Source organism: Phoenix dactylifera, chromosome 8 (assembly GCF_051530095.1).
Source record: "Phoenix dactylifera cultivar Ajwa chromosome 8, Ajwa_hap1_PhDact_Kaust_v1.1, whole genome shotgun sequence".
Classification (NCBI taxonomy): Eukaryota; Viridiplantae; Streptophyta; class Magnoliopsida; order Arecales; family Arecaceae; genus Phoenix; species Phoenix dactylifera.
The window spans coordinates 16,689,053-16,833,231 of NC_143197.1; the positions used below are offsets into that span (position 1 = coordinate 16,689,053).

The following is a 144,179-nucleotide window of genomic DNA, read 5'->3' on the forward strand; positions in this document are numbered from 1 at the left end:
GGTTTGATTTATATTATTTTTTAAAAAATCCGACTTGGCGTCATTTTGAGAATGGCTTGAATGGAAAAAAATCAATTCAGCTTCATTTTAAGTTTCTAAAACATTTATTCAAACTGAACCAACACAACTTCGGTCCTGCCTTAGAGAACCTCGACCTCCTCTTTACCCGTAATTGTATACCACTATTTAGTGGAGTTGAGATTGGTAGTTTCCTAAGGAGCAAAAATATTGTCTATCCCAAGAAGCATTTCCTAATGTTTATCAGAATTATGTCCCCAAGTAGACTAAACCATAGTCTTGTCCCTTGAACTTAATTTTTTTACACTCCCAGCATAACTATCCTAGCCTCCAAGCAGACATTCAAATTTTATCCAACACTAGGCTTGATAGCCAAGAAAAATCATATTTATCAGAACAATGTCTGTAAAAAATTCCTCGTCTATATGGGTAGACAAGGAAGATGACTTTAGAGCATTTTACACTCCACTAGCATTTCATGCTATTAAGAATGATTAAAGAGCAAACGATTCTTGGGAAAGAGGAAGACCTTTGTAGACAGTGTTTTTGCTCATTTGGAAACTATCAATCTCCACTCCACTCTCCACTACGACACTCCTCCTAATCCATCTCTTCTCTTCCACTCTTTCTAATCCATCTCTACATTTTCTAATCCTTCTCTATAAATGCATAACCAGTGTTTGAGTGTCTGTCCGAGTGTTCCCTTTTTGCTGGCAAGGTAGTGCACAAGATTCCAAATAGCATTATCATTTTGGTCGGCCCCTATTATTATCAGTAAGAGAGGGGATGTTAGATTTTCATTAGAGTAACCTTGGATAGGGGACATGTAAGAAAGGGTGCAAGTAACCCTAGTGTATTGCCTAGATAAGAGAGAGACAAGGAGAAAAAAAGGAACATGTAGACTGAGACTAGGAAGAGACTTCTAAGTAATTCTTGGGGGGCTAACTCGGGGCTAACTGGATGCAAGTACTCTATGTGATGCCAAATCTCTCTTCTCTTATTCTTCATTATTTTTTGTATTGTTGTATCATCTTTAAAGGAATACATCTATCCTAATATGCAATCAATCTATGTATTCATCATGATTTATCAAAAGAGAAAAAAAAAGCAATTCTGTTTCATGCTATTTAAATTATTTTGCTATATAACATCCTATAGGACTGTCCTCATATCCTTCATTGAAGGTATCTTTTACTATTTCTTTGCATGATCAAGCTCTTTTTGCTACATATCATGCTGCTGGATTGTCCCCATGTCTTTAATTGATAGTATCTCGCCTTACTATTCCTTTGCATGATCAATCTCCAATAGAATTTGACTTAGCCATTGCTACCACTTTGATGAGCCAGTCCCTTGCAAACCCTATATCATATTCTTTTCTATCAAATTCAACTTCTAGATGTTCACCAACTGACTGAAGGAGGATGACAGCTTTCATCTCATATAAAAAAGGAATTGATATAATGTTATAGTTTTGAATATTATTCCTTATAAACCAATAAAAGATTATATAATACATAATATAATATTCTTAGTATATAAATTATATTTTGCAATAATAAAGTTTGAAAGATAAAATTATTTAATTTTATAAAAAAATATTTTTCCTCACTAATTTTTCAAATAGTTATCTTTAATTAGTATCCAAAGAAAAAAAACAATTATTACTTGAAATTACAACATATTATTCAGAAAGATAAAATAATATTTACCTATCCTAAACATGGCATAATCTAATTCATCACTAGATTAAACTTTTTCTGTCCCTATAAAACCTCAATACTTCCACGCCTTTCGAAGGAAGCCTAAATTTTGTACCAAAAAAAAGAATCCTAAATTAGTAAGAGCATGGAATCAATTTATCTCATGGAAGTCTAGAAATCGCGAGGTGTATATAAAAAACCTTTGGTTTGATTTATATTATTTTTTAAAAAATCCGACTTGGCGTCATTTTGAGAATGGCTTGAATGGAAAAAAAATTAATTCAGCTTCATTTTAAGTTTCTAAAACATTGATTCAAACTGAACCAACACAACTTCGGTCCTGCCTTAGAGAACCTCGACCTCCTCTTTACCCGTAATTGTATACCACTATTTAGTGGAGTTGAGATTGGTAGTTTCCTAAGGAGCAAAAATATTGTCTATCCCAAGAAGCATTTCCTAATGTTTATCAGAATTATGTCCCCAAGTAGACTAAACCATAGTCTTGTCCCTTAAACTTAATTTTTTTACACTCCCAGCATAACCATCCTAGCCTCCAAGCAGACATTCAAATTTTATCCAACACTAGGCTTGATAGCCAAGAAAAATCATATTTATCAGAACAATGTCTGTAAAAAATTCCTCGTCTATATGGGTAGACAAGGAAGATGACTTTAGAGCATTTTACACTCCACTAGCATTTCATGCTATTAAGAATGATTAAAGAGCAAACGATTCTTGGGAAAGAGGAAGACCTTTGTAGACAGTGTTTTTGCTCATTTGGAAACTATCAATCTCCACTCCACTCTCCACTACGACACTCCTCCTAATCCATCTCTTCTCTTCCACTCTTTCTAATCCATCTCTACATTTTCTAATCCTTCTCTATAAATGCATAACCAGTGTTTGAGTGTCTGTCCGAGTGTTCCCTTTTTGTTGGCAAGGTAGTGCACAAGATTCCAAATAGCATTATCATTTTTGGTATATGATATATGAATTATGTAGTGGCTTTGACAGTAGTTCTCTCTTTGACATTTTCTAATTCTTGAGCCGAGAGGGTGTTTTAGAACATCTCTTGAGCTAGTAAACCATTGACTGACTATTGTTCTCAAAGAATCAAAGCAAAGTCTAAGCCATGGCTAGAATCATTAGGTCCCTAACTAAAAGCAACGGTAGGTTTGATAGCCAAGAAAAAGCATGTTTATTAGAACTATGTCTGTAAAAAATTCCTCATCTATATGTTTTGAATAGTAGAACAAATTACTGAAAATTGGAAAATACCAAAAATACTAATTAAGGAAATTCATCATCAAGGAACCGTTCTATGTAGAGCAAATAACTATATAAAGACAATAAATGGATACATAGATACAAGTAGAGGGAAGTGAGGTGGAATTAGAACCTATATCCCACTACTTCAACAAAATAGCCTTAGTGGAGCATTTTGCTTGTTAGAAGTGTGGTGGGCCCATAACCCACAGGTCATAGGATCCGGATGACATAAAAGAAAAATAGAAGACCTCATTAGAAATCTAAAACTAGACATAGAGGATAAATCAAATGTAGCTATAGGATTTTTATATTGTGATGAATACCCTAGCGAGCATCGAAGTGGCACAGCCTGATGGCAGTCAAGCTGGATATGGAGCGGGCTTACGACAGGATCAGGTGGAGCTTTCTTCAGCGGGCGCTGGAGGCATACGGCTTCCCCAGGCAGTGGATCGGCTGGGTTATGGGGTGTGTCCGGGAGCCAAGGTTTTCTATCTTGATCAACGGCACACCAACACCTTTCTTTGAGTCCTCCATAGGACTACGGCAGGGATGTCCCTTATTCCCTTATCTGTTTATTATCTGTGCTGATGTCTTATCTCGGTCTCTGCAGAGAGCGTGTGCCAGCCGGGAGCTGGAGGCTTATATCCCAGCCACGGGGGCCCACCCTATCACCCACTTACTCTTTACTGATGATTGTCTTCTTATGGCCAGGGCACGGACTTCAGAGGCTCGGGTTCTTCGCCGGGTGGTGGCGGCCTACTGCGCGGCGTCCGGACAGAGAGTGAATTTTTCCAAATCTACCATCTCGTTCAGCCCCAGCACAGAGAGCGGAGTCAGACAGGAGATCAGAGGGATCCTGCAGATACCAGAGCAGGAGGGGACACTTACCTACTTAGGTGTGCCTACTATTGGCCGGAGGCTACGGGTGGTTGAGTGTTCCGGTTTGGTGCAGCGTGTTCAGAGCAGGCTGGAGGGATGGAGGGCGTCTTCCTTATCCATGATGGGGAGAGTGACACTGGTCAGAGCGGTGCTGGGATCTATACCGGTGTATCTCATGGCCAACACAGTGGTTCCGAAGACGGTCCTGTTAAGGATCGAACGCCTTCTTCGGAACTTCCTGTGGGGGTCATACGGTGGAGGTCACAGAGTGCACCTGGTAGCTTGGGAGCAGGTTTGCCGTCTCACTAGTGAGGGTGGTCTGGGAGTGCAGTCCCTCATTGAGAGGCGCGAGGCGTTCATTGCTCGGCATGCGGCTCGGTTCATATTAGAGCCACACGGCTTCTGGAGTCAGGTGATGGCAGCCAGATATGGCCGAGGGGCTTCGGGGGTGGCACAGAGGGGTCGCCGAGTATCCTTCATGTGGCGTGAGATCGGAAGGTACCTGCCGTCAGTATCGGCACACATCAGGTGTTTGATTGGCGACGGCCGGAGTATTGATGTGACCGGCGACTCATGGGTGGACTCCTTGCCCCTGAGCAGTTGGCCGACTATGTTTGACACAGAGGCAGCTGAGGGGCTACGGGTGTGCGACCTCCTAGCACCAGGAGGTGCAGAGTGGGATGAGGCCAGACTCAGGCTATTGTTCGGGGTACACCTATCTGCGAGGATTCGATCCCTCCCGTTACCAGGATGCGGGGGGCCAGATGTCAGGGTGTGGGGCACTTCGAGCCGGGCCAGTGTCAGGCTGAGAGACCTCACGCGCGCCATTCAGCCAGAGTACGAGCCGGGGCCGGATTGCACGTGGATTTGGAGATCCGGACTTCACCCGAGGGTAGCTCTCTTTCTATGGAAGGTGTTCTGGGACCGCCTCCCTACGAGAGCAGAGTTGAGCAGGCGTGGTTGGGGGGTCCCGGCTGGTTGCGGGACGTGTGGAGCTGAGGAGTCAGTGGACCACGTTATCTTCCAGTGTACATGGGCGAGGTCGACATGGCAGTGGGCAGGGATCCCGCAGGAGGCCCGGAGTGAGCGGCTACAGTTTCTCCGGGTGATACGGCAGTGGTTAGCCAGTTTACGGACCCGTGAGGAGGGCATTAGAGCTACTTGCACAGCACTTCAGATCTGGCTGGCAAGGAATGCCCGCACTCTCGGTGAGCGCAGGGTGTCACCGAGGTTCGTGGCAGAGTTTGCTCGAGCACAGGCCTCGGAGATCAGACCCGCCCCTCACTCAGACAGACCTTTGACAGCTCGGGACACCTGGGGTTCCCCCCTGCTTTGGCAGCTCCTCAGTTGGTGTTTTTCACCTGGGAGCCCCCACCCCCGAGCTTCCTCAAGGTCAACTTCGATGGATCGGTTTTGGATGGCGGCACGAGCGGCGGTGCAGGCTTTGTCATACGGGGCCCGCACTCCAGGTTAGTGGCCGCCGGTGGCTGTCAGTTGTTCGATATATCAGTTCCTGGAGCAGAGCTGTGAGCAGCCTGGGCAGGCCTTCGACATGCGCGGGTAGTATTGCGAGCCAGCTCGATTATTTTGGAGGGTGACTCGGCCACTGTCGTCCGGTGGATACAGAGGGGATTGAGGGGTGAGGGCACAGACCATCCCTTGATTCGCGATATTGTGATGATGTGTGAGGAGGGGGCCTTTCTGGCCAAGCATGTATTCAGGGAGGCCAATGGGGCAGCCGATTGGGTGGCTGCCCATGCGGCCCACCACTCGGGGTATGCCCTGTGGTCGGGGGAGGCGGAGCTGCCATTGGCACTCCGCGAGATTTTGTATTTTGATCTTGTTGGGTGTATTCATACCCGTACTGTATGAAGCACCCGTTTTCAGCAAAAAAAAAAAAAAAAAAATACCCTAGCGAAGACCAAACTAGTGAAACAGAATTACATATGTAAAAAAAAAATTGTCGATATGTTTTGAACAATTAGAACGAAGTATTGAAAATTGGAAAATACAAGCAATACAAATTAAGAAAAATTATCATCAAGAAATCGTTCTATCTAGAGCTAGTTACTATATAAAGACAATAGAAGTATATATAGTTATAAGTAAAGGGGATATTGAGATAGAATTAGAAACTATATCCAAAATAGACTTAGTGGAGCGTTTTGCTCATTAGAAGCATGGTGGGCCCATAATTGATAGGCCCTGGGATCCCAATAAAAAAAAATAAAAATAGAAGATCTCATTAGCAGTCTAAAACTAGATATAGAGGATGAGTCAAATATAACTAAGGATGTTCATGTTGTGACGAATACGTGAATACTCTAGTAAAGGCCAAACTAGCAATAACAAAATCTAGTATTATCCAATGAAGATTAATATGATCGATTCACTGAAAGATCCAAAGAAAAAATTAAATCAACTTACAAAATTTTTTACTATGACAAAAGCAACACTAGGCTTTTATAACTGAGAAAAATGTATATTTATTAAAACTATGTCTGTAAGAAATTTCTCATCTATATATTTTAAACAGTTAGAACAAAGTATTGAAAATTGGCAAATAGAAATAATCGAGTTAGTTTCTATCTAAGGAAAATTGAGAGTGAAATTTTTAAATTGAAAGTCCGGTTAGAAGCTAGGATATCATGTTGCGATGAATACTCTAGTGAAGACCCAATTAGCGATAATGAAATTTTAGTGTTATCCAATGAAGAACAATTCATCATTAATATGATCCATTCTCTGAAAGACCTAGAGGAACAAAAAAATTAACTTACAAAATTTTTTACTATGACAAAAGGTACACTAGGCTTGATAGCCAAGAAAAACCTATATTTATCAAAACTATGTCTGTAAAATTTTCTCATTTATCTATTTTGAACAATTAGAACAAAGTATTGAAAATTGGAAAATAGAAATAATCAGGTTAGTTTCTATCTAAGAAAAATTGAGAGTGAAACTATTAAATTGAAAGTTTGCTTGGAGGCTAGGATAGGTTTAGTCACCTCCTTATTGATTAATAATTTTAGATGACTTAAAGAGTGCCTATATTTATATTTATCATAAGTACAATGGACTTCCTCTTTCCTAAGAAGCATTTTCTAATGATTCTAGCCATGGCTCAAGCTCTATTTTAATTCCTTGAGAATGGTGGCTAGTCAATAGTTTATTAGCTCAACAAAAGCTCTAAAACACTCTCTCAGCTCAAACAAGCACAACAAGCATCCATGACTTTGGTCCTGTCTCAGAGAACCTTGACTTCCTAATGATTACACAAAGTTAACAAACTCACTATTCAGATGGATATCATTATAAGAAAAAGATGTTTACATGAAGTTAACGAACTATAAGTCATCTATTGGTGTGTATCTTGGAGAAAGATGCTTGCACAAAGTTTACCGAGCTTCTGATACTTTAATACACACCGGTAGATGATTTAGAATTTTTTATTAAGAGGGAACACTCAGATAGACATTCAAACACTAGTTAAACATTTACGAGGAGGATTAGGAAAGGTGGAGATGGATTAAGAAGAGTCGAAGAGTGGAGATGGATTAGGAAGAGTGTTGTAGCGGAGAATGGAGAGTGAAGAGTGTAATCCATCTCCACTCTCCCCTACGACACTCTTCCTAATCCATCTCCACTCTTCCACTCTTCCTAATCCATCTCCATGTTTCCTAATCCTTCTTTGGTTCTCTGAGGTAGGACCGAAGTCATGGATGCTTGTTGTGCTTGTTTGAGCTAAGAGAGTGTTTTAAGGCTTTTGTTGAGCTAGAAGACTATTGATGGTTCATACTCCTCCTTTTACTCCTCCCATTTAAGTTAGGATCCATTGAACATCAATGATATATAAAATGAAAATTTTTTATATTTATCCTTAGCCTAGCCCATTTAATCCAATCCATTGGATATCAACTGATAAATTGAATGGAACCGAATTGAATTTCTTAGGCTAGTTTCATGTGATTTTTATAGATAATTGGTTCGATTTTGATTATGATTTTATGAAACTGATTTAAATTAGTTATAATTTTATGAATCGATTTAAATTGGCTTGATTTCAGGTATATCTCTAAATCCAATCCAATCCAATCGATATACATCGATAGAATCCATTGTATCCTTTGATCTAGCGGCTGCCACAACTGTTAAGCTAGACTTTGATAATCAAGACCAATCAGTGCAATAAAATGAAAGGGTTCCTACTTTACCTTGTTTTCGATAATGGGACAAGCAACGATGGTTAAAATAAAAACCTCATAACAAAGAGTAAATGAACCGAGAGCATTTGAAGCTTGGACCTATCACGACATGAGGCTAGCCCTTTCCAAACCGACCCACTATCGTCGGGCATGTAAAATTCCCATAAAACTACCTTTCTGCAGTGTGAAACCTTCTCATGCTAAAGCCCGACCCTCTAGGTTCCTCTCAAAGCTCCACTGCGAGTTTCGATGAGAGAATTTTAGAGAATGCGAAGAGATTTCTTCCTTGTTCCACACCCCTCCTCTACCGTGAGATTTGTAGATCGTTTCACCAAATTTTCTACGAATTGCCTCTCTTATGCTCTTCGAAGAATTTCTTTTTCTTTGGGATTATGGTATTTTTCACGGTTTTTTATTCAAATTTATGCCCTATACCTGGAAAATACGTTCGATTTCAGCTATACATTTCTTTTGGGATTTCTTTTGTACATCCCTCCTAAATATTGGAATTCATGTGAATATCCTTCCAAAATTGATATTTACATGTATACTCTTATAAAATATTTTTTTTTTGCATGTTATCCTTCTTTTTTCTTTTTTCTTGCATATGTGCCAACATCATCTAACACCATTAAGAAATTAGCAGTTTAAAATTAAAAATAACTAAAATATCCTTAAAGGGTAGATATGGAAAAAAATGTATAAATGTATATATTCAAATAGCAATTTTAAGAGGATATTCATACAATTTTATATATTTAGAAGGATTTACATGCAAAAAAATTTAATTTTAATTTTATCTATTTCAACTTGTTTTATCACTCGGATTAGTCTAGTGCATGCTTCTTAATGTTTTCTGCAAAATATTACCCAAGAAAAATATAGATTCAACAATTAGATAACAAAAAGAGTTATGGAAGTCTTTTCACTAATCATGAGATTATTCTACTTTATTTTTTTTCATTTATAGCAACCACTATATCTTATTTCATCAAAAACTAGCTTGTGATATTTATTATTATAGATTCATATATGAGGGCATGTATCATAATATAGAAAGGAATTAGAATCTCTTAAAAGCACATTATCGATTTCAATGATCAAGCTTTCTTTCTACTACTGTGTTTATGGATGGAGGAACAAAATTAATCATCTCAAGCAAAGTCATTGAAGGACTTTAGAATCCTTCTGACTTACTAACAACCTCTGCAGCTATGTTGTAAAAGGCCACCTCTTACGTTGTGTACTTTAAGCTACTTTTTTTTGAAGCTTCAATTTTCTGAAAAAAGAAAAAATCTAGTATATAGGGCTCATCTTGTTGTAACAATTTTAAATTAGCCTTCAATCTGCATATAAGAAATTTTCTAGCTCTAAAAGATAAGCATAGCAAATCTCATATACTAAAAGATAAATGTTGAAAATCTCTCACAATATTTTTTTTAAATAATCCATAAAATTAAAGGCAGGACTTGACCATTTTCATGTAAAAAATGATACGATAGAGAACTTTGGCGACAATGAGAGGGACTTAGATTTCGATAGCAAGAACTCCGACAAATGGAAGAGAGAGAGAATGGCTGCCAACAGTGAAGAAGGGAGTCAAGGGAATTGTTTTAATTTTAGATGGAGTAGTAAAAGAGAAGGATCGAAAGAGATCAAAATTTTTTTTAGAGGATGTAGAGATATTAGTTTTCAGAGAGACCCGTTAACCTCTTACTCGCTTCAGGGTTGACAAGAGAATTTCATTTTTTAAATTAATTCTTAATTTAAATAAATATAATTTTGGTTGATCATGTCAACTGATCCACTATGGTAAAGTTATTCTTATAAATATAGTATTTTGTGAGGGCATGCACACAAATATCAATTTGTAAGGGTATTCATGCAAATTCTAATATTTGAAAGGATATTTATACAAAAATTTAAGGATTTTTTTGCATGTATACCCTTCTAAATATATGAGATTGTACGAATGTCCTCACAAAATTACTTTTGCATGTATACCCTTATAAACATTTATTTTTGCATATTTACTTGTTATGGATATTTTAGTCATTCCAATTTTAAAGCCGCTAACTTCTTAACAATATTTAGGGCTGAAATCAGATTAGATACTATTATATCCATTACCATATTTGTTTTGCTTAACAAGTACAAATACAGATACGATGTTAGTTGGATATAAAAATTCATATCAATATTTATTTTAAATAGATATGGATACAAATCGGATATCGAAAGTATGGACATAAATACGTATATCAAATAATTAAACTTTATGAGTACAAAATCAAAAATTTTATTAAATAGATGATAAATCAAATTAATAACATATTAATATGGCTATTTTTTTTAAAAGTTCATAAGTGTTATATAAAATTAAATAGGGTTACAAATAGAATTGGATATTCGGATACAGACCAAATAGTTGTCCATCTATATTTATATCTTTTTTTTTGACGAATATGGATGGAGATATGAATATTAGTCTGATGTTGGGATACGAAAATGGATTTGGATGGAGATCCACTTTTGCTCCTAATGATGATATGTGTACAATGGCAAAAGAAAGAAAAAAATAAATAAAATAAATATTTTATGAAGATATATATATATATATATATTTATTTATTTATTTGAGGAGATTATTTATTAAAATTTCAATATTTAGATTTTTTTTATTATTGTTTTTTCGCTTCATTCAGAAGATTGAGGTTTTTATTTAAACCGTGGCTGGATAACTGTTCAAGTCGATAACCAGATCTTTTCTTCAGGGAAAAGGGAATAAAAACCAAAACAAAGCAAGGAAGAGAATGAGACACCGATAACGACGACGATGGCGGAGAAAAAACCAAGCAGAGCTTCCATGGAGGAGCTCGACCTCGACGCCTTCCTTCGATTCCACGGCGATGACCTCTACTCCTCAAGCAGCGACGACGACGATGAGCAATCCGCCGCCGCCCGCCGCCGGACCGTCGACGAACTCCTCCACTCTACCTCCTCCTCCTCCTCCTCCTCTCCCCCCACCCCCTCTCGGATCCCTCTCCTCGTCTCCGATACCCAACCCAAAGAGGAATCCCCAATCCCCCAAGAACACGACCAAAGATCCGGCCGAGAAGAAGAACAAGAAGAAGAGTCCACCAGCTCAACCGTCGATTGGAGAAGGAGATCCCGAGAGGTTCCCTCCTCTGTCTCCCTTTCTTCTCTAGGCCTCCGGAGCTACTATAACTCTACTGCCTCCTCCTCTTCTTCTTCGTCGCGCCTCTTGCCTCCTCTCTTTGGCAGCGTCCGGCCGAACCCTAAGCCGGGGGCTGCACTCGCTGCCGCTGCTGCCGCTTCCCGCTCCATCCCAACGCCGCATGCTGCAGCGATCAAGTCCCAGAGAGCCGGCAGCGGATCTCTTCAGAAGGTCCTCGAGGAACCAGCTGTGGATCCAGAGGAGGTCGTCGGTTCTGGAGGATTGGATGGTTCGGAGCTCTCGGAGGCCACTCCGTCGACTGGGAACTTCGGAGTGGAGGATGATGATAGGGGACCGGTGGTTTCAGCAGTTTCGCGATCTTCTTCAGAGGCTGAAGTAGTGGCAGTTTCTGAAGAACTCCGTAGTGAAGAAGTATCAGGAGGTGGTGGTGGATCTAGTATTGACGAAGAGATTGAGACCACTGGGCAATTAGAAGCCAAGGAAGATGTGGTGAATTCAGTTGAGCCTTTGGTCATCAGTGATGAGAATGCCCAAACGGTGGATGAGAATTTGCCTCCTACAGATGAAGGTAGTTCTGTTGCTGAAATTGTCGAGGATGACAAAAATGAAGTAGATTTGGAAGTGCCCAAATCCGAAAAAGATGATTTTGATAAGAGTACTCCTGATGGAGAAATAAGTTCCGTTGGAGACGAAGCTCAGGTTGGAAGTGAGATTGATAAAGTAGTCGAAGAGAGGTTAGGTCAGCTGGAGAACAGTAAGAAGGCTGAGAAGAAAGCGGAGAAGAAACTACGTGCTTCTATGAAGCCACTGGAATGGGCTGAAGAGATTGAAAAGAGGCAGGCATCGTCAGGCCTGCACTGGGAGGAGGGGGCAGCTGCCCAGCCAATGAGGCTCGAGGGCATCCAAAGGGGACCTCCTGCTGTTGGATATTTGCAAATTGACCTCGACAATGCGATCACTCGTGCCATTTCATCACAAGCATTCAGGCACGACCATGGCTCCCCTCAAGTCCTGGCAGTTCATATGAACTTTATAGCCTTGGGCATGTCGAAAGGAGCTGTTCTTGTTGTTCCCAGCAAATATTCTGCTTATAGTGCTGATAATATGGATACAAAGGTCACTCCTTGCTCCTGTTTTTTATGATTATTTGGATTTTGGGTTGTTAAACTATTCTTATTCTGTTGTGATCATCTTAAGAAAATGATTGCCTTGTCAATATTTATGTTCATTTGGTGGATTCTTTTTGCACCATCAATTTTTATATAATTCAAGTTCTATGAATTTGCTACTCGATATTCGTTCGGAAATGCTGTTGTTGCTATTATAATTGCAAATGGTCAATCTGCTACAATTTATTTTTTTGCCTGTTTTCTTTTATATGGATTACCATAACAAACAGGCTCTATTCCATTATATGGGGCTGGCTTTATAAATCGGCCAGTAATGTACTACTTGCATCCAGATCTCTTTGCTTCTCTCTTCTGTTTGTAAACCAAATGCAAGTACAGTTTAAATTGTATCTTCCATTTAACTATGCTACCCATGCCTAAGCCATCTCAAATGGTGATTAGTGCATCTTCTGTTCATGGTGTCTGTATGTTTCTTCTCAGCATCCATTACCTTGTTATATTTATTTTAGAAACAAATACATCTCAATATCCTTCCATGTGCTGCAATGATCTTGCTAGGGCATCATTCAATACCTGATGCTTACAACATGAGTGCTTTTGGAATCTTGATGCCTCAAACTCTTATTGCAAGCAGATGCAGAGTCTTTTTGTTCCTTAATTTTAAAGTGTTTCCACATACAACCACCTCAACTTTACTACATTATGGCATACATGGTCATTACACATCATTAAAAAAAATATTACAACATAAAATGATTTTATGTAAACAAATCTCTTTACATGTTTTGCTTGTGAATCAATAATTAGTCAATATCTACATGTATTTAGGGGCACAACTATCTTTAGTCAATCAAAAGAGTTTCTTGCAAAAGGGAAACTTGATAGTTCTTTTATGCTTGCGTATATACAAGCTGAAGGCTTGAAGTATCAAACTTAATTGTTTAATTGTATTTTTCCACGGTTTATTGATTGTGACTAAAAATCCACATACATTATTGTTCATATTCCAAGTTTAGTTTATGTACTGAAATTTGACCACCTGTTTGAGCTTCAATTAAAATTGTAATTCCCTGTTCTTTCATAATGTTTCTCCACAATTGAGTTGAATAGCAGTTTAGCTGCTAGCTGCTCAAATCTCATTGCCACTGCATGATTTATAATAACACACAATAAGATGATAATTGTGCCTAAAAATCCATATCTATTATTGATCCAATTCCAAGCTTATTTTATCTAATGAAATTTGAGTACAAGTTTGAGTTTCATTTAAAATTTTAATTCCCTTACTTTCATAAAGTTTCCCATGATTGAGTTGAATAGCAGTTTAGCAGCTAGCTAGTCAAATCTCATTGCCACTGCATGATTTAGCATAACGCACAATAAGATGCCTCATCAAAAGTGGGTTTGCTAATAGAAAGTTCAAAGAGGTTGAGCCTTGGTGAAGTCAAATCTCAAATATTGTCCCTTGTGGCTAAAATTTATTAGCTACACAATTTTAAATGGTTGTCACATTGGTAATTGTTTCTTTCTGTACATCTATATGCTGCTAGCTTGTTCATTTTACGTACTTTTATTTGTGTCATGGATTGTTAGCATGCCCATTCTGCTTCCTTTTTTATTTATATGGTGGAACAATTATTAACCATTATTTAGCATGCTTTCTCAAGGTCAACCTTGTATAGATCTGTTTATTTTTCTATACTTTTAAATGATAGTTTCTAAATGAGGAAATAACCCAAAGTGTGGTCCCATTATAAGGTAAATTGCTTTTTATTTTTCAAATTGAGATTAGGAGGGGCTACTTCCCACCATTTTTCTACCCTATGCACACCCTACCCTAGGGCTGACTCCAACGAGAATCAAACCCCCGCCTCCTTGCTCAAGTGGCAAGGGGTGACACCATTCAAGCAAGCACTCAGTGGTAGGTAAATTGCTATTTGAGGTCCTTGTATATATTCTATTGTATCATCTCGTTTCTTTTCATCTTTACACTTACATTTTCATCTTTATTCAGCTTTCTCTACTTCTATAATTACTAAAATGATGAAATGCATGTTGACTTCTGTTGAGTGGTTCATCTTTAAACTATACATTAATAGCATCGTCATCCTATCTTTCTGAAGCATGTTTCTATGAATCTTCGGTCCTATCATTGTTTTACACAATGACTTTTATAGTACAATGGCACCTAGTATGTCATACTTTTTACTTTCATGCATATACGATGGACACAAATGCAGCCCAACATTGTGAGCTGCAAAATTATAGGAATTGACTTGCCTTTTTTTAATAAAACATCAATATAATATAGATTACATGCATAGCAAGACAGATTAATACTTGTAGAGGTGATTTGAGAATACAAGAAGATGGAAGAAGATGGATGAAGACTTCTCTATGCACTAGAGTACTTACCTACTACACGAATTACTCGGCAGTCTCCTCATCTCTTTCTTCTTATCTTTCTTCTCTTTATTGAATTTTTTGTAGGCGGCACTAAAGAACTTTTGCTTAAGCTCTACGTGATATGAGAGGCTCGCTATCTCTAAATCTGCCTCTCCTATTTATAAGAGAGGAATTGGCCTTGGAGTGGAAACCTTAGGCCTTTGTGGTGCCGACCTAGGGAACCCTAGGTGTTGGTGGCGACTAGTTTTGAACCCTAGTAAGTGGCGGCCATTGAAGAAGTCCTAGGCATGTGGGCAACTGCCCTAGGTTTTTCGGTTGTGGTTGGCCACCAAGGGTAGCCCTAGAAGCCGGGTACACTAGAAACCCTCATACAAGGTTGAGTTTGGGTTCCATAACACTGGCCTAATAATGCTATGCCAACATGCATGAATGAATCCCTATACCAAGGGTCTGAGTCACCTGCTTAATTAGATTAAACTTGAATTTGGTGAGGACTCAAGATAGATCTTGGGAAAAGGTCAAGGATGGCAGACATGTATGGACCTCGAGGTCAACATAGATTTCTTATCCACCATGTTCCATCTTACTGAATGGGTATGTCATAGTCACAATAAGTAAGGTAGACTAGCCTTCTATACATAAAGATATATAATTATGCTAATTTCTGATAGATAGAATGGATGAAAAAGTCTTTCTTGATGCATATTAATTGGTCCTGCAATTCAGTCCCTTCACCTTGATCATTGGAAACTATTCACACTGTTAAACCTATAGCCAATTGGTTTTATAGCCTACCAGAACAACTGATCACTAGACAAACACAATTCAAAACAAATGCGCATGCAAAACCAATTTTGAATAAGATTTTATTATATACAAAATAAATAGTAATTATTATATGGAACCAATTCGATTAAAACATTGCCTAGTACAAGGGCTCCTGTGTCTAACATATCTTTGTTTTGATATGGATAAAATGTCATAGGTGGATTCCTTGTTAGAACAATCCTTAGCCTCACGCTTGACAAGACACAATAAATCAACTTGTTTTATATTATGGATAAAATTTAAGATATCATTGTTGATACATGGGTATGTCTCCAAATTCATTGAACTAAAATCACATCAGGTAGTCATGCCCTTTGGTCAGGGGATAACTTGCATGCTGTACATATGATATCAATCTCTCTATCTCTTGCTATGGTTTCCAAGAGATGGTCTTGTGTTGTTGACTATTCAGTGTGAAACATGCCCATATGCATTAGTGCAAGTTCAACTACTGTGATGATTGAGAACATAGCCACTTCAATATATTATTGGACGCTACACACAATGGCAACCATATAAGTGCATATATTATTGGATGCTACACACAATGGCGGCCATATAAGTGCAATGCCCAACCTCACTTGTAGTTCTGAACAATTTTCAAATCTCGAGGATGTTCTAATTCTTACCATGAAATACACCAATCACTTGGTCATTCTACCCAATAGTGACACTTGTGGACTCTTTTTTGGTTCAAAGGTCTATGTGTGACACAACCTTCTTAATGTTTATAACCATGTGTAGAAAAGTTATCTATGAAATATCTCAAAATAGTGTGTTGAATATGCCAAATGCCTTTTAGGGCACATTCTACTTACAGCATTATAAACATGAATAACAACCTAGAAAGAATGACCATTGTATATGCAACAGGTAGTAAACACGAAATAAAGTATCGCATATCATGCTTCTGCTAGTGCACAGCATTAATATTGTACCATATCATGATGAAGGCTTGACATGTACCAACATAGAAAGATATATGACACTGTGAAGAGCAGGCTAGTGTTGTACTAGAATGCGCTCTTTCTATTTTCATAAAAAAAAATACGTCGCAATCTTACTACCTCTAATTGTTTCTTGGTGAGAGAAACACATGTTCCAAACACTTAGATATGACTTTTAGATCAACGTGAATATATTCAACATGTTAAGTCATTGCTGTGAATTTATATGTATTATAATAAGATGTCCTAACATCAACTTTAGGCAGGTTTATGTGCAGTCTGACCATGTACTGTCCTGTATAGATTTGTATCTACATTATGTATAGGTCAATTCCGTTACTAAAAAATGAAACTGGGGATGGTAAGTTGCTATACGTATAAGGTAGTATTAGTATGAACATTATGTTGGTTAGCATTCCAGAGCAAAAACAGTAAGTATATGTCCTATACCATCATAGAAAAATATGTTAGATACACTCTAAAATTATCTTCTCTAATTTGTGGCCAACCACAGAAGGAGGGTTTGCCATCTTTCTCTATTACCAGTAAATTTGCTACAAGCTAGTTCATTAGTGCCTTAGTTTACAGTTTTTTTATTTCTTTATCCCTACGTATATGGATACTTTTAGTCATGTGTCATTTATACGATGTTATACCCTATCATCCTTGTTAGCTCTTGTATGTTGCACTTGGTTTCCTACCAATTGTCATATAATTAACATTCTCTTTCTTCATAATTATGCTTATTAATACTGCTATTTTAGTCTGTTGAATCATTACATTGAAAATAACATAAGTTTCAATTCGTAGTTTAAGGAATATGGAAAAAATGTTTAATAGGATTCTTATAGGGGAACTTTAACACTGGATTTTGGGGTGGAAACTCTTTACTATTGAAAATGTGCTGAATAGTATCTTTATTCCAAATGGTTGGTAGGACAGTTTGATGCCTGATTATTTCTTTAATAGCATTTTGTGATGTCGAGGCAAATTTTCTATAGGAATTTCTTATAAGTCATTAAAGATTCATTTCATGTTGCAGTATGCCATTTGAGAGACTGATTGTTAACCTGTTTCTTCTCACCTTCCACATCTATACTTGAGAGGTGTCCACAAAATCCCACATACACATACATCTTGATAATAGTTTATTCTCATTAAAAATAATTCCACCTTCATTTTTACTGATTATTCTCTTTACAAAAGATGACCATTTTTAGCATAAACAATACTTTATGTAATTGCATATGGGATAAATTTTTGAAATCTAATGTCTGCCAGTTTTTGAAATGCACAAAGAGGGGGAAAAAGATAAAAACCTGGAATGAATTAAGTCTAGGTGCCTCTGATAAATGAAACTTGTTAGACATACACATATATGATATTTTTGACTGGTAATTAAATAATATTCTGGTTAGTTGTTGGCCATTTTTGTTCACGACAGGTGAAGAAACAGATAAATTGATAAGGAGATCTTTTCATGCACTGATCAACATTATGCTATATTGTAAAGCTATCTTATTTTATGGCATTAATTGCTTGAGTATGGGAAATGTTTTCTGGTAAAATGCATAACACCCTTGAGTTGAGTTTTGAGGTAATTATAAAATCATGTACCATATGTTTACTGAATGGAAATTAATGGTAATCTGAAGCTTCCAACTTATCATATCACTTCTAAGCTTCCTATCACATTACAATGATGGTTTCTGAGGTGTCACTACTTATACATGTTCTTATTTTTCAGATGTCGACACTTGGTTTCCATGGTGAGAAAGTTCAAACACCTGTAACTTCAATGTGCTTCAACCAGCAAGGTGACCTACTTTTGGTAGGATATGGTGATGGTCATCTGACAGTTTGGGATGTGCAAAAAGCAACAGCAGCAAAAGTAATCACTGGGGAACATACGGCTCCAGTAGTGCATACGTTGTTTCTAGGGCAGGATTCCCAAGTTACACGTCAATTTAAAGCTGTTACTGGAGATTCTAAGGGACTTGTTTCATTACATACTTTCTCAGTTGTTCCTTTGCTCAATCGTTTCTCTGTCAAGACTCAGGTCTAAAGAAATTTAATATTGTATGATTGTCTTCTTTGAAACTGAGTGTTTTTTTGTTCTCCATGTCATCATTTTATTAAAGTTTTTATGTTGATATTTTGTTCATTTGTATCAACAGTGTCTTCTTGATGGTCAAAAAACTGGCACTGTGTTATCGGCTTCTCCTCTTTTGATGGATGAGACTTATGGATTTGGCTACACATCTGCCCAAGGGAACTCAGCAACCACTAGTGGTCTTGGTAGCATGATGGGAGGTGTTGTTGGTGGCGTAGTTGGAGGAGAGGCTGGATGGAAGCTTTTCAATGAAGGTTCTTCAGTGGTGGAAGAAGGTGTAGTCATATTTGTCACCCATCAAAATGCTCTAGTGGTATGGAGCCTTAAGACGATTATGAAAATTTCCAACTAGTGTTTATCTTGTTCAGTTATTCTTGAACCAAGTAGAAATCTTCTAATTTTTTTGATGCGTTATCTTGCTGCTTCCTTTCTTTCAGGTTAGACTGAGTCCCAGTGTAGAAGTTTATGAGAAATTTCCCAGACCAGATGGGGTACGAGAAGGATCAATGCCTTACACTGCATGGAAATCCACAACATGTTTGCATGACTCATCTCTTGGTGAGATTTTGACAATTTTCTTCATTTCAAAATTTATATTGATCTCAGTAAAAAGTTATATATTTATTGTGGCAATAACAACAACAACAAAAAAAAAACCTGCAGAAGCATCTGATAGGGTTTCATGGCTTGCAATTGCATGGGATCGGAGGGTCCAAGTGGCCAAGTTGGTCAGATCAGAAATGAAAAGATACAAAGAATGGAACCTTGATAGTGCAGCAATAGGTGTGGCATGGTTAGGTGATCAGGTAAGGGAGGTGTCTTTCCACGCCCAGTCATCCTGCTGTTCTATTTTATTTTCTTTTCTTGTTTCGGTAAAACATTGGAGTTCTTTTTGACCTCAGATGTTAGTGATGCTTACCCTGAGAGGACAGCTCTGCTTGTTTGCCAAAGATGGAAATGAACTTCACCGAACCAGTTTCATTGTAGATGGTTTGGGAATTGATGATATGATCACATATCACACCCACTTTTCTAATATTTTTGGAAATCCAGAAAAGGCTTATCAGAATGCAGTATCTGTAAGAGGGGCCACTATATATATACTCGGGCCGATGCATCTTATAATTTCTCGTCTTCTTCCTTGGAAGGAACGCATTCAAGTGCTGCAGAGGGCGGGTGATTGGATGGGTGCATTGGACATGTCAATGAGGCTCTACGATGGCCATGCACATGGTGTTATTGATCTTCCAAGAACTGTTGATTCTATAAGGGAGGTCATAATGCCATTTCTGGTAGAGTTACTGTTGTCATATGTAGATGAAGTTTTCTCCTATATTTCAATTGCTTTTTGCAACCAAACTGATAAAGGGGGATGGATGGGAGGTCCAAAGATCACAGACAGTTCCATGTGCACAGAGGTAGAGGAGCAATATGCTCGTGTTGGTGGTGTTGCAGTAGAATTTTGTGTTCACATCAAAAGGACCGACATCTTGTTTGATAGTATCTTCTCCAAATTTGTTGCTGTTTGGCATGGAGGTACTCCTTCCCCTCCACCCCCTCCTGGGGGCATGCTCTCTAATTAAAGAAGTGTATTAAGCAAAGTTCGTCGTACCGACATACTGGTGCGGTCCGGTACCGGTACGGTACTGGTACTGAACCGAGCCAAACCGGTACCGTACTGAAATGCCACAGCGCGTGGCTTTAGCCACGCGCTGTCTCCCATGAAGAACATTCCGTACCAGCGCGAACCGACTGGTACGGGTATGTACTGGTGCGAACCGGTTCGCACCGGTACAGGCCATGAACCGATCGGTTCCGACCCAATCAGGGTCGGTATGGGCTGTACCGGTCGGTTCAGCAGACTATAGCATTAAATATGCATTTCTTCAGCTCTGAAGTTTATCTATTCCTGTGATACATGTAATGTACAGTTTGTGACATGGCTTGTTTAATCAACTAGTATCTGAAATCATTTTTTCAGTTGTAGATAATTGTATCAATTAAAATGCTCGGCTTACAAGTTAGTTTTGTAAAAACTGTATATCTTCTAACTTTAATAATTGCAAGTCCTTTTCAAAGTTGAACTTTTGCCTTAGTGTCTATGATGAAAATGATGTACAATTCCTAGGGACTTTGGTATTCTAAACATTAAGTTGGCATGATTCAGTATTAATTGACTGTAAATGTGGCGACTATAAATTGAGTCCTAAACCTCTTTTTTCTGACTATTACACAATTCATATTCTTAATGTCAACCAACATGTAAGTTATTTTGACTTATCTGAATTATAGTTCTTGCAATTTCATACTCGTGATTAGTGTTTGTGGTGGCCTAAATTATTCTGCTTATATGATTAATGATTAATCTATATAATACCTTATGCTATCTTACGGCTTCGGGATCCAAACCATGTCAGTGTGCCTCATTGTATGATTAAAGTAATAGCTTCGAAAAATCTCAATTGAAATTACCAAGATATCATAGTTTTCAACAAAAACTTGAATCTTGCGGTATAGAGGTGTACTGAGTATTTGCCATATCACATTTGTATTGACAAAGGGTATCAAGTAGTATGCTTTGGTACTTCTGGTACAGCCTATTTTGGCCTCCAAAATTGTTTTTGCCTTTGTTGATTGTTTAATAATACATTTTTGTAAATATATGATATCTATATAGATTTAAGTGCCCTAGTCATTCTATTTAATGTGTGCTGAAGCTTTTCATTTCTATTTTATTACTTACGATAAAAATATGCTGAAAAAATATACGTCCGTTTGTAATTGAAATGCAAATAGGATCTTTGAATTAATGAATGATGCAAAAATTGTGGTGCATTCAAGATGAAATAGTTTACTAGCACTAGTCTCACAAATGAACAAAGAAATAATATATTTATAGCATTATTGAACGACAATAATTATTTTTTTGATACAAATTATACCCCCTTGATGCCTCAGCGAGTGCTTGGAGGCTTGTGGACATTTTCATCGGCTACTAGGTTCATGTTGGGGTACAGAAGTGGAATTATTGTGCATGTTAACAACCTTTTAAATGTGGTGATGTTTTATCCTGGAATTTCATAATATTTTGAGAATTGAAGGACATGACTATTAAGCAAGGTTTCTGCAGAGAAAAAAATGATAAAGGTCCTAGATGAGAGATACTTGTTTGTGCAATAGAACAATTTGTTATAATTTTTTTTGTGCTTAAACGTTTCAGGAAAGTCTTAGAGAAAACTCAGAAACGTAGTAGTAGGAATCTTCTGCTTAGGTTGCCACACGTGCTTGGTTGGAAATTTATGCCTACACCTGCTTCCTTGTAAAAAGAAGGTTTTTCAAAGACCCACTTCCCTGCATCTGCACCTAAATTTGCTCCCGCACTTGCAGTTGCACCTATACTCGCTTCGATAACTTAGTTCAGCATTATGGTACATGTAGAAACAGAACAATCAACGAAAACCATTTAGAAAAGCCTTCATACATTACAATAGTTTATCAGAATAGGTTTGAGACTTCCATTAACTCTGAAATTCAACTTTATTTTTTCTTTGTACAACTATAACAATTCCAAAGAATGCCGAACCGGGCCGTACCGCATGGTTCAGGCCGAACCGGGCCGTACCGCATGGTTCAAGCCGAACCGGTTCTGATCGGATTGGTTCAGGCATATAAAACAGTTCCAGCCCCTACGGGGCCAAAATCGCCCGATACAAGAGCGAACCGGAGGTCAGGACTTAGTGCGAACCGGCACCGAGTCCGACGGAAATTTATTAATGCCACAACGCGTTTAGTGCAACACGCTGTGGTGTTTTTGGCGACTGATTCGCACTGGTCTGAACCGGTACCGAACTGGATCGGGTGCCGACCGGTATGGCACCCGGTACCGGTTCGACAATCCTTGAACAATCCTAAATTCCATCTACTCTGATTAGCTTTAGAGCAATCACATCCATATATACTTTGAGATTTCAAAAAATATGTTATTTTGTTTAGCATGATGGTCACATATTCATGTGTGCAATTGTCTTTTTAAAATCAATAAATTGTTACCAAAAACTGTAGTAGGTAATTTGTCTTCAAATCAAGGTTTTAAATCTTGGCGGGATAGGGGGCATTCTGGTCGTCCTGTCCCATTTCCGTGAGAAAACATGACTGGGAAGGGGTCGGGACTCTAAAACCCATCTATGTAGGTAGAGAAGAAGAAAGTGGAAAGAAAGAAAGGAAAGATAAAGAAAAGGAGAAAGTAAAAGGAAAGAAGAAGAAGAAGAAAAAGGAAAAAAGAAGAAAGGAAAGAAAAAAAGAAAGAAAAGAAAAAGGAAAAAAGAAATAAAGAAAGTGATGAAAACAAAAAGAAAAAGGTAGGGAAAGAAAGGAAGATGGAAGAAAAGGAAGGAAATAAAGAAGAAAGAAAGAAAGGAAGGAAATAAAGAAGAAAAGAAAGAAAGAAAGGAAAGAACGAAGAAGGGGAGATAGATGGAGGATATTTACTGGAATGTATGGCTGGGATTGATGCCAGGATGGGGCAGGACAACGGGGCGTCCCATTCTTTGGAAAAACCAGGACAACCTTGTCTCATGGGATTTAAAACCTTGCTTCCAACATTTATTCTTCTCTTTATATTGCTTTTAAAAAAAAAAATTATCTTACGTAGCTTGAACTAACTGCACCTGGCTTAAATGGCGAAAAAGTTTGACGAAGCTGATGCTGCTTAGATTACCGAAACACTTGTTTATTGTAATTGTGGTATGCTTATGGTTTGCATGAGATCTAATATTTTTCTGCTAGTACAGGTACATTCTTGGAGATTTTGGAGCCATATATATTAAGGGACATGCTTGGGTGCCTTCCTCCTGAGGTATTATTGATTGTTCATTATGATTGCAATCATGATACAGACTTACAGTGCAATTACTTGCAACAGAATTGTTTTGACTCTCTGTTTATATAAATTCTATAGATCATGCAAGCCTTAGTAGAGCATTATAGTGGCAAAGGATGGTTGCAACGGGTTGAACAATGTGTTCTGCACATGGACATCTCTTCCTTGGATTTCAATCAGGTAATTCTATTTGAATTGCTTAGCAAGTTGTTTTCCGATAGTTATGGAAGATGCTGCTAGCAGGCATTGGAATGCAATTTCGATTAATTATCAGCATTGAGTTGCTTTAGTTATAACTTATAAGTTAGTTTTCATACTCCTATTGTATATGCAGGTTGTCAGGTTATGCCGTGAGCATGGATTGTATGGTGCACTGATATATCTTTTCAATCGAGGTTTAGATGACTACAAGACACCTTTAGAGGAGCTTTGTGCAGTTGTACAACATAATCAGAGAAAGGATGTTGCTGCTATTGGGTATCTTCAATCATTGTCCTGAGTCTTTTGGCCAACCATGACAAAAACTTCATATGTATAGTGCCCTCACAGTTTTGTGTTGCTGTACATATGAATAACATTCATACCATTAAATATGGGTCTGCTAATTGAAACTAACTTCTAAATACTATATAGGTTGTTATCTCTGTCACGTGATCTTCCTCAAGTCCATTATGAATTTATGACCACTTTCTCCATGTTTTTCTTGGACCCCCTAGCTTTCTTCTATGAAATTTCAACTAAATTCTAAACAATGTCATGTTGAAGGGTTTAAATACTGATACCAAACCTTGTACCATTTTTTTGCCTCATTACAGTATAATACTGATACAATATTGGTATGCTAGGGATGGACCGAGACAATTGGAATCAAAAGCAACTAATAGCAACCGGTATGGTCAGTGTGGTCTGTTGGTTTTGACTGCTATGGATTGGTTAGGTCGGTACATACCGGTCCAATTGGTTTTGATGTCCTGCTCTATCCCAATATTATGGCATGGTGCCAGCACCATCCTGTTCTGCCAGTTTTTGAAACCTTCATTTATATGAATAGACAATCTAACTCTGACTTATATCATTCTGAAGTTATAATATATTTTATCCTTGATTGTTTATTTTTCTCTGTCAAACTTACCCTTTCTATCCATGGTATATATGGTTGTGTACCTTCAGTTTAAGAACTCATTATATTGGGCATGGTTAACTCTATGCTAAAGTGCATGACTTTTCTTGAACCTTGATTTGGGAACTAAATTTATCTAGATGTGTTGTTTTACGATATGGAAATTCTCGTTCTGCTGGAGATCAAATGTGTATGCATGTGTATGCACTTATGCAAGTAAGCTTCTCTTGATTATTTTAAGGCTAGAACTGTTGTTGGTATGTAACTAGAAAATTTAGTAGTACAAAAATCAAAAGCTATAGAAGAACCAACAATTTGAGTGGATTGCTAGATATCATGCTGCTGCAAACAGTAACTCCTGTCATTGTCACCCATTTTATATAATTTTAACCTCTCTTTCTTCTCTTGCTTGTGTGATAAAGCATTTTGTTTTTCCTTTTAACACCACTATTTGTAACCTGCTCCTGAGGGGAAGTTTTTCTTTACTCTATCCTTTCATAGTTTCTTGAGTATGCATTTCATGCAGTAATTGAAATCATGTGGCAATACATATAGCTATGAGTTAACCATGTGCATCAACCAATCTCTCTCTCTCTCTCTCTCTTTCTGATTGTTATATATATTTATATTTCATCTTTCATGCTTTTTTTAATTTTCTTTTACTTTGATGTTGACAACTGATGTACTATAGTGGTCAGTTAATTCTCCCAGCTGACTCTATGTATTTATCTTGTTTCTTGTACTGTTTTATGTATCATAATGAAAGATTGAAAATATCGTATGTTAAAGTTACTTCCCTTCTTTCTCATAAGTAATCTGGGTGCTGCCTTCTCATCTTTAACAACTATGGACCTTTACAATGTAAGCAGGTACAAGATGCTTGTCTATCTGAAGTATTGCTTTCAAGGTCTAGCATTTCCCCCAGGTAAACTTTTCATACTTGATTTGATCTAGGGTTCAGGCTTGTGGCTTCTGGATGATCAAATTCTTTTTTCCTGATGATTAATGTATGCTGTATAATTTCACCTACTTATATGTTATTAATTTGTTTTTTTTTCAATATCTCTGTCTCACTCTTAATAATGTAACTCCATGTATTTGCCTTGTCTGGCAGCATCATTGTGATTGTACAGAGGTTGGTTAGAGGAATTATGGGAGAACTTCTGTTCTCCATTTCAAGCAAAATCAGGAAAGTAGTGGCAGATTTGGTTCCAAATAGGCCTGTTAGTAGTATTCTAGTGTGATCCTTAATTCAGCAAAGAGAAATATTGTTCACATTAAAATGACTATTTTGTAATTTATGACATATTCCAATGGTTTAGGTCGTGGTATAGCAGTCTTCTTAATGCAGACATGTTTATAGGAGAAAGAATAAAAAATATGAGTATCATAAGTTAACTTGGGACAAAATGAGCTTCCCTAAATTAAAGTGGGGTCATATATTGAGAATTCTCTCTTTTGCACAAGTTTGTTGGTAACTGTCAATGGATAGTGGTCTATTTTACTAGCTTTGCCTGACCTTTTTCCTCCGCAACCTCTAAAATTATCAGAATGACATTATTTTAGTTGACAAGGGGAATTTTGGTATATATAAATCAATAGAAGACACTTTCCTATGTCAGTTTATTTTTAGAAATATGTTTACTTGGATTCTGCTCATTTTAAACTTTGCTTATTTTGGCACTATATTGGCATACGCTTGATGTCATATCCAAAAGTTTTCATCTTTTCTCGAATAAAGCAATTAGCTACCCCAAGACAAGTAATGAAGCAGGAGCATTTCTGGGTTTCTTTAATATCAGTTCTTCCTAAAGTGCAGATATTGAGAAAGTAATTAAATTTGTTATTTTAGGGTCACATGCTTTCTCTCACCCATGGTTTCGAAAGTCGCCGAAATGGCATGGTATGGTTAGTGCTGTATCATTTTGGTGTGAAATCGGCACTGGTATGGGTCCTAGGCTGCTGAAATGGTTGTACCAGTATGTACCGGCTGTACCAGTCTATACTAGGCCATACTGGTGCATGCAGTCGGCACTATACCAACCATAGCAGTCGATGCCAATGTTTTTTCAAGATTTTGGAAATTGCCAATTTTGGGACGTACCATCAGTACCGGGACTACCAATACCTACCATTCCGATGGTAAAAAGGTACAAGGTTGAGTATTCGTATTTAAAACCTTAGTCTCACATCAGTTCATAATATTTACTATATTTTTTCCCACCAATTTAGAATTCAGGTATTTTGTTTTGCAACTATTCTACCATTTCTCCTTTCTCATATGCTTCCTAGGTACTGGTCATAATCCTGACAAAGGTTTGTAGGTCCGGATGCAAATAGACACTCATAACCATGAAATAAAACTCTGAAACCTGAACTAATGGAGTTTGTGTGGAAGAAACAAATATCATATGCTCTTTGATTGGATGGATGAAATCTGTTATTTTTCCTAAATGACTAATGATTTCTATTAGACAACTTTAGACCAATGGAACTCGACCTTTGATGAAAATTAAAGAGACCTGAATAGAGTTGCTGTGTGGCTGCAGATACTGTTTTGCCTTCTGAAATCTTTCTAGCTAGCATTGTTAGAAAATACTCTAAGAGGAGATTAGTTTGTGACATGTTTTAATTGTAGAGATGTTTATTCCTGTGGTCTGCTGTAGTCATTTATTTTAAATCGATTGGTTGTTAGGTAGGCTATACAGCATGACATTTGTGCAAATAATGTATCAATGATCCTCCTTTTAATTAAAGAAGAGTGTTACAGTGAGTCATCCTCCTTTTAATGCTTGTTTCAAGCCCAGTTGAAACCCACATCAAAGTTAACCATCAACTTGTAACCTTCTTCATCCACATGGGCCCACATGTGAGTGGTCTGCATGTGTCCCCAAAATGCTAAGCGGGCCTTACATGCAACCATACAATGCTAACCAGGCTGCATATGTTGCTCCAGAATGCTATGTGGACCTCCTTTTCAGCTCATATTTGGTATGATTGCATGTAGTTATGACAGTATATGGGAACCACATATAGGCAATGCAATGTGGTCATGGGACCCCATATGTATGTGCAGGTGCCTATGCAGCTGCATACACTGCACTTTAAAACATTTTCCCCACTTATGCATCAAATTGTTGCAACCATATGTACAGTTAGTTGGCAGTATGCAATGTTTTGATGTTATTTACATTTAGAAGAATTCAAAAATAATTTTGGATTGTACGAGTTCTAAGATATTCAGATCAAGATCATTCATATGGGCCCTCAATTAATAAGACCTACACTTTTTAGCACACAAGCTCTATTAGTATTATTGATTTTTTGTCCACTTGATGTAGGTACCAGTCTTCCCACACATATGATTCTTTTAAAGATATATAAATATTGTAGATTATGTTTAACAATGTGGATCCTCAAGTTGAAATGCGTATCTATTTTGCACTAATAGGATTGAAACCTCAAATCTACTAGGAGGAAGCTTGATGCCGAGCGGCGCACCCCCTGCTCGGCATCTATTTGTCTATTTCTCTGTTTATCTATCTATATATAAGAGCATGGTATGCCGTACAGGCCCGAACCGGGCACTATGGGGTATACCATATTGTACCGGTTCGGTACCAGTACCCGGCATGAGTAGCGTACCGATATTCGGTATGCTAAAAAAAATTTTGCACCGTACCATACCGACATTGTACTAGCGTGGCACCGGTACCGAGACGGCGAACCTTGTATAAGAGTATGCACGAACTCATGCATGTGCTTTTATATGCATGAATGGAAGATTGGAGGCACATGGTACTTCCGAATTAGCTTTTCCTTTGTAATGTGGAGGTTGATCTCAATAGCTGCTTCTGTCTTTAGTTTTAGATAAAGCTTCAATCTCTTGTCATCAGAAATTTTCTTCTATTTGGGGGTTAACTTCAAGATTTTTTTTTCCTATATTTGGTTTCAGATAAACACTTCTGTTCCCCTTCATTATGCTAGTTTAATTTAAAGAAGGAACAAAAAAAAACTAGATCTCTCAATTCCAAGAAAGTGGAACTTTTACGTTCTAGAAACCCAGTGATCATTGGACCTTATTTTTTAGTTTCATAACCTAATCCCAACATAATATGGGCAAGATTTGTCCATAAACTTGCTCTGACAAGGTGGGGGCAAAAATTTGACAGCTACCAAACTTCTATATATAACTGAAAAATACTCTGGCTTCTATTTCTCCCTTAGGAAGACTGCACAAAATTTTCATTGAAAGTAACAAGTGGGACTCTCATATTGCTCTCCTTAGGAAGATGAAGCACAAGATGTTCATTGGAGTAACAAGTGGGACTCTCATGTAAAGGTACTAAAATGAATAAGAACATTCATTAAAATTTGGTGTAGAATATATTAATTTTGTTCCGTATTCAAATTTTTTTTTGGATACATACTAGATCCTGATGCACTCCTTTGATCGAACATGGCCTCTTGATGCCATGCTTTTACAATTTTGTAAATACAATTTCAAATATATGGTTGTTAGTTATTAGTAATGATACTCAATATATGTTAATGATTAGAGGTCTTCAATAAGCTTTCCCTTGTTTTCGATTTTGTTACTAGTTATAAAAATAGTGATATGACATTGGAATATCATGAAATCTACTGGGTTGTGCTTAAGAAAAAGAATTTTTGGTTACAGGACATGGTACTCTTCCTCTTTCTCGAGTTCATTCAGTTAGAAAAGAATTGTTGCAGTTTTTACTGGAGGATTCTAAGTCTTCTACCGCTCAAGTAATGAAAAGTTTGAAGTCATATTCTGGAAGGTGCTCAAACCTATGTTCTCTCCTGTGGTTGGACACAGAAGCAACACTAGATGTTCTTAGATGTTCTTTCACACAAGAGGAACCCAAAAAAATAGATAGTTCCTTGACTGATTTGGCTGAATCTAATATTGAACATGGAAAAGGAATTGATTTTGAGAGCCAAGACTATCAGAATGTAATGGTACAGAATATCACAAGCACACTTATAGAAGTTCTTGATTTGGAATCTGATGTGATCAGAACCTTTGTCATGGATGACAATATGGCCGTTTGGCCTTCTAAAAAGGACTTAGGTCATATCCTTGAGTTCATTGCATTTCTCATTTCTTGTAAGAAAGCGAGTATTTCTGGGAGGGTATTAATGCATATTCTTGAATATTTGACATCATGCGGTCTGACACCAAATGATCCCAGCCTGAAAACTGAATCTTCTCAGAAGGAGAAACAGGTACTCACACTTTTGAAGGTGGTGCCACAGACGGACTGGAAGTATGATGATGTGCTGCATCTCTGCATGAAGGTTAATTTTTATCAGGTATCATATTCCTTTCTTTCTTTTTCATCTTCATTCAGAATCATGTGGTTTTGAATGATGATATTATTATTTTCCATGGGTACCAGATGATCTTCTAGCACATATATTTACCATATTCACCTGGTTTTCTGTTCTGAAAATTCTTGATTTTAATGTAAAATCGCAGGCATGTGGCTTAATACATGCAATCACGGGCCAGTATATTGCTGCTTTAGATAGTTATATGAAGGACTTCAATGAACCTGTCCATGCTTTTGCTTTTATAAACAAAATGCTGATACAGTTAAAGAATACTGATGCTTCATCTTTTCGGTCAGCAGTGATTTCTCGAATACCTGAGCTGGTCAAGCTGAGCAGGTAAAACTGTAGATAACTCTTCATGGTGTTGGCTTTTATTCCCTACATTATTTGAGCAGTAAAATAATGGAGGCAATAAAAGTCAACACCATAAAACCAATGCTTATTGCCTACATTATTATTTCAAGATCTTATCAAGTTTTCCAATGCATATTGCCTCCATTATTATTTCAAGATCTTTTCATTTTTTCCTTTGTAATTTGCATATCTTGAAAATTAGGTTTTTCCATTCAACTCTTTATGTTGAGATTGTCCTGCTTAATGGATTTGTGTTTTGCAGAGAATGCACCTTTTTTTTGGTCATTGACCAATTTAGTAGTGAAAGTAAGCATATTCTGTCGGAGCTTCATTCTCATCCACACAGCCTCTTCCTTTTCTTAAAAACTGCTGTTGATGTTCACTTGTCTGGCACTCTCAACTTTTCTGTGCCTAAAACTGTCTGGGTTTCGGATATTCCATCTGGAAGAATAAGAGATACTCATGATGAACTTGAAGCGTATATGGAAAGGCTATCAAACTTTCCAAAGCCTTTGCATCATAATGCAATTTATGTAACTGATGAATTGGCAGAACTGTATTTAGAGGTATGTTCTTCAATCTGGACTGAGATAAATTTGAGAGAGCTACTAGGTGATAAATGCATGAGCTTCCTCTTTGGCTTTATCAAGCTAAATAAACATGCATTGGATTAGATGACCTGATCTTCATAATGCATTCCTTTCATTTAGGTTACTCTCTCGTGTGGTTGCATTAGTTGTACCTGTATTCTATGTACCTGTAATCTAATTGATTTGTGGTTATATATGAGACATTCCCAACAAAAAAATATATATGACTTTTACAATTAGACAAAAATATACCTCTTCATGGGATAAGTGTTATGCTGCTATCCATCAAATAGCATATTCAGATTGCTTTGTATCTATTGTAGATATGATATTATGCACAGATGGATAACACTAGAATATGGACAAATTCATCCAGTATGATGGCAATTTCAATTATTTGAATGCAATCAGTTCGAATTATTGCTCTGTTAGCAAACAGCCAAAGTTATCTTTGTTGCTTCAAAATTGCCATTTAAATTTTTCTCTTATTTTTCATCCTTTTGTTCACCAATGACCTCTATTTTTCCAATCTTGCATCAAATTCACTCAAATAGTTACTGTTATCTTGGAAAAAATCCTGTGTTACTTATGGTAGGTGTGTTTAAAGTTTAAACCAACGTAGCATTTTATACTAATAATTATATCTCTTATTGTGTGAAGTCCTATTCATCTGGAAATTTTATGATTAAGAAAGTGAGGAAATCCTTCCTCCAAAAGTTCGATTGAAATGCACTATCTGAAATTATCTTTAAATTTAATTGTTTATGATCGCTGTTGTAGTATTAAAGTAAATAAACATTGTTTCTGATAAAGTCACATGACATACAATCGCAAAAACTATGGTTTGTAAGCAAGTATTCCCCTTCTGTAAACAAATTTTTGATAAAGTTAGAAGGTAATTTCTCTCCACAAACATTTTTTTTTGTTTTTGCTGATAGTAACAGCCAACAGGGTCATAAGATACATCAAATAGGCTTCCTGAACCACCTTTGCCTCATTGTTGATAGTATCCACGCTGTCCGGATATCGGTTCCAGGCCGGACCGGTTTGTACTGGGCTGAACCGGCCGGTATAGACCGGTTCGGCAGACCATGCTTGTGAGTGTTGGATGTCCAAATCTCGTACCCTGAGTCACCATCATGTTCTCTGATCCCTTCATCTCCATCACTCCATCAACTGTGTGCTGGCACTGAGTTGGAGCGAAAAACCATTACTCAGGCCATAGATCCAAGCCTTCAACTCCTAACTTGATGATACTTGGCAAAGAAATCTGTTGAAGCATGCCCTTGTCTCCTTGAGTGATCTAGAGTGCCATTAGGCCCATTCTTCCAATCCGCGAGGAAGAATGGCTAAATATGCGGTTGGGCAATACCACATGCAGCAATACAAGGCAAGGACTTGGTAGGCTGGAGATGCTGATGTTGGTATGGCAAGGACTAAAGAACACTCCAATTATGCTTTACATGGCCAGAGCAGCCTCAAAATCCACGTCTAAAGGCTAGAAAGAGCAAAAGGAAAGAGCTGGCCCTAAAATAAAATTGGATGCTGGTATACCTAAAATTTTCAAGGTGCTCCTCTCTCTGAAAACAAGTTTTGAGAGTACCCACACATAATTCCAAAGAATGACTTAATTGCAAAAGTTTATCAGTCTCATTCTTTCTATAACAACAAAGTGAAAATAGAAATCTTTTTCCTTTTTTTAAAAAGAGAACAAAAGACATAACATGTGGAAGTCCTGCACTTACTTTTAATTCAATAGACTAAAATGTGTTTTCTGATCCCTTCTTGTTAAGTACTTTTACAATTCAGTAATAATCAATATTTTCAATTTCTTTTGCAATGATTCCTTATAGGCACAGTGAAGTGGTGTTCATCCCTTTATTAGTATCACAGTTAAGGTTTCAACTCCCAGTCTTGGACGCCCCGAATTAGTCAGAGACTAGGTTAGTACGATATCAAAATGGTACCATATGACAGTTGGGATGTCTTAGCATCTTTTAATTCATTTGGACTCCAAATGTTTTTATTTTTATGTTCTTTCTATTGCTTGTCATTTTTAATGATTATTAAATATTTTTGGAATTTGTTTAGGCCATAGTTTAGGATTAGAGAGCTTTTAAGGCTTTTATTGGGTTTATGGTGCTGATATTGGGTACTGGCACCAATTTTGTTTGATTTGAAGAAAATAACAATAAACTCATAGCATTGGTAATTCCAAATATAATATGATAGCATGTTCATGTCTTAGTACAAACATGCTAACAATTTTTTCCCTGAAATTAATTTTTTAATAATTATTTTATTCCAAAGATAACAACATCAAAATAAAATACACAGCTAAAAAACGTGGCATTGTAGGTTGATTGCAAAACTGCAATATATCAAAAATTCCAGCTGAATGGAAAAAAAGGGCATGGTTTCCTTGCCTTTTTTTTTTTTTTGATTTTCAGACAAAAATGGTAAATCAAGAAAAAATGAAGTGGGAGAGGAGATTTTTGTGTTCTAATCTGGATTTGAGTTTGAAGGAGGTCAGATCTGATCAGTAGATGCTGAATTTGAACTCTTACCTTCTTTCTCTCCTCCATTTTCTCTTTCTTCCTCCCATGTGTGAAGCAAAGAGGGAAAAGAAAGAGGATGGATATCTCTTTTCGATGCCACTGTACCCGTCAACATCCCAGTTCATATCAGCGATTACCAATTGACACCAATCGGGACAACCTGCTTCTTTTCCATTACCCTGCATCTCACCATTCTGATTGGGGGCAGCCGGCCTGGACTAATATAGATCAGGATCTAACCTTTGTTATAGGTTATACATGATTCTTATAATTTATATATTCATCTATTTGTGGATTGTGCTTATAGTTATTACATATTGTGTATGCTTGTGCTACTTGCAGTAAGAGTAACATGTTTTCTATGCTTGTCCAACTTATGTTATCTGATACTTCAACTTGAGTGATCTAACTATACACCTTTGGTTTGTTTCTTCTTTGTGACCACTGACTGTATTACCTCTTGCTGTACTGTATCACATTGTTTCTATGCAAGCCATATCTGAGTATTTTCTCCCTCCTTTCCTTCCCCTAATTGTATTTGATTCAAATGCCTTAAATAATTTTTTGATGGTTAACCTTTAAGGCATATAGCTAAACTGTTTATCAGAAAAATTTGCTCCTTGTAAGTTGTAACTTTTGTTACCACTCGTCACAGTGTGCTATACAAGTTTAATCTCAAGATCTTCAATGCAATTTTCTGTACATAATATAACTTATAAGTTGATAAGAAAATACTTATAGAATTATATTCTGGAATTTCAAGTTCTCATTGGTATCCTACCTAATAAACCTAACCAACTCATCATTACCTGATAATTTTCTATACTATTATGTGTATTTCATTGTGCACTGGAAGTTGATAGGAGTACAATCCTCCTTTTTTGCCTTGGATTTTTCTCTCTTGTAATTTGCTCATCTAACTTTTGAAATGCATCTCCCCTATATTTTGGAAAATTCACCACCTTCTAACAAAGATATAACTCTCTATTTTCATAATTGTAGTGTGATCCTTAATTTTATATTTTGTTTCCTCTTTTTTGGCTAATTTGTGAGTACTAATTTGCTTCTTGAGCAGATTTTTGTACTTTTATTATTTGACACATATTTGGCCATACCAATGGCTGACTAGAAAAACTATATTTGTGAATATCAAATAGATTTCTTCCTTCGTAGAAAGACTAATCGAGTTTTGTGTAGTTATATTGGATGAGAGTTTAACTAGCCAATATAGGTTGGTAGTTTTGGTGTGTGTGAGGAAATGGAAGAAGGCCTAGAGAAAATAGGAACCTGGGAACTAGATGGTGGAATTAGCAAGGAAGCAAAAGGTTTCTAAAGATTGTTGAAGGAAGGAAAATGGGATCTAGATGAGAAATCAATGCCACGGGGGAACAAATGCTTATAGTATCAAAAAAGTGGCTACAGAGATATTAAGAGAATCAAAGTTAAAAGGGCTATATGGTAAGAAAACTTGGCGGTGGAAAAAGATAGTATGGTAGCTGTAAAGGTTAAAAGAGAGTGCTATAGAGGATTGCTGAGACTAAAGAATAGAGAAGTGTATGAAATCTATAAGATGAGAAAGAAAGAAATTAAGAAAGTGACACAAAAGGCTAGATTTAAAGTATATGAAGAGTTATATCCGCAAGTTAGAAACTAAGGATGGGGAGAAAGATATCTATCAGATTGCAAGACTAAGAAAAAAGAAACTTAGAGGCTTGGCTCAAGTTAAATGTATCAAAGATGAAAATAAAAAATTTTGGTTAAAGGAGGATGAGATCAAAGAAAAATAGAGGAGTTATTTTGATAAGCTATTCAATGAAAGTCTTACAAATGATTTAGGATGCCTTACTAGTTCCATTGAGGATAGAAATATCAAGTATACACGTAAAATTAGAGTATTTAAGTTAAAGGAGCCTATGACTTATGAGAAAGATAAAAATAGCAAAAGTGGTTAGATGGAATCCCTATTGAGATTTGGAAGTGTGTAGGTGATATGGGAGTAACTTGGTTAACTAATTTGTATAATAAAATTTTAAAGACCAAGAATATGTCCAATGAATGAAGTGCGCTATGGTACCATTTTAGAAGAATAAAAGTGATATTCAAAATTGTTCTAACTTCCAACTATTGTGGTATTAAACTTATGAGCCATGGTTGGCGGAATCGTCTTGAATCTTCCGGTTCGGAGCATTCTGAGCCGTACCGAGACCGTACCAGCGGTGGACCAGGACGGTTTCGGTCACGAAACTGAGACCCCGTTGCTAGAGGGGGAGAAGAAGGAAAAAAGAAAAAGAGAGAGAGTGGGGGAGGGAGGGAGAGGGAGAGGAAGGAGAGGCCGGCCAGCGGAGTTTAGGGAGCCTCCATGCGGAGAAGGTGGAGGCTGGGGCGCCGTGGAGGCGGGGAACGAAACAGGAGACCGGAGGCAGAACCCCGCCTCCATGGCTCCCCGGCCTTCGCCTCTTTTGCTCGGAGGCTCCTCTGCTTCCGCCGGCCGGCTTCTCTTCCTTCTTTTCCCTTTCCCTCCCTCCCCCACTCTCTTTTTCTCTCCCGTTCTCCCTCTCTTCCGCCTTTACTGTGTCGGTATAGGGCCGGCACGGCACGGTGCGGGGCCATACCGACCTATGCCGTCGGGCAACCCATATGGGGCCCGGTACCAGCACAGCAGACGTTGTCATGAGTTATATATTATGAAACTTCAGGAGAGGGTGATTGTGCTAGGGTGATTGAGCACATATCGAGGTATATCACAAAGATAGCAAAGAACGAATTTGATTTTATGCTATGAAGGTCGACTATGGAAGCTATTTTCTCCTTTTGGAGTTTAATAGAGAAATATAGAGAAAAGAAACAAGATCTTTAATGATTTTGTTTGAGTTAGAGAAAGCTTACAATAAAGTCCCTCAAAAAGGCTAAGGGTGGATGTTAGAAATGAAAAGAATTTATACTAGTTATATAAATATGATTAAGGATATGTATAATGGAGCAATTACTAGTATGAGAACTATTGGTGGTAATATTAGGAAGTCTCCAATCGTAATAGGTTTAAACCAAGGATTTGCTCTAAGTTCTTATCCTTTTCCATTAAATGAGCTTATTAGGCATATGGAACTTAATATTTCTTGGTGCATGCTATTTGTGGATGATATAGTCTTAGTAGATAAAATTAAAGTTGACTTTAATCATAAGTTGGAAACAAGGTTCGTTGTACTAAGCATACTATACCGTACGAGTGCAGAGTTAAAATTTGGTACGGAGGACATATCGAGCCTTGGTATGACAAACCTAGCTCCTTGCCAGATGTATCGACGCTATACTAGCATGGTATTGATATAGGTCCAGTAAGATAGTGAACCTTGCTTATAAGGATAGAGTACTTTGGAATGTAAAGGTTTTAGGTAGGACAAAGATGGAATATATGAAATGTATTTTTAATAAAATTAAAAGTAGAGATGAAAGTGGAGTGAAGATTGAGGATCATGAAGTTTCAAATAGTGATCATTTTCGGTATTTAGGACGGATGATTTATGAGGTGGAGATTGGATGCTTATTGATAGGATTAAAGCATGGTGGTTAAAATGGAGATGTGCAACTGTGATATTATGTGATCATATAATACTTGCCAAGTTGAAGGGAAAGTTTTATAGGATAGCTATACGACTAGTTATGCTTTATGGTATAAAATGTTGGGTGGTTAAAAACCATGCGTGCAAGATGAGTGTGGCTGAAATGAGAATGTTGAGATCGATGTGTGGTTGTACAAGGATAGAAAGGATAAGAAATAAAGTTATTCATAAAAAGATAGAGGTAACATCAATTAAAGATAAATTGAAAGCATGATGACTTAGATAGTTTGGATATGTATAATGCAAGCCAACAAATGCGCTGACATTGAGTGATTTGATATATGTAGAAGAAAAGAGAGGAAGAGGTAGACCTAAAATCATATGGGATAAAGTCGTAAGGAATGATCCGATATTGCCCTATCTTTTAGAAAGTTATGGTTCTAAACATAGTGGAATGGAGGAAAATGATGCATGTAGCCAAGCCAGGATATGCTGAACCAGTACCAAAAGCCGTATTGGTCGGCGACCGGACCGGTTCAGCTTGTTCGGTACCATCTCGGCACCAGGCGTGTAGCGGGAGAGCCCAGCCGGAGTCGGAGGAGAAGAGAAACAACGAGCGGGGGAGGGAGGGAGAAGGAGAGGCCACGGACTCTCGCGGAGGGGCGCGACGGAGGCCAAGGCCAAGGCCGGGGCCGCGGAAAAAAATTTGAAATTTTTTAAGTGAAGTAGGCAAGTGATTTGTTGACTTCACTTAAAAACACAATCGACCTCCGCTGCCTCCTCACCCATGGCCCTCCGCAGGCGTCCGCAGCGGCTGCTTCTCCCTCCCGTCCTCACTCGCTCGCTGTTTTTTCCTTTCTTCCCTGGCTCCAGCGCGTACCAGTTTTCACGGCGGAACCGTACTGTAGGCTACCAGACCGGTCCAGTAAGGGCTAAACCGGCCGGTACTGGCCGGTTCAGCATACCATGAGCCAAGCACAACTAGTTTGGGATTAAAGTATTGTTGAATTGAGTTGGCCATACCAATGTTGTGCTAAAAATGTTAAGCTTTTCATGATCTGATATCTTCTAATTTGTTGGGCGAGATGTTCTCTAGATTTTTGACATGTAATGTAATATTTCTTTGGCCAAAACTTCTGATCTTTTGTGCAGTTTAACAGTGTAAAATATCAACAGTTTCTTGACTGTTTAAAGTTATCACAAATAACTAAACTAGAATGAATCCATAAATTTTACCATTTCTAATTTCTTTTCTGGCCTAGATATGCTCTGCATTGCACTCTTACTATGGCAGTCCAACAAGTTTCAAAAAAGATAACTGTAGTCTTTATTATAAGACAACCCATAAAAATCTTGAATGCATATACATAATATTTTCCTAAAATTCTAATTAAGAAAAAATCGTAAAAGAACTGAAAATTCTTCACTTTGGTTTTATTTGTGCATTGTTAAAACTTTAAAACATTATAGAACTAATGGAACCTGCATATCTTTTCTGCAGCTCTTATGCCAGTTTGAGCGCAACTCAGTTCTGAAGTTCCTCGAGACCTTTGATAGTTACAGGTTGGAGCATTGTTTACGTCTTTGTCAAGAATATGGGGTTACAGATGCGGCTGCTTTTTTGCTGGAAAGAGTTGGTGATGTTGGCAGTGCTTTAACACTTGTCATGGCTGGGCTGAAGGAAAAAATTGACTTTCTTGTTGCTGCTGTGGAAAATTCATCTTCTGAGATCGTGTCAAATAATATTACTGAGATGGAGCAGCTTAATTATGTTTTGCAAATAAATGAGGTTTGAATTAGCCTTAACATATTACTGGAGAATCAGCTATAACTATGAGCACTAGTGGTTATCAGCATTCTGTTTGTGTTTTGTTTTTATTTTATTTTATCTCATGCAGGTTGTCTCTGTGCATGATGTATTGCACACCTCTATTGGCCTATGCCAAAGAAATACTCAACGTTTAGATCCACAAGAATCTGAGTCCCTTTGGTTTCGGTTGCTTGACTCGTAAGTTATATATGATCTGCCACCTTATATATAAGTAGGTATACTTTTTATGTCATAACAACTTTTTGAGCATTAACCATGGAAACTTCATCTGCAGCATTATAAAGTAAATGATATATTCCTTTTACAGTTTTACTGATATTGCATTAAGGACAGGGAAATTGCTACTTGATCCTGTGATTAATCTTAATAATGATGCTACTGTGAAGCCTACAATCATTTTCTCTTGACCAGTACAACTTTGCTTTTTTTTTTTTCTGTTTTGTAAGCACTAGTTTTTGTTCTGTTGCCGAGAAAGTCATGGTGGTGATCTTTCTCTTTCTCACATCATATGACATTCTTAGTTGTCATTGTGGGTGATTCATTGACCCAACCTGATAACATATCATATTCAATCCCACTTTGGGTCATTTTTGGTTGAGACTCCTGTCCATTCTTTCAGGAGATTAGGTGAGGATTAGTGCTATAACACATCTCTAGGCATAGTTATGACATTTTGATTCTTATTTCACACATAAGTTGCTCATCATATGGCTCTTACATACTTCCATGGCACCACATTCCTAGTTTATTATATTTGCCGAGAGTGGAGAAGTTAAAATATGTTAGCCATATAAGGAGAAGCAATTAAAGTGCACATCACTACACAACATTATTGAGCTGAAGTAACATTAATTTATTTATTTTTAGAGACTAGCATCTAAATCTATTCATTTCTCCACCCTACTCATTTTTCACATTGCTGCAATGTGGTCCACTCTCCTCCCAATTCGGATAAGGGCTCACTGGAGGAGCCTACATGGCAGCTGGCATGGAGGAAGTTGGCTGAATTGGACTCAGTTTAGTCCACATGCCAAAATGCCCATTAGGCGCAAACACATTACGGTGACCCCTCTGGCACCTTTAGCGACTGCAACAACGACAGCTCCGGCAAGTTCTCCTCCGGTTCTTCACTAGCATCCAATTCCACCATCTTTGCCTCGATTGAGGATTTCTGCCTCAATTCAGCAATAGCCTCTGTGCTCTCAGCTATGATGTCGTCGTTTGCAAGTTTTGTTGGGAGAAATCCCCCTCCTTTCCGGCTAGTATATTTCGATCGAAATCACCTCCACCACATTCGGCTAAGTTGGTGTTGCCTAGCCCTATGCCCTCCAAGGGGAAGAAAAGCGGAGCTTTGGAGGGTGAGGCAAGAGTCCAAGGGCGCCAAAAGTGGACATGGACAGCGAGTGGAAGTGTGGAGTTTGAGTGAGAGAAGCTCTTCATCTCCACTGTTTTCGGCCAAGCGGCCATAGTTGGTGCGGTCGTCCCTCCTATGACCCCGTGCAATGCCTTGAAGGACCACATCAACCAGTTCATTGACCTGGCGGTCAACCTCTACCCCTCCTTTGATCCCCACCATGTCCTATCAAGCAAGCCCTTGCTGGCCATCATTTGCGGCAGCATCCCCAATAGTCTTGCCCACGATGCCTAATTTGCAGTGGGCCCAAACCCGATCACATCCTCCATGAGCTTGCTATCTCTTCAGCAAAGATAACATTATCTAACCCTTCTCTTCTTCGATGGTGATGGCATGCTCCACCTCCTCTTCAATAGCAACAGTCACCACCACGGCACCTTTTAGAACGCATGAGGCTAGCAGCCCCTCCTAAGTGTCTTGGTTGGTTTCCACGATGCCGACGAGTGACGCGGGGCAGTGGCTGCAACTCGTGTGTTGACAGGCCAAATGAACCCCGTGAAGGGTGCAGGGTTGGGCAACACCAACTTGATCAGATGCAGTGGGGTCGGTAGATTGCACTCTTGGCAATGGAACAATTGGTTCGATCTCAGCCATCTAGTCTTTGGCGAGGTTGAGAAACCCATAACCACTATGGAGGTAGTGAAGACGGAGGAGGTAACGGTGGTGGTGTCATCTTGGGAGCCATTGCTGGTGAAACCAAGGGCTGCCCAGAGAGGGAAGAAGGTCATCATCAACTTGGCTTATGTTCTCAGAGATAAGCTATAATCCTCGAATTTTGAATATTTCTTTTTTTTTTTTGCTAAGTGGCTATTTTGACACTTGGGAACTGAGTCCACATCAAATTCCCTTTATCTTAAAACAAAATGCTCATGTTAGCAAACTTCTCTATGCTAGCTGCCACGTAGGCACCTCCGATAAGCCTTGACAGAACTAACAGGTAAGTAGAGGTAGACCACATTGTAGCAATGTAAAAAATGCAGGGTTGATCTTGCAACAATTCAATATGCAGGGGATATTTGCAATTCCTTACGAAATAAAGGGGTTTTTTTTTTTAGCCCAAAAAAACTCATCTTTCTCTTCTCTATGTTTTCAGTTGTTATTTTTAGTTTATTCTTTAGATTTCCTTTTTTGACCAACCCCTTATCAAGTTTGGACTTACAATAAAATAACTTTGGATCATTAGAGGATTTAGCAACACAATCATTGTCTGGGCCATCAATAATTTTCTACCCTAAACTCCAATGGATTTCAAGAAGTTTTTATCTAAGCAAACTAGGTTAAGAGTACACAACCATATTTTGTAAATATTACTTCTTTTATATGTTAGGGCTTGTCATTTGGTTTTCTCAAGCAGTGGTTCCTCTACTTTTATTGTTGTTGATACATAGTAATGTACAAACAAAAGAACATGCACAAGTCAGTGAAAAGGTAAACCACTGATACAATAGGATCATATATTCTATTGAATCTTCTGTTCTAACTTAGACTAGTAAACATGAATATTTACTAATATAGAATTCTAGCATCACAAAATTGTTGGGAACCTGCCCATGCCGCAGAAAATTAAAAAAAAAAATTTCAGATGGCAGCGAAAGAGGCATGCGCGGGATCGACGTTCATCCTATGAACGTTGTTGAATAACCGTTCGTAGATAGATTAGAATTAAAAACTTTTAAACTAATTATGAAGATCAGATCTTCACCTTGTACGGGTAGATGATCACCGCAAACTGAAGTTCGTGGTTTAGGATGAAGGTTTGCTTGAAGCCATTCACGCGTCCGGCCTCTACGGGTATCCACACGAAGCAGAGGACCGATCAAAGCTTCCTTGTCTCCCCGGGGTGCTAGCTCCCTTGCAGAGACTACTTTAGATGGCTGATGTCCTCCCTTTGAATCAACCCTTGATTGTGCTTGGGAGGAGGAAGAAAGATGAAGTTTGAAGAAGAATCAAAGCCCCTGCAGCCTACTTCCTTTTCCCTGCGTTGGAACCAAGGAGGAGGGAAGAAGATGGCCGCCAAGCTTTCTTTTCTTCTCACCTTGCTTGCGGCTGAAAACCAAGGGGAGAAAGGGTGGTCACGAGTTGGAGAGGGAGAGGGCTTCAAAAATTACCCTAGGGTGCCGCCCACTTCTCCTTTTAAAGGCATGAAGGGCTCCTACAAATTAGGAGCCCTTGATCTTTTTCCAAGAGGGGCGCCGGCCCCTCTTGTGTTGCCGCACCAAGGAGAAAAAGGAGGAGGGGCGCAAGCCCCTCCCTTGCGCCCCTCCCTCATGGTTAACCCTAATCCTCATTAAGTAAGGATTGGGATGCCCTAATGTGGCTAAGCCCTAATCTAATTAGGCTTAGTCCAAGGGTGAACCAATTTTGGGTTTGATTCATGCAATGTCCTAATCCAATTAGAACTCAATGAATCATGACTCAATTGAACCCTTCAATCCTAATCTAATTAGGAGTCATTAGATTAATAATTAATTGGGACTTAAGAAATCCTAATCCAATTAGGACTTATTTAATTTTAGTCCTAATCCAATTAGGACTCTTCTTTGAATCCAAAGTTCTAATTCAATTAGGACTTCTAGGAATCCTATTCTAAGTAGGAATCCAAATTGAATTCAAAATCCTAATCTAATTAGGATTGTAGGAATCAAGGTCCGCCGTACCGGTCCGGCTCGGCGTACCGGTGGCCGGCCGGACCGGTACGGTACCGGCCGGGCTCCGCGAGCCCGACTTTTTTTTTTTTAATGTTGTCTCTGTTGGATCTTAAATTAAATGAAAATTGATGTTTTTTTATTACTTTTTTCATGATTTTTGATATTTTCATATTTAAATTTAGGGTTGAAATTTGAAACATATATGATGCATGATTGCATGTTATGTTTTCCTCCCGTTCGAAATGATAAAATCATACACATAAAATATCTTCGAATTAAGATACAATCATTTACATACATTTAAAGTACTCTAGGATATCTAAAATCGGGACGAGTGCCGATGGCTCTCGTAGATATCTGGATCATAAGTATAATCAGGAGGCAAATCAACCCAATCAGAAGGAACACGCGCCAGGTTATAAGAACTGTCGGATCTCTCGCTCACGCTCTGGCTCTGAGAGGTGTCCTCTGATTGTGTAGGGGCCCATCCAAATATGGCGGAAGCAAAATCCAATGCACCATATCCGTATTCGTCAGGCTGAGGCTGTGGATAATAGAATCCGTATCCGTATGTTGTCGGATCTGCAGTCGTATCCTGTCTTCCTGAACGACCTCGAGGAGCCCGTCTTCTATATCCAATAATATCCTCACGATCTCTATCAGGTGGTCGACCGTGGTCCGTATCCTGTGTAGCACCCATAAATTGGGACTCACCGGTGAAATAAAGACCACCCTCCGGCTGTCTCATGAGTACCATACTGTCCTCCGCTCCCTCCATGGCTAGAAGATCCATCACCACCAGAACCTTCATCGCTGCTAGTCCAAGTCTCTTCCTCGACACTCTCCATTGGGATTCTTTGTTTTCCTTTCCTGGCCCTCTCTGTCTGGCTCCCCTGTGCCTGCGGCTGATCAGCTCTGGGAGTGCGTGGAATATTGCGCTCAGCCCATTGCTCTGGATCGACCCCAGTTTCGGTGGCTATGAAGGTAGCTGGTCGTGGAGGCGATCCTGGCTCGTCAAGCTCGGGCTCCTGCTGCTGGCCTACAAGCCAGCCGAGTAGTGGATCATCGTCATCAGCGGTGAAGGACCCGTAAATCGGATCTGTATACTTGAGCTCCACTTCCTCCTGGATGCACTTTAGCCTCAACCGCAAATTGTAATGCACATAAACAAGGTCGTTGAGGCGCTTTTGCGTCAAACGGTTTCTTTGTTTGCTGTGGATAAGGGCGAAGGTGGACCAATTGCGCTCACATCCACTAGAGGAGACTGTTTGGGAGAGGATCCGGATAGCTATCCGCTTTAGATTTCTCGCGGATCCGCCAAAATGCACCCACCATTCAGCTGCAAAAATATTTATGAAGATTACATATATGATAGTTCCATAATAGTAACTAAGTAACACCAGGTGAATGTTTTGCTGATGTGTCACGTACCTGGATTCATATTGTGTTTGCTGACGACAGCCGTTCGTTGGCCAAAACTGTAGCTGCCCTCTCTAAATAATTTGCTCTGTGAAAAATAAGCATAAAAAAACCATGTTAATAATTGAAGATGCTGATATACTTACACATGCTAGTAATTACTAAATCATAATTACCTCTTCAAGACATAGGGCCGCTTTTTCTGGATCTGCCTCCATCTTGTAAATCACATTACGCAAAGCATCCAGAAGTGTTTCATCCATACCAATTCCATCTATGCTGTACTGAAACCGGGGGTTTAGGTAGTATGCTGCACATATACGAGACTATCTTAGCATAATTATATAATTATATCCATCACTATAATTGTCACTATAATTATATCTTAGTTTACCTGCTAGATGTAATTTCGTACCCATTTGCGCTCCCCACCGTTGCTCAATGATGTTGATGTATGACCGGCCATGTGCTGGATCTGCCTCCATAATCTGATCCTTTGCCTTGACCATCATGTGATACAAAAACCCCATCTGGGGGTAGATCTCGCTATCTACGGCCCGCAGCACTTCATATAATGGTTTGATAGCCTTGACTATTGTAGTAGCCCGCTGCCAGAATGGCTGTCTCGTCACCAAGTCTTCTATCTTGCTCCCTTCAGTGCCGGCATAAGAATATCTACTATCATACCACTCGGGACTGGCAAACATCTGACGTAGGGCTCCTCTCTTCTCGAGTATGCTATCAAGTGCGATGAAGTTGGTAGCAAACCGTGTGACTCCTGGTCTCAGAATCTCTCCCCCTGCATACTTTCTCATCAATGAAAGAACCCAGTTATGGTTATAAATATACCTCGTAATGCGTTGGGCTGTCTCCACCGTTTGTTGCACCCTACGGATCTTTCCAATGTCCATCAACATAAGATCGATACAATGTGCAGCACATGGGGTCCAGAAAATATGTGGCCGCCGCTCCATCAAGACCTGCCCGGCAGCCTTATATTACGGCCCATTATCAGTGACGACCTGCACGACATTCTCCTCTCCTACCAGATCAATCACATCCTCCATAAGTTTCAGCATGTACGAGGTGTTGTGCACATAAGCCGAAGCATCAATCGACTTGTGGAAGAAGGTCTTAGCATCACAGTATGTCAGGAAGTTGATGATGCTCCGCCTGGTCGGACCGGTCCAACCATCGCACATGATGGTTAGTCCATATATGGGCCACTTGCTCTTGTAGGAGTCAATCCAATTCTCCAGCTCCTCCTTATTGTTGTCAAGAAGCTCACCGTATATATCCTTCGGGCCTGGAGGAGCTACACCGGGACCGGCAGCTTGTATGGCGGCAATGGCAGACCTGTAGTATGTATTGTCTGCCACATTCGCTGGGATGTGGCTGAAGTGAAACCAGGATCCAATAGCTCGCCACATAGTTTTCTTCTTATCCTTCATTCACATTGTGTCTACCCTCTGCTGCCTTGAATCTCTACTGGGGAGAGCATGCGGATCTACATCATGAATTGTCGCTCCTTCTGGAACTCCTCTAGATGACTACCAAAACCACCCAGCATAGATGCAATCCGGCCACGTTCTTTGCCGACGCCCTCCCTTACTGAAGTTGTCCTCAAGAACTCTGGATCTTGTCTAGTGCTTCGAGAACCGCCGCCCGACTCGTATGCAGAGGGCCCAAATCGAGCCCTATGCCTGGCCACCTCCTGCTGCCACTGATCATCCAGGCTTGCATGCATGGCCGCCTGAATATCTGCCTCCTCCTCATCTAGATCCTCGACCTCCTCTGGCTCCCTAGAGTGATAGGAAGGTGGCTCTGCCGCTTGGCGATCGACCTCCGCCCTCTTCTTGGAAGCCATCTCCTTCGCTTCTTTGGCCTCAGCAAGATTCTGCCTCATCAGCACACGAATCTCGTTAGGACAATTTCGGCACGTAGCAACCTCACCGGAATTTCCGGCTAAGTGTTGCTTCAACCTGGTTACCCCTCCTCCCTTGAAAATCTTGTCGCAAAACTTGCATTGAAACTGGTGTCGTTGCCCCTCACTTCCAAGTCTTCGCCCATAAGACCAGCCAATATCACGCTTTGCAGGGTTCGTTTTTCTTGATGGCTCCATTTCTATCATAAAAAGACAACTTATCAAAAAATTAAGCTAATAAAGTAAATTTTTGCATTATCTTATTATTTAAGTAATTTATAAACTATTTTTTTTAAGTAAATTATTAACAAAATTAATGAAATAATATAGGATAAAAAAACCGCACCTTAAATAGTCTCCGCTGGATTTTTTGGGCAGGACCTCCTCCTCGCTATCTCTCAAATCTTTCCGTCTCCTCACCTTAAATAGAACCTCTCAAGTCTCAACCTCAAATTGTTTGGGAAAGAAGTGAGCCTCGTTCGGTTTTTATAACCGAACGAGAGGCTTAAGATCGTGCTGTTAATCCCAGATTAACAGAAAATCCCAGCTTAAGATCGTTGATTCGGTACGGAAAGAAGTGGCCGGTCGGCCACTTCCTTGTTTTTTAATGGGAAGGAGTGGCCTCCGGTCACTCCTTTTCCCATTAAAAAAGGAAAAAAGCTGTGGCCTGTCGGCCACAGCAATTTTTTTTTTTTTTGAAAGAAGTGGCCGGTTGGCCACTTCCTTCTTAAAACCACGCGCGGCGCGTGGTTTTTGAAACCACGCGCCGCGGTGGTTTTTGGAACCACAGCGCCTCGCTGTGGTTCCCAAAAAAAAAAAAAAAAGTGAAAGAAGTGGCCCGTGGGCCACTTCTCCCTTAAAACCACGCGCCGCGCGTGGTTTTTGAAACCACAGCGCGAAGCGCTGTGGTTTCTTAAAAAAAAAAAACACCCGTACCGGCCGGTACGGGGTCCGTACCGGCCGGTTCGCAGATGAAAACCGGATATACCGGTTTTTATCTGTCTCCGGTACCGGTCAAGCACCGGACCGGTTTGTACCGGCCCGTACCGGCCGGTACGGACCGGTACGGCTTTCCTTGGTAGGAATTCTACTCCAAGCAGGACTCCCAGTCCTAGTCCAAGTAGGATTTCCAGTCCTAATCCAATTAGGACTCCAGAAATCCTACTCCAAGTAGGATTCGTGTTCCAAGTCCAATTAATCAATTCCCATTGTTCCTTCTTCAATTTGATTATCAATCGAATTGATTACTCGTGATTCATAATCACATTTCAACCATCGGATCGGTCAATACCTCTAGTGTGTGTGATCCCATAGGTTCTATTCTGATTGGTAGTAAGATATATTGCGATCTCTATCACAATATCATTGAAAACTTCTTTCAATGGGTTGGAACAGTTCCAACTCAACTCATCAGGGTTTATCGATCATCAAGATATTCCCTGTGAGTCTCACCATCCACCAGTGACACCTAGCAGCATGTAGTGGCTACCCAGCAGAATGGAATGATGAACCTCTAGGTGCAGTTATCGTATGATACAGTCCTTCTATCGTAGATCCCTACAGGACGGAGGTCATGGACAACTCGTCAAACCCCATCGTCTGTCATATGTCAAGATTTATTCGACTTAAGTTCGAGAATGGAAAACTCTCTTCACTATTTTTACTGCCCCGGCCGAGGTCTTACGAACTCAGTCTTATAAATCACATAGGATCTCTCCTTATCTATCAAGATCGATAGATTCCTTATAGATACATACCCTACTCCTACAGTGAACCTACTGCAGCCAATCTACACTTCATGGACCCATATGGCTAGAGACCATGTATGTGTGCAGTCAAACTACAATAACCTCACTGTGACCAGCCGAAGCATCGCAGGTCAAAGGACCAGTCACACTACTGCAATATCAAGCAAGTCACTGACGAGTGGATAGATATCCAAGTGACTTCTTGTCTTGGTCACGCTCAGTACCCTTGTTCTCTAACAAGCATTTGCACAATTGTTCCAGTGTCCCTACACTATGGACTCAAGACTCGTCCATCAAAGAAAGCAATATGTGCACTAATCTCAGCGGATCTATCACCGTCCTCGTGATGATCCATCGATCAGGAGCAATTCAGGAATTAATCACCAATGACACATGCCTCAAATTCTCAACTCTTGAGAATATGTGTCATCTTATTAATTCCTTGGACGATTCATGGACACATAAGAACATGAATGAAAAGAATGCCCAACTTAATTAGATCAAGTACAAATTTATGTTCCAGAATAAAATAATGCGTCAGCCAAATTGGCTTCTAGGGCATACTTCTAACAATCTCCCACTTGCACTAAAGCCAATCAGCCATAAACCTAAGCCCCATCTTCTCAAGATGCGTTTCAGTTTTCTGCTGACTTATCTGCTTAGTGAATGGGTCCACCACATTTCCTGTGGAGTCTACTCTTTGATCCTCTACTTATTTCTTTTCGAGGTAGTCACTTATTAGGTTAAACCGCCGCTCTATGTGCTTCGATTTCTGGTGAGACCTTTGGCTCCTTAGCTAGTGCTATGGTGCTTTTGTTATTGCAGAAGAGTGTTATGGCATCTGATGACATTACACCTAATTCTGCAATGAACTTTTAAACCAAAAGGTTTCCACTGCACCCTTAGAGACGGCTTAACATTCACCTTCTAAGATAGAATCTACAATGATCGGTTGTTTGGAACTCTTCCAATTTACTGAACCATCATTGCACATATTCTGATGTAGACTTTCTATCATCAATATGCATGCATCCTTCTACCTTCAACTGTTATCTTCTCCCAAAGACCAAGAACATGTCCTTAGTCTTCTCAAGTACTTAAGACTGTTCTTCATAGCTATCCAGTGCTTCTTGCCTGGATTTGATTGATATATGCTTGTGACACTCACAGCATATACTATATCATATCACGTACATTGCATGGTATACATGAGGCTCCCTATAGCCGAAGCATAAGGGATCTTGCTCATCTGCTGAATCTCTTCAGATGTGTTGGGGCACATTTTGTTGGAGAGATTTATCCCATGCCTAAGGGGTAATGATCCCCTTTTAGAGGTTTCCATGCCGAACCTCTTCAGCACTCCCTCTATATACATATTCTGTGACAGGACAAGCATCCTCTTAAATCTATCTTTATAGACCTTAATTCAAAATATAGGATGCTTTCCCAATGTCTATCATGGAGAATTCCTTACACAACCAAACCTTGACCTAAGTTAGTATGGGAATATCATTCTCAATTTGAAGAATATCATCCACGTACAATACGAAGAATGCAATAGCCCTCCCACTAACTTCTTATAAACACATGGTTCCTTTTTGTTCTTGATGAAATCAAACGATTTGATTATATCGTTGAAACGAGTGTTCCAACTCCGAGATACTTGCTTTTGTCCATAGATGGACCTTTGCAGCTTACAGACCTTGTGACCACCATCACAGTATCATGATATGCTGCAACAACAAGCAATATTCGAATGGACTTCAGCAATGCTACAGGTGAAAAGTATCCTTATAATCAGTACCTTTGCACTGACTATAACCTTTCGTCACTAGCTTTGCCTTATAGGTCTCTACCTAGCCATCCGAACTTAATTTCCTCTTGTAGATCCATTTACACCCAATAGGTACTATACCTTCTTTGTGAATCTACTAAGGTTCAGACTTGGTTGGAATGCATGGAGTCCAACTCTGACTTCATTGCTTCCAGCCATCTCTCGAAATCGATGTCGAACATCGCCTCGTTGTAGGTATTGGGATCCTTACCTTGATCTCTATCTCCCATGAGGAACACTTCCTCTACGAGGTGGAGGGGGTACTACGTGTACTGGCTTAATATAAATAGGTTCTATAGGCATAATGGCTCGTTGCTCTTTAGAGACTTTCTCTTCAAGCTCAATTTTCCTCCTACTGTCTCTATCAAGGATAAACTATTTCAATGAAGATAGCATGTAGGCTCACAAACACTTTGTGATCCTTTGGGATTAAAAATCGTATCCTAATGACTCTTTAGGATATCCTATAAAACGAGCATTAATTATCCTATCCTCTATCTTGTCCGCCTGTTGTCGCTTGAGTTGAGTTGGACATTCCCAAATCTTGAGATAACCAAGACTCGGCTTGTTACTATGTCATATCTCATATGGTGTGGTAGGAACGGACTTTAGAGGGAACTCTATTCAATAAGTAAATAGCTGAAAATAGGGCATCTATCTAAAGAAACAAGGGTAAATTAGCGAAGCTCATCATGGACCGAACTATATCCAATAGAGTCCGATTCCTCCTCTTTGACACTCCGTTGAGCTGAGGTGTTCCAGGAGGAGTCCATTATGAAACTATACCATTCTCCTTGAGATAATCACGAAACTCTCTACTAAGGTATTCATTTTCTCGATCTGATCGAAGAACCTTAATGAGTTTTTCTATTTATTTTTCTACTTCATATCTCAACTCTTTGAACCTTTCAAAAGTTTCAGATTTGTGTATCATACACATATCCATACCATGAATAATCATCGGTAAATGAAGTAAAAAATTACAATCCCTAGCCTGCACATCGAATGGGCCACACACATCAGTGTGTACTAGGGTAAGTATTTCAGTGGACCTTCCTGTGTCCTACAAAGGATAATTTGGCCATCTTTCCTCGAAGACAGAATTTACAAATCGAATATGACTCGAAAGTCAATGAGCCAAAAACTTATGTTTCTCCAATTTGTTTATTCTGTCTTCTCCTATATGGCCAAGCCTGAGGTGCCACAAATACTTTAGATGTATCTCATTTCTGCATCTATTAGATCTTATGGTATTCACTGTTTGCTCAGATACATTCACAGATTTATCCATATGTATGTGATAGAGACTGTCAATCATAAAACCACGTTGAACCAATTTATTTCTCAAATAAATGGAACAGTAGTCTTATAAAAATCTTTCTGTGCTAAACAAGATACAGAAATCAAATTTCTGCTAGCAACAGGTAACAATCCCTAAGTATCCTGAGCATATCTGACATACCTTCTTAAGGTCTGTCACCCTTCATGTTCTTTATGCTTCCCATGTATGTAGGACAGTTCCTCTTCCAATGGCCGTCCATGATGCAATGAAAATACTTTTTCTTGCAATTGGCCTTTTTTTTGGAACTTCCTTACTTGGCGTTTTCTCAGTCTTCTGCTTCTTCGCAGGCTTCTTCTTCTTCCAAATAGACTCTCTCTTGGAAGTAGAAACCAACTCGACAGCGAGAACGATGCCCCTTGAACTCTTCAAGGTCCCTAAGGTAGTTACCAATTTATTTAACAATTCTGTTTTGGTGCATACAATATTGTTCATATGGTAATTTACTATAAACTGTTCATATGAAGCTAGAAGGGATTGTGGAATTAAATCCGTTTGCAATTCCTTGTGTATGGTCATGCCGAGCTTCTCAAGCTTCTCTAAGCCCTTTATCATGGTCAAACCATGATCATGGACAGACTGCCCATCGCGCATCTTGGCCTTGAAGAGCCTCTTGGACACTTCAAACCAAGCTGCGTGACTCTAATCACCATACAACTCTTGCAGGTGATTTAATGTGTCCTTGGCAATCTTCATGTTCTCATGCTGGCATTATAATTTATTGGACATTGATGCCATTATTTAGCACCTAACTTTATTGTCATCGTTCGTCCACTTAGCATGCGTCTTACGCGGATCAGTGATCGGACAGATTGGTAATACGGGGATTCCATGGTCTAGCACATACCCTAATTTCTCACAATTCAAAACTATTTTGAAATTTGCTGAACCAGTCTTTATAATTGGGTTTGGTCAAACGGTTGTTCTATAGGATATGAGTTAAAAGTCTAGAAGCTGACATTATAATCCTCAGAGAGTAAAGATTCTAGTTAGAATTTTGTACTTGATCCTAATTTGTTCTAGGGTCTTTTAGAACAAATGTACCTCCCACTATTTTCTCGAATTCCTCACACTCCTCTGGTAGGAAATCGAAAATCCTACACGACTAGGGTTTCTAGTGGGTACTGCGGTCCCACCGATTTACATGCCACCTCACCTAACAGTTATTGGTGACACATAAATAGATGAGTGTACAACTCTTGTACAATGCTTCTCAAGCATGTTGCAGTGCTACTTGGTCTCTAAGTCATGAAGACCTCACCTAACAGTTATTGGTCCCATTCCTTAGTTAAGTCAGACCCACCATATAACCGTAGAAATAAAGTTGTCATTGGGTCCTCACCTAACAGTTATTGGTGCCCAACCCCACCTTTACCCTACAACATCTCATGTCTATAGAGAGGTCCAGTCCCTCGATGCAACTTGCCCACTGTGTCCAGTCGAGACAAATCAACATCAGAAAGACCTTAGCAGCTCTACTACGGTGGAAGACCTATGGACTTAATATCGGTCAATCAGGTCTTAGTGTTTGCAATTTGAGCTCTTCATAAGAGGTAATCGAACAATTGGCCAGGTAAGCAGGTAGGAGGCTCCCCTTACTCAGAGAGTAAGGTCCTAATTAAGTAACCACCTTTCATGCTTTCCTAGACACCAATTAGATCAATTAATCTAATATGACTCACTCATGTTGGTTCACTCTCGACTTGATTGAGGAGGTTTTAGTTTAAGTCTCATTTGGATTGGTCTATTAGTTTGCATCACATGTAAACCTATCTACCCCGCTCACATTCGCATCACATGCAAATAGCACATCACAGGCAGTTATAATTGCAGCAATAAATAAAAGCTGAATTTTAAATAGGTGATGAACATGGATTCTAATTAGGTCATATTACAAGCACATGCACGTCAATCGATCAATTGGTCTTCAATTCTTGAATTGGTCCCGAGCCTTCTTGATTCGATCCTTGATCAACTCTTGATCCAATCGCCATCAACCGCTCACATTCGCCGTTCATCTCATGTACTGTCTTTGACTTGATCGTTGACGTACATCACATCACAGAAATACAACCAGATATTTAATAATAAATTACATCTCCTTTTAGGAGGCACGCAGATCTCTCAAAACATCAAATAAGATGCATGCAAGCATCTGAAAAATTACATGACATTGCAGATCACATCGCAGGTCTTTACAATTGATACCAAAAGGGTTTGAATCCAATGATCATCACCACATGCAACAATTATAATTTTCAGATCTGAAATCTAATTGATTATCTTATGACATGGGTTGCTGATCATGCTAAACATGATTCTAAACTTTGTAATCCCATTAACAATGCAATTAGAATCATCAATTTATCACATAAAAATCAGCATGCAAAAATCAGCAACCCTGAAAAATTCTGCATGCGGAAAATTTCAGTATACATATCCTTTTAAATTTCAGATCTATCATGCCTGTTAATAATTAATTCTAACCTTAATCTACGAAGCCTAGGCTCTGATACCACTGTTGGGAACCCGCCCATATCGCAGAAAATTAAAAAAAAAAAAATTCAGATGGCAGCGGAAGAGGCATGCGCGGGATCGACGTTCATCCTATGAACGTTGTTGAATAACCGTTCGTAGATAGATTAGAATTAAAAACTTTTAAACTAATTATGAAGATCAGATCTTCACCTTGTGCGGGTAGATGGTCATTGCAAACTGAAGTTCGTGGTTTAGGATGAAGGTTCGCTTGAAGCCGTTCACGCGTCCGGCCTCTACGGGTATCCACACGAAGCAAAGGACCGATCAAAGCTTCCTTGTCTCTCCGGGGTGCTAGCTCCCTTGCAGAGACTATTTTAGATGGCTGATGTCCTCCCTTTGAATCAACCCTTGATTGTGCTTGGGAGGAGGAAGAAGAAGGATGAAGTTTGAAGAAGAATCAAAGCCCCTGCAGCCTACTTCCTTTTTCCTGCGTTGGAACCAAGGAGGGAAGAAGATGGCCGCCAAGCTTTCTTTTCTTCTCACCTTGCTTGCGGCTGAAAACCAAGGGGAGAAAGGGTGGCCACGAGTTGGAGAGGGAGAGGGCTTCAAAAATTGCCCTAGGGTGCCGCCCACTTCTCCTTTTAAAGGCATGAAGGGCTCCTACAAATTAGGAGCCCTTGATCTTTTTCCAAGAGGGGCGCCGGCCCCTCTTGTGTTGCCGCACCAAGGAGAAAAAGGGGGAGGGGCTTGCGCCCCTCCCTCATGGTTAACCCTAATCCTCATTAAGTAAGGATTGGGGTGCCCTAATGTGGCTAAGCCCTAATCTAATTAAGCTTAGTTCAAGGGTGAACCAATTTTGGGTTTGATCCATGCAATGTCCTAATCCAGTTAGAACTCAATGAATCATGACTCAATTGAACCCTTCAATCTTAATCTAATTAGGAGTCATTAGATTAATAATTAATTGGGACTTAAGAAATCCTAATCCAATTAGGACTTATTTAATTTTAGTCCTAATCCAATTAGGACTCTTCTTTGAATCCAAAGTCCTAATCCAATTAGGACTTCTAGGAATTCTATTCTAAGTAGGAATCCAAATTGAATTCAAAATCCTAATCTAATTAGGATTGTAGGAATCCTACTCCAAGTAGGACTCCCAGTCCTAGTCCAAGTAGGATTCCCAGTCCTAATCCAATTAGGACTCCAGGAATCCTACTCCAAGTAGGATTTGTGTTCCAAGTCCAATTAATCAATTCCCATTGTTCCTTCTTCAATTTGATTATCAATCGAATTGATTACTCGTGATTCATAATCACATTTCAACCATCAGATCGGTCAATACCTCTAGTGTGTGTGACCCCATAGGTTCTATTCTGACTGGTAGTAAGATATATTGCGATCTGTATCACAATATCATTGAAAACTTCTTTCAATGGGTTGGAACAGTTCCAACTCAACTCATCAGGGTTTATCGATCATCAAGATATTCCCTGTGAGTCTCACCATCCAGCAGTGACACCTAGCAGCATGTAGTGGCTACCCAGCAGAATGGAATGATGAACCTTTAGGTGCAGTTATCGTATGATACAGTCCTTCTATCGTAGATCCCTACAGGACGGAGGTCATGGACAACTCGTCAAACCCCATCGTCTGTCATATGTCAAGATTTATTCGACTTAAGTTCGAGAATGGAAAACTCTTTCTCCACTATTTTTACTGCCCCGGCCGAGGTCTTACGAACTCAGTCTTATAAATCATATAGGATCTCTCCTTATCTATCAAGGTCGATAGACCTTATAGGTGCATACCCTACTTCTACAGTGAACCTACTGCAGCCAATCTATACTGCATGGACCCATATGGCTAGAGACAATGTATGTGTGCAGTCAAACTACAATAACCTCACTGTGACCAGCCGAAGCATCGCAGGTCAAAGGACCAGTCACACTACTGCAACATCAAGCTCGTCACTGACGAGTGGATAGACATCCAAGTGACTTTTTGTCTTGGTCACGCTCAGTACCCTTGTTCTCTAACAAGCACTTGCACAATTGCTCCAGTGTCCCTACACTATGGACTCAAGACTCGTCCATCAAAGAAAGCAATATGTGCACTAATCTCAGCGGATCAATCACCGTCCTCGTGATGATCCATCGATCAGGAGCAATTCAGGAATTAATCACCAATGACACATGCCTCAAATTCTCAACTCTTGAGAATATGCGTCATCATCTTATTGATTCTTTGGACGATCCATGGACACATAAGAACATGAATGAAAAGAATGCTCAACTTAATTAGGTCAAGTACAAATTTATGTTCCAGAATAAAATAATGCGTCAGCCAAATTGGCTTCTAGAGCATACTTCTAACAAAAATATCCTGGATAACTATTTGGGTTGTCATTTAACATGCAGCAATAAGAACATGGTTTGAAGAAATTTATCATATACACTGAAATTATGCATTGACGGTTACATAATAATGACACAAATAACCTTAAAATCATGCTAAAACCAAATGGGAAGATACATCAAGGATATAACTCCATTTCATGCCCAAAGCAAATTAATTCATGGCCGAATTGATGAATAACATGATAAGTTTGATTGCTTAATTACTTTGATGTTCGCTGTTTAGTTCAAGGCTTTAAATATTGGTACTGGGGCTGGTACCAGACCAAAACAGTATGGTACCGATCCATCCTGTACCGACATATGGTGCAGAGCTTTGTGCTGGTTTATATTAAGGTGTCAAAAAACTTTGTTTGTCTACATAATAAGGTTATTGGCCCCTAAAAAGGTGTTTTTTTCGGGGGGCGTGGGAGAGGAGGAGAACCTAATCAGATCCTAAGGCTCCTTGCTCTATGCTGTTGACATCCTCACCAATTCGAGACCTTGCTCCCCTCTCCTCTAGCTTCCTCTCTCTCTGTCTCTCTCTCTTTCTTCTTCCCACTTTCTCATACTTTGGACATAAGGCGAGCTTCGCCTTTCATGAGATGCCTAAAGGCACCCTAGGACACCTTGATGGCCCCCCTTTTCCCCACCACATTTTTTGGAAAAAGAATTGCAAAGCTATTGAAACAACTGGCAAACCAATTGAATTGGTCTTAGTACGTGGTGGTGTGGCATGTTTCAATTGGGACATGTGATTCCTATGTTGTACTGGCTGAACCAGGGCATATACTGATTGACATTGACCCTTCCTACTGGGATGCCTGAATCTCACTTGTTTTAGCGACCTGAGGGGTGTCCCTGTGCTAGTTTTTGGCCAGAATGGCACAACACTGGATGTGCCGTCCCTTTTTTGTGGCATTTAAAACCATGTTTAGTCTGAAATTAAAGCAAGATTTTAATATGCTTTTTGTAAAACCTACGAAAGATAGGAGAGAAAATGACATCTAGCTTTTGATTCACTATACTATGGAAGAATGTTTTCGTTGCATCCAATTTGTTATTCAGCCTTCAGATCCTAGACTCAAAAACGAGCAAATGGTGAAGAGCTTTAGGCTATCCTGAACATAACCAAGACTGTTTTGGATGATCAAGCATTGGTACAGGAGAGGAAAATAGAGTAGCACATATTACATATCAAATTGCAACTTGCATTTAGGCAAAAGCACTTTTACAGGCTAATATGTAGCAATATGAGCCTGTTTATGCAATGCATTGGTACATCCCATTGCACTATGCTTGAAATTTTTGAGATCATGCATATTGTGAGATTCATTATAGTAGGATATGGAGCAATACTTCAATTCATGATTCTGGCACCAAGTAAATGGACAATGAATCTGGAAACTAAGACAAGAAACATGCTGGGTGGAAATATGTACCATATCTATCCAGGAATTATTTTTACTCTACTAATAAGTGGGACATAAATTACCAAATTCCTAATTATAGAGTTATATATTAATATCCATATAATAAATGAATCTGTTATATGAAATTCTAAATCTCAATTTGTTATGCATGTGTGGTGTTTAAAAGGCAGTTATTATATATAATATGAATGTAGCAAGTGATTGCCTAGCATTTAAGCAAAAAGCGATAACTTAGGTGGATTTTTAGATGGATTGCATTTGAAAATCAATAATATTCATAAACGAACAAATATAACGGCCAAATATAAATAAATCAAACTATAAGCTAATTTACAGTATAACAAATTAAGGGAACTACTTTGTGTAGTTGTTTGTGAACCTTAGATATGTAACATGGCATGTTAGTGGCAAAACTGCAGTTCTTTCCTGCAAATTATGCAATAATATCTATTGAGCACCAAAGATAAACAATATTCAGTGTATGTAAATTAATGCAACATGCAACTCTAGAGAAAGATAAATAATGGGAAGAAAATTAGAAGTACATAACTAATTAAGAATTACTGAAGTTGTAAGTTGTGACATATTGAAGTCTTTTCTTGTAGCAACGCCCCGAAGTACTAGCTTTCTCAACTAGTTCTACATCCCTAGTGGTATTCTTCTTCATACATCTGAATAAGGCCTTCATGTTACTTATAGTATCAGTCCTCCAGCCTATCGAAACTCGTGTTTTTATTAACCAACAAACCGAAGCAGGGACAAGGGGCAAACCAACAGCATATCTTCCATCTCGAGATGGTGATTTAGATTCACTAGCCTCTCGTCTGCTCTCATAACCAGCTTGATCAGAAACACGCCAGTGTTTTAGGTTGCGGTTTTTCTGGATCGTTACAGTCAGTGCCAGTCAGGTCTAATTAGTTTTAAAAGCTAAAAGAAATTGTTAAATTATTAATGATGTTTCAAATAAAATGTAATATAGTTGCTTGGATGTCATGCATTCTAATTAGTTGTAGACAAGGTCAGTCTCCTTACACAATACATGGGCTTGTAGGTTTAATGCAATCTCTCTTTTCAAAAGTTGTCTTAGCTATAAATTCTACCTTAATCCATAAATGGGCTGCCTTCAAGTTGAGAGCCAATCATTCAACATTTTCAGAATCTGAGGAGGCATAACATGATCTGTAATGTTCATCCCATATAGATAGCATACTACTAGTTAGTTTGGATTGCTTTGGTTTTGGCTATATAAGCGATAAACTAGTTTCTTCTTTTGTTGCAATTACAATCCTCCTACCCTCTTGATTAGGAGGCAGAAAAACAAGCAATTGTTTGAGTCTGCGATTTTTGAAAACAGGAAAAAAGCATGCAAATTGTAAGTGAATGTATAACATTTGTACTGGCTAGCAATTTTATGATCAAAAGAATGCATGTATAATGATGATCAAATAGAAAATCATTTTAATAGCTCACTACAGCTCTTTCTTTCCTTCGATTTCATCAAATTATAGACTATAAATATAGTTCAACCATAAAGCACCTCTGTCATGATTGGTTTGCAATTTAAGGATTTATATTTTATACCAACAAGAATTGATCCTGAACATGAAAATTTTTGGCCATCTGAAATCCTAAAATTTGAATATAATGTGCTGTCATTGCAAATCCAAGTAAGCAACCTGCCTGCCTGGTGAAATCAGACTAAGGCATGGTTGGACTAATTTGTCTTTCATAGAGGTCATGTGTGCAAACGGATTATGCACGGACTTAAGCATGACCTATCGATTAATATAGAATAGAAGAATTCATATGATGCAAGTTGTAAGTTAGTTGGGCTTAACTAATAGATTTAATAAGCTACTTACAAAACAAATATATTTAGTAGTTCACATTTATTATCATTACCTATCAGAAATTCAACCACTTGAAAATGATGATTGCGAGGTTCAAGGTTTTAAATCTCGTGGGATAGGGCTGTCCCATTTTTTCTATTGGATAGGATGCGCTGACGTCTCACCCCATCTCAGTACTTGGGATAGGGGATGTCTCAAGACGTACCAATCAGGATGCTGGAAAAATGGTGGGATGGTCCTGTCCCAATGCTCGAGATTGTACCCCGTCTTGGTGTCCAACGAGACATCCCGTTGGGACTTAAGTCCATGGCGAGGATTGAATGATGAAGTTCAAGTAGACCAGCCAAAGCATTTTTCTTTGTAATAAAAATCTTAAATGAATCCTTGTCCATGAAATCTTTCTACTAAGGTTCTAACTCTCAGTGCGACGACAGACATCCCTGCCTTCTCATCCTGTTCGTGTGAGAAAATAGGATCGGAATGGGGGGGGAACTCCACAACCTATCCATGTGGGAGAAAGAAGAAGAAAGAGAAAGCAAGGAAGAAAAGAAGAAAAGGAAAAAAAGGAAGGAAGGAAGAGGAATAAAGAAAGAAGAAAGGGAGGAAAAAGACAAAAAGGAAGGAAATAAGGAAAAAAGAAAGAAACAAGAAGAAAAGGAAAGAAAGAAAGGAAGGAAGAAGAAAAAAAAATGAAGCAAGAAAAAGAAACATATAAAGAAAGAAAAGGGGAGAGGGTTGGAGGGTGCCTACTGAGCCACTAGACAGGGATGCCCGTCGGGATAGGGTGGGACAGTAGGGCATCCCCTTTGGTGGAGAAACTGGGACACCCCCGCCCAACAGGATATAAAATCTTGCTTTGTACTATTAAACCTGGCAAACATGAAAGATGTATATGCGTGCATACGTATGCACGAACCGAGAACTAAGTGAAATGTTAGGCATACTTTCATGTGTTTAATGTAAAAAAATAGTTTCAAGGCATGTATGCCATTTTAGTTATTCCTAATGCTATTTTAGCATCCACACCACAACTCTACCTAGACTGAGTTAGGGTAAACAAGCTTTGTAACATATATTACCTTCAACAGCTATGCAGATTATAACACATTTTTCTTCATATTCTGATTACAAACTTTTTTCGTTATATTTCTTAGCAACAGTTCCTGCATTGTAATATTGTAATAATTACATAATACATAACGTTATAATGTTATATGAACATATAAATATTAGTATATAGTTATAATGCGACATTCATTATTGGTAATAATATTGAAATAATTGTGATTAATTTTTAAGATCATAGTAATTGATATAATTTTATAATTATAATTGCACTATTATTATAGTTATCATAAATAAAACTTTATTATTATAAAACATACATGATGAGAAAAAGTTTATAGTTGGCTGCCTATTGGTTAAATAAAACAAAGAGAAAACAGACAGTTCACTGTTTCTAAGGGAGTAACTTTACCAGGTCATCTCCAGGATTACCACATTTTGTTTAATATCATGCAACCAAAGTGCAAATCATATGCAACTGTCTATCACAAGAAGTCAAATAGTAATATTTTTTTCAACGATAAAATATAAAGGCAGCATTTTTACTTGCAATTGCAAGTCTTGTTGTAGACAAGTGAGTGGAATTGCAGGCAACGAGACAGCCTCTTATTTGAGGGCATATTAGGTAGAAGAGATTTCTCTAGCAATGTGTTTATAGCATACCTATCTTCATCTTTCTCCTTTCTCTTGTGGTAACCATCTTCTCATGATAGTACAAAATGCCCTAGCCTTGCCCATCATCCCATCTTCATGAAGGTCATTATCATGTTCTTTTACATTTTTTCCTTTCTCCTTTTTGTCCTTATTCTGTCCTCCTGAACTACCTATTTCCCTGAAATACTCATTCTGAAAGTAGTTTAACCCATATCCTCAAATGAATGTTTGGCTGAAAAGAACTGGAATAGGCAGGTTAAGGACCTTTTATTCCTCCGTATTCCTCAACTAAATGCAGCCTAAATTGGTCAGCCATAATTATCGTGGGTTTCCATGTTGATAGTCTGCTTGATGATGAAATCAATGGGCCTAGGTTCATGATGATGATGATTTTGTTTCTTCGATAAACTTTCAAGATTATTTGATTTTAGGTGAGGATTCTCTAGCAATGCATTTAGGGCCTGTTTGGATGTCAGGAGATCTTACTGGAGATGGCCCTCTCTAAATACGATGAAGGGGGGAAGAATGGCAGTTCAAAGAGCTCCTCTCTGTTAAAATAAGGTAAGTCACCTCCACGAGTAGATTTGTTATACCTTGAAACAAGGATTATTTGTCTCACCAGGAAAGTCATTCTTGTTGAAAAGCTTTCCCTTCTATCATATTTTCCAAATTGAATCCTGTCGGGAAGATCTTATCGGCCCTGTAAGACTTCCTGGATTGCAAATAGCTGTGGAGTGAAATGGTCCCTTTGATGTTGAGAGTATTGGTGCCATCTTATTTCTGGGTCTGCAATTAGTTTGTGATGAGTGATTTCAAGTAGCCCGCTTGCTTAAATTTGGGCAGGTCCCAGATTTTACTGGAATTCAGCCGTTCTTAGCACATGATTTCCTTAGATGGTATATTGCCTTCCACCTCTTTGTTCTAGGACAATTACTGATTATGCATCATAATTACATTTGTGTGGCATACTTGCTGCTGTATATGAATTGCTGGATCAAGAATCACTATTATGTGGCATTCATCACAATTATATTAAAATAATGATAATGTACCTATGCTACATTCAAAATCATATTTCATTTTTTTTTATTCTCTGCGTATGACTTTAGAATCTAGTGCATCGAGGGGAAGAAAAAAAGAGCAATGAGCCACCATGACTCAATGTCTCGCCTTTGGTGCCACTTTCACTATCTATCATTTTCACAAGTTGTTAAGGTGACATGTTTTCAGTTTTATTGTAGATTTATATTATGTTCCTATCTGACATTTAGAACTACAAATTTCTGGTCCAGGTTTTCTGAGCCGTTGAAGAGATTCTATGGCAACAAAGCAGTATCTGAAGGACAAAGTTATGTTGGCAGTTCACCTGCAAGTTCTGATATGGGGTTCAAAAAGTGTACTGGTATTTTGCGAAGAGTGTTGTCACAATTTGTTGGGGAAATCATAGAGGGAATGACTGGATTTGTACCCCTCCCAGTCATCATGGGCAAACTCCTTTCTGACAATGGGAATCAAGAGTTTGGTGATTTTAGATTCACCATATTGAAGATGTTGGGGACATATGGCTATGAGAGAAGAATACTGGTATGTGTAGTTTAAGCAATATTCTATTCATTTTCTTTTGAATACATGTAATCTACCATCTAGTGGTTTGATATCTGTAGCTCATTAAGCTGGAAAGCCCCATTATTTACCAAATTTAGAAGAATAACAAGTGAACTAGCTTGGTTTAGTGTGAACTTTGGTGTACTGAGTTTGTTATACAAAAATTAGAGCAACAAACTGGTGCAAAATTTCTGTTTCAAACTGCATGTGTTATGTACATGTTTGGTTTCAAGAGTCCGAAGGTTTGTAGAGCACATCTCCTTGAATTTTGTTTTAAAAGCATGCTACATTTTTTGTCTGAAATTCTCATAGCTCATTATATATGGTCGAACATGATCCTTCCTTGAACAGATTGGTTATTTGGTATAATGGCATCTTAGATCATATTTATTTATGTATTGCCTGGTTTTATCTGATAAGGGAAGTTTTATAGTTTCCACTGTTTTCCGCTTCTCTAGGACACGGCTAAATCATTAATTGAGGATGATACATTCTACACCTTGAGCCTGCTAAAGAAGGGGGCATCTCATGCATATGCTCCACAAGATTTTACTTGCTGTATTTGTGGCTGCTCTCTTACCAAGGACTACTCTAGTTTGGGAATTCGAGTATTCAGTTGTGGTCACTCGATGCATCTCCATTATGAATCTGAGAATGAATCATCCAACAGCGAGTCATCAGTTGCATGCCCAATTTGTCTAACAAAGAACCAGAATGGACAAAGCAAATCAATTCTTGTGCAGAATGGGTTGGTCAAATATTCTGCATCAGGCTCCCAACCGTCACAAGGGACTGTTCGTCACCTGCATGAACCAGATACTGCAGAGAAGAGTTATGGGCTTCAACAGATGTCTCGGGTACATAAATTTCTCCTTTGTAAAATATTTCTGTTCAACTTGTAATCTTCAGGTAGTTTTTCTCCAATTTTGGACGTTGAATAGCTAAGGCTAAAGCTGGATCATGTTGTTGCAGTTTGAAATATTGAGTATCCTTCAGAAAGCTCAGCGATCTCTTCAAGTTGATACTCTTCCTCAATTTAGACTCTCACCTCCGGCTATATATCATGAAAAGGTCAGAAAAGAAGGAGCTAGTTCTGTGATGGGAGAGACAAGCGATACTTCAATCAAAAGTGAAAAGCCAAATAAACGTTGGCAACTGAGGGAGCTAAGATCAAAAGGATCGCCAAACCGGTTTCCCTTGAAGTCAAATATATTTGGTAAGTTTCTGGGTTGTCTGTTTAATTTGTCACGGTTGCAGCATTTATATTCAGGGGTTCATTTGCAGGTACTGAGAAAAATAAGGTGCGCTAGTATGATATGCGGTGTTGTCAGGAAACGATGATTTTGCCCTATTGTTAGACGAACAAGTCAGTAATAGATAGGCAGTGGTGGTTCCACCACCTAGACATACAGATCTAATTTTAAATATTAAAAAATAATGCTTTATATTAAGCGGATGTTCAAGTGGTATAAGAGGAAGAAGAAGAAAGAACAATAACACCTGCATTGCAAACTCGGGAAGAGACGAAGGAAGCAGACGTGTGCATTTTGGTACATAGACACAATTCAGAATCCATGATTTGCGTTCTGATCAAGCTTTTTCTGTTGTGCTGACAATATACTTTTCTTTCAGTAGACAGCCCTTTGTCCATTTGCCTTGACGGTTCATGTAACGTCTTGAGAAATCATAATGGTTACTTTTGCCCTTTTGCAGTGGATGCGTTGCCCAACATTGTTGTCTGATATATGTAAATTCTGATATTATGTATCCAACAAACAGCATTTCTGGTCTTTGGCAATGACCATTAATATAGATGGCAGCCATATTCTTTCATCAAGGTGTTGAAACCATGTTAAATTTATATTATACTTCTCTCAAAAAATATAGTTGGAAGACTTGTAACATTGGAAAGCTACAAATCCCTCTAATTTTCAAGTGATCTTTTATCCTAAATAGGGGTAGCCCGGGTTCATTGCACACAAATCATGACTCAGTGGGGACTGCAATCAGCCATAGAGCTGGCTTGAGGCATGTAATGAGCAAGGAACCATATGGCTTGGCATATTCTCTTCCCTGTTCTTGTCAGTTGTGCTTAGGGCATTTAGGCGTGCACCTAAAGTGATTTTCTAAAATCAATGAGATGTGCTTATATATATGAAACACTGCAGTCTATATGCTGTCGCAATCAGAGAAGTTAATTAAAGATTATTTTTTTTGTTCGTTTAGTTAATACCGAAAATGGTAACCAGTTGAATGAACTTGCCCTCGTATTCCATGGTTTTATAGTGACCGACCGGTGAAGGATAAACTTACAGTCCCTGTTGCATCCGTCGCCACAACACGTTGGTGGTTCATGGCACGCGGCACAGTGCAGGTTGGCACAGGTGGCTCCAACGGCAAGAACAGAAAAAAAAAGAAAAAATAATAAAAACATATTTGGAACGCAATCTTTTGGGACGCCTGTTTCATGTACGCATATTCCCCAGGCACATTAGTGCGATACGATCAAGTGTTTTCCCGCATGAAAGTAGTGCCACGTAGCATCACTCATTTGCAATGGGGCAACCGAGATGAAAATGTCCAGATGCAATCCTCTCAAAACCAACAAAAATGTAGAACATTCAGTATGGCAGTACCCAGAAAATAAAGAAGAGGAGAAGAAGAGATTGCTTTGTTTGCATTTTTAAAAGTAGCTCCAAGTAGTGCTCCTTCGTTTTTGTACTTTATAAAAGTTTCATGCATAAATATCAAAGATCTGTATTTTTTTAGGAAATTCTTGGTTGAAGCACTACATGAAACAAATAGGCGAGTGACCTACATTGGTTTCATATTCTACTATGCTACCCAAGTTTCTTTAGAATGACATTAAAATACTAGCATAGCTAGACATGACAAAAGTGACCTGTCACCATAGAGTTCCTTCGTAATAGCCTCCTACCTATGCTAAGCTTAATAACATGGCAACCCCGCACTACCCCTGTGGTTGGGGTTATTAAAGGAAAAGGATAGGTTTGGAAGGATGAATGGCTTCCATTCACTGTTTGATTTAAAAAAATCTTATGAAGGATGCATGAAAAGGAGGAATTGTCTATCACTCTTGGCCCAACAATTGCATTGGTCCAAATTAGGAGGATGCAAAAATGAATGGACGGAGTATGTGAGGGCTGGGTAGATTTTTACATTGATAAATTATTTCTTGTCAATTTTTTTGACAAAGTCCTAACACTTCTTCACTCTTTTACTGAATAAGAGACCTATAACCCAAGAAATAGTTTAGTACAATTAAATTAAACAGATAACTACAAATAAAAACAAACTAAATTCACTTATTTATTTATTTTATTTATATATTTTTATTTTACCTATATAATTAACCCTATACTATTAAATTTGATTACTAATTATTGTAATTTAGGCACATAATTTCATAATTATAAGTAAATCACTAGAATTGTCTTCTATTTTTTATTTATATTCATAATTTTTAGTTAATTATTTATATAAAATTAATTAACTACTCAAAAAATTATAAATTGGTTGTTTATATAATGAATATGTATGAACAAATTAATTCATATATAACTAATTTATAAAATTATAAATTAGATTAAATTAAAATAAAATTAAATATTTATATATTTTTCGTATAATTATAAATTATAAAGATTATAAGTATATGTATTGCTCTACTTCTTTGGTATAAGTAATTATTATAAGTTGATAATAATAATAATAGTACATTTTTATCAAAGGGTTGTTTAGCAAAATATCATACAAATATCATTTATTTCTCTTAGACTAAATAGAGGAAATCATTTCTTTTCTTCTTTTTTTTGCTGAAAGCGGGAGTATCATGCATAATATGTACGGATATAATCAAGAAAATCAAAATACAGTAGTACATCACAAAGTGCACTGGGTAACTCCGCCTCTCCTACCCAAAGATGGTCTTTCGAGTAGTCGGCAACAAAAGAGGCCACCCAACTGCAAATCATTCGTATTCATCCTTCCATATTTTACCAAATATATGGAAGGATGGATAGATGGAAGAACCACCTATCCTCTTTCTCATCCATGCTTCCTCCCTTATCCATCCTTGCATTAATCTATCCTTCGTTCCAAATAGAGGGTACAATCTCGGCGAATATCTTTTACCATATTAACCTGTTTATAGAATGGTACATTTTGAAGTCCATCTTTCACATGTTAGAAACCAATAATTGCTTAAAAGCCTTAGAAAGTGACAAAACCTGCAAGCCCATTCGATTAGCATGAGTCCTTCTTTGCCCTAGATATATGCATTCAATAGTTAAATGCTTACAATTTTTCTTTAAAAATACAAAATTATGTTAATTTGCGATGCAAAAGTTACAAATTATGTCATTGAGTGCATGCATACTTAAGTTCGTAACTAGCACATTCTATGAAGCACTTTCAAGCATCTAAGGTGCTTTTTTGATATGGTCCTTTGCACCCACAGCTCTTATTTCCGCCCCAACTTGATTAAAATTAGATGAGTTCCCTTGGAACTAAAATGAGATGAACTGCCCTTGGAACCAGTTTTGCATGAGCAAATATGTTCAGCATTATGTGATGGCCTGCAATCACTGTAGCACAAAAGGAGAATTCTTTCAAGGTTACCAGGCAACCAAAACTGCTTGTAGTTGAGACAGAGTGCATATATCTACATGATTTGAGATAGGTAACCACTATCTGTGTACAGTAAGTACAACAGGAACTATATTTAGCTAAAGCAGTAGGCATGTACAAATGCTTATTCATTGTTGAAACAAGACGATAAGGATGTTCAAATGCATAATAATAGAGTATAAATGCCACAAACAAGAGGAATAGCAAATATACGGGCATTAGGTTTCATGTACTACCTCACATCAATAACCATGTTTGTGCTTTTGATCAAGCTTGTAGAAAGAGGAACAGCTATCTTAATCATTGCAGCAATTAACGTCACATTTACTTCATGTATATCGCGCCGATAGGAGAGTACCGAGCATTTACTATTGTTTGGAATGATAAAACTACTTGAGTGTAAATCTGGTCAAGGGTTGTAATTTAAGATGGCAATTATGTGTTTTCATACGAGCGCAAATCCATAAACATCAGGACCGACTTTTTCTCTAAATTATCTCTAGAGAAAACAAATTCCAGTTAGAAATAGTTTTCCAACCATTACACATTTGACAAAAAGCCAACATGGGAACAAGAAATGGGATGCCAGTGATCCCCCCCCAAAAAAATAAAAATAAAAAATAAAAAATAAAAAAATAAAATAAGTAAAAATAAAAACAGAGAGCACTAATATCCCAATGCCTCACGTTCATCCATTAAGAACCATAGGGCTTGAAATGTGAAGAGAAGAAGGGAGGAGGGACCCGCATATGAAGACACCAACAGCTCGAAATGGGAGGAGAGAAGAAACCAATCCTTTCTTTCTATCTTCTATTCTCTCTGTTTTTTATTTAGAGCCAGGATAAGCAGGCAGGGATTGAGAGTTGCACAACTTCTTGAGTTAGACCGGGTATTTTAGGTCTCAGACAACAAGCAGTAACGTTATAGGCCAATCCACGGAAGGACCAGGCATTAACCCCCACCCCCACCCCCACCCCCACCCCCTTCTCCCTACCACCAAAAAAAGGAACTCTGCCAATGGCTACTGAGTGCAGTGCATGAGGATAACTTAGGTTTTCTACTAGACCAAATGTAGTGGTACAAAGGATGTTAATGGGCACCTCAACCTTGCTTTGCAACCAATAATCAACAACATAGATGACCAAACCCTAGGAGCAGCCATAAAACCTAGAAAAGATCAAAATTCTCATCATTCCAAAAACTTGAGTGAGACCAACCCCACAGAGGACACATGCAGGATTTAGTCAAAAGCACAAGGGCATTGCATGGAAGTAAGGAAAAATTCAGTCCTTCTCGATCACATATTTTTGGGTAGTTCTAAATACACCCCCCCCCCCCCCCCCCCCCCCCCCGATTGCTCAGGACACCCCCCAAAAATTAAAAAAAAATTAAATACTCTCTACACCCCCCCATTTGCTAAGGACACCCCTAAAAAATTAAAAAATCCTAAATTACCCTTCACCCTCCCCACCCCCTCACCTAAATTGCTCTCTACACCCCCCAAACCCCCCCCCCCACCCCGCTCTTCCCCTCCAAAACACCACTCCAGCCGGCTTCTCCCTTCCGCCCAAAAAACTTCGCCTCAAGCACCTCAAGCACCTCGCCGGCGGCCAAACCCCCTCCGTCTCCCCCTTCTCCCTCTCGTCGCCGGTCGGTGCAGTGCACCTCGCCAACGCCCAAAACCCCCCCGTTCCCCCTTCTCCCTCTCGTCGCCGGCATTCTCCCCTTCTCCCTCTCGTCGCCGGCATTCTCCCGGAACCACCTCCCCGGCCATCTCCCGAGCAACGAGCACCTCGCCGGCGCCTCCACGACCACGTCGAGGTAGCTCCCCCCCCGCCTCCAGTGCTCCGTTCGGCACTGGATCGCCGAACAGAACCCTTCTGTTCGGCTGAACAGTGCCGAACAGAAGCCCTCTGTTCGGCAACACTCAACCGAACAGAAGCCTTCTGTTCGGCTGCACGGTGCCGAACAGAAGCCTTCTGTTCGGCTGCACAGTGCCGAACAGAATGGTTCTGTCCGGCTCTGAGCAGCCGAACAGAATCCTTCTGTTCGGCTCTGAGCAGCCGAACAGAAGCCTTCTGTTCGGCACTGTGCAGCCGAACAGAAGGGTTCTGGTGCCAAATCGCGTGCCGTGCTGAATTTTGTGCCGAACATTTATGTATGCAATTGAATTATTTTCTTTGATGTAGCCTAACATTGAATTTCTATATTTTCAGACATGGATCCCCGTCCCGCTAGAGTTAGACCTACGGCGTCAGCTAGGAGACGTCGTGCTAGGATTGCTTCTCCCGAGCCTGCTCATATGCCATCGGACTCTCCTGAGTCAGAGCATGATGATATGCCCGCTAGGGGCGAAGACGATGAGCCCGTTGGACCATGTCCAGGAGGTCCAGAGGATGAGTCCGTCCTGATCAGTTTCAGGACGCATATAGCAGCTTCCATCTGGAGGCAACAGGTATTGTTTATTTGTTATAGCATTATATTTTGTTTATTGATGTTTTATAAAGTAGTAGTAATTATACATTTATATTACAGGAACGAGCTCCACTCAAGTGCATGAACCATACTGCCAAGGTTGGTGAATGGAAGTGGTGGTCTTCAAACCAACCAAATACCAGGTTCAGAGCACTATTGAGGCAGTCGGGCCTCGTAGAGTTAGTGCAGTGCTCTTATCGATTCATCGATAAGATTCTGATTTCGGGCTTCGTAGAGAGATGGCAGCCCGAGACGAACACCTTCCATATACCATTTGGCGAGATCACTATCACGTTGGATGATGTATCCGCCATTTTAGGGATTCCAGTCGCAGGTTCCTCAGTATCAGTTTCTCCTGAGAGGATGAGTGATCGGGATGCTGAGGAGCTACTTGTGGAGTTGTTGGGGGTGTCAGCTGGAGACGCGCATCAGGAGGTACTGTCATCGCGCGGTCAGTCTGTGAGGATGGAGTGGCTGAGGACTCAGTTTCACTCTGTATCTGATAGAGACAGCCAGCAGAGGATAGAGTGTGCAGCACGAGCCTATTTGTTATTTTTGTTAGGCTGCACACTCTTTGCTGATAAGAGTGGGACCAGGGTGCCTATAGCGTATCTGTGTTTACTGCGGGATCTGGATAGGGTGAGCACATATGCCTGGGGTACAGCTGCCTTAGCATATTTGTATCGGCAGTTGGGGATTGCGTCGAGGTCATCAGTGAGACAGATCAGTGGTTATATGACGCTTCTGCAGGCATGGATTTATGAGCATTTTCCTGCACTCAGTCCTCACCCGTCGCTCGAGTATACTGATGCCAGTCCCCGCGTGCACCGCTGGATGCCCGGTACTCCATCCCGTACCACGATGGACCATTTAGTGGTTCTACGTGAGTACTTGGACCTTTTGAGCATCGATGAGGTACGTATCATATTACCATTTGCTTGTGTTTGTCAGTACTTTTAATATGCGATATAGTATAAAACTGAAATGTACCTTTTGTTTTGCAGGTTATTTGGGATCCCCATCATCGGCTTCGGGGAGATCGCCCATATATACCCGTCGCATTTTTTAGTGGCTCCATCAAGTGCCTTGATATCGTAGAACCCTATCATCCAGAAAGGGTTCTTAGACAGTTTGGTCGTATTCAGACCATCCCTCGAGCGCCACTAGCCCCTACGCGAGCCAACAGAGGTTCCACAGCAGGCTCGTACCGGATACATTACTCCTATATGGATCAGCTTTGGGAGCAGTGGGAGGACCACGTGCTGAGCCAGGCGAGCAGGAGCCACCCAGTTACCCGGCCATCAGACAGCGTACCGGGATACATGGAGTGGTATCTCCGTATCACGCACGTTGCAGTTCAGCCTCCTCATCTGCGCTCGAGTACTCATTCTGGAGCTAGGGGAGGTCATGATGATGCTGACATGCACCGGCGGCGTAATGCAGCTGCAGTCGGTATCAGTACCGACATTGTACGGATGGGTCGCCCAGAGGCTACGTCACTAGGTGCCGGGCACCTATATGATGCTATTTCTCAGATGCATCAGGTACTTCTGGGTGATGAGCCTGGCCCGAGTACAGCACCCTCTCATTCGGATCCAGGACCCTCTCATTCGGACGTACAGCAGTACACGCGTCGACGATGGCGTCATAGGGATTGATGATGGAGCCTTTGTAATCTTTGTAAAGCCTTTGATATTAATGAAAAATATATATTTTTGGTACATTTACGTGTAATCTTTGTAAGGCCTGGCCCGTTCTATTTTACGAAAATACAACAGTGCACATAACAATCAATCTAACAATGCGAAGACAGATATTTTTTGATTTATATTGATGATGGAGTTTCACAGTACATGACTCTAAGAGGCCAAAAAAATTTACAACTTTCAAAAATTGTACATATATAAACAATCAATCTAACTCTCCCGTGGGGGGTTTGACCCTGGACAAAGTTCCCCTCCAAAAAAGGCAGCAAAGCCTAAGAGGGTGCCAGTGGCAAGACCTGGCCTTGCAAGGAGAGGGCAGCCGATTAACCTCTTAACCAAGGACATCACAGAGCCCTCTTTTCCAACAAAAGAAATGATAATGCCTGCTCAACTTTTCCTTCAGAAATGATGATGCCTGCTCAACAAGAAAGTGAGATGGTGCAATCAGAAGTTCTTCCCCATGATACACTTCACAAGGTCTAAGATGCGAAAATAATCAGCCAACAGAGATGAATGTTTACCCTCCAGCCCATCACGACTATAGGGGTTGCTACCTGAAAGATTATTACATGGACTTCCACCAATAACCAGATCAAACCCACCAAATGTGTTAATCATCTGCTCAAGCTTGTCACCGTTAAGTTCTTGTACATCAGAAAGGTTTGATTACAACAACAAAACCATTTCGCCTCCCAGCTTCACGACACCAATTACACAAGTCCTCTCTACTCTTGAAGATCTATACATTAAACAATTTATGTAAGTACACAGTTGTAAAAATAGCTCGCTAAACTAATACAAAATTGCACAATATATTATAATACCTCGTAAGTTGTAAATTCGCTTGTGTAATCCAGTACAAATTCTGATCCAATTATACTCGATTCGGTTGTAGCATAGCCCTACATATAAAATAATTTATCACCAAGAATTAATGAATCAGAGGATCTGTTCGGCACAAAATTCAGCACGGCACGCGATTTGGCACGAGAAGGCTTCTGTTCGGCTGCAGAGTGCCGAACAGAAGCCTTCTGTTCGGCAACCCAGTGCCGAACAGAAGCCTTCTGTTCGGCTGCAGTGTGCCGGACAGAAGCCTTATGTTCGGCACTGTGCAGCCGAACAGAAGCCTTCTGTTCGGTAGAGGGTTGCCGAATAGAAGGCTTCTGTTCGGCACTATGCAGTCGAACAGAAGCCTTTTGTTCGGCGATCCAGTGCCGAACGGAGCACGAACCGTGAAAAAAAAAAACTTTCGAAACAAGGTGGAACACGTACCTTTGCGGTCGATTCTTCGTCCCAAATCACTAGTTGCTTGTCCATGCTTCGAATGGGGCTTAAATCTCCTTCAAAGATCGCCTAAACGATGTAAATGGATCGAGGGGTTTAAGGGGGGTTTGAGGGGTGGTTTTTTTTTTCCTTTTCAAAACGAAACGGAGGAGGAGACGGAGGAGGAGGAAGGGAGGTGTACTGAGAAAATTTCAAGGGCAATATGGTAATTACACTAAAGGTTAGTTTGGGTATTTTCTTTTTGGTTTTTGGGGGGTGTCCTGAGCAATCGGGGGGGTGTATTTAGAACTACCCCATATTTTTCCCTCTCCTAGAAAAATATAGCAGGAAAGGGAACCGAGGATTACAAGATACTGGTAAATTTTGGTCAGAATATAGGAATACGTGACATGGTATGCAAATTTCGATATCTCTGGATATATTAATTTTTAATGTTGGCATGGAGCAATTCGTGCAAGCATTAATATTTATCAAAGTGGGACCACCATCTTACCATGCAAAATTGATATAACATGCAAGGAACAATGACGGTGAAATACGTAGTATATATACTGCATCAAGCAAAGAATACATGGCATCATACGTTAAAAACTTAAAATTGTTCATTTTCTATAAATTCGGTGCATGAATAAAAGCTCTAAATAATGCAATTTTTATTTCTAAGTATTTTATGCACCTGAAATTTTGGACAATGGTGTTGATTGTTACTTGGAAAAGTCCATCAGCAATTCAGTTTAGGAAGTACTTGGCACCCAATCCAATTGAATGCATTCTAGCCTAACCAGACACACATATTTGCCTTTGTTTGTTTTTTTTTTTTTTTTTCCGATAGTTCCACAGAGGAAGGAAGATGAAGCGCAAAATAAAAGACAAGGTAATAATCATGAAGACCGCCAAATCGGGAGGCACAATACCTCCATCAATATAGTCCAGAATCATAACTGAACCAGCCAAGCAACTACAGGAAAGTTGGCTTCCTAAAAGTATACTTGGCATTTAAGTAGTCCAAGTAAGGCTACAAATGGGTCGGATTGATCTGTGACCCAACCCGATCTATTTTGGAGGATCCGTGGAGCTCGGTCGGGCTTTAAAATTAGACCCATTCCATTTTCTGGGTTGTGTGTAGGTTTACTAAATTCAAACCCGACATGATCCGACCCGACCCACTTGAAATTTGGATAATTTTGGATTTTCAATCTGATGACCTGCCCCGCCCCGATCGGACCCGACCCGACTCGAATCTTTAAAATTATTTGGATCCCCTGGGGTGCAAACAAGTTTTGAAACCATAGATGGGTTGACCCAAACTAGACCCGAATTTTTTGGATTTGATCTAGATTATACATGAACTCGACCCGACCCGAATGACCTATTGGGTCAAAAATATAGCGGTAGATCCGACCCGATCTTCTATTAGGTTGGGCCTGAATCAAAAATTAGAACGGAATAACGAATCGAATTGGGGCGGGTTAGGAACAAGGATGGACCAGCCGTTAATTTCCCTCAGAAGTATCATATTATTATTTCAATACTATTCTACATTATGAAGTCTGAGCTTTTGCCAATTACGAGCGTTTTGCAGTGAGATTTACACTGATTAATGGATTAAGGTTAGGAAAAGCACCATTATGTGATCCAATAACATTCAAGCTTGCCTCTCCGTCGTATTTAATCCAAAAGGCTCCTCTTTCTCAATTAACATTTTTAAGGCATACTTTTAGGGTCAACCGAGCTGCGCTCCAATCTCGGTTCAGATCAGCGGCAACACACATAACTCAAGTCAGACTTGTTATAGAGAGATTAAATTAAGAAGCCACATATCAACATAATAACCTCCTAACTGTAATAACATCAATTGATAAGAACATAAATTGATAATAAGCATGAACATAATGACATAAATTGATTAAAAAAAAAAATCTATAATAGGATGGACAATGTGATAGCCCACCCTCAAAGACTCCTAACCATCATGATAAAGATGAAAACAACTCCAAAATCAAAGATCAATCATCTAAAAAAGAAAGAAGGCAGAGAGAAAAAAACAATTTCTCATATATCTATCATAAGGGCATCACAAAAAATGTTCCTGGCCCACCCCATCTCGACCTACACTTAATTCCCCGGCCCTGTCATATGTACTTGCATGCCCTGCCTTATCGCGAACCAACTCTCCGGCAGTCGGCGAAGCTGAAGACTTGTCACCACTACCTGGAGCCTAGAGCCACAGGAGTAGTCTGGTTTGGCAGGTCAGCAGCTGGTGCGCGCTGCTGATCACCGTGAACTATTATTTGCTTGATCTCCAGCTTGATGGAAAGCCATGAACCGCACAGCTTGCACCTATGAAGGATCCACCCGCCGTTCAGTGTCTCACCGTCATACGGAGTGCGGCACTTCCGGCACATTGCTATGCCGGTTTGCGAACTCAGTGGCGAGGCACCACTAGTTTGATCACCTTTGTTGGAGGAAGCACCGCCCAGTCTGATGGAAGAAGGAACGCCACATTGCTTGCAAGTGACATGGCAGAGGCCATCAATCACTGTGTAGCTATTCCGAGTCCCGCAGAAGGGGCACAAAAGAAAGTTCGGTATGCTCGACTGCGACCAAGAGCGCTGAGTGAAAGAGGTGGCTGCTTGTGCAGTGCCCGGCAGAGGAGGAGGAGAAGGATGAGGAGGAGAGGGAGGAGGAGTCCGTTCGATCATGTCGAGGCGGCAAACCATTTTCTGGTTGTCTACAAGAGCTTGAATCGGTGAACTTGTTTTCCGGTGAAATCACGGCGCAACCGTGGCAGCTCTGGCACTTGCAAAGCACAGGGCTGTCGACTGCAATCTTGCAACCAAACTCTGATTGGCAATGTCGGCATACCAATTTGCCATCAGAATTCCTGGTGGCCGGTTTCCGTTTCGCATCGCCAGACCGAGCGGGAGGCGGTGGTAAATGTGGACTAGATGTTGTGATGGAACCAGAAGTAGGTGGGCAGGAAGAATTTATGCATCTCCAAGCCTGCTCGACTAGCTTGAAAGCACCTTCGGCGGCGGCAGACTTGCTCTTGTCGGGGTGGGTGAGGAGGCGCAAGATCTCGTACTGCTTCTTGATCACCTCGGGGTCGGACGAGGGTGCGACGCCGAGGACAGAGTGCCAGTCGGTATTCCCGGACGAGAGCTTTTCTCCCCTGGCAGCGACATGGACGTGGTAGGCGACCAACACGTTGCCAATGCCGGGGAGGGAGGGGAAGAGGCCTCGAGCATTCCATGCTAGCATCAGTGCACCGCGTAAGTCGTCGGCTTTGAACAACTCTTCAGCTTGCTCCAAGGTCTTCATGGCTTCCTTCTTCTGGTGCTCCGTAGGGTTGGCCTTCCTTTGTCGCCGACGCCCTGTACGACGACCAAAGCACTAGGGGAGGACTCGTATATAAAGGCGCTTCGGTTCTGTTGTTCCCCATTCCAGCCGGTTTCGACGTCATCACCGGCTCCCAATCGAATTAGGACTACCCAGTGGACCAACCCAAGGTAGAGCTACCAAGATGTCAGTTCGAATCCCAAGATATATATTGAAGATGTGTTTTTGTTACATAATCTTCGTGGTTATAGTTTGGGGTGTAAAGTTGATTTGCTTTTCTAATTTGGATTGGATTTGAAATCCCCTTTTCTTTATTTTCTCTCCTAGCCAAATCATATTAAGAATTCTATATTATCATATTTGCCCTAATCTGGGTTGTACATCCAGATCATCCATCAGTCATTTTGAGATCTATGTAGGTGGATAAATATTGAAGATTGAAGTGATTTGAGATCTATGGGGTGGGTGATCCAATGGTTGATTCACAGTTTCGCACCAAGAAAGGCGAATTCTTCTTTCGCATAAAAGGTACAACTTCATCTCTTCTAAAAAATCGAGCTAATTGGCTACCTTAGTTCTAGTTTTAATACATGCACATCATGATTTAATATATCCAACATTAGTAATTTCTATTTACTATTGTTTTTCTTAAGAAAAATGATAAATTTTTTGTTTGTTATGATAAGTTTTGTTTAAAATTTGTAATTTATTTTTGAATAAATTGTTGCATGCTATTGTTCAATAGTTTGTTTCATTATTTATGTCCTTCATCGCTTGATCCTATTCCATCTTCAAATGTTTTGTCTTTGAAACATTTACATATAGTAATTTGTAATTCGACATGATAATTCACACTTGCTTCAAACATAATTTTCTAATTTTTTACAAAAATTACTATCTTATTTATGTCTTTCAGGTTTTCACCACTTGATCTAAATTATTTTTTTTAAAATAGAACTACTATCCTATTCAGTCTTCAAATGTTGTGTCTTTGAAACATTTACATATAGTAATTTGTAAATCGATATGATAATTCACAATTGCTTTAAACATAATTTTCTTATTTTTAAAGAGAATTAATATCTTATTTATGTCTTTTAGGTTTTCGGGTGAAAAAGTTAAAGATAATTAGAGATGTTGCATCTCTCTTCCAGCTAAACTTTTATCGCTCCATCTTCAATCTTCATACCGTACAAGGGAATTATGGACATCTCAAAACAAATTTGTCTGAATTGATAAAATTAACTTAGGGAGTACATGAATATTTGTGGTATCAAGTAAGTCCTTACATTGGAGGGAGTTCATGAGGTTTGAACAACTTGATTGAAATTACAAAAATATGTGCAAGGGAAAATTAAAAGTTGAAACAAATTTGTAAACTAGATCCTAATTAATTTCTATATTCGTGGACAAGAATCATGCCGTCAGGAGGACTTGGGTAGTAAAATGTACCTAGTCATCAACAACTTCAACTAGGATTGCTGGTTGAAGTTGGCTGATGTCATGTCTTGGCAATGGCATTCATACCGTTACTTCAAATTGAATTGAACTTGGAGGTTACACATGATGTTGAAAGACTGAATTGTGTATCGAATATTATCAGAGGCTTGGTTGATTTTGATTAATCTCTTTCTAGGTACCCTTCTGGCTCGACCATTCCAGCTGCAATTGACATACTTCATAATAATCATATAAGTCATGCTCATGGGCACTCTTTTTTTTAAATTCAGTCAATATAAAGACTTTCCTGATTGCCAGAGTTCTAAATGAACATATGGGTGACAATTATCGTTATGAGATAGCCAATAGGTGGTGAAGAAGTGGGATAATATTGCAAGTATCCTGCATTTTATTAGAGCAGGTTGCATGAACTCATAATAAAGAAACTAATCCTTAGACTACTGTTAACCATGCAATTAAGGATACAACCCGAACTATTTAAAGCCCAGAAGAAAAATATGGGGAGGACTACCTTTTTTTTGTTTTTTGTTGTTGTTGTTAACATTGTTCCGATGTAAAGAAAGACGGGGACTCTGTTGCATTTTGCCTGTAACTCTTGACAGTATTAGAGGTAACACTTCATGATTTTTCTGCTCTGCATTTGATAGATAAGTCACGTTGCACTTCACGTAAGTTTTGATGGCACGACCTACCATCTAGCTCATTTAGACTTTGTCATACATGGCCAGACCATTCTAGAAGGATGCTTCTAAATAGTGAACAGACTAATCCTTATTTCATGACCACAAGAAAAGCTAGGCAAAGTTATTTTGCAAATTATAATTTCTGACATGTCTGATACAAATATTATTACTTGAAAATAAGAGTGATCAACCAAGAATGGCAGAAAGAGTCGTTTAATGGAGCTGATCAATTGACAGGCCCTGGTCCACTTGACCGTCCAGCCACCAGTTCCGGCCACACGTGCGTCGCACATGAGGGCGCACGGTGAGGAAGGGGATCCATCCCGAAGAAGACGGGATCCCCTGTTTTAGAGCGTCTTTCTTCTCCCCTTTGAGACCACCCGAGGTAGAGCCACTGATGAGGGCACAAAAGTGCAATCGTCATACCATCTTAATTAGTATTATAACTAATCATTAATAATAAAATTAACTAATTAATGTTTTATTTGTGCTTAAGTGCAAGTAATCCAAGAAACCAATTAACATTGGGTTTGAGCCCAATACCCGGCAGCCCGAGCTCAAGTCAAGCCAGCATCTTCATGTGATGGAGCTCAGCCCTAGATGCAACCGGATCTCTTCCGTCATCAACGTTCTTCAGCCTTCAATCCCAATGTGCTCCCAGAATTTTTCAGATCCGTGACGCATCCGGATCAAATCCCAGCTTCCTGCGAAGCCAAGTCCCAACCAGCGTTGCAAACTTCCATTCCCAGCCGTGCGCCCATTCCCAGCCGTGCGCCCATTCCGGATTCCCAGCATCAACCTGTCCGTCTCCTCTGCGTCTGCAAGCATCCCGCGGCTAGCTCATTCCTCCATGCATCGCGTCCCCCTCTTGGCCCAAAGAAGGAAGTTCACAGCCTCCCAATCAGCGAATCCCCTCACGTGTCCATTTCTTCTTCAGCTGCATCATCCTCCTCCGCCGTCCGCGTTGCTTCCAGCGGCCGTTTCGAGCGATGCAAGCATCCCGTGTTCCAGCCGATCCGCACTGGATCTCTTCCACGATCGGCTCCTCCTCGTCGATCCCGCGGCCAGCCTTTCGGATTCGAAGCGTCATTCACGTCCTCCTCCTGCTTCCAATTTGGCACCCAAAGAAGGGAAGAGCAACGATCCCGCGTCCGTGAAGGAAGCCCCAGCATCCTTCCTCTTCCGCGTGCGATCCCGGACGATTCGCCTCCTCCCAGCAAAGATCCCACAGTGCCCTAGCCACGGATCACCATCTAGATCAGCTCCCTCCGCCTCATCCGCGTGCGATCGCCTCCTTCCAGCGCCCGGATCCGCGTCCCCACCTTCCGCATGCGTCCCAAATCCTTCCGCAGATCACGCGCCTTCCATCCGCGTCGCTGCCAGCTCCTCCCGTCGATCCCGCAGCCTCCGACGCCGCATCCGAGCTCCGCGATCACCATTCCTCCCAGCAATTTCAACATGTCTCCAAGAGCCTATAAGAAGAACAGAGGAGAAGTAGAGAGGGGAGTTCGGTTGGGGGTTGGGGCCAAGAAACAGGGGAGGTGTTCGACTGGTTCAAAGGGAGGAAGAAGGGAGCTCTCGGCAGTGGTGGTGGCCGGCGGGTCCAAAAGGAGGAGCTCGGTTTGGCCAAAGAAATAAGGGGAGAGGAGCTCGGTGGGTGTTGAGCCAAAGAACAGGGGAGGCCCTATTTTCCGAGAAGAAGAAAAAAAAATGTTATTTTAATTTTTCTTTTGTTTAGGTGTTCAACCGAGTTACTTGTTCCCTGTTTTTTTTATATTTTTTTCGTTCTTACTCTTGTAAGCACTTGTCCTTTTATGCAATGCATAAATTTATTTTATGCAATCTAATTCCAGTCTGCAATTTTTCTAGCACTGTTTTCATCCAATTTATGCTAAAGCATTAATTTCTATTTTTTTTTAATTTCTGTATTTTTAAGTTCCGTTCTTCAACTTCTGTAATTTTTCTTTTTATGCAATACAATTAAATCTTCCTTCATGCAATTTGTGTTCGCTTCAATCTTCTTGTTTTCATCCATTTTAATTTCTGCCAAAACTCTTCTTTGATTAATTAAATAAATGCTTTTCGAATCTGAGTACCTTTCTTTTAGTTAGTTTCAATTAGAAAATCATATCAACATCCCCAACATAATATTTTTCTTTTGTTATTCAAAAATCGCTTTTGAATCCGAGTGAATATTTTTATTTTTAAGCAACTCTAATCGCCTCCCTGTGAATCGACCTCTTACAACCACTATTCTTCGAGTAGAACAGGTAAAAGTAAAATTAATTTAAACTTTGTTTGTCGGTTCTAACAACGATTTGTTTAGCATATTTTTAGGTAAACAGGAATCGCACAACAGAATTTTGGCGCCGTTGCTGGGTAGGCAAATCGAGAAGCAAGAATGATAACGAAGATCAAATCGGATTTTGGATGCCCGGAGTGAACGCACTCCGGTAGTAAGTTTTTATTTTTATTTTTATTAATTTTTTCTTATTTTGATTATTTTTAGTTAATAATTTCGTACTTATTAAATTCTGAAATTTGAAATTCAAAATTTGAAGTTTTTCTTTCTAAAAAAAATAAAATAAAATAAAATTCAAAAAAAAGATAATTAAAAAAATTGAAAAAATTTCCAAAATTCAAAAATTCAAAAATTTAAATTCAAAATTTGAATTTTGAGATTCGAAATTTGAAATTTAAATTTAAAAAAAAAGTTAAAAAAATTAATTAAATCAAAAAAATAAAAATATATATATATTATTTTTGCTAGTAATTGATAAGGTGCAATCCCCCGAGGTTATCATACCTTTATTGGGACTCCTCACGGAGTAATCTCTAGAGCTTATTCAACGGGCATTCGGAGATTGACTGATGCATAAGGATTGTGTTTAGTTTACATTCAAGTTATTGCTATATAAAAATTTAAATAAAAAAAATAAAAAAAATAGTAAATAAAAAAAAAGAATTTGCTTGCTCATTTAATCAGTACAACCTAATGACATTGCATAAACTTTAAAAAAATCATTGAATATTTGCTGCATTTAGTATTAAGCATTTACATAAAATAATTTAAGGGCAAAATTCATTAAAAAGATAAGATCGGGAAGTCATTACCTGTCCTTAGCCCAAAAATCACCACCTTGCATACATATCCTAAGCCAAATTAAATTAAAATCAATTAGACGTTGGCCTTAGGATTTTCGAGCTCAATTAGGGTCTTGGAAAGAAGCGGCTGAAAGCCACTCCAGTGAGAATTTAGTAATTGGTGATGTCTAGGAAAGTTTTACAACAGTGAGAACTGTTACGGGTATTTGTTAGATGTATGCCCTAGAAGCCAATTTGGCTGACACATTGTTGATTCTAGGGACATAATTTTGTACTTGACTATTTATTATTAAATAAATAATAGGCATCTTTTCATTCATATTGTTTATGTGTCTATGAATCGTCCAAGAAATTAATAAGATGATGATACATATTCTCAAGAGTTGAGAATTTAAGCCATGTATCATTGGTGATTAATTTCTAAATGCTCCTGATCAATGGATCATCACGAGGACGGTGATCGATCCGATCAGTGCACAGATCACTTTCCTTCTGGATGGATGAGACTTGAGTCCACAGTGTAGGGACACTGAAGTGATAGTGCAGGTGCTTGTTAGAGAACAAATGTACTGAGCGTGACCAAGACAAGAAGTCACTTGGATGTCTATCCACTCGTCAGTGACTTGCTTGATGTTGCAGTAGTATGACTGGTCCTTTGACCTGCGGTGCTTCGGCTACTCACAGTGAGGTTATTGTAGTTTGACTGCACACATACATGGTCTCTAGCCATATGGGTCCATGCAGTGTAGATTGGCTGCAGTAAGTTCACTGTAGGAGTAGGGTATGCACCTATAAGGAATCTATCGACCTTGATAGAAAAGGAGTGATCCTATGTGATTTGTTAGACTGAGTTCTAAGACCTTGGCCAGGGCAGTAATATAAAGTGGAAAAAGAGTTTTCCGCTATCGAACTCAAGTCGAATAAATCTTGACATATGACAGACGATGGGGTTTGACGAGTTGTCCATGACCTCCGTCCTGTAGGGATCCACGATAGTAGGACTGTATCACACGTTAACTGCACCTAGAGGTTCATCATTCCATTCTGCTGGGTAGCCACTACATGCTGCTAGGTGTCACTGGTGGATGGTGGGACTCATAGGGATTATCTTGATGATCGATAAACCCTAACGAGTTGAGTTGGAATCGTTCCAACCCATTGAAAGGAGTTTTCAATGATATAGTGATAGAGATCACAATATATCTCACTACCAGTCAGAATAGAACCTATGGGGTCACACACACTAGAAGTATTGACCGATCTGATGGTTGAAATCGTGATTAGGAATCACAAGTAATCAATTTGATTGATAAGAAGTTGAATAGGAACAAAGGGAATTAATTAATTGGACTTGAAACAAGAGTCCTACTTCGAGTAGGATACCTAGAGTCCTAATTGGATTAGGACTGGGAATCCTAGTTGGAGTAGGACTGGGATTCCTACTTGGAATAGGATTCCTACAATCCTAATGAAATTAGGAATTTTGAATTAAAATAGGATTCCTACTTGGAGTAGGATTCTTAGAAATCCTAATTGGATTAGGACTTCGGATTCAAATAGAGTCCTAATTGGATTAGGACTAAAATTAAATACATCCTAATTAGATTAGGATTCCTTAAGTCTAAATTAATTATTAATCTAATGAATCAACATGACTCCTAATTGGATTAGGATTGAAGAGTTCAATTGAGTCATGATTCATTCAAGTCCTAATTGGATTAGGACTAGCATAGATTGAACCCAAGTTGGTTAAGCCTAATTGGATTAGGACTTAACCACATTAGGGCATCCAAATCCTTACCTAATGAGGATTAGGGCAACCATGAAGGAGGGGCACACGCCCCTCCTCCTTTCATTTTGCTTGGTGCGGCAACAAGAGGGGCCGGCGCCCCTCTTGGAATTATTTCAAGGGAGCTCCTAAAAGTTAGGAGCTCCACTTGTTATTTAAAGAGGGCTTCATGGGGGCTGACCGAATTGATGATGAAGGCTTCTTCCTTGCAGCCGTACGCCCCCCTCTTGCTCCTCCTTTGGTTCAGCCGCCAACAAGAAGAAAGAAAAGAAGAAGCTAAGGCGCCCTCCTCTTCCTCCTTTCCTCCTTCCAACGCAGGGAAAAGAAAGTAGGCTGCAGGGGATTTGCTTCTTCCTCTTCTTCATCCTTCTTCTTCCTCCTCTCAAGTGCAATCAAGAGTTGATTGAAAGAGAGGACATCAGCCATCAAAGCTATCTCTGCAAGGGAGCTAGCACCCCGGTGAGATAGAGAGCTTCGATCGGATCCTGCTTCGTGTGGATACCCGTAGAGGCCGGACGTTTGAACGGCTTCAAGCGAACCCTCTTCCAAAAACCACGAATTCAGATTTGCGGTGATCATCTACCCGCGCAAGGTGAAGATCTGATCTTCCTAATAGTTTTAAAAGTTTTAATTCTTACCTAATTACGAAAGGTCTCGAAACAACGTTCATGCGATGAACGTCGATCCCGCTTATGCCGATTCCGCTGCCATCTGATTTTTGTTTTGAATTATCAGCGGCATGGGCGGGTTTCCAACAGTGGTATCAGAGCCTAGGCTTCGTAGATTAGGTAAGAATTAAATATCTAAAGGCTTATTAGATCTAAAAATTGAATGATCATGCATGCTGAAAAATTCTGCATGCAGATTTTTCAGGGGTGCTGATTTTTGCATGCTGATTTTTATGTGATAAAAAGATGATTCTAATTACATTGTTAATGGGATTACAAAGTTTAGAATCATGATTAGCATGATCAGCGACCTATGTCATGATATAATCAGTTAGTTTTCAGATCTGAAAATTATAATTGTTGCATACGGTGATGATCATAGGATTCAAACCCTTTTGGTATCAAATGTAATGACCTGCGATGTGATCTGTGATGTCATGTAATTTTTTAGATGCTTGCATGCATCTTATTTGATATTTTGAGAGGCCTGCGTGCCTCCTGAAAGGGGATGTAATTTATTTTTATTTTTATTTTACATCTGGTTGTATTTCTGTGATGTGATGTACATCAACGATCAAGCTGAAGCAAAGGCATGAGATGAAAGGTGATCTAAGCGGTTGATGGCGATGGGATCAAGAGTTGATCAAGGATCGAATCAAGGAGGCTTGGAACCAATTCAAGAGTTGAAGACCACTTGATCGATTGATGTGCATGTGCTTGTAATACGACCTAATTAGAATCCATGATCATCACCTATTTAAAGTTTAGCTTTAATTTGATGCTGCGATTATAACTGCCTGTGATGTGCCGTTTACATGTGATGTGAATGCGAGTCGGGTAGATAGGTTTACATATGATGTAGCAAACCCAATTGAGACCTAAATCAAAACCTCCTCAATCAAGTCGAGAGTGAACCGACATGAGCAAGTCATATTAGATTAATTGATCTAATTGGTATCTAGGAAAGCATGAAAGGTGGTTACTTAATTAGGACCTTACTCTCTGAGTAAGGGGAGCCTCCCACCTGCTTACCTGGCCAATTGTTCGATTACCTCTTATGAAGGGCTCAAGTTGCAAACACTAAGACCTGATTAACCAATATTAAGTCAATAGGTCTTCCACTGTAGTAGAGCTGCTAAGGCCTTTCTGATGTTGATTTGTCTCGGCTGGACACAGTGGTCAAGTTGCATCGGGGGGCTGGACCTCTCTATAGACATGAGATGTTGTAGGGTAAAGGTGGGGTTGGGCACCAATAACTGTTAGGTGAGGACCCAATGACGACTTTATTCCTACGGTTATACGATGGGTCTGACTTGACTAAGAAATGGGACCAATAACTGTTAGGTGAGGTTTTCATGGCTTAGAGACCAAGTTACACTGCAACATGCTTGAGAAGCATTGTACAAGAGTTGTACATTCATCAATCTATGTGTCACCAAAACTGTTGGTGAGGTGGCATGTAAATCGGTGGGACCGCAGTACCCACTAGAAACCCTAGTCGTGTGGGATTTCCGTTTTTCTACCAGGAGAGTGTGAGGGATTCGAGAAAATAGTGGGAGTTACATTTGTTCTAAAAGACCTTAGAACAGATTAGGATCAAGTACAAAAGTCTAACTAGAATCTTTACTCTCTGAGGATTATAAAGTCAGCTTCTAGACTCTTAACTCATATCCTATAGAACAACCGTTTGACCAAACCCAATTATAAAGATTGGCTCAGCAAATTTCAAAAATAGTTTTGAATTGTGAGAAATTTGGGTATATGCTAGACCATGGAATCCCCATGTTACCAATCCGTCCGATCACTGATCAGCGTAAGACGCTTGTTAAGTGGACGAACAATAACAATAAAGTTAGGTGCTGCACAAAGGCATCCATGTCCAATGCATTACAATGCCAGCATGAGAACATAAAGATTGCCAGGGACATATTAAATCACCTGCAAAAGTTGTATGGTGATCAGAGTCACGCAGCTCGGTTTGAAGTGTCCAAGAGGCTCTTCAAAGCCAAGATGCACGATGGGCAGTCTGTCCATGATCATGGTTTGACCATGATAAAGGACTTAGAGAAGCTTGAGAAGCTTGGCATGACCATGCACAAGGAATTGCAAACGGATTTGATCTCGCAATCCCTTCCAGCTTCATATGAATAGTTTATAGTAAACTACCATATGAACAAGGTTGTATGCACTAAAATAGAATTGTTAAATAAATTGATAACTACCTTAGGAACCTTGAAGAAGTTCAAGGGGCATCGTTTTCGCTGTCAAGTTGGTTTCTACTTTCAAGAGAGAGTCTATTTGAAAGAAGAAGAAGCCTGCGAAGAAGCAGAAGACTAAGAAAACACCAAGTAAGGAAGTTCCAAGAAAAAAGCCAATTGCAAGGAAAAGTGTTTCCATTGCATCATGGACGGCCATTGGAAGAGGAACTGTCCTACATACATGGGAAGCATAAAGTACATGAAGGGTGACAGACCTTCAGAAGGTTTTTCAGATATGCTCAGGATACTTAGGGACTGTGACCTATTGCTAGCAGAAATTTGATTTCTGTATTTTATTTAGCATAGAAAGATTTTTATTTATTTGAAAAATTAAATTGATTTAACATGGTTTTAAGATTGACAGTCTCTATCACATACATATGGATGTATCTGTGAATATATCTGAGCAAACAGTGAATACCATAGGATCTAATAGATCCAAAAATTGAGATAAATCTAAAGTATTTAAGGCACCTCAGGCTTGGCCATATAGGAGAAGACAGAATAAACAAATTGGAGAAACATGAGCTTTTGGGCTCATTGACTTTCGAGTCATATTTGATTTGTGAATTCTGCCTTCAAGGAAAGATGGCCAAATTATCCTTTGTAGGACACAGAGAGGTCCACTGAAATACTTACCCTAGTACACACTGATGTGTGTGGCCCATTCGATGTGCAGGCTAGGGGTTGTAATTTTTTACTTCATTTTACCGATGATTATTCACGGTATGGATATGTGTATGAGACACAAATATAAAACTTTTGAAAGGTTCAAAGAGTTTAAATATGAAGTAGAAAAACATATAGAAAAACTCACTAAGGTTCTTCGATCAGATCGAAGAGGTAAATACCTTAGTTGAGAGTTCCGTGATTATCTCAAGGAGAATGGTATAGTTTTATAATGGACTCCTCCTGGTACACCTCAGTTCAACGGAGTGTCGGAGAGGAGGAATCAGACTCTATTGGATATGGTCCGATCCATGATGAGCTTCACTGATTTACCCTTGTCTCTTTAGATAGATGCCCTATTTTCAGCGATTTATTTATTGAATAGAGTTCCCTCTAAATCCGTTCCTACCACACCGTATGAGATATGGCATGGTAAGAAACCAAGTCTTGGTCATCTCAAGATTTGGGGATGTCCGGCCCACGTCAAGAGACTACAGGCGGACAAGTTAGAGGCTAGGACCATAAGTGCTCGTTTTATAGGATATCCTAAAGAGTCATTAGGATACAATTTTTACGTCTCAGAGGATCACAATGTGTTTGTGAGCCGTCATGCCATCTTCTTGGAAAATCAGTTTATCCTTGATAGAGGCAGTGGGAGGAAAATTGAGCTTGAAGAGAAAGTCTCTGAAAAGCAACGAGTCATGGATCCTATAGAACCCATTCATAAAGAGCCAGTACACGATGTCCCTCGACCACCTCGTAGATCTAGTAGGGTCTCCCATCCTCCCGATAGATACTTAGGTATACTAGAAGAGGATACCGAGGAAATGTTCCTAGTGGGAGATAGGGATCACATACAGGATCCCAAAACCTACAACGAGGCGATATCTGATATCGATTCCGAGAAATGGCTGGAAGCTATGAAGTCAGAGATAGACTCCATGCATTCAAACCAAGTCTGAACCTTAGTAGACCCACCAGAAGGTATTGTACCTATTAGATACAAATGGATCTACAAAAGAAAGATAGGTTCGGATGGAGAGGTAGAGACCTATAAGGCAAGGCTTGTGGCGAAAGGGTATAGTCAGCGCGAAGGCATTGACTATCAGGAGACCTTTTCACCTGTAGCCATGCTAAAATCCATCCGAACATTGCTTGCTTTGCAGCATTTCATGATTATGAAATCTGGCAGATGGATGTGAAAACTGCTTTCCTGAATGAATATCTTGATGAAGATATCTATATGGAACAACCTTTGGGTTTCACTTTCAGTGATGGAGATCACAAGGTCTGCAAGCTGCAAAGGTCCATCTATGGACTAAAGCAAGCATCTCGGAGTTGGAACACTCGTTTCGATGATGCAATCAAAACGTTTGATTTCATCAAAAACGAAGAGGAACCGTGTGTTTACAAAAAGGTTAGTGGGAGTGCTGTCGTTTTTCTCGTATTGTACGTAGATGACATTCTCCTGATTGGGAATGATATTCCCATGCTAACCTCGGTCAAGGTCTGGTTGTCAAAAGAATTCTCCATGAAAGACCTTGGGGAAGCATCCTATATTTTGGGAATAAAGGTCTATAGAGATAGATCTAAAAGGATGCTTGGCCTTTCACAGAAGATGTACATAGAGGAGGTGCTGAAGAGATTCAGCATGGAAAACTTCAAGAGGGGTCTCTTACCCCTTAGGCATGGAATTCATCTCTCCAAGAAGATGTGCCCCAACACATCTGAAGAGATTCAACGCATGAGCAAGATTCCCTATGCATCGGCAATAGGAAGCCTCATGTATGCCATGCTGTGTACACGACCTGATATAGCTCTTGCTGTGAGTGTCACAAGCAGATATCAGTCGGATCCAGGCAAGAAGCACTGGATAGCTGGAAGAACAGTCTTAAGTACTTGAGAAGAACTAAGGACATGTTCTTGGTCTTTGGGAGAAGATCAGAGTTGAAGGTAGAAGGATGCACACATATTGATGATAGAAAGTCTACATCAGAATATGTGCAATTGTGGTTCAGTAAATTGGAAGAGTTCCAAACAACCGATCATTATAGATTCTACCTTAGAAGCTGAATGTTAAGCCGTATCTAAGGGTGCATGGAAACCTTCTGATTAAAAGTTAATTGCAGAGTTAGGTGTAATGTCATTAGATGCCATAACACTTTACTGCGATAACATTGGCACCATAGCACTAGCTATGGAGCCATAGTCTCATCAGAAGTCCAAGCACATAGAGCGGCGCTTCCATTTCATACGCGACTATGATGTAGAGGTGCAGAGAGTAGACTCCGCGGATAACGTGGCGGACCCGTTCACTAAGCAGCTGAGTCAGCAAAAGACTGAAGCCCACCTTGAGAAGATGGGCCTAAGATATATGACCAATTGGCTTTAGTGCAAGTGGGAGATTGTTAGATGTATGCCCTAGAAGCCAATTTGGCTGACACATTGTTGATTCTAGGGACATAATTTTGTACTTGACTATTTATTATTAAATAAATAATAGGCATCTTTTCATTCATATTGTTTATGTGTCTATGAATCGTCCAAGAAATTAATAAGATGATGATACATATTCTCAAGAGTTGAGAATTTAAGCCATGTATCATTGGTGATTAATTTCTAAATGCTCCTGATCAATGGATCATCACGAGGACGGTGATCGATCCGATCAGTGCACAGATCACTTTCCTTCTGGATGGACGAGACTTGAGTCCACAGTGTAGGGACACTGAAGTGATAGTGCAGGTGCTTGTTAGAGAACAAGGGTACTGAGCGTGACCAAGACAAGAAGTCACTTGGATGTCTATCCACTCGTCAGTGACTTGCTTGATGTTGCAGTAGTATGACTGGTCCTTTGACCTGCGGTGCTTCGGCTACTCACAGTGAGGTTATTGTAGTTTGACTGCACACATACATGGTCTCTAGCCATATGGGTCCATGCAGTATAGATTGGCTGCAGTAAGTTCACTGTAGGAGTAGGGTATGCACCTATAAGGAATCTATCGACCTTGATAGAAGAGGAGTGATCCTATGTGATTTGTTAGACTGAGTTCTAAGACCTTGGCCAGGGCAGTAATATAAAGTGGAAAAAGAGTTTTCCGCTATCGAACTCAAGTCGAATAAATCTTGACATATGACAGACGATGGGGTTTGACGAGTTGTCCATGACCTCCGTCCTGTAGGGATCCACGATAGTAGGACTGTATCACACGTTAACTGCACCTAGAGGTTCATCATTCTATTCTGCTGGGTGGCCACTACATGCTGCTAGGTGTCACTGGTGGATGGTGGGACTCATAGGGATTATCTTGATGATCGATAAACTCTAACGAGTTGAGTTGGAATCGTTCCAACCCATTGAAAGGAGTTTTCAATGATATAGTGATAGAGATCACAATATATCTCACTACCAGTCAGAATAGAACCTATGGGGTCACACACACTAGAAGTATTGACCGATCCGATGGTTGAAATCGTGATTAGGAATCACAAGTAATCAATTTGATTGATAAGAAGTTGAAGAAGGAACAAAGGGAATTAATTAATTGGACTTGAAACAAGAGTCCTACTTCGAGTAGGATACCTAGAGTCCTAATTGGATTAGGACTGGAAATCCTAGTTGGAGTAGGACTGGGATTCCTACTTGGAATAGGATTCCTACAATCCTAATGAAATTAGGAATTTTGAATTAAAATAGGATTCCTACTTGGAGTAGGATTCTTAGAAATCCTAATTGGATTAGGACTTCGGATTCAAATAGAGTCCTAATTGGATTAGGACTAAAATTAAATACATCCTAATTAGATTAGGATTCCTTAAGTCTAAATTAATTATTAATCTAATGAATCAACATGACTCCTAATTGGATTAGGATTGAAGAGTTCAATTGAGTCATGATTCATTCAAGTCCTAATTGGATTAGGACTAGCATAGATTGAACCCAAGTTGGTTAAGCCTAATTGGATTAGGACTTAACCACATAAGGGCATCCAAATCCTTACCTAATGAGGATTAGGGCAACCATGAAGGAGGGGCACACGCCCCTCCTCCTTTCATTTTGCTTGGTGCGGCAACAAGAGGGGCCGGCGCCCCTCTTGAAATTATTTCAAGGGAGCTCCTAAAAGTTAGGAGCTCCACTTGTTATTTAAAGAGGGCTTCATGGGGGCTGACCGAATTGATGATGAAGGCTTCTTCCTTGCTGCCGTACGCCCCCCTCTTGCTCCTCCTTTGGTTCAGCCGCCAACAAGAAGAAAGAAAAGAAGAAGCTAAGGCGCCCTCCTCTTCCTCCTTTCCTCCTTCCAACGCAGGGAAAAGAAAGTAGGCTGCAGGGGATTTGCTTCTTCCTCTTCTTCATCCTTCTTCTTCCTCCTCTCAAGTGCAATCAAGAGTTGATTGAAAGAGAGGACATCAGCCATCAAAGCTATCTCTGCAAGGGAGCTAGCACCCCGGTGAGATAGAGAGCTTCGATCGGATCCTGCTTCGTGTGGATACCCGTAGAGGCCGGACGTTTGAACGGCTTCAAGCGAACCCTCTTCCAAAAACCACGAATTCAGATTTGCGGTGATCATCTACCCGCGCAAGGTGAAGATCTGATCTTCCTAATAGTTTTAAAAGTTTTAATTCTTACCTAATTACGAAAGGTCTCGAAACAACGTTCATGCGATGAACGTCGATCCCGCTTATGCCGATTCCGCTGCCATCTGATTTTTGTTTTGAATTATCAGCGGCATGGGCGGGTTTCCAACAGTATTGTGGTATCGGTGTAACCCTTCTGGCACCACCACACACCCCGGGACTTTTCTGGTCACTGGTTACTGGATCGCTTAACTGGTAAGCTAAAGCTTAATCTGAAAAGGAGATTAGGAGCTGTCTAATCTAGAGAGAATTTCAGGAACTTTTAAACCTGATAAATCTCTGTGCAACTAGATTTAAGAAGCTACTAAACCTCACTTAATTCTAAAACTAATAGGGTCAAAATGTTGTGTGGTGTTGGTTGTGGTCAACTGTGTTTAGCCCTTCTCTTCTCTTAGGATTTCGTTCATTTTAGGAGTCACATCTGATGAATTGTTTATAATGTATGCATGGTAGAAGGTCATTAAGGGATAAGTTAACCCCATTTGATCCTGAGATTGACAGAACTTTTTATCACAACCTGCGAACTGTAAACCAACCGTCAATCTCCACAATGGGTGAACATATTAGAACTTTGAATGAGTTGTTCGCACCCGCATCTGCTAGTCCCCCTTCTTGCATAGTATTACCAATTAATAATGCAACCCAATTCGAGATTCGGGCTGCAACAATAAACATGTTACCCAAGTTTCATGGGTTCGAGAGTGAACAACCCTATATTTATCTAAACAAATTTTTGACAATCTGTCAAACATTTAGAAATCAAAACTTAAATGAAGAGGGTATTAAATTAAGGTTGTTTTCCATGACTTTAGAGGATCGTGCCGCTGCATGGCTGTATTCTCTTGCTTCTAATTCCATCACATCATGGGAACAACTATCTAAGAAGTTCATGGCTAAATTCTATCCCATGGTAAATACTAAAAAAATTAAGGATGCCATAAGAAATTTTAGAGGAAAATCTGAGGAGAAATTTTTCCAACTTTGGAAAAGATTCCATGATCTTTTGGTCAAGTGCCCGCACCATGGGCTTGACAAGGCTGATCTAGTCCACTTCTTTTATAAAGGACTAACTCCGGCACATAGAAACATGATTGAGTCCATGCACAAGGGTAGGTTCATGAACCAAACCCCGGATCAAGCCTATGAATTTCTTGTTGACTTAGCCGAGAACACCCAAAATTGGAGTAACTATGGTGAGGAAGTAAATAGAGATGAGTTCGGGTCTAAAAAACCAGGTAATTATGAAATAAAAGCAGACCCAGAACTCAAAAATGTCATGTCCAATCTGGTGACTGGAATGAACAACTTAAGTAAAAAGTTTAATGCTTTCACTGTTTTCACTAGCTCGAGTTCATATAAAGAGTTAAATCCCATCATGAAAGTGGAACACGAACCACATGACTTATGTATCTTGTGTAACAGTTCTGAGCATTTAGTGGAATGTTGTTCTAGTTTACCCAACATTAAGATTGAGCAGGCAAATGCTCTAAACTCATATAGTGCCTTCAAGAAGCCCACTCCCAATTCATTCAGCCCAGTCTACCACCTTGATAATAGGTTCCACCCAAATTTCTCATACAAGCAAAATGAACCTATTCAGCATCAAGGTGGTCCATCAAGTTTTCAGAGAAACTTCTCCCGGATAGGTCCATCACAAATGAACCAACCTTTGGATCCATCTGTACCTCCTTACAATGCTCCTATCCCACAACAATCTTCATCATTAGAAACCATAATGGCTAACATGATGAAACAACAACAAGATTTTATCCAACAGTAACAACAGACCAACATGGCTCAAACCCAGACTAACCAATTCCATGCGCAAGCAATTGCAAAACTTGAGATTAGTCTAAGCCAAATAGCAAACTCTCTAGGGGATAGGAAGAAAGGTGAACTACCTAGGAAGCCAGTGCCTAACCCTAGTATGCAACAGAATCAAGGGCCGAGAGGCCAGTTTCAGATTGATTCTAATGGAAACCCTACCCATGAAGTCCAGGCAATTACCACTTTACGGTCTGACAAGCAAGTGGACAACAAAGTCCAACTTCCTGTACAAAAAAAAGAAGAAAAGCATAAACCGAACCCCACTCAGAAAAAAGGCACAAGAATAGGTAACACAAGGAATAGAGGAGAAACCAATAGAGACATACACACCCAAGGCTCCCTTTCCTAGTAGACTACAAGACTCAAAGGAAAAAATCTCAGTACGATGAAATCATGGAAGTCTTTAAAAATGTCCAAATAAATTTACCCTTCCTAGATGCCATCAGACAGATCCCCTCCTATACCAAATTCTTAAAAGACCTAACCACGGTGAAAAGAAAAACCAGTATTCCTAGGCAAGCTGTGATGGTGGCACAAGCCTCATCTCTTATTCAACAACAGATTGCCCCAAAATACAAGGACCCTGGTTGCCCCACTGTTGAAATTAAAATAGGAGAAACCATTATTCGGAGAGCTCTCCTAGATTTAGGAGCTAGCGTGAACCTATTACCCTATTCTGTCTACACCGAACTAGGTTTGGGGGAATTAAAGCCCACAAACATTACTTTGTCATTAGCAGATAGGACTGTAAAGTATCCTAAGGGAATTGTAGAGGATGTAATTGTAAAGGTAAATGAGTTTTACTACTCTGTGGATTTTGTAGTCCTCGAAACTAAACTAGTAAAAAATCCAGGTAATCACATCCCGGTAATCCTTGGCAGACCATTTTTGGCCACTTCAAATGCTGTGATCAGTTGCCGAAATGGGATAATGACCTTAGCATTTGGGAACATGACGGTCCAGCTCAATATTTTTCACAGTAGTAGTCAGTCATTTGAGATGGACGATTTGGAAGAAATTCATATGATTGAGAACATAATTAGCAGTTCTTTTGAAGAGTCGAGATATTCTGACCCATTAGAAAGATGTTTGGCTAATTTTGGTCAAGATTGTTGATGACCCAAAGAGTGACTTAAAGATTGATTTTGATGATCACAAAACCTTGAAGTATAAATACTAATGTTTGTGTTGCAAGGAGAAAGATATTTATTTTGCAAGGAACATAGCAAGTTGGAAGAATACAAGAAGGCCTCCAAAGTTCTCAAGAAAAGTTGGAAGAAAGCTACAATTCATTGGCCCAAGTTTCAAGTTCAAAGAATTCAAGTTGAAGGAGCAAATTCAAAGAAAAATTCAGAAGAATAGTCCTCGAGTCGACTCCTGGAAGTTTCGAGTCGACTCTGGCACTCTAGAGTTTCAAGGAATAGTGCTCGAGTCGACTCCGGGACTCTACGAGTCGACTCCGACTGAGAACAAACAAAAAGACAGAGAGTTGATTTTCTGCGCTACAGTGATCTCGAGTCGACTCCCAACTTCAGGAGTCGACTCCCAAATTCAGGAGTCGACTCCCAGCTTCAGGAGTCGACTCCCAGCTACAGTGCCGGCAGACTACTATTCACAGATCGAACCTGTTTCAGCCGAGTCGACTCCTACTTCAGCCGAGTCGACTCGAGCACGCTGGGAGGCATAACGGCTAGTTTTTTCTTGATTCCAACGGCTCTATTTTTGTCTCTAACGGCTAGATTTTTGTTGGGACTCCCTCTAAAGCTATAAAATCAAGAGGAGAGCTAGGGAAGAAGGCATGGAAGTGCGAGAAAACATTTAGGAAAGAGATTACAAGGGAAATCTCCCATAAGCACAAAAGGGCCATCAAAAGTGAAATAGAGAGAAGAAGAGCATCCAAGTGTATCCCGAAGCTTCTTCTCCATCTGTGTGCTGCCTCGGTGATCCTCTACTTCAAGCAAAATCAGAAGAGGGTCAAGTAAAGAAGAAGCCGAGCTCCTTCATCTTCAAAACGCGATTAAGGGCTTCTCTTTACTCTATTTGTCTATATTGTTATATCTGCTTGTTTAAGAAGCTTTGATTTGTTTTATTCTTTGTCTTAATATCTTGTAACTTGATTCAATCAAGGGATTGAATCAAGGGGTTAAAGGTTTGTTGGTGAGCCAAAGGGAAAACCAACGGTGTAAGGTTTGTTGGTGAGCCAAAGGGAAAACCAACGGTGTTAAGGTTTGTTGGTGAGCCAAAGGAAAACCAACGGTGTTTAGGTTTGTTGGTGAGCCTAGGGTAAAACCAACGTGTAAGGGTTTGATTGTGAGCCCGGGAAAACAATCGGAGTTGGTTCTAGTCGGTGAGCCTGGGAAAACCGACCGAGTTCGTTGTGATCTCGCAAAACAACAAGTTGGGTTGTGAGGTTGTAAAACAACCGACTGTAATCTAAGGGATTATAGTGAAATTCCCAAGAGGTCTTGGGGAGTGGATGTAGGTGCTGGGGTGCACCGAACCACTATACATCTTTGAGTTTGTGATGCCTTATCTCTTGTATTTCATGCCTTCCATTCATGCTTGATTGTGTAATATCTCTAGCTTTGTTTTCTATAGAGTTATAAGTGATTTGCTTAGCTTCCACTCCATTCTTACCATACACATAGATTAAAATTGATCATACAACTATAAGTTAGTTTTAGATCAATTGCACCCTAAAGCCATAGTATAATTGCTCTAGCTTAATCTTCCACTGCTTTACTTGTAATTGCCTAGAGCTTAAGTAATTAACATCTTATTATTCCGCTGCATTCTATTCAAAGTAAAAATTAGGGAACATAATTTTTAGAAAACCCAATTCACCCCCCCTCTTGGGTTGTCACCTTGGGCAACAAGTGGTATCAGAGCAGGTGCTCAAGATTAATTGTTGATCTCACGATCAAGAGCCAAAGATCATGACAACTCAAATAGATAGTTTTCTAGGAGAGGGACAGTTAATTGATAGGCCTCCACTGTTTAATGGCATAGACTACACATATTGGAAAGCACGCATGCGCATTTTTATTCAATCACAAAACTATTATTTATGGAAAATCATAGTAAATGACCTTCACACACTCTCTCAAACTATTAATGAAAAGGACTTAGCACAATTGAATGCTAATGCTATGAACATATTATATTGTGCTATTCATGAAACGAAGTTTAATGAAATTTCTGCATGCTTATCTGCTAAGGAGATCTGGGATACTTTAGAAAATATTTATGATAAATCTCAGATTAGCTCACATGTGCTTCAATTGCGTACTAACAATGAGATTGCAGAATCCTCCACAGTAGCCGAGTCGACTCCCAGTTTGTCCGAGTCGACTCCTAGAGAAGGACAGTCTGAAAGGCAGAGACACAGTCTTGAAGACCCTGTGAACGAATCGACTCCAAGTAGTTCCGAGTTGACTCCCAAGTTAGCCGAGTCGACTCCGACAAGGCCCGAGTCGACTCCGAGGCAGAACAATTCAAAAGACAGAGAATCATCTTTTAGGCCTCTGAGAACGAGACGTCTTCCGAAGATCTCGAGTCGACTCTCAAGTCAGTCGAGTCGACTCCAAGTAAACTCGAGTCGACTCGAGGAAGAAATAACAGCAAGAAAATTCAAAAGCTTCCTAAAGTCAAAGAAGAAGAGGAAGCAAGAAGAAAGGAAGAAAGAGATAAAAAGCAAGAAAGCTAGAAGCAACAATGAACTACAAGAGGTAACTCACTTATGTTTTATGGCACTAGAAAATAAAGTAAAATCTGAATCTAGTGAATTTCATGAAGAATTTTCTTATGATGAACTTTTAAATGCTTTCCATGATTTGTATGGTGAATGTAGAAAATTAGCTATGAAAAATAAAAATCTTAAAAAGCTAAATTTGCAAATTTCAAAAGAAAGAAATTCTAATGATGAAATACAAGATAAACTAAATTCTGAAAATGAAATCTTAAGGTCAAATTCAGAACAATTGATCCAGAAAAATCAGAATCTAATTAAAGAAAATCAAAACTTAAGTAAAGAAATTAATCAATTAAAATCTTTTATTAACAAATTCACCGTAAGTTCAGAACGATTAAAAATGATGTTTGAAAGCCAATATGCTGCTTGTGATAAATCAAAACTTGGCTTGACCCCTTTACTTAACTATAAATCTCTAGAGAAGAAGGTTATCAATTCACCAAGCAAACCATTAAATAAGATAACATATTTCAAACATGAAAAGAATGGACATAGCAACTTTACCTATCGTTCTAACATAATTAAATCAAATGGTAAAGTTATTACTATTAAACAGATTTGGGTTCCAAAAGGAACCATATGTCCTAACTCTCAAGGACCCAAGCAAGCTTGGGTACCCAAAATGAGAATATGAGGATGTAGACATAGATGTGCCAAGATACCCATGGAACAAATAGATTCATACAAATGGGTGTTCTAGACACATTGAAACTTAAAGCATACTTATGAAAAGTAATGTTTAAATAAACATAATAATTATAATAATAAAGAAATTAGTAATCCTTGCATCTCATCATTATTTTTGTTCTAGTATTTGATTAAAGTATGAATTGCATGTGTTGATCAATTTTGTGATATAGAAAATACTTTTGGAAATATAATCAAATTACTTCATTTCATAGTATGATCCACTCACTATTGGATAAGTGGCTAAATGATTAATTAATTAATGATAACTCTATGAATTCTCTATATGCTTGATTGAGAATTATTATCCACGGCATTGTTTTTTATTGATCATAAACATGAGAATGTGTACTTGGGATACCTTTGAATACATGTGTTTAAATACTAAGATCAAAGAATTCTTTTTGGCATGAAAACTTACCTTATGCTAGTATGGACTTAATTTCAAAGGACTTTGTCATAGGCTTACTTAGATTATATTCTGAAAAGTCAAAGTTTACTATGCATGATAACTAAGGAAACAAACAAAAATCATTTCTAAATCTAAAGATGTTGTTTCCATCTCTAAGTTTTCAAAAGCTTACATTGGATTTATTCTTGGAAAAATAAAACTGAAGTATTTTTCTGTATTTACTAAATCTTGTAAAAATATTTCAAATGATAAAGGTTTCCAAACTGTGAAAATAAAGAGTATCATGGCACAGTGTTGAAAACCAAAATCCTGATAAAGGTTATACAGAAAATAATATTAAATCCAATGATTTCAGCACTAAGGACACCATAGGTAAAATAGAGTTAATAGAATTCTTGAAGAAATGAAAAAGACAATTATGTATGATAGTCATCTACTCAAATAATTTTTAAAAGACTATCATCACTGCTTGTCATATATATGATTTCTATTAAATCTATTTTTGATGAAAATTTTGATCTTCTGAAAAATGAAAAATGAATTATTGCATATCTTTCATATTTTTCAGTCGTACATACTATGCTTGATATGTTCGTATGAAAATAATGCCAAATCTGATAAAGATATTTCTATCCTTGGATATCATTCATCAAGCAATGCATATAGAGTATTCAATGAAAAGTTTTTAGTTGCAAAAATATCAAGGTATTTTATTCTTTATGAGACTAATGATTTATTATCAAGGTGATAAAATTAAATTATATATGTATATGGTTAATATTTTATAAATAACAATCTGAAAACTTGTTAATAATTATAACCAAATTGAATTCTTCAGATATGCTCTTAATGAAGAAAAATTGATGATTATTAAAAGACTAAATCAAGAAAAGATGAAATAGATCTTGATAAGAGTCTTGCATAATTAGAAGTAAAAATCACCATTATCATGTGTTTGCTTCATGAGCTTTATCAAATGAATGTGTAGAATGCACTCCTATGTGGTTATTTCATTAAAAAGTAGATCTATGTTAAATAACCACCATATTTAAAAACCACTCATTACAAGTATGATCAAGCAAAATATGATTTGGAACAAGCATCAAAAGCATGATATATGAAAGCTTAAGTAACTTTTTGATAAAAAATAATAATGATAAATCTATACATTAAAGAGATGAATCTGTAATATCTTGCTTGCTCAAAGCACACATTGATGGCATCACTTTTGTTCTACTGATGAAAATTTCTATGGAGATTTTACTAAGCTCATGCAAAGTGAGTTTGAAATATGTATAATGAATGAGTTAACATTTTCTTTCTCAAACTCCAAATTAAGACAAACAAGAAAGGGAATCTTCATTGACCAAAAGTTAGTTCACAAGAAAACTCTTATAGAAGATTGGCATGAAGAAGGTATATCTATGACCCCATCTTGTAGATTTTTAAAAGGATGAGCAAAGTAGATCTATTGTTTAAAGCTGTATTGAAGCATGATAGAATAATTATTTTATCATACAGCTAGTAGACCAGGTTGTATGCTCATGATGTGACCTTGTGCAAGACTTCAATCTAACTTTAATGAATCTTATTTTATTGATAACAAATAAATCATAATCTGAATTTTTGATAGAACAACTGTTTAAGATAAAGTTGATTAAAACTTAGCTAACATATCTTATTGATAATTATCTTAAGCAAATAGAATTTAAACTAAAATGATTTTAGAAATAAGAAATTGATTTGACCTTGATAAATCTTTCTATTGCCTCACATGCTTATCCTTGAACCATCTTAGTTAATGAAACTATCTCTTTAGTTCAAGTGATATGTGCTTGCTTATATTTAGGCAATCTCTTGAGTAAAGTGACTCAACAAGCAACTATTGTCATATCTTATATTGAGTCATCTAGTTAAAAATATGTTGGATGAATGTTTTGTATCTTGAAGAAACTAATGACTCTCTTTCAAGAAAGAAAAGGAGTTTGTTAATAATGCAGAATCCTTGAGCAAGAAAATGAGTGATTTCAACTTGAAGGACACCTCCACTTAAGATACAATAAACATTCATATGCAAACAAGAGAGAGGATCTTCTTCAGCCAAAAGTTCTCACATAAAAATCTAGTTTGGCTTGAAGAATATATAATGAATAGATAATTTTAGATACCTTTCTCATAAATTATTTGAGCAAAGTCAATAACTTAAATCTTATTATGGCATGATTAATTCTTTAATTATCAATTTTTGATATCATGTCTATTGACTGACTTATGCTCTTAGAAATTGTTTCATGGTTTGCCTAAACTAAATGATTTCTTTGCCTATATCATAACCATGAAATACACAAGTTTATGCTTAAAATTTTGATTTAAAATAACTTGTAAGAAATTATGAATCATTGAGCACAATGAAAATATTGTTTGCATGATATACATCTATATGATACATAAGATTATTTCTTTATTCTGCTCTTTCATGTAAATTACTTGAGAATAACAAAAAGAGAGAGAGATAAAGAAAAGAAAATGAATATTATTCAAGAGGTGTAGAATCTAAGCAAAGGCAAATACTCCAATCTTAAGGAAAAGTAAAACAAGCATAATATATTTGGCACATTTGGAAGGGATAAAATCCATAATTAATTACACTTAAACAGGGAGAATTCGAAGCAAACATTTTAATCCTTCTATATTGCTCATCATAGGGATGGTGCCAATGGAGAGGCTAGTGGTAGTACCCGGCACTATTTGACCCAACTATTCGGTGTAGGGCATATTAGGGACGGCACAAGAGGGAGGCTAGTGGTAGTACCTCGTGCCCCTTCCCAACTCCACCGGATAGGGAGCAAATAGAATATAAAGCATAAGAAAGTTAAAAATGAAAGACAAAGTAAATGAAAATATATAAGAAGAATCAAGTCTAATTATTAGTCACTTGGAAACACACCATAAGGATGAAGTCAATGCAAGATGATATTTAAATAGGGGGAGTGTATTTGAAAAGAATTGACTTTGATCCTTGACATGCTTGTTATTATTATTTTGATGCATGACTTAACACTTAATATATTTTGCATATAGTATGATGTCTTGATTTATGGGTTCTCAATATTTTGTAATGTTTCATACTTGGACAATTTGATTGAATGCATGAATTGCTACATAACATCTTTTGTTTAAGTTTTATTAAAAAGAAATTTCAGATTTGTCATTCACAATCATTGTTAAAATCTGAAAGCTAAATAAAATTGTAGAAAGGAGAAGAGAAGAATATCTCTATTTAGGGAAAATAAATTGATTTTGATCTATCTTTCTACTCGCCTAACTTTGATACATAATGTCCTAATACTTGTTAAAATATCCTTTATTTTGTATCAAAATTAAACACAAAGATTCTGAAAGTGCTTTAATGGTATTGAAATATGTATTTTTCAATCATAATAATTTAAGATGAGCCACAATGTGAAAGATACATATCTCAAATTATGACTTAAAAGGCCTCTATTGAAAATCTTTATGAAATTCAGAATTTGATTTTGTATAAAAGCTTAAACTCCATATGATTACTAAATAAAATGTTAATGTAAGAAAAACAGAATTTATTTTGATTGCTCCGATACGCATCCGAAACATATCTTTTCTTATCATTAAAATGTACCAATATTGGTCTAAATGTTGTGTCTTTCAATGATCTTGATTGCAAGTAAATATTTTTAAAATATATGACTTTATTTTAATATTTAAAAAATTTATTGAGTTTCATGTATACATTGCTGAAAAATTGTGATTAAGAAATTGAGTTCTATAAATACATATACTTCCATGATCATCTATATGTTTTTCTCTCCTATATCATTAAAGACTTTCATCAATAGAGTGAATGATCTAAAAGAAAAAAAATGTAAATGCTTTTATGTTGCCCAGATAGACAACCCAAGAGGGGGGGGTGAATTGGGTTTTAAAACAATTTGGATAATTTAAAACGTTATGGATGATTAATTAAAAACTATGCCAAGTTATTTAATTAATTACTATGTGCTGTGAGCAATATGAAATGAGAAGAGGAAGAGACAATCAATCACAAACACAAGTTTTATAGTGGTTCGGAGCTATCCCTTGCTCCTACGTCCACTCCCCAAGTTTCTCTTGGGAATACACTATAACCCCCTTGGATTACAGCCGGTTGTTTTGCAAGCTCACAACCAAACTTGTTGTTTTACGAGCTAACAACGAACTCGGTCGGTTTTCCCAGGCTCACCGACTAGAACCAACCCCGATTGTTTTCCCGGGCTCACAATCAAACCCTTTCACACGTTGGTTTTAAAACTGGCTCACCAACTAACCTTTATCCCCTTGATTCAATCCCCCGATTGAACCAAGTAAATACACGTAGTAGAAAGAAAACAGAAAATAAGCTTCTCAAAAGCAGGTATGAAACAATATATTCAAGGATGAGTTTAGAAGCCCTCAAACGCTTTTAAGCTTAAGTAGAGGAATGGCTTCTTGACTCTGGTCTCCTCTTGGATGAGTGATCGACTTGAATGTAGGAGGAGGAAGCTTTGAATGCTGGGGAGAAGTTGGTGGCGCAGTAAATGCTGATCTCCCCTTTTTCTCGTTGAAGAGCACTTGCAAAGCTTGAAGACTTGAATGCTTGGAGTGGAATGTATGTTCTCTATTTTGCTACAGTCTTCTGTGGCTATTTAAGCCAACCCCCACGGAAACTAGCCGTTACTCCACTTTTTCTGGCCGTTCTGCACACTCTGCGCAGCCTGACAATGTGACCGTTGGTGGGTTGGAGTCGACTCGCGCGATCAGGAGTCGACTCGGCTGTAGCGGGAGTCGACTCAAGCTTTTCAGGAGTCGACTCGGCAACTGTTCCAAGTTTGAATTAAAGTTGCCGTCACGACTGGGAGTCGACTCGTCTTGGCCCGGAGTCGACTCGCCAACTTCTGGCGCTGACCTGGCAATTTTGGAGTCGGCTTTTCCTCTGTAGACCGTGGATACAAATTTGAATTTTGCCCTCTCGAGTCGACTCGACTGTCCTGGGAGTCGACTCGAATCTCAGAGCCCGAACTCCCGATTCTCTGTCTTTTGGCTCATCCAGTCTTGGAGTCGACTCGAACTTCCTTGGAGTCGACTCGGCTCTCAGTTTCCGAAAGTTGGTCTTCTGCCTTTTGACGTGAAGCTTGTCTTGGTGTCGACTCGAGCTGTCTGGGAGTCGACTCGAATCTCAGTGGCAGTAACATGGTTTTCTCTGTTGATGGTCGCACAATCTTGGAGTCGACTCGCGTAATGCGGGAGTCGACTCGAATCTCAGAGTCCATAAAACACTCTCTGACTTTTTCTTTGTGCACCGCTGGGAGTCGACTCGCGTTCCACTGGAGTCGACTCGAATCTCAGATCTGAAAGACTGCTCTTCTATCCTTCTGTCTGTTTTCAGTCGGAGTCGACTCATACTGATTAGGAGTCGACTCGAGCTCGTGCCAGTGACCTTGATACGCTTGGAGTCGACTCGTGAAACTCGGGAGTCGACTCGAGTCTCAGACATTGGTTCAGCAGACTTCTTAACTTATCCAAAATACTGTAAACCATGTCTAGAAACACTTGAGCAGGATTTTCACTGAAACACTCAATTGAATTCATTAGTAATCACACGATATACTCAAATGCTTTGAGCTCATCAAAATCAAACGGGGTTTTAATCAATCACTCCACAATCTCCCCCTTTTTGATGATGACAAAACTTTGAGTATACGTAAAATGAATTGCTCAATAAATAATGAAATAAAATTCACAAGTGAATTCAAATGTCTGAAAATTTAATTTATCCAAGTTTGAAAGGTGTGAAACATTTAAATTTCGGAGTTAAAGCTCCCCCTTTCATTTGGAATTATATAAGCCTCCATATTATGCAATCAATTGTTTGGCTTATATGTTATCAATGATTTATCTTGATTAAAATTCAGATTCTCCCCCTCAACATATGCATTCAACTAGTTTTAGTTTTCTGAATTTCCTTTTAATGCTTTGAAATTTTTGAACTGAATTTTTTGTTTTTAGAGGGAAAATCTGTCAATTTGTTCTTGAGTACGATTAAGCTAATCTCCGAATATCCCTTGAATAGATTCTGGAGATTACTCCATTAGGAGCCCCAAAAGAGAGATAATGAGCCTCGAGGTACCGAATCCACTTAGAACAAATTTGTGTGTGTTTTTAAGAGTTCTTTTACATATTTTAACCATATTTCTCCCCTTATTACATATTTTATACATATTTCTCCCCCTTTTTGTCATCATATCAAAAAGGAGGTAATCACACACACAATCAATGGCACAAATGGCACAATCAAACATCAAATGGCACAGTCAATTGGCACAGAAATAAAGATAAGATGTCTACTCATTGTATTGATATGAAGGTGAATACATTTGAGCATACTATAAGTAAGGCAAAAACAATACAAAAGAAGATAAAACACAACTCAAAATCATCTATGTCCTCCTCGAGGATGTAGCTCCCCCTCTCGAGGATGTAGCTCCTCCTTTCGAGGATGTAGCTCCTCCTCTCGAGGATGTAGCTCCTCCTCTCGAGGATGCGTCTCCTCCTCTGGAGGATGTGGCTCCTCCTCCCAATCTGCTCCGCTCCATGAGGAGGGCGACTGCCTCTGTGACATGGCTAAGCTGTGTGATGATAGACGAGGTGGCTCTGCTGTGCATAGTGGAGAGCTCAGTCACCGACGTCTGAAGCCCAGTCACTGAGGTCTGAAGTGCGTCCAGCTTGCCGACAATCACATTCGACAAGCGCTCGGCCCCCTCGGTAGTGGTGTGCATGTCACGGCCTATCTCCTCTCGAAACTGTCGAGTGGTGCTCTTGATCTCCCTCATGTTGCGGAACTGGGCCTGCATCAAATCCCTGATATTATATATCTCTTCCCGCACTTTAGCCGTCATGTCTGTCACGGCTGTCAAGGATGGCACCAATGCGGAGGATGGAGTGGGTGCAGGAGTGGGTGCAGGAGTGGCAGCTGGCACGGAACCTCGGAGCTCCCGGAGCAGCTCGTCCCTCAAATCTCGGATGATCTCCTGCCGCAGCTCTCGGAGCTGCTCTGGATCAATACGGACCTCCATAGATGGTGGAGCTGAGGAGGAAGGTCCGGCAGAGGTGGTAGGAGCAGGAGGAGTGGATGGAAGGTCTGGATGATGTGGAGAGTCTGGGTAATCAGAGTCTGGCTCAGGACTGGGTGATGGTCTGGTGGTCTGAGCAGTGAGAGTGGACTTCCTAACCCAGATCCCGTCTTTCTTCCGAAATTCCATCCTGTGCATGGTCCCCGTACCCAAGCGATCAGTCCATCGCAAGGCACGAGAGGGTTCCCTCTCAGGAATGGAAATTTCGTACTGCCTAAACAGGAGAGTGAATATCATCCCGTATGGGAGGGAGAGCCTAGGTCTATCTAAAGGCTCACACATATACCTATAAATCAGCTTGGGGAAGTTGACCGGGGTGTCCTGAAGAATGTAAGACATAATAGCTAGGTCCCTCTCATTCACAAAATCAAATCTTCCTGTCTTAGGGAAGATGGACCTGGATAGAATGCTCAAGAGGATTCTCACTTCAATAGGAAGTGAGCTAGCAGATACCTCATCTAGGGGGGACTGAGGTGGCTGCCCTAAGACGATCGTAAGGGCCTCAAATCTATCCTCAGGATGTGCAGGAGCTACCCCTACCAGTGGGAGGTGGAGGATATGGGCAACGAGATCCTCCGTGACACGTAATGGGACACCTAATACCGTGCCCTCAATACCTCCATCTCCCCGATGGACGGTACTATAGAACTCTTGAACTAGGCCAGGATAGGTGGGAAGGTCCAAGGTGAGGAAGTACTCTAGACCCTGGGCTCTAAGCCTATCGCCTATGGTGAACCCTTCCCGGGAGAGGAAGTCAAAATCGACATACCTCCCGGTGGAGACGGCCTTCCCGGCCAATGGCCTAACATGAACCTCCCTAGGCGGGGAACGATCCGGAGGTGGTTGCCTCGCGGGATCATGCCGCGCCTTGGAGCGCCGCTCGGGAACGGCCGCGGGACGGGACCTCTTCCTAACGACGGCCTTACGAGGCATCTTGACCTAAACGGGAATAAAAATACCTTGAGGACGATGAAGGACGGACAGAGGAAGCTCGGGACGGACCGGAAATGACCTAGGAACGGATGGAAACTCAATGTCCGGCGAAGAATCGACGGGAAAAAGGCTTGGAGACGATCGGGGATGACCTAGGAGTCGGCTCTAGGGCTTTGTGAACAGTGGCGGCTTGAGGAAAAGTGTTTGCGAAACGACAAACCTAGGGTTAAAAAGTCGGATCCCGACTGCGAGTCGACTCCCCTGAGTCGCGAGTCGACTCGACCTCGAGTCGACTCCAGAATATGCGCGAGTCGACTCCCCTTTTGCTGCCAGCTTTGCGAGTCGACTCCCGCAAATGCGCGAGTCGACTCCCCCTTAGGAGCCGGCTCTGAAACTTACTCGAGTCGTCTCTAACCTTGGCACGCACTTAAAACTCTTGCTATAATCGCGCCAAATGAGGGAAAATCACCTAATTAAGGACTGATATGATGATCATTGAATAGAAACTCTCTTTTAACCTCATTCTCATCATCAAAATCAATTAATCTAGTGGTAACTCCCACTAGGATGGATCAATCACTCCTAATCCCCTTCTAAGCACACTAAATCTCTCTTCACTTAGGGGTTTTGTGAAAATATCTGCTAATTGATTATCAGTACACACAAAGTGGAGTGACACATCACCATTCAATACATGATCTCTTATGAAGTGATGTCTTATCTCAATGTGTTTAGTTCTTGAGTGTTGAATTGGATTTTTAGTTAGATTTATGGCACTTGTGTTATCACAATTAATGGGGATTTCATCTTGTTTAATGCCATAATCTTCTAATTGTTGTTTAATCCATAAGATTTGAGCACAACAACTCCCGGCTGCAACATATTCAGCTTCTGCAGTGGATAATGCAACCGAGTTTTGTTTCTTGCTAAACCATGAGATTAGGTTTTCTCCTAGAAATTGACAAGACCCGCTGGTACTTTTTCTATCAAGTTTACATCCAGCGAAGTCTGAATCTGTGTACCCTATTAAGTTTAGGCTAGATTCTTTAGAGTACCACAGTCCTATGTTCTTAGTTCCTATTAAGTATTTAAAGATTCTTTTAACTGCAGCTAGGTGTGATTCTTTAGGATTAGCCTGATATCTAGCACACATGCACATACTAAACATAATATCAGGTCTACTTGCAGTAAGATACAGTAAAGAACCTATCATACCTCTATAAAGTTTTTGATCGACGGATTTACCTGATTCATCTTGGTCTAACTTACATGATGAGCTCATGGGGGTGCTGATTGATTTGTTTCCCTCCATATCAAACTTCTTGAGCATCTCCTTGATATATTTTACTTGATTGATGAAGATGCCTTCTTCAGATTGTTTGATTTGAAGCCCGAGGAAGTAGTTTAGTTCTCCCATCATGCTCATTTCAAACTCACTCTGCATCAAATCAGCAAATTCTTCGCAGAGGCGATTGTTAGTGGCACCGAAAATGATATCATCAACATAAATCTGTACTAACAACATATCCTTATTTTGTCTTTTCAGAAATAATGTTGTGTCTACATTTCCCCTAGAGAATTCATGTTCTAATAGGAATTTACTAAGTCTCTCATACCATGCTCTAGGTGCTTGTTTTAACCCATAAAGTGCTTTGTTTAGTTTATACACATGATTAGGGTATTGATGATTTTCGAAACCAGGAGGTTGTTCTACATACACCTCCTCATTAATATACCCATTTAAAAATGCACTCTTTACATCCATTTGAAATAGTTTGAAATCTTTAGAGCATGCATATGCTAATAATAGTCTAATAGCCTCAAGTCTAGCTACGGGAGCAAAGGTTTCATCAAAGTCTATACCTTCTTCTTGATTATAACCCTTTGCTACTAGTCTAGCCTTATTCCGTATAACAATTCCATTTTCATCTAGCTTATTTTTATATATCCATTTTGTACCAATAATTGGATATTCAGAAGGTCTCTCTACTAGATCCCACACTTTGTTTCTAGTAAATTGGTTTAGTTCTTCTTGCATTGCATTTATCCAATTTACATCATTTTCGGCTTCTTCTATATGTTTGGGCTCAAAGTGTGAAACAAAGGCTAGATGATTATTCATATTCCTAAGGGATGCTCTAGTCCTAACCGGTTGTGATGGATCATCTAGAATTAGTTCCTTAGGATGCCCGTGAGCATACCTCCAAGCTTTAGTTAGCCCATGATCCACTATAGGCTCTTGGTTTGATGATTCTCCTTCAATCAACTTTTGATTATCATCTCGTAATCCCATCTCATCTATCTTTTCTTCAAGTATTTCAATATCATCATCAAAATTAACCTTCTTACTAGATGAGATGTCACTAGAGTCATCAAAAACAACATGTATGGATTCTTCTATAACTAGAGTTCTTTTATTAAAGATTCTATAGGCTTTACTAGTTGTAGAATAACCTAGGAATATTCCTTCATCAGATTTAGGGTCAAATTTCCCTAGATTATCTTTCCCATTATTATGTACAAAACACCTACATCCAAAAACATGAAAATAGTTAACCTTTGGTTTTCTGTTTTTCCACAGTTCATATGGTGTTTTCTTTATGATGGGTCTTAATAGAACTCTATTTAATATATGGCAAGAAGTATTAATGGCTTCTCCCCAAAAATACTTAGGGAGGTTACTTTCACATAACATCGTTCTAGCCATTTCCTCTAGTGTTCTATTTTTCCTTTCAACAACTCCATTTTGCTGTGGTGTCCTAGGTGCTGAGAAATTATGGGTTATCCCCTTTTTGCTACAAAATTCATCAAATAATTGATTTTCGAATTCGGTACCATGGTCACTTCTAATAGCTATAACTGAGGATTCTCTAGCATTTGTTACTTCCTTGTGGAACTTCTTAAACATAGAAAATGCTTGATCCTTATGCGCTAGAAACATGACCCATGTGTACCTAGAGTAATCATCTACTATAACTAGACCATATTTATTTCCACCTAGGCTTGTTGTTCTAGTAGGACCAAATAAGTCCATATGTAATAATTCTAGAGGCCTAGAGGTAGAGACACATTTTATGGATTTAAAAGAATTCCTAGATTGTTTGCCAAATTGACATGCTTCACAGATTTTGTTCTTTTCAAATTTTAATTTTGGCAAACCTATCACGGAGTCTCTTTTAACTAGTTTAGTTATTGTGTCCATGCTTGCATGACCTAACTTACGGTGCCATAACCAACTAGCATCATTTTCTTTGGTTTCATTTACAACTAGACATTGGTTATGTTTTGCAAGATCTTCTAGGTCTACAACATATACATTTCCACGTCTAATCCCTTTAAAGACCAAACTATTATCATTAGGATTTGTTACAATACATAGTGATGGTTTAAACATAACATCATATCCTTTATCACATAATTGACTAATGCTTAACAAGTTATGTTTAAGACCATCAACATATCTAACATTATCTATAAAAGTAGAAGGGGTGATTTGAACTTTACCAATGCCAATGATGTGACCTTGGTTGTTGTCTCCAAACGTCACAACACCTCCCTTCTTAGCTTCAAGGGTGAAAAATTGGTCTTTATCACCCGTCATGTGCCTTGAGCAGCCACTATCCAAATACCAGCAATTTTTGTTGACCTTGGCTGCAAGACACTCCTACACAAGCAAATCATGTCATCTTAGGTACCCAAGTTTTCTTGGGTCCTTCATGGTTAGTCAAGTTGGTTCCTTTTGGAACCCATACCCTTTTAATTTTTCTTTTAGTTTTCCTTTTCCTATAGTCACATGTATTTGCTTTATGTCCTATATTTCCACAACAGAAACAGGTGATTTTCTTAGTTTTTGTTTCCCCAGCTTTAACAAAGAAATTACTAAGAAGTTTTTGCTTATTCCTTGGTTTGTACCCTAAGCCTGCTTTATTAAATACTGCACGTTGACTATTTAGTATCATGTTTAACTTTTCTGAACTATATGTAAATTTTTCAACTAAGGGTTTGTATTTGTTAAGTTCTTTAGTTAATGTTTGATTTTCTGTTTTTAAATCATTTAGTTCTTTTGTTAGATCCTTGTTTAAGACTTGTTTATGGTTTGAAAGTTCCTTAGTTAGTTTTTCATTATCTTTAGTTAAGGTGTTAGTCTTCTTAATTAAAAGTTGATTGCTTGTCTTAAGTTCTAGATTTTCTTTGGTAAGATTATCTTTATCCTTAATTAATGAATCATGCTTATGAATATAAGTTTGATTAGTTACTTTTAGTTCTCTGTTTTTAACATTTATATTCTTATACTCAATCATTAATTCATTGAACGCATCATAAAGTTCATCAAAAGAAAAATCAGGATGCGTATCGGAAGTTACCTCGTCTTCGTTGGCCATGAAGCAGAAATTGGCCTTTTCTTCTTGTTCCTCGTCAGAAGAGGAGGATGATGAGTCGGAGTCGGATAGTGTAGTGACAAGAGCTTTCTTCTTCTTGTACTTACTCCCCTTCTTCAGTAAGGGGCATTCAGCTCTTATGTGACCCGGCTTCTTGCACTCGTAACATCCAATCCCCTCGTTTTCTCTTTCCTTACCTTTGTCCTTCCGGTAGAAATTTGAGGGCCCTCTCCTTTGATGATAGGACTTCTTGTGGTTGATGAATTTCTTGAATTTGCGCACAAGAAGAGCCTCACCACCATCTTCCTCATCTTCTTCTTCTTCACTGCTGCTGCTGCAAGATAAGTCCTTGTTAGAAGAAGTAGATTTTAAAGCTATTACCTTTTTCTTATGGGAAGACTCTTCCTCGTGTTGTTTCATGGTGAGTTCGTGAGTCATCAGGGATCCAAGGAGCTCCTCAAGTGGAAGCTTGTTCAAGTCTTTAGCTTCTTGGATCGCTGTCACTTTAGCTTCCCACAACCTCGGTAGACATCGAAGGATTTTCCTGACAAGCTCACTGTTAGTATAGTTCTTGCCAAGGCTTTTTAGGCCATTGACAATATCAGTAAACCTAGTGAACATGGATGTGATAGTTTCATTTGAATCCATTTTAAATAGTTCATATTTATGAACCAAGATGTTTATTTTGGATTCCTTGACTTGATTCGTGCCCTCATGGGTCACTTCAAGTCTGTCCCAAATTTCTTTTGCTGAATTACAAGTTGAAATCCTATTGAATTCATTACGGTCTAAGGCACAATAGAAGACATTCATTGCTTTAGAGTTTAATTGTGCCTTCCTCATGTCATGTTCATCCCAATCCGTTTCTAGTTTGGGTACCTTGACACCATCTATATATATGGATGGGATGTATGGGCCATTTACAACAATGGTCCACATCTCATAGTCTTGGGCTTGGATGAATATTTTCATCCTAGCCTTCCAGTATGAGTAGTCGGATCCATTGAAGAAAGGGGGTCTTTGGGTGGACTGACCCTCAATGTGAGAAGATCCAAATGGGGTTGTCATTTTGATCTTTTAACTCTTGAGTGGAAGAGTTTTTGGCTCTGATACCACCTGTTGCCCAGATAGACAACCCAAGAGGGGGGGGTGAATTGGGTTTTAAAACAATTTGGATAATTTAAAACGTTATGGATGATTAATTAAAAACTATGCCAAGTTATTTAATTAATTACTATGTGCTGTGAGCAATATGAAATGAGAAGAGGAAGAGACAATCAATCACAAACACAAGTTTTATAGTGGTTCGGAGCTATCCCTTGCTCCTACGTCCACTCCCCAAGTTTCTCTTGGGAATACACTATAACCCCCTTGGATTACAGCCGGTTGTTTTGCAAGCTCACAACCAAACTTGTTGTTTTACGAGCTAACAACGAACTCGGTCGGTTTTCCCAGGCTCACCGACTAGAACCAACCCCGATTGTTTTCCCGGGCTCACAATCAAACCCTTTCACACGTTGGTTTTAAAACTGGCTCACCAACTAACCTTTATCCCCTTGATTCAATCCCCCGATTGAACCAAGTAAATACACGTAGTAGAAAGAAAACAGAAAATAAGCTTCTCAAAAGCAGGTATGAAACAATATATTCAAGGATGAGTTTAGAAGCCCTCAAACGCTTTTAAGCTTAAGTAGAGGAATGGCTTCTTGACTCTGGTCTCCTCTTGGATGAGTGATCGACTTGAATGTAGGAGGAGGAAGCTTTGAATGCTGGGGAGAAGTTGGTGGCGCAGTAAATGCTGATCTCCCCTTTTTCTCGTTGAAGAGCACTTGCAAAGCTTGAAGACTTGAATGCTTGGAGTGGAATGTATGTTCTCTATTTTGCTACAGTCTTCTGTGGCTATTTAAGCCAACCCCCACGGAAACTAGCCGTTACTCCACTTTTTCTGGCCGTTCTGCACACTCTGCGCAGCCTGACAATGTGACCGTTGGTGGGTTGGAGTCGACTCGCGCGATCAGGAGTCGACTCGGCTGTAGCGGGAGTCGACTCAAGCTTTTCAGGAGTCGACTCGGCAACTGTTCCAAGTTTGAATTAAAGTTGCCGTCACGACTGGGAGTCGACTCGTCTTGGCCCGGAGTCGACTCGCCAACTTCTGGCGCTGACCTGGCAATTTTGGAGTCGGCTTTTCCTCTGTAGACCGTGGATACAAATTTGAATTTTGCCCTCTCGAGTCGACTCGACTGTCCTGGGAGTCGACTCGAATCTCAGAGCCCGAACTCCCGATTCTGTCTTTTGGCTCATCCAGTCTTGGAGTCGACTCGAACTTCCTTGGAGTCGACTCGGCTCTCAGTTTCCGAAAGTTGGTCTTCTGCCTTTTGACGTGAAGCTTGTCTTGGTGTCGACTCGAGCTGTCTGGGAGTCGACTCGAATCTCAGTGGCAGTAACATGGTTTTCTCTGTTGATGGTCGCACAATCTTGGAGTCGACTCGCGTAATGCGGGAGTCGACTCGAATCTCAGAGTCCATAAAACACTCTCTGACTTTTTCTTTGTGCACCGCTGGGAGTCGACTCGCGTTCCACTGGAGTCGACTCGAATCTCAGATCTGAAAGACTGCTCTTCTATCCTTCTGTCTGTTTTCAGTCGGAGTCGACTCATACTGATTAGGAGTCGACTCGAGCTCGTGCCAGTGACCTTGATACGCTTGGAGTCGACTCGTGAAACTCGGGAGTCGACTCGAGTCTCAGACATTGGTTCAGCAGACTTCTTAACTTATCCAAAATACTGTAAACCATGTCTAGAAACACTTGAGCAGGATTTTCACTGAAACACTCAATTGAATTCATTAGTAATCACACGATATACTCAAATGCTTTGAGCTCATCAAAATCAAACGGGGTTTTAATCAATCACTCCACATTTTAAAAGAAACTAAGCTTCAAATGAATTACTTTTGATTAATATTTTCATACATTTTCTCTAAGATTAGGAGAAAGCATAACTTGTTCTTAAAAGATTAAAAAGAGTGATTACTATAAATTGTGAATATTTCTAGATCACTCTACATTCTTGATATCATAAAGTTTCAGCTCTATTCACGTTTATCATTAAAATCTGAAATTCGACAAAAGAAAAGAAAGATTAAAGAAGAATGCATCTTTTAAGGGGGAGCTTTAGATATTCAGTATCTTATCCTAAAGTCACTTCAATTTGATGCATACCTTGCACTTTATGGATTGATTTTGATGAACCTCCTTATATTGCAAGACATGCTTTAATTACCTTGAGATGAGTTCTATAAAGGTTGTCTTATCTCAAACCTTGAGTCTTGTGAAAATAAGCTGAAACTTATAGAAAATATATTTTTGAGATTGACGATTTTATTGAACATTATCTTCAAATTTTAAAACTCTTAGATGGAATGATCAATTGAGGGGGAGAAAGAAAATTTCAGAAGGAGAGGTCTGATGGAACTTAATTGCATAAATTTATAAAGGAGAGAGAAAGAATACTAAATGAAAAGTGATCCTAATACTCTCCAATATGTATCATCTGAAATTTGAATCTGAAAACCTTTATGATACACCTTGAGGCGTGTTATTTGGTTAGTATATCTTATGCATAAATCATGAACCAAATTGCAAGTTGATCTTAAGAGCCTTTAACTTAATGACAAAGGGGGAGAATTACGTGTTGAATGGTCTTGAGTATCTCTTAGAAAATTTATTTTGAAATTCACTAATAAGTCCTAATTAGCTTGCTCTTTAGAACGTCAATTCTGTGCCAATTCATATTTTTATATATGTATCAAATTGTGCTTATTTTCTAAAGGAATAAAAGAACTTTGAAGACATTAAAAATTAATGATCCAACATGATGATATGTCTCTCAAATATATAAGTTTTGATCTTTTACTCTGAAAATTAACTAAAATTGCTCTCATGTTTGATAAAATACTTAAAAGATTGGGCAAAAGGTCTTAAATGAACAAGCTTTCATACTTATTATTGAAGAGAGGTTAGATTTCCACTCGTGTTTTCTTTGAATATCATTTGTGGTACTTCTTGAATTAACCTAAGGAAGATTCCACCTACACTTGATTAGAAAACTATCTGTGGTATCAAATTAGAAAACTTCTTGAAATCACATTCGATGTGTTCTGCTCTGAAATTATCTTAATTGGCTCTGATCTATGCTTCTTAATCTGATTCTAACATTATTGCCTTGAGTTATATGATTCATATTCTTGCAATAATTTAACATGCATTAACTAAAAATCAGAGCACCATAAGGAAAAGAAATATTTGAGTACCATTATCTTTGTGCTTAATGTTTCATTATTTTACAACCTTTTTGATGTTGTCAAAAAGGGGGAGAAATATCTAAGTATATGCTCATAATGCTTTATGTAGTATATGCTCATAATGCTTTATGTTTTGAATTGAATACAAATCAGCTTAAATTGAAATATGTTGATTGTGTTAAGCTGATTAAATCTAAAGCATTATCATGAAGTATGTTTTTAAATAATATATATGTTTTCTACTTCATGCAACTTAGCTATGCATTAGTTCTAGAACACAACATATTTTATATTGCATATACTCCAAGTTTTGTCATCATCAAAAAGAGGGAGACTGATGACCCAAAGAGTGACTTAAAGATTGATTTTGATGATCACAAAACCTTGAAGTATAAATACTAATGTTTGTGTTGCAAGGAGAAAGATATTTATTTTGCAAGGAACATAGCAAGTTGGAAGAATACAAGAAGGCCTCCAAAGTTCTCAAGAAAAGTTGGAAGAAAGCTACAATTCATTGGCCCAAGTTTCAAGTTCAAAGAATTCAAGTTGAAGGAGCAAATTCAAAGAAAAATTCAAAAGAATAGTCCTCGAGTCGACTCCTGGAAGTTTCGAGTCGACTCTGGCACTCTAGAGTTTCAAGGAACAGTGCTCGAGTCGACTCCGGGACTCTACGAGTCGACTCCGACTGAGAACAAACAAAAAGACAGAGAGTTGATTTTCTGCGCTACAGTGATCTCGAGTCGACTCCCAACTTCAGGAGTCGACTCCCAACTTCAGGAGTCGACTCCCAGCTACAGTGCCGGCAGACTACTATTCACAGATCGAACCTGTTTCAGCCGAGTCGACTCCTACTTCAGCCGAGTCGACTCGAGCACGCTGGGAGGCATAACGGCTAGTTTTTTCTTGATTCCAACGGCTCTATTTTTGTCTCTAACGGCTAGATTTTTGTTGGGACTCCCTCTAAAGCTATAAAATCAAGAGGAGAGCTAGGGAAGAAGGCATGGAAGTGGGAGAAAACATTTAGGAAAGAGATTACAAGGGAAATCTCCCATAAGCACAAAAGGGCCATCAAAAGTGAAATAGAGAGAAGAAGAGCATCCAAGTGTATCCCGAAGCTTCTTCTCCATCTGTGTGCTGCCTCGGTGATCCTCTACTTCAAGCAAAATCAGAAGAGGGTCAAGTAAAGAAGAAGCCGAGCTCCTTCATCTTCAAAACGCGATTAAGGGCTTCTCTTTACTCTATTTGTCTATATTGTTATATCTGCTTGTTTAAGAAGCTTTGATTTGTTTTATTCTTTGTCTTAATATCTTGTAACTTGATTCAATCAAGGGATTGAATCAAGGGATTAAAGGTTTGTTGGTGAGCCAAAGGGAAAACCAACGGTGTAAGGTTTGTTGGTGAGCCAAAGGGAAAACCAACGGTGTTAAGGTTTGTTGGTGAGCCAAAGGAAAACCAACGGTGTTTAGGTTTGTTGGTGAGCCTAGGGTAAAACCAACGTGTAAGGGTTTGATTGTGAGTCCGGGAAAACAATCGGGGTTGGTTCTAGTCGGTGAGCCTGGGAAAACCGACCGAGTTCGTTGTGATCTCGCAAAACAACAAGTTGGGTTGTGAGCTTGTAAAACAACCGACTGTAATCTAAGGGATTATAGTGAAATTTCCAAGAGGTCTTGGGGAGTGGATGTAGGTGCTGGGGTGCACCGAACCACTATACATCTTTGAGTTTGTGATGCCTTATCTTGATTGTGTAATATATCTAGCTTTGTTTTCTATAGAGTTATAAGTGATTTGCTTAGCTTCCACTCCATTCTTACCATACACATAGATTAAAATTGATCATACAACTATAAGTTAGTTTTAGATCAATTGCACCCTAAAGCCATAGTATAATTGCTCTAGCTTAATCTTCCACTGCTTTACTTGTAATTGCCTAGAGCTTAAGTAATTAACATCTTATTATTCCGCTGCATTCTATTCAAAATAAAAATTAGGAAACATAATTTTTAGAAAACCCAATTCACCCCCCCTCTTGGGTTGTCACCTTGGGCAACAATTGTAAATCAAGTCAGGAGGTTAATGCATTGTTAGATTCCATTCCTGTGATGGATACTAGCAGATGGGCCACCAAGTTTGAATCATTGCCTATTTCAAACTCTCAGCTAGTGCCATCCAATGTCAAACCTCCCCAGCTAGAACTTAAAGACCTCTCCGAAAACTTAAAGTATGCATTTCTTGGAGACAACAAGACCTTACCTGTTATAATTGCATCGAATCTGACTAAAGAACAGGAAGAGAAGTTGTTAAGTATCCTTCGGAAGAATCAGGAAGCTATCGGTTGGTCTATAGCTGATATTAAGGGGATTAGTCCTTCTGTGGTCCAACATAAAATCCATCTAGAAGAAGATGCAAAAATCTCTAGAGAACCACAAAATCGACTTAATCCAATCATGAAGGATGTAGTTCGAGCCGAGGTCATCAAGCTTTTAGATGCAGGAATTATATATCCTATTTCTAATAGTCAGTGGGTAAGCCCAGTTCAAGTCGTACCTAAAAAGTCTGGCATCACTATGGTGAAAAATGATCACAATGAGTTAGTCCCTACTCGAGTCCAAACGGGATGACGAGTATGCATCGACTATAAGAAGCTTAATGCCATGACTAGAAAAGACCACTTCCCACTACCTTTCATTGACCAAATGTTAGAACGTCTAGCTGGCCACTCTCATTACTGTTTTCTTGATGGTTATTTTGGATATAACCAAGTTCCAATTGCACGTGAGGATCAAGAGAAAACCACATTCATTTGTCCTTATGGCACTTTTGCCTATCGTCGCATGCCTTTTGGGTTATGCAATGCACCAGCTACATTTCAGCGGTGTATGATGAGCATTTTCTCCGACATGATGGAAAATTTTTTAGAAGTTTTCATGGATGACTTTTCTATATTTGGATCCAGTTTTGATGAATGTCTGCACCACTTGACACTGGTTGTAGAACGCTGTAAAGAGAAAAACTTAGTTCTTAATTGGGAGAAGTGTCATTTCATGGTAGAATCAGGTATTGTTTTAGGACACATTGTGTCACAAAGGAAAATTGAGGTGATAAGGCCAAAGTAGAATTAATTGCTAAATTGCCACCTCCTAAGACTATTAGGGAAATTCAATCATTTTTAAGGCATGCGGGTTTTTACCGCCACTTTATCAAGGATTTTAGCAAAATATCAAAACCTTTATGTGATTTGTTGGCCAAAGATGTTGTTTTCAATTTTTCACCAACTTGTGTAACTGCTTTCGAAAGACTGAAGTCTGAATTGACTTCAGCACCCATCATAAGGTGTCCTGATTGGAGTCGTCCTTTTGAAATCATGTGTGATGCATCCGATTATGCCATAGGTGCTGTCTTAGGTCAGCAAGTAGAGAAGCTTTCCCATGTTATTCATTATGCGAGCAAAACTCTAAATGACGCCCAACTCAACTATTCCACCACTGAAAAAGAATTGTTGGCAGTTATTTTTGCTCTAGATAAATTTTGCCCCTACCTGATAGGATCTAAGGTTCTTGTTTATTCTGATCATGCCGCCCTTAAGTACCTTCTCATAAAGAATGATGCTAAGGCAAGGCTCATTCGTTGGATTCTATTGCTCCAGAAATTTGATCTCAAAATTCGAGATAAAAAGGGATCTGAAAATGTAGTAGCTGACCACTTGTCCAGACTGATTGTTGAATCATCTGGAGAATCCATGCCTGTGTCCGAGACCTTCCCTGATGAACAATTAATGATGATTTTCCGTACCAATGTTCTATGGTATGCTAATGTAGTCAACTATCTAGTTACTGAACGAATGCCCAGTTCATGGACCAAACAAGAGAAATTCCGCTTCCTAGCTTGTGTAAAATGGTTTTTTTGGGATGAACCATACTTGTTCAAATACTATCCTGATCAAATCATCAGACAATGCATCCCTGAACATGATCAAAGGAATGTCCTTTTATTTTGTCATGACCATGCTTGTGGTGGTCATTTTAGTGGAAAGAAAACTGCTGCAAAAGTTTTGCAGTGCGGATTTTATTGGTCCACACTTTTTCGAGATGCGCATGACTATTGTAAATCTTGCGATCGATGTCAACGATTAGGAAAACTTTCGAGAAAGAATGAGATGCCCCTGAACCCTATCTTAATTATAGAAATCTTCGATGTTTGGGGTATTGATTTTATGGGTCCTTTTTCTATGTCGTTTGGGCACCAATACATTCTTGTGGGAGTTGACTATGTATCAAAATGGATTGAGGCTATCGCATGTAAGACCAATGATCACAAAGTGGTAATCAAGTTCCTTAAAGAATCTATCTTTGCTCGTTTCGGCACCCCTCGTGCTATCATTAGTGATGGGAGGAAACATTTTTGTAATAAAATCTTTAAAGCCCTTATGAGAAAGTACAACATTAATCACAAGGTTAGTACATCATATCATCCATAAACAAGTGGACAAGTCAAAATTTTCAATCGAAAAATCAAGACCATCCTTGAAAAAACTATTAATACATCTCGGAAAGATTGGTCTCCTAGGCTAACAGATGCACTGTGGGCATATCGGACGGCTTACGAAATACCAATTGGAATGTCTCCATATAGAACTGTCTATGGCAAGGCCTGCCATTTACCTGTCGAGTTAGAGCACGAGGCCTATTGGGCTATTAAACATTTAAATTTCGATCTTGACAAAGCAGGAGAACATAGGAAGCTTCAGCTCGAAGAGCTTGAAGAAATTAGAAACAATGCTTACGAGTGTGCCAAGAAGTACAAAGATCGCATGAAGATCATGCATGATAAAATGATCATTCGTAAGGAATTTCACCCAGGACAGAAAGTTCTTTTATATGACTTTCGATTACATCTGTTTCCTGGGAAACTTAAATCCTGCTGGACTGGCCCATACATAGTAGAGAAAGTGCATCCGCATGGTGCAGTAGTAATATGCAACACCAAGGATGGTAGATGCTTTCAAGTCAATGAACATCGTTTAAAACCATATCTTGAGTATCTGAGTTCAGAAGTTGAGGAGACACTTCTGACCGACCCTGTCCATCATGAATGAATTAGAATTATCTGGTGAAGAATAAAACTTAGCGCTCTTGGGAGGCAACCCAACATATAAATATTATAAAATAATAATAATAATAAAATTATTAAAAAAAATACTAACATGCAGGTTTGGAGATTTTTGGCCCCAATTGTCAATTTGCCTACCCATATCAGGTAACTTCTTCTCTATCCTATTACTGCTTTAAAATTTCTTTAACATTGAGGACAATGTTAGATTTAGGTATGGGGGTGAGAATATTTTTGATTTCAAAAAAAAAGATAATAAAAATAAATAAAAAAATAAATAAAAAAAATGATGAGCACATAAAAAAAAGAGGGGGGATTTCAAATTTTTAACTCAAATTCTTTTTGGCTATACAAACTAGAAATTGCTTTGACAATAGCTTTGAGTTAAGGAATATGATAGCAGTTCTAGTTTGAGTTTTCGTCCCATCTATCTTCTGCTAACATGATATAAGACGATTTAGCACCTACACGTAAGCACATGAATAGTGGGGTATGTAAACTTGCAACTAATATGAATACTTTTAATCTTCTGGATAATTTAAAGTTATATGTGTGATGAACACCCTATTATAAAAAAAATTGATAAAAAAAATTAAATAAAATGAGTTTATCGTAAGTCTTCTCACTGAGTAACCGGGCCTCTTGCTTAGCAAGCAACGAGTGTTCGCATAAAAAGGTGAGGATGGCTGAGATTAAACTCTGAGTGACTAATTTGGCTTTGGAGCCTAGTTGACTTGAGTTATTAAGCCTGTTAGGGTGTCTTTACACCTAGTGCCCTGAGCCATCTGGATCGGAAGTTATTGGCCTAACACTCGCTACACGGGTCAGCTAGAAAGCTTAATAAGGCTAGATATTGCACAAGTCATTCTTATTAGCATTCAGTTTAATTAAAAGTTAAATTTGAGGTGTTCATGACTATTTAACTCTAGAAAGTCTTAAAAATTGGAGTGATCATGTTGGAAGTAAGTGAAAGCCACTCATTTATATGATACTATCTTGCACCTCACTACATTCTTGACTTGTTAGCAGATAGATGGGGTGTAATAAAACTTGAGTTAGAGTCTGTTTAAATATGATAGCAACAAGTCTCTATTGTTCTTGCAATTCTAGTTTCATACAGTAATACTTGTTCAAATTTCGAGTTAAAAATTGGAAATTCCTGACTGATGAAGTTTGTCGGTAACTTCACTGCAAACCCTCACGAGACAACACTCGTCCACTAGGGTAAGGGTAACCTAGGGGTTTAACGGCTTGTTGCACATGCTAAGTGCAATCGTGGTGCTCTACGAAAGTGAGTATTTATTTTAGTTCATGTATTTATATAATAATAATTAATACTTTTGCACTCTCATTTCTGCACTAAATTGCTAGAGACTAGCAATAAGCTGATTGGGGGGTGTGATGAGGGCATAAAAGTGCAATCGTCATACCATCTTAATTAGTATTATAGCTAATCATTAATAATAAAATTAACTAATTAATGTTTTATTTGTGCTTGAGTGCAAGTAATCCAAGAAACCAATTAACATTGGGTTTGAGCCCAATGCCCGGCAGCCCGAGCTTAAGTCAAGCCAGCATCTTCATGTGATGGAGCTCAGCCCCACGATGCAACCGGATCTCTTCCGTCATCAACGGTCTTCAGCCTTCAATCCCAATGTGCTCCCAGAATTTTCCAGATCCTTGACGCATCCGGATCAAATCTCAGCTTCCTGCAAAGCCAAGTCCCAACTAGCGTTGCAACCTTCCATTCCCAGCCGTGCGCCCATTCCGGATTCCCAGCATCAACCCGTCCGTCTCCTCCGCATCTGCAAGCATCGTGCGGCTAGCTCATTCCTCCATGCATCACGTCCCCCTCTTGGCCCAAAGAAGGAAGTTCACAGCCTCCCAAATCAGCGAATCCCCTCACGCGTCCATTTCTTCTTCAGCTGCATCATCCTCCTCCAGCCGTCCGCGTTGCTTCCAGCGGCCGTTTCGAGCGATGCAAACATCCCGTGTTCCAGCCAATCCGCACCGGATCTCTTCCACGACCGGCTCCTCCTCGTCGATCCCGCGGCCAGCCTTCCAGATTCGAAGTGTCATTCACGTCCTCCTCCCGCTTTCAATCTGGCACCCAAAGAAGGGAAGAGTGTTGCCGAAGATGACAAGCCAAGAGGGGGGGGGGGGGGGTGAATTGGTTTCTCTAAATTTTTACTATCTTAATTTAGTCAATTGATGAGTGAGTGAAGTTAAAACAATACACAATGCAAACACACAAGAAGTATAGTGGTTCGGTGCTCTCCTAAGCACCTATGTCCACTCCCCAAGCGACCCCTTGAGAATTCACTATAATCCCGCGGATTACAGTTGGATTGTTTTCTGGGCTCACAATCCAAAAACCTTTACACTTTGATTTTCCGGGATCACCAAAAATCTATGTTGGTTTTACGGGCTCACCAACGAACCTTCACAATTGGTTTTACGGGTTCACCAACAAACCTACACCGTTGGTTTTACGGGCTCACCAACAAACCTTTACAAGGTGATTAAAAAGAAAAAAAAGGTTGAAACTCCTAGATGAGCAAATATAACAATTATAAACTACAAAAAAGAGTTTAGAATATAGTTATCGCTTGATGAGACTTCTCTCTTTGATAAGTACTAAATAATGCATAAATTAACCTTTTATTCATAGCACTTATCATTATTTTAATTCGCATATTTCGCAAATTTAACCATAAAATATGTGTTACCATCATCATTGCATTTTAATAATTATCAGAGGTAATTCAAGTTGATTTAATGATTAAGCCTAATGAATGCAGGTCAAGTCAAACTTATTTGGGATGATCCCTGAACCCGAATGACACGCACCCGGTCCAGTCCCAATCTCCCCTGTTCCATGTCCAAAGAACAGGGTCGTCCCAAGACTTCCCAGCCGACCGTCATGTCTCAAAATCTTTTCTCCCAAATAAATCCCTGCTCCTTCCACGCCATTTTTTTTACCCCTGCCTCAAAACAAAACCCATCTTCCCACGCGTCCGTGATCTATCTTCATCCCTTCCAGCGCTCCATCCTTTTCCACGCGTCTCCCTTCCGAACTCCCCATCATTCACGGCATCCAAACAGAGCTATCATCTTCCGGCTTTGATCCTCCTAGATTTCCTATCAAGCTAATCTTAATCCCGTTCGCATTGGAATTTCATCACCCACGGGATAAAGCCCAGGCATCCCGTCCACCAGCCGCATTCCCAAGCGTCCCTCCCATTCGGATTAAATCCATCACCCACGGATCCAAGATTTTCTTCCCAGATTTCCTCCAAGCAACAGAGCCATTTCTCTTCATCCCGTTCAAAGTCTTCCTAATCCCTTGCATCCCGGATTTTCCCAGCACCTCCCGCTCGAGTGATCCCATCCGTTTCCCTTCTCTCGCGTTTGTTTCTTCCAAACTCCCTTCATTCATACGTTCCAGCTCCCCTGTTTAACGCCTTCCCAGCATCTCAGCCGAGATCTTCTCCACGAACAGAACACGTCCCAAGCTCATCTTCTTTCACGACCGGATCCCCAACTTCTTCCATGCCCAGCCAAGATCTCGCTCAACTTCTCTTCATTCCACGTCATCATGCAAATCCCCTTCATTCCATCTCCTACGTCCCAACCATCTTCTGAATTATTTCCCAGCCGAGACCCACGGACCCCTTCCTTATCCGAACCCCGTGAGGATTCCAAACAACCAAAGCCACGTCTTCTTCCGGATCGATCTCACATTCGTAATCATCCTTATCCCTTCCACGTTCAAAGCTCCAGCTTATCCTTTGCTTCTATGCTTCAGCCGATTCCCAACTGCATCCTCCCCTGTTTCGGAAACAGAACAAAGTCATCCTCTTCCCATTCCGTGGATAACACCCCAGCAACCACTTGTGATCTTTCCTTATCAGCGATCCAGCATCTTCCCTCCCATCTGCATGAACCCAGCGACAGCATTCAACCATGTCCGCGATCGCATCAATCGTCCAGCTGCTCAACCGCATTCATCCCACGATTCCACGTCATCCTCCCCTATTTTAGCTTCAACCAACCCGAGTCCCTCTCTTCAGCCCGTTGGCATGTCACTCGGAACCAAGATAGAGCCAAGATCCCATCTTCTCCGTAATCCTCTTCCTCCGAGATCTTCTTCCGCTCTCAGCTACCCACCTGCCACCCTTATCCCCTGCTTCAACGGATTAGAGCCGCAACGTCTTTGGGATCAGTCTGCGGATCAAGCTCCCCAGCTTAGCAAAACAGACTCCTCCTTCATTTCCTCCCAGGACCCGCTTGTTCTCAGCCGTCTCACGCGTCTTCTCTGCGATTCATCGTCAACTCCTTCCGTGCGATCAAGCTTCCCAGCTCAGCCTCTTCTAATGTCCGGATCAACTCAAACCTCCACATCCTTATCCTTCCATTCGGAATATCCAGAGAGGAAGAGAGAGAGAGGATACTGAGCCTATAAAAGGAAGAGAGTACTCCTTGGGAAACCATTCCCTCTTCCCGGTGGGGGGGGGGGGGGCATTCCTTCTTCCCCCACCGGGGAGGGAGGCTTCTCCCATCAAGCTCGGGTTCACAGGCCAAGTTCCCACATTAATCCAAGGATCTGAGGAGTTCCTGCAGAGGCCAGAGAAGAGAAAACCAAACACAAGCAAGAGGAAGGAAGTCCTAATGGGAGGCCGCTGCTGCACTGCTGCTGTCGCCCACGACTCCATGGAAGGCTGATCTCCTCTCTAGGGCCGGATGCAGCCCTAACAAAGGGCTAAGGGTTTTGCATTTTTGATTTCTATTCTTAGAGTTGTATAAACTTTATTTTGCTCCTAATGAATATTTTATTTCATCTCATATTTAATTTCTGTGATTTTAAGTATGACGTTTATACAACTGCTCTTCATGATCATTGAAGTAAAAATAAGATAGTTCATGCTTAAGGAAGATGCGATGTGCTGCCACCTTAGATTAGGGTAGACATTTCATGCTAACTGAAGATGGACTATGCCCAAATTACTTTTGTGAAATTTTATTCGAATGCTTATTAGGCTTGTAGCCAATTTGCATGTTTATCCAAGAATAAATTAAAAATATAATTAATCCTTGTTCCGATGTTAGTGGTGAATTCTTTGCCCTAGGTTCTTCCAAACTAATATCAATCTTTGACAAGATTGCTTCACTCTTCAAGGGTTGATGGAGCTCTTAATGTTCCTTAGAATCTGCTCTACCACTTTCTTTTGACTCTTTGAGTGAAGCACTTGGATGAAGAAAATTAGGGCACTTGTCTTTCTTGTGTAAGCTTTGATATTTCGTGAAAAGGATACTTTCTCTGATGAATAGTGTCACTTTAAATAGTTTCCGTCATCCATTGGACACCCCCCATTGGTTAGATTTCAAAAACTGGCCGTTACTTACTATTGGGAGGACAAAAAGTACTTCTGCAGAACTAGCCGTTATGCTTCTGCCCGTGCTGGGGTCGACTCAAACCACTGTTCATCAGACTTGGGGTCGACTCAACTTTCACTGGGGTCGACCCAACTTTCACTGGGGTCGACTCATGCTACATTGGGGTCGGCCCTCTCAGGAAACACAGAACCTTATATTTCAGCCGTTTTTCACTGGGGTCGACTCAACTCTTTTTGGGGTCGACTCAAGGTTCAGTGGGATCGACTCAAGTTCCATTGGGGTCGACCCTCTCAGGGATTTCAGAGAGACATCTTTGAACGACACAGCCTTTGGGTCGACTCATGCTCAGTTAGGGTCGACTCCATTGGGGTCGACTCAAGCATTCCTGGGGTCGACTCAATCTGGGGTCGACTCAAGGAAGGTTGGGGTCGGCCCTCTCAGTAAATTCTAGAGACTTGTTTTCTTGAGGCTTGAAGATGGGGTCGACTCAAGCAAGCTTGGGGTCGACTCAACTACTGTTCATCCGTGCCATTTTTGCAGAAGTGTGCCTGATGGTTCCATGATGTGCCGGGGTCGACTTCATCAATCTTGGGGTCGACTCATTCCACACTTTGCTGCAACTTAAGATTAGATTCATCCGTATAATCAATGAAATATACTTCAAGCAATTTTGAATGTATGCCATGGTATTGCTACATTGATGCGATCCGATAGAATTTGATCCGTATCCCAAGATTCTTGACTCTTCTTGATTTCTGGGAGGGTGGTTCTGACCTGATTGCGGACACGATTCTGAAGATCCGTCCGTCAGATCGATCTCAATTTTGGATATGTTGTAGATCTCCGCGTTAGCTTTCCATCGGTAGGTCGTGGGTCTAGAGGGGACGTCAGGATCTCAAGATATCAGCCTTCGACTGATGTCTGCGCAGGGAAGGACGGGTTGATAATCCGACGGGATGGAGTTGTTTGTAGAGGCTGGCAGGGATCAAGGAGGAGAGGAAGAAGAGGGAGAAGGTGGCTGGCCTCTCGGGACAGAGGTGGTGCAGCCGGATGAAGGAGGGGGCGGCGGCCTTGGACGGCGGCCTAGGGAGAGGGGGAAGGCGTCGCAAGAAGAGAAGAAAGAAGGGAAGAGAGCTAGGACAAAAGCCTTTCAATTAATTTTTGCATACTGAAATAGGTGCTCACCACATCTATTTATAGGTGGCTACCTGACCCCTTAACTTGACTTGATCTAATTGAATTCAAGAAACAACTAAACCCAAAGCGACTCTAATAAAGGCCAAGTCGGCTAACCCGAGCAAGGCTATGCTAAAATAAAATTAACATCAAGGACTCAAAAGCAAAAATAACCAAATGATTAAGTCCGAGGCGGTCTAGTGGATCCAACCGCATCACTCCACCACGCTTCCCTTAACCTTGTCCTCAAGGTCGGAAGTCAGGGAAACGATCAAGTATCTCAGTCTCAAACTCCCATGTGGCCTGGTCTGCTGCTCTCCCCAGCCACTCCACTAGTATCTGGGTTTCCAGTCGTCCTTCTACTCGTATTCTGCGCTTCGCCAGCACTCGAACCGGCTCCACTACCTCGTCCTCCGGTGGCTCATGTATGATTGGGCCGACAGATGTCTTGGGTCCAAGCCGGGCCCTCAGAAGCGACACGTGGAATACTGGGTGAACTCTCGATGTAGTCGGCAAGTCCAAGCGATACGCCACGGGTCCAATGCGCTCCATTATCTGAAAGGGCCCATAGAAGCGATGAGAGAGCTTCTGGTTTGCCATGGGCCGCAGTGTCAACTGTCGATAAGGCTGCACCTTGACGTATACCCAGTCGCCCACCTCGTATACTGGATCTCTGTGCTTCCGATCATGCAGCTGCTTCATCCTGTTCTGCGCAGTCGTTATGTGGAACTTTAACCGCCGTAAGGTAGCATCGCGGTCAAAGAGCTCAAAATCTGCCTCTGTCCGGTCCGCATGTGACAGTGGATCATAAACTCGCAGCGTCGGTGGTACTCGTCCATACACCGCCTCAAAGGGTGTCATCCCTATGGCTGAGTGGAAAGCGGTGTTGTACGAATACTCGGCCCAAGGTAAATAAGAAAGCCACTCTCGGGGCCGATCACCAATCATACAGCGCAAGTACTGCTCGATGCAGCGGTTTACCACCTCCGTCTGCCCATCGGTCTGAGGGTGGTAAGCCGAGCTCATGGCAAGCTTCGTCCCTTGCTGTTTGAAGTAAGCCTGCCAGAATGCGCTAACAAAAATGCGGTCACGATCAGAAACAATAGTCCGAGGCATACCATGTAATCGAGCAATGTCCCGTATGTAGACCTCTGCCACCCGTCGAGCAGAAAATGGATGTGCGAGCGCCGAAAAGTGGGCATACTTGCTGAGGCGGTCCACAACGACCATGATCACTGAGTACCCTCGAACTAATGGCAGCCCCTCAATGAAGTCCATCGACACATCCTCCCAAACCTGATCAGGAATCGGTAAAGGCTGAAGTAGACCCGCAGGTCGCAGTGAATCCGCTTTCGCCCTTTGGCACACATCGCATTGCTGTACATAAGCTCTGACCGCTGCCTTCATGCCTACCCACGTACAGCTCTGGCTCAGCCTCTTGTAAGTCCTGAAAAATCCCTCGTGTCCAGCAAAAGGAGTTTCATGGAAGTGCTGGATCAATACCTGCCGCATGGCTGAATCGGTGGGCACGCGGATCAACCCATGGTCCAGAATCAACCCATCTCAGTCCTCCATCTCGGGATGACTGCTCGGATCTGCTGCCAATTCCCTCTGGATCTGTACTAGGTCCGGATCCCGGCATGTGGCGGTCCTCAAGTCTGAAATAAAAGAAAAAACCGGCGTAGTCAAAGCCGCCAACTCGCCGGACTCGGGATGGCGCGATAGTGCATCCGCCACTCGATTTTCTGCGCCCTTTTTGTACACCATCTCATAGTCGTAGCCGAGAAGCTTCGACACCCACCTCTGCTGGGCTGGAGTATGTATGCGCTGCTCAAGAAAAAATGGAAGGCTCTGCTGATCAGTCCGAACGATGAATCGGCGGCCGATAAGGTACGGCCTCCACTTTGTGACTGCATGGATGACCGCCATCATCTCCCTCTCATATGTGGACAGCGAGCGGGTCCTAGGGGACAACGCCTTGCTCATGAAAGCAATTGGCCGTCCCTCCTGCATCAAAACAGCACCAATGCCGGCACCGGAAGCATCGCACTCGACTACAAACGGTTTGGCGAAATCGGGTAGCGCCAAAACCGGGGCCGTCGTCATGGCTTCCTTGAGCTTCTCGAACGCTTCCGTCGCTGCCTCGGTCCATCTAAACTCGCCCTTTCGCAGCAGCAGGGTCAGTGGCGCGGCGATCTTTCCATATCCCTCCACAAACCGGCGGTAATAACCGATTAGGCCTAAAAATCCTCGCAGCTCCTTTTGGTTCTTGGGCAGCGGCCACTCAGTCATGCAATGTATCTTTGCTTGGTCCGGCTCCACACCTGCAGCAGAGATGACATGGCCTAGGTACTCGACCTTCGGCTCGGCCCATAGGCACTTGGATCGCTTCACCTTCAATTGATTTCTGCGCAGAATTTTCAGCACTTCCTCCAAGTGCTCTAGGTGCTCCTGCCATGAACGACTGTAAACCAGTATGTCATCGAAGAATACAAGGACATACCGTCGTAGTAATGGTCTGAATATGTCATTCATGAGCCCCTGAAACGTCGTTGGTGCATTGGTGAGGCCGAACGGCATCACCCGGAACTCATAATGGCCATCGTGTGTTCGAAATGCCGTCTTGTGCACATCTTCGGGCTTGACACGGATCTGGTGGTATCCGGCACGGAGATCAAGTTTGCTGAAGTAGGCCGCACCAGCAAGCTCATCCAACAGCTCCTCTATGACTGGAATCGGATACCGGTCCTTAACGGTGATCGCGTTAAGTGCCCGGTAGTCGACGCAGAATCGCCACGTCCCGTCCTTCTTGTGTACCAGCAGCACCGGCGATGAATATGAGCTTCTACTGGGCTGAATGATGCCGCTCTCCAACATCTCTCGTACCATCTTTGAGATCTCCTCCTTCTGAACGTGCAGGTAGCGGTAAGGCCTCACATTCGCCGGTTCTGCTCCCGGTACAATCTCTATGTGATGATCGTGCTCCCTCTCGGGTGGAAGACCATGAGGCTCCTCAAATAAATCTGCGAACCCCTGTAAGAGAGCAGCCAAATCAGTAGGTATACCTGCCTCCGTCGTGGTCTCCGTCGACAGAGGTAAGAGCTGCATCAAGTAGCTGTGCGCGCCGGATCCGGGCAAGCCGACTAGGGGCTGAAGTGCAGCCCTTGGGCTAGGCAGAATGCCATCCAATCTAACTCGCCGTCCGCTCCGTCTGAAGGTCACCCACATCTCGGCGAAGTCGAATGTAACCGGGCCAAGACTCTGCAGCCACTGCGTACCAAGGACCAAATCAGCTCCTCGTAATGCCAATGGATAGAGATCGAGCTTGAATTGGCTGCCCTGGATCGTCAAAGTGATGCCTCGGCATATGCCCTCCGCCCTCAATGTGGCTCCGTCACCCAATGCCACGTCGAAGCCCAATGTCGGCTCTGCTATGAGACCGATCTGTTTGACGAGCCTCTCATCCAAAAAATTGTGGGTGCTGCCCGTATCTATGAGGATATGCACCACACGTCTTTTGATCATGCCGTCCACGCGTAGCGTTTTCGGTGTCGTTGATCCGGAGTAGGCATGCAATGAAATCTGAGGTGGCACGTCCTCTTCCTTGGCCTCTAAATCTTGGGGCTCGTCCTCAGCAACCTCATCACCATCTTCAGCCACGGCCTCGTCCTCCAATCCGTCGATCAACATCACCGCTCCGACGGGCCGCGCACACCGGTGTCCCGGTGTAAATTTCTCGTCGCAGCGAAAACATAGGCCTTTTGCTCGACGTTCCTCCACTTGTGCTGGTGTCAAGGTCCTCCCGGGTGGACGCTCAACCCTCTTGACGTCACCTGACAAGCGAAGAGGGGTCCTCGGCCCTGTGTTGGCTGCTGCAACCGTCGGCGCTCTCGGCTGGCCGATGGAGCCCCCTGCGGTTTGGCCGGCCCGGGGGTTGGTCTAGCTGTCCCGTGCCGCTGATCGAGTGGTCTTGATCTTCTCTTCCACCATTAGGGCCAAGGCAAAGGCATCCTCCAGAGATTGTGGCCGCAAAGTCCTCACCTCGGCTTGAATGTCGACACGAAGTCCTCCGAGGTATACGCTTTTCAGCGCGGAGTCGCTCCACCCCACCACTCAGTTGCTGATCCTCTCAAACTCCTCTTGAAAGGCTCTAACAGTAGTCTTTTGGGTGACCCTTGATAGCATAGACTGGAAGTCATCGTACTCGGTAGGGCCGAAACGCCGACAAATTACTGCAGAAAAATCCTCCCAACCGTTGAAAGGTCGGGCTCGGTCGGCGGTTTGAAACCATCGCAGGGCGGTCTCTTCTAGGTGAAAAGATGAGATCAATACCTTTTGGTCCTCCGCTGTGCCATGGTAGTGAAAGAACCGCTCAGCTCGATACACCCAATCGAGAGGATCGCCGTCTTTAAACTTGGGAAATTTCAGCCTAAGAGTCAGTCCGCGATTTCCTCCCTCTCGATCTCCATTACGGTCCCGATCTCGTTCATATCCTCGGCGTGGGTACTCCCCCACACGCTGGTTCCTCATCTGAAAATTCTGGATGGGATCATCCTCCATATCCGACCCGTCGTCGATGCCAATCGGGCTCATCCCCCGAGCCCTAGCGCGTGCGCCAATCGGTATGAGCTCGGGTCGAGGTCTAGGTCGATCTTCTCCTTGGTCCAGCCGCATCTCCTCTGGTGGGTTGGGAAGGAGAGGCTCACGAGGAGGGGGTCCCCTCCGTCCTGGTCGTCCACGGGTAGGGGCCGGAGATTCCACCCGGGTCCGACGCGGAGCTCCCCCCGGTGGAGTTTCTTGCCGCTGATTTAGCAATAGTTGCAACATCATCTCGATATGGCGTTGCGTGGTATCCATCTTCTCCATCAATTGTTGTTGGCTCTGCTGCATAGTTGTTTGATTCCCACGCAAGAACTCCAAGAGACGGTCGGTGGAATCAAGATCGGGTCTCAGGTCCGCCGAGGCCGCGGGTGATCGCGAGCCTTCTTGATGTGGGTCGACGCCCTTTGAAGATGCCGCTTCTTGCTGCTTCGAGGTTGTAGAGCGGGTGTTCACCATCTTCCAAGGCCAAGGATTGAACTGCTCTGATACCAAATTGATGCGATCCGATAGAATTTGATCCGTATCCCAAGATTCTTGACTCTTCTTGATTTCTGGGAGGGTGGTTCTGACCTGATTGCGGACACGGTTCCTGAAGATCCGTCCGTCAGATCGACGCGTTAGCTTTCCATCGGTAGGTCGTGGGTCTAGAGGGGACGTCAGGATCTCAAGATATCAGCCTTCGACTGATGTCTGCGCTGGGGAGGACGGGTTGATAATCCGACGGGATGGAGTTGTTTGTAGAGGCTGGTAGGGATCAAGGAGGAGAGGAAGAAGAGGGAGAAGGTGGCTGGCCTCTCGGGACAGAGGTGGTGCAGCCGGATGAAGGAGGGGGCGGCGGCCTTGGACGGCGGCCTAGGGAGAGGGGGAAGGCGTCGCAAGAAGAGAAGAAAGAAGGAAAGAGAGCTAGGGCAAAAGCCTTTCAATTAATTTTTGCATACTGAAATAGGTGCTCACCACATCTATTTATAGGTGGCTACCTGACCCCTTAACTTGACTTGATCTAATTGAATTCAAGAAACAACTAAACCCAAAGCGACTCTAATAAAGGCCAAGTCGGCTAACCCGAGCAAGGCTATGCTGAAATAAAATTAACATCAAGGACTCAAAAGCAAAAATAACCAAATGATTAAGTCCGAGGCGGTCTAGTGGATCCAACCGCATCACTCCACCACGCTTCCCTTAACCTTGTCCTCAAGGTCGGAAGTCAGGAAAACGATCAAGTATCTCAGTCTCAAACTCCCATGTGGCCTGGTCTGCTGCTCTCCCCAGCCACTCCACTAGTATCTGGGTTTCCAGTCGTCCTTCTACTCGTATTCTGCGCTTCGCCAGCACTCGAACCGGCTCCACTACCTCGTCCTCCGGTGGCTCATGTATGATTGGGCCGACAGATGTCTTGGGTCCAAGCCGGGCCCTCAGAAGCGACACGTGGAATACCGGGTGAACTCTCGATGTGGTCGGCAAGTCCAAGCGATACGCCACGGGTCCAATGCGCTCCATTATCTGAAAGGGCCCATAGAAGCGATGAGAGAGCTTCTGGTTCGCCATGGGCCGCAGTGTCAACTGTCGATAAGGCTGCACCTTGACGTATACCCAGTCGCCCACCTCGTATACTGGATCTCTGTGCTTCCGATCATGCAGCTGCTTCATCCTGTTCTGCGCAGTCGTTATGTGGAACTTTAACCGCCTAAGGTAGCATCGCGGTCTAAGAGCTCAAAATCTGCCTCTGTCCGGTCCGCATGTGACAGTGGATCATAAACTCGCAGCATCGGTGGTACTCGTCCATACACCGCCTCAAAGGGTGTCATCCCTATGGCTGAGTGGAAAGCGGTGTTGTACGAATACTCGGCCCAAGGTAAATAAGAAAGCCACTCTCGGGGCCGATCACCAATCATACAGCGCAAGTACTGCTCGATGCAGCGGTTTACCACCTCCGTCTGCCCATCGGTCGGAGGGTGGTAAGCCGAGCTCATGGCAAGCTTCGTCCCTTGCTGTTTGAAGTAAGCCTGCCAGAATGCGCTGACAAAAATGCGGTCACGATCAGAAACAATAGTCCGAGGCATACCATGTAATCGAGCAATGTTCCGTATGTAGACCTCTGCCACCCGTCGAGCAGAAAATGGATGTGCGAGCGCCGAAAAGTGGGCATACTTGCTGAGGCGGTCCACAACGACCATGATCACTGAGTACCCTCGAACTAATGGCAGCCCCTCAATGAAGTCCATCGACACATCCTCCCAAACCTGATCAGGAATCGGTAAAGGCTGAAGTAGACCCGCAGGTCGCAGTGAATCCGCTTTCGCCCTTTGGCACACATCGCATTGCTGTACATAAGCTCTGACCGCTGCCTTCATGCCTACCCACGTACAGCTCTGGCTCAGCCTCTTGTAAGTCCTGAAAAATCCCTCGTGTCCAGCAAAAGGAGTATCATGGAAGTGCTGGATCAATACCTGCCGCATGGCTGAATCGGTGGGCACGCGGATCAACCCATGGTCCAGAATCAACCCATCTCGGTCCTCCATCTCGGGATGACTGCTCGGATCTGCTGCCAACTCCCTCTGGATTTGTACTAGGTCCGGATCCCGGCATGTGGCGGTCCTCAAGTCTGAAATAAAAGAAAAAACCGGCGTAGTCAAAGCCGCCAACTCGCCGGACTCGGGATGGCGCGATAGTGCATCCGCCACTCGATTTTCTGCGCCCTTTTTGTACACCATCTCATAGTCGTAGCCGAGAAGCTTCGACACCCACCTCTGCTGGGCTGGAGTATGTATGCGCTGCTCAAGAAAAAATGGAAGGCTCTGCTGATCAGTCCGAACGATGAATCGGCGGCCGATAAGGTACGGCCTCCACTTTGTGACTGCATGGATGACCGCCATCACCTTCCTCTCATATGTGGACAGCGAGCGGGTCCTAGGGGACAACGCCTTGCTCATGAAAGCAATTGGCCGTCCCTCTTGCATCAAAACAGCACCAATGCCGGCACCGGAAGCATCGCACTCGACTACAAACGGTTTGGCGAAATCGGGTAGCGCCAAAATCAGGGCCGTCGTCATGGCTTCCTTGAGCTTCTCGAATACTTCCGTCGCTGCCTCGGTCCATCTAAACTCGCCCTTTCGCAGCAGCAGGGTCAATGGCGCGGCGATCTTTCCATATCCCTCCACAAACCGGCGGTAATAACCGATTAGGCCCAAAAATCCTCGCAGCTCCTTTTGGTTCTTGGGCAGCGGCCACTCAGTCATGCAATGTATCTTTGCTTGGTCCGGCTCCACACCTGCAGCAGATATGACATGGCCTAGGTACTCGACCTTCGGCTCGGCCCATAGGCACTTGGATCGCTTCACCTTCAATTGATTTCTGCGCAGAATTTTCAGCACTTCCTCCAAGTGCTCTAGGTGCTCCTGCCATGAACGACTGTAAACCAGTATGTCATCGAAGAATACAAGGACATACCGTCGTAGTAATGGTCTGAATATGTCATTCATGAGCCCCTGAAACGTCGTTGGTGCATTGGTGAGGCCGAACGGCATCACCCGGAACTCATAATGGCCATCGTGTGTTCGAAATGCCATCTTGTGCACATCTTCGGGCTTGACACGGATCTAGTGGTATCCAGCACGGAGATCAAGTTTGCTGAAGTAGGCTGCACCAGCAAGCTCATCCAACAGCTCCTCTATGACTGGAATCGGATACCGGTCCTTAACGGTGATCGCGTTAAGTGCCCGGTAGTCGACGCAGAATCGCCACGTCCCATCCTTCTTGTGTACCAGCAGCACCGGCGATGAATATGAGCTTCTACTGGGCTGAATGATGCCGCTCTCCAACATCTCTCGTACCATCTTTGAGATCTCCTCCTTCTGAACGTGCGGGTAGCGGTAAGGCCTCACATTCGCCGGTTCTGCTCCCGGTACAATCTCTATGTGATGATCGTGCTCCCTCTCGAGTGGAAGACCATGAGGCTCCTCAAATAAATCTGCGAACCCCTGTAAGAGAGCAGCCAAATCAGTAGGTATACCTGCCTCTGTCGTGGTCTCCGTCGACAGAGGTAAGAGCTGCATCAAGTAGCTGTGCGCGCCGGATCCGGGCAAGCCGACTAGGGGCTGAAGTGCAGCCCTTGGGCTAGGCCGAATGCCATCCAATCTAACTCGCCGTCCGCTCCGTCTGAAGGTCACCCACATCTCGGCGAAGTCGAATGTAACCGGGCCAAGACTCTGCAGCCACTGCGTACCAAGGACCAAATCAGCTCCTTGTAATGCCAATGGATAGAGATCGAGCTTGAATTGGCTGCCCTGGATCGTCAAAGTGATGCCTCGGCATATGCCCTCCGCCCTCAACGTGGCTCCGTCACCCAATGCCACGTCGAAGCCCAATGTCGGCTCTGCTATGAGACCGATCTGTTTGACGAGCCTCTCATCCAAAAAATTGTGGGTGCTGCCCGTATCTATGAGGATACGCACCACACGTCTTTTGATCATGCCGTCCACGCGTAGCGTTTTCGGTGTCGTCGATACGGAGTAGGCATGCAATGAAATCTGAGGTGGCACGTCCTCTTCCTTGGCCTCTAAATCTTGAGGCTCGTCCTCAGCAACCTCATCACCATCTTCAGCCACGGCCTCGTCCTCCAATCCGTCGATCAACATCACCGCTCCGACGGGCCGCGCACACCGGTGTCCCGGTGTAAATTTCTCGTCGCAGCGAAAACATAGGCCTTTTGCTCGACGTTCCTCCACTTGTGCTGGTGTCAAGGTCCTCCCGGGTGGACGCTCAACCCTCTTGACGTCACCTGACAAGCGAAGAGGGGTCCTCGGCCCTGTGTTGGCTGCTGCAACCGTCGGCGCTCTCGGCTGGCCGATGGAGCCCCCTGCGGTTTGGCCGGCCCGGGGGTTGGTCCAGCTGTCCCGTGCCGCTGATCGAGTGGTCTTGATCTTCTCTTCCACCATTAGGGCCAAGGCAAAGGCATCCTCCAGAGATTGTGGCCGCAAAGTCCTCACCTCGGCTTGAATGTCGACACGAAGTCCTCCGAGGTATACGCTTTTCAGCGCGGAGTCGCTCCACCCCACCACTCGGTTGCTGATCCTCTCAAACTCCTCTTGAAAGGCTCTAACAGTAGTCTTTTGGGTGACCCTTGATAGCATAGACTGGAAGTCATCGTACTCGGTAGGGCCGAAACGCCGACAAATTGCTGCAGAAAAATCCTCCCAACCGTTGAAAAGTCGGGCTCGGTCGGCGGTTTGAAACCATCGCAGGGCGGTCTCTTCTAGGTGAAAAGATGAGATCAATACCTTTTGGTCCTCCGCTGTGCCATGGTAGTGAAAGAACCGCTCAGCTCGATACACCCAATCGAGAGGATCGCCGTCTTTAAACTTGGGAAATTTCAGCCTAAGAGTCAGTCCGCGATTTCCTCCCTCTCGATCTCCATTACGGTCCCGATCTCGTTCATATCCTCGGCGTGGGTACTCCCCCACACGCTGGTTCCTCATCTGAAAATTCTGGATGGGATCATCCTCCATATCCGACCCGTCGTCGATGCCAATCGGGCTCATCCCCCGAGCCCTAGCGCGTGCGCCAATCGGTATGAGCTCGGGTCGAGGTCTAGGTCGATCTTCTCCTTGGTCCAGCCACATCTCCTCTGGTGGGTTGGGAAGGAGAGGCTCACGAGGAGGGGGTCCCCTCCGTCCTGGTCGTCCACGGGTAGGGGCCGGAGATTCCACCCGGGTCCGACGCGGAGCTCCCCCCGGTGGAGTTTCTTGCCGCTGATTTAGCAATAGTTGCAACATCATCTCGATATGGCGTTGCGTGGTATCCATCTTCTCCATCAATTGTTGTTGGCTCTACTGCATAGTTGTTTGATTCCCACGCAAGAACTCCAAGAGACGGTCGGTGGAATCAAGATCGGGTCTCAGGTCTGCCGAGGCCGCGGGTGATCGCGAGCCTTCTTGATGTGGGTCGACGCCCTTTGAAGATGCCACTTCTTGCTGCTTCGAGGTTGTAGAGCGGGTGTTCACCATCTTCCAAGGCCAAGGATTGAACTGCTCTGATACCAAATTGATGCGATCCGATAGAATTTGATCCGTATCCCAAGATTCTTGACTCTTCTTGATTTCTGGGAGGGTGGTTCTGACCTGATTGCGGACACGATTCCTGAAGATCCGTCCGTCAGATCGACGCGTTAGCTTTCCATCGGTAGGTCGTGGGTCTAGAGGGGACGTCAGGATCTCAAGATATCAGCCTTCGACTGATGTCTGCGCAGGGGAGGATGGGTTGATAATCCGACGGGATGGAGTTGTTTGTAGAGGCTGGTAGGGATCAAGGAGGAGAGGAAGAAGAGGGAGAAGGTGGCTGGCCTCTCGGGACAGAGGTGGTGCAGCCGGATGAAGGAGGGGGCGGCGGCCTTGGACGGCGGCCTAGGGAGAGGGGGAAGGCGTCGCAAGAAGAGAAGAAAGAAGGGAAGAGAGCTAGGGCAAAAGCCTTTCAATTAATTTTTGCATACTGAAATAGGTGCTCACCACATCTATTTATAGGTGGCTACCTGACCCCTTAACTTGACTTGATCTAATTGAATTCAAGAAACAACTAAACCCAAAGCGACTCTAATAAAGGCCAAGTCGGCTAACCCGAGCAAGGCTATGCTGAAATAAAATTAACATCAAGGACTCAAAAGCAAAAATAACCAAATGATTAAGTCCGAGGCGGTCTAGTGGATCCAACCGCATCATACATACTCTTAACAATGAAAATTACTATTGTCCCCTTAAGAGTACGTTTCACTTAAAACTTTGCCGAATTAGAATTTAGAATTCACTATCTCTTTTCTATCGCAAATTTTATCTCATTATTAATCATTGAAATACATCTTGATCTCATTCTTTTAATGTACCGAGAGTCTCGAACTCAGTATTGATGTATCAAATTAACTTGTAGTATTTAATTAGATATTTTCTCAATGGTTGTGTTAATCATCAAAATAACACTATCATCCTCAATCTTCCCCTTTTTGATGATTACAAAATATTGAGTATGAGCAGATTGATACTTATCTTAAAATTAGTTTTAGAAGAGCTCAAGTTGCTGATTTTCAGCTTTTCAAATTTGAGAGTGAAGTCTCCCCCTTTTTTATCCAAATATTGCCAATTTAAACTTTTGATTTTCTCTCCCTTTCTTTTATATTTGGTTAAAGATGAAACTTCAAAAATTTGAGATAAAACAAGAGTTTCAAATTATGTATCGAGGTATGAGAGGTATGTGCCAAATTCTGAAATTTGATTGAAAGTTTAGACTTTAATATTTTCATTGTTACATATTGCTCCCCCTTAAGTGTATATTATCTCCTATTATATTTTTCAACCTCGTTTGTCAACTTATTGCAATTTCTTTCTTTCCTTGCTTCTCTTCCTTTTTGTTATCATCAAATAGGTGTATGGCAATAGATAAGTAGACGCAATAAATAATAAACAGTCAAGTTTTACTGATCAATATGGAACATTGTAGTACACTAACGCCAAAAATACAATGTTCTTCAATCAAAGTGCAAAGTACATGAACAACACAAAATACATATGAGAACTAGATAGATCCTAGGCACTAATCATAATGCTAACATCAGCCTAGGGGGTATCTAATGGCTGTGATCTAGTCCTCATCCTCCTAGCATAAGTAGCGAGGGGAGGTCGAGCCTGATGGGACTGAGTCTGGCGTGGACCTCGCTGAGCTGGATGACTCTGTGCCGAAACCTCTGACTCAGCTACTTGGGGCACAGATGGACCATGAGCCTCTCTCTCTCCATAATGCTTCCACCTCCTCTCTGAGGTCGCTAAGCTCAGCAGTCATGATATCCATCCTGCTCGTAAATCCGTCAGAGAGAGTCCTCACCTGAGCTGACACAAGCTCAGTCATTCTGCTCCAAAAATCCTCTGTGCACCCCGTGGGTGTGGATGACGAAGGTCCCGCCTCTGAAGATGCTGTAGGATGATCCGCAGGTACCTCAGCCTCAGGGATGGGATCTCCAACCTCTGGTGCATCACCCTCTGGTGCATCACCCTCTGGTGCATGTATCCCTGCTCTTGCACGCACCCACTGCCCGTCCACCGTCTCATAACCCATGCGAACTAGGGACCGTGCTGTGTAAGTGTCAGTGAATAGCAGATGCCTGGATATCTCTCCCTCCACAGATATGTCATGCTGTCTGAATATCAGGGTGAGTATCATACCGTAGGGCAAAGAGACTCTCGATTTGCATATGGCCTCTCGCATCTACCTGATCATCATAGCTGGAAGATTCAGGAGAATGCCCTGAATGACATGCTCCATAATGACCATGTCTCGCTCAGATATGTGATCGAATCTCTCACTCTTTGGAAACAATATCCGACCTATGAAGTTATGCAACAATCTCATCTCAGCTGATAGGGAGCTAGCTACTAAATTTTCTGAATAATCAAAATTCTCTCTCAAAAATCAGCTGTAGAGCTCTCAACTTGCTTTCTGGTCTTTCCGGTGTAGCTTCTTTGCAGGAGAGATGAAGCAACTCACTCAGACTTATTTCTGAAACCCTAACCCTTACACCTCGGACCTCAGATACAAGTGCTCCCATTCCAACTTTTAGGAAGGCATAGAACTCACGAACCAAGCCCGGGTAGGTCACTAAATCTAGGGGGCAAAGATACTCCCATCCTTGCCTTCGGATCCAATCCTCCAAACGGAACCCTTCTTGATCCAAAAATTCGGAGTGGATCCTTCTCTCCATGGTAACCGGTCTCCCCGCATATTTTGCAAGTTGAACTGAAGAGAAAGGAGGTGGAGGAGGCTCTGCACATGTCTCGCCTTGTGGAGGCACTGTAGACGTGTCCCTAGCATGCCTATCAATAATGGTTGGCCGTGAGACTCTCCCGGATCACTTAGCAACGGCTCGCTTGGGTCCCATTCCTTCCAAGATCTTGATCTAACGGCTTGGGGAAGCAATCTAGCACTATTTGGAGATGATTGGAAGGGATTGAAAAGTGGGAAATAGGGTTTTAGAAAGAGGACAAGATGAAACAGTGCCCTAACATAGCTCACGGGTCCCTCTTTTAAAAACAGGGTCCCGCCGTTGGGTCGACCCCAGATTTTTCTTGGGTCGACTCAACGTGGGGTCGACCCCATTCTGGCTCGGGTCGGCCCCAGTTCAAAAAATTTTCTTTCTCTTCCTTTCCTTTTTTAAAAAAATTCTTCCTTTCCTCCAATCCTTACAAGTTCTTTATGGGACAACGATACATGAGTAAGGAATCTATAGATGACTAGTTTGACTAATGTTTCATGGATTTTTCGAAATGTGAGGAGAGTATCATGAGACAATTTACTCCTTTTTATATCTCCTTAATCAAAAGGATCACATATGCCTAATTCCCTCCTAAGCATGCAAAATCTATCTTCACTTAAAGGTTTTGTGAGTATGTCAGCTAATTGTTTCTCAGTACATACATGCTCAATACATATGTTCCGATTTTGCACATGATCTCTAATGAAATAATATCTTATTTCAATGTGTTTGGCTTTAGAGTGCTGAACCGGATTTTTAGTAAGGTTAATGGCACTAGTATTATCACACTTTATAGGAATGTTGTCAAGTTTAATTCCATAGTCCTCTAGTTGTTGCTTGAGCCATAGTACTTGAGCACAGCAACTCCCGGCAGCTATATATTCGGCCTCAGCCGTTGACAATGCTACCAAATTCTGCTTTTTGCTTAACCATGATACTAAGTTATTTTCTAAAAATTGACACGTTCCACTAGTGCTCTTCCTATCTAATTTGCAACCAGCAAAATCTGCATCAGAATATGCAAGTAAATCTAGATAGGAGTCTCTAGAGTACCATAAACCTATGTTTGTGGTTGCTCTTAAATATCTAAGGATTCTTTTGACAGCACTTAGATGTGACTCCTTAGGATCTGATTGGTATCTAGCACATATTCCCACACTAAACACTATGTCTGGCCTACTAGCAGTAAGGTAAAGCAAAGATCCAATTAAGCCTCTATAAAGCTTTATATCTATACTTTTCCCTTTTTCAACTTTGTCTAGCTTACTAGTGGGATTCATTGGGGTGCCTATTTCCTTGTGATTTTCATTCCCAAACTTCTTTAATATTTCCTTTGTGTACTTAGTCTGATGAATGAAGATACCTTCATCAGTTTGCTTGATTTGTAATCCGAGAAAGAAATTTAGTTCTTCCATCATACTCATCTCGAATTCTCCTTGCATTAATTTAGCAAACTTTTTGCAAAGATTATCATTAGTGGCACCAAAAATTATGTCATCTATGTATATTTGAACTACTAGCAGATTTTTGTCTCTTCTTTTGAGAAAAAGTGTTTTATCTACATTTCTCCTACTGAAATCATTATTCAGTAGAAATTTGCTTAGTCGATCATACCAAGCCCTAGGTGCTCGTTTCAATCCATATAATGCCTTATGTAATCTAAACATATGATTTGGCAATTCATGATTTTCAAAACCAGGAGGTTGCTATACATATACTTCTTCCTCTATAAAACTATTTAAGAAGGCACTTTTTACATCCATTTGATACAATGTGAAATCCATGAAGCATGCAAAAGCTAGAAGTAATCTAATAGCTTCTAATCTGGCTACAGGAGCAAATATTTCCTCAAAATCTATCGCTTCTTCTTGATTGTATCCCTTAGCTACAAGTCTAGCTTTATTTCTTATAACTACCCCATTTTCATCTAATTTATTTCTAAAGATCCATTTTGTTCCAATTACAGAGCTATGCTTTGGTCTCTCAGTTAATGTCCATACATTACTTCTTTTAAATTGATTTAATTCTTCTTGCATAGCATTTATCCAATTTGTGTCTTTTTCAACTTCTTCATAAGTCATAGGTTTTAATTGTGAAACAAAAGCAAGATAGTCATTTAAATTTCTAAGAGAGGATCGAGTTCTTACCCCTTAAGATGGATCACCAATGATTAAGTCTTTAGGGTGTCCATGTGCATAGCTCCATTCCTTTGGCAAGTCTTGAGATTGTGGTGGCACGCGATCATTTTTCTTTTCTTGATTTGGCACGTCATCAAGATTCAATTTTTCAAAGTCAATAATTCCTGCATCATCATCAAAAGTATTTTCTCTCCTAGGAGATTCACTATCAGACTCATCAAAAATGATATTAATTGACTCTTCAACTACAAGAGTTCTTTTGTTGAATACTTTGTATGCCCTGCTAGATGTAGAGTATCCTAAGAAGATACCTTCATCTGACTTGGCATCAAATTTACTTAGATCCTTCTTGCCATTGTTTAAAATGAAACATCTACATCCAAATACTTTAAGATATTTAGCAGTTGGTTTCTTATTCTTCCAAAGTTCATAAGGAGTTTTCTTGGTTATAGGTCGTATTAAAACCCAATTTAGAACATGGCAAGCAATACTTATAGCTTCAGCCCAAAAGTACTTTGGAAGATTTGACTCGCACAACATTGTGCGTGCCATTTCTGCCAAGATCCTATTTTTTCTTTCAACTATCCCATTTTGTTGAGGCGTTCTAGGTGCTGAAAATTGATGTGAGATACCATTTTCATTACAAGATTCTTCAAAGTGTTGATTTTCAAATTCAGTTTCATGATCACTTCGAATTGCTATTAAGGTGAGCTTCTTTTCAGTTATGATATTTTTATAATATTTTAAGAATGCTGAAAATGCTTCATTCTTATATGCAAGAAATAAAACCTATTTATATCTTGAAAAATCATCTACTATAACTAGTCCATACTTCTTCCCTCCTAGACTTGCGGTTCTAGTAAGTCCAAATAGATCCATGTGTATGAGTTCAAAAGGCCTAGTGGTTGATACTATATTCTTTGATTTGAAGGATGATTTTGTTTGCTTTCCTAATAAGCATGGTCCACAGATTTTGTCCTTTTCAAAGATCAATTTTGGCACCTCCTTTATCAAATCCTTCTTGACTAGTTTTGATATTAAGTCCATACTAGCATGTCCTAGTCTACGATGCCAAAGCCAACTTGTTTCATTTTTTCTTTCTTCATTAGTAATTAAACATAATCCATTTTTCTTGCCTAACTCATGAAGATCTACCATTTAAATATTTTTCAGCCTTTGTCCTATAAGAACAATACTATTATCTTTAGGATTTGTGATTATGCATACTGAAGCTTCAAATATGACTTTAAGACCTTTATCACAAAATTGACTTATGCTGAGTAGGTTATGTTTCAGACCATTAACTAATAAAACATTTTCTATAAAGGTGGATGGAGTAATGTAAATTTTATCCTTTCCAATTATAAGTCCTTTTTCATTGTCTCCATAAGTTTCTACTTCACCCTTCTTAGATTCCAAGGTGACAAATTGTTCTACGTCACCTGTCATGTATCTTGAACAGCCGCTATCTAGATACCATCGTTTATCCACCTTATTAGCTGCAAGACACCCCTGCAATCAAGATCAAGAATATGCTTTAGGTACCCAAACTATGTTGGGTCCTTTAGGGTTAGTACTTGATGTTCCTTTTGGAACCCAAATTTTTTTAGATTTTAGCTTATAATTATTACTCAATTTTTGTAGCTAGACTTTCTATAGTTATACTCATATGCTTTATGTTCTAATTTATTGCAGCAATGACAAGTTATATTTTTATTTTTGGCTTTCACAAATATGTTCTTTAAGTATTTTTGTTTTCTATTTGTTTTATATCATAATCCAACTTTATCATATACAGCTTTTTGACTATCAAGAATCATATTTAATTTAGTTGAGCTAAGTGTAAACTTGTCCACTAAGAATTTGTATTTTTCAGCATCTTCTTTTAACTTGACATTTTCAGCAATTTGACTTTTGGTTTCATTGGTGAATCTCCTACTTAATGTTTCATAGTCATTAGATAGTTTTTGCTTTTCTTGGATAAGAGATTGATTTTCATCTTTTAGAACTTTATTTTTATTG

The 144,179-nt window shown here is 40.5% G+C and overlaps 1 protein-coding gene across 3 annotated transcripts; it reads left to right on the forward strand.

The window, feature by feature from the left end:
* The first annotated feature begins 10,827 nt into the window (after positions 1-10,827).
* SETH5 (transducin family protein / WD-40 repeat family protein) lies at positions 10,828-64,587 on the forward strand. 3 transcript variants are annotated; one of them, XR_015968028.2, is made up of 19 exons: positions 10,828-12,389; positions 18,332-18,643; positions 18,762-19,010; positions 19,135-19,255; positions 19,361-19,503; positions 19,600-20,233; positions 23,488-23,552; positions 23,655-23,756; positions 23,911-24,053; positions 25,566-25,621; positions 29,378-30,036; positions 30,203-30,393; positions 30,674-30,977; positions 38,621-38,908; positions 39,018-39,165; positions 62,442-62,733; positions 63,213-63,611; positions 63,727-63,970; positions 64,039-64,587. XR_015968028.2 is itself a non-coding variant. In XM_039117382.3 (19 exons), exons 1-19 carry the CDS (start codon positions 10,911-10,913, stop codon positions 64,062-64,064), a joined length of 5,817 nt encoding a protein of 1,938 aa, XP_038973310.2. In that variant the 5' UTR covers positions 10,828-10,910; the 3' UTR covers positions 64,065-64,587. The 3 variants fall into 3 exon arrangements, 2 of the variants coding, with proteins under 2 accessions (XP_038973310.2, XP_088559038.1); XM_039117382.3 differs by having other exon boundaries at positions 39,018-39,127; XM_088702912.2 differs by lacking the exons at positions 63,213-63,611; positions 63,727-63,970; positions 64,039-64,587 and having other exon boundaries at positions 39,018-39,161; positions 62,442-62,579.
* Positions 64,588-144,179: the final 79,592 nt, after the last annotated feature.

What these genes read in the sequence shown, in the direction of transcription:
- SETH5 (XM_039117382.3), top strand. Translation starts at nt 10,911, where the DNA reads ATGGCGGAGAAAAAACCAAGCAGAGCTTCCATGGAGGAGCTCGACCTC. An exon ending in GAGCTGGTCAAGCTGAGCAG is followed by an intron (nt 30,394 to 30,673) that starts GTAAAACTGTAG and finishes TGTGTTTTGCAG; the next exon opens with AGAATGCACCTTTTTTTTGG. An exon ending in TGGCAGAACTGTATTTAGAG is followed by an intron (nt 30,978 to 38,620) that starts GTATGTTCTTCA and finishes TCTTTTCTGCAG; the next exon opens with CTCTTATGCCAGTTTGAGCG.